Raw genomic sequence first — 114251 nt, forward strand, 5'->3', positions numbered from 1 at the left:
TGATTGGCAGTAGGTATTTATTATTATAAATATCAATCCTTTGTCATAATATCATAAGTTTTCTTTACTGAGTGTTTCCTGTATGCTCAGCATTACATTAGAAGTTGCAGATTAGCCAAAAAGGTGCTTGATCATTTACTTCACAGTGCTAGGTGATATATATTGAGCATTTCCCAGGTTGCTTTACATGTATTTATATATTGAATCTTCAACAACCCTAAAGGGGTAGGTACTCTTACCAGATGAAAAAACTGAGGCACTGAGAAATTAAGTCCTCTGTTCAAGGTCTCATAACAAAGGGCAGAAGTGGTATTCCATTCAGGTAGTATGGTTCCAAGAGCCCATTGCTCTTAACCATTGTTATCCACTGCCTCAGTAGATTCATTTACATGAGCAGCCTCTGAAATGTATTGAAAGTTTGGTATGATTTATACACAACAACTGGAGGGAATCTAACCCTTGTGTAGACTAGGACACTGAGAATGTATTTTAGGGAACTTCTTAAAAGGCAAAGTGGAGCTGAGAGCATTGGAGGGCAGGGATTGGAGATTTCTATCCCCAAGAGATTGCCCCTGTGTAACCCAGCTCAGTGGAAGAAAGTTGACCTTCCTCATAGCCAATCACTGGAGGTACATCAGGGGGTGGGAAGGTTGCAAAACAATGAAGTAAGAGTACACTTGGACATCTTCCAGGTAAGCCGTGCCGTTAGATGAGTTCTACACACAAAAACCTCAACACAACCAGGGAGTGGGGGAGAGTAAAGTGGAGACATTTGGGTGTAGTGTTGTACTTTGAAGCCATTGCTCCCTGCTTCCCACACTCCACCTGCTGCAGCCTTCGCCCTAAACCTCCATCCCCATGGCCTGACATGAGGAATTTTAGCCAGTATCTGCATCAGGTCACAACGCCTTTCTCTCTAGGGCACCTGATGGCAGCTGGCAACCGTGTGAGCAATGCTTACCATCTCTCACCCAGCAATGGCTGTGTTCATTTTTCTTCCCATAGGTGTCAGGTTTACACTGATTTATTTAGCCTTGACTGGAGAGAGCATAAAGTTGATCGGATAGTGCCCATCTCTCCAAGAGTGCCCCAGCAGCATATTTTAGGAGGGAGAGGGCCTGCTATAGGAACAGCAGCAAAATTCAAGGGAGGACAAGGGTTACAATGCCATTTTGTAAGGGAGTGTGGGGCAGCAAGGCAGTGAACCTTCCATCTCCAATGCAGGCTTTTGATTGCTAGATCAAAACAATGCATTTTTTCAGTAGGGACTGTGTGTGATCGTACTTTGGAAACTTGCATTTCTGATGTGGATCTCTGTTTCTGGGTTGATACTTGACCTTGTACCTGGGCCCGTTATTTTATTCCAAAGCTGTAAAAGCTGCTGAGACCTGCCTCCAACATCTTTGCCTCCCCACTCCACACGGGATATAAGCACATGATCTTTGGTCTTTTATTTGCATATTCTACTAGTCCTGTCTTCATTGGAGGAAAGTGACTGGCCAGACCGGGGCTGTCTTGCTGGCTGCTTTCCTTGCTGGAAGGAACTTATCTCCTATGTACACAGCTCTTGGAGTTCAGAGGCCTTTACTGACCTCTGCCCAACCTCTCACTCTCCGCAACCAAGCCCCCATTGGTACACACAGGAGCAGAGGCAGGCAAGGACTAGGGAAGAGAAGAGAAAGCTGAGGACAGGCTGCCAGAGGGCTCAGAAGCCCAGTGCACCTCCCTGTCACAGCTCTGTCCACCTACTGATGTGCCGCAGCAACAAAAGAGACAGCAAGACAGGAAGTGAGGTCCAGTACTTTGTAGACAGTGGCGTCATTAGCTGTGACACCTAAGATGTCTCGAGAGATGGGAGAGCTTACCCAAACCAGGTTGCAGAAGATCTGGATTCCACACAGCAGCGGCAGCAGCAGGATGCAACAGAGGAGGGGCTGTAAGTGGGGTTTGCTTCCATGGGCTTCGAGGTGGTGGTGGTAAAATGGGTATAGAAGAGCAAAGGACATGACCCCCCATCTATCCCCACCCCAACCTGAAAGTTGGAATAGATGAGCAGCTCTGTGAAGTAGCTATAGAATAACAGGAAGGCTAATGTCAGAAAAGATAAAGAAAAAGAAAAAAATGATGATTGGGTAAAGACCATTTAATCAGGAATTTTCGACTAGGAACTTTTCTTTATCCAGAGCTTATTTGGAATGCTTCTTGTTTGAAATTTGACATTTATAGTTTGGAAATGTTCAGTGCTTAGCCTAGAATGTTTCATTTTGGTGACCTCAATGAAGTTTCTGAAAATTTTTCCTGTCTTATAGTGCTTGAGTAAAATAAGGCGATGGTTCCTGGAATCATTTCTCAGGGAACAGGTGCTGGGTACACAGCAGTACCGTGTCATTGGTCAGTTTTCCTCCTCCCCTTTCTCAGGCCTCTTCTAATAAGTCTATACCTGACTGGGTTGGGAAAGGCTGGGTGTCCTATCTCCTGCATTGCCTTCTTGGCACATATGGACAATTTTGCTGCTTTCTCCAGAGAGAGGGAGAAGACACCTAATCTTCTCAGGAACAGCCTGTTGGTATAATGTTCATTTTGAAAATTTAAGAAAGAGAATGGTCAAAGGAGAAGCAAACAAAACCTCTGTGTGTGTGTGTGTGTGTGTGTGTGTGTGTGTGTGTGTGTGTGTGTATTTAACTGTAGTATGCCATTTCCCATAGATAACAGGACAGTTGTGGATCAAGGTGCTTCCAGCCCAACTGTTATGGCCTGAGGATCCATAAGGTGGGCGGAGATAAGACAGCTGTGGACAGTAGGACTCAGACATCTCAAGGACCAGTTGACCAAACTTCCACTATGCTAATGATAGAGGAGGTCCAGGGTCTGGGCTAGCAGGGAGAAAGGTAGTTGCTTAGAGGATCCAGGAAGATGTAGGATGTTAAATATAGTATGTAGGATGTAAAGTGTGGATGGAAGAAGAGGAAGAGCGGAAAAAAGCCCAGCCTCCTGGATCCTGTCCTCCTTCCTCCTCTTTTCCACCAGCAGTTTTTCTTACTCATCTGGAAAGGAACCTGGATGAGACAGAATTACATCCTACCCTCACCCACCCAGCCACTCTTGATCCTTTCCATGGGGCTGTTGGGTTTAGCTGGCAAACAGACAAGCCACTCTGCATACCTGGGAACTTCGTCTTTCAGGTTGGAGAAATAATATGTATTAATCACCTAATATAGTCTCTGTCACATAAAGGGTACAAAATAAGTATGTGCTCACTTTAGTTCTGAGCTGCTCTTTCCTCAGCTGTAAAACAGGATTAGTATCTACACCCTCCGCCCCCCTGCCGCCACATTGTTGGAGTGATTCAGTGGTTCTGGATTCAGACTGCCTAGGTTTGAGTCCCAGCTCCTGCCTCTATGACCTTAGACAAATCTCTTAATTTCTTTGTGTTTCCATTTCCTCAGCTGTAAAAATATGTTAGTAATAGTGTTGTTGTGATGATTAGAGAGCTAAAGCATATAAAATGCTTAAGAGTTTCTAGCTCATAGTAAAATACTCAATAAATATTAGTTATCATTATTTAAACAGCAAGGTGGATGTGTGGTCTTTTTGTCCATCACATCCCCAGCATCAAGCCCACAGCATGGCACGTGCCAGGTGCTCAGTAAATGGTCATTCTGTGCTGCTTCCACTCTACCACTTACCATAGCCAAGCATGGGGCTCTGTGTGCATAAGACTCATTAGGATTGATTGAATTATGTCAGATCACAGGTACAATAAACTTAGATAGCAGTTGCCTCTTCTTGCCTTGGGCAATGTCTGCCTCACCTTTTTTCCTGGAAATGCCAGGCTACTTACCCCAGAAATGTCTGAATTATTTTTTGTTTGGAGCATCCTCTCTAGAAGACCTACCTGGTCCCAAAGGGGTTGGTGGGGGAGGGAAGGCACACAGTCACTTAATGAGGTTGTTCTGAGGATTAAATGCACTAATGTGTGTAAAGTACTTGAACATTTGTGTATATTCATCTATGACTTGTTTTTCTCGCCTTTATGTTTTGATCACCATCTATATTATTGTTGCATGAAATTGTAGCTTGTTTATTCTCCTTGCTGTGTAATGTTACATTTTGTTAATATTCCACAGTTTGTTTTTCCATCTTACTGTTCATGAGCATTTAAGTAGTTTCTAGTTTTGGGTTATGAAATGCTATTAAATGAAATGAAGTTTTGTCCCCATAAATTTTGGAATAAGCTTATCAAGTTACACCAAGTTATACACACACACACACACACACACACACACACACACACACACACACACACAAACTTTTAGGATTTTGATTGGAATTATGTTTGATCTGTAGATCAATTTAAGGAAAGTTAACATCTTTGCAATATTGAGTTCTGTAAACATGGTATGCCTCTCCATCTATTACACATTTTTTATGTTATTTGAGGGAAGTTTTGTAATTTAAAAGGACTTGCACATCATTATAAGAAATGTTTTTGCTTATTTCTGTTGCTATTTTAAATGATACTCTTAGAAAATTACATTTTATAGCAGTTTATTGCTAATGCATACAAAAGTAATTGGGTTTCTGTGTACTGCATTTGTAACTAACAAAACTGATCAACTTATTAATTTTGATAATTTGTAAGTAACGGTTGTCTTTTTCCCCTTCCAATCTTCCTTTTTTAAGTCTCTTTTTCATATATCACTACACTGCTTTAATAAACACAAACACACACACACACACACACACACCATTTTCAGTGCAGCGTTGTATAGAAATGTTAATAGTGTGCATGCTTATGTTGATCCTAATTTTAAAGGGAATGCTTTTAAAGTTTTACCATTGAGTAAGTTTGCTGTAGTTTTTCTTTCTTTTTGTAGATACCATTTAACAGGTTAAGGAAATTCACTTTATTCTTAATTTGTCAATAGGATTATTTTTAAATGAGTAGATGCTCAATATTGTTTTATTTATTTTCCAGATTGAATTTGGCCTAAATTATTATCAGTATAAAAAGCAAACATCTAGCATGTGTATCATCCAAACCTGCACAATATGGACATTTGGAGATCCTGTTCCATTTTAGTTAACTTTAACAATCAATAGGTGTAATCTTAGATTATTTGTATTTTATAGTCTCCTTTTCTTAAAATAATATTTTTATTTTTCAATTATAGTTGGCATACAATACTAGTTTCAGGTGTACAACATAGTGGTTAGACATCTCTAAAACTCATGAATAAATCTAGTACCCATCTGACACTGTACATACTTATTACAATATTATTGACTATATTCCCTATGCTATATGTTCCATCCCCATTTTTTGACTATTTTGTAACTACCAATTTGTAATTCTTAATCTCTTCCCTCTTTTTCACCCACCCCCCCAACCGCCCTCCCACCTTGTAACCCTCAAAATGTTCTCTGTGTCTATAAGTTTGTTTCTGTTTTATTTATTTTGTTCTTTAGATTCCACATATAAGTAAAATCATATGGCATTCCTCTATCTGATTTACTCCATTCAGCACAATACCCTCATGTCCATCCATGTTACAGATATAAAGATTTTATTTATTTATTTATTTATTTATTTATTTATTTATTTATTTATTTATTTATTTATTTAATGGCCGAGTGATATTTCATTGTATATATGTACCACCTTTTCTTTAGCCATTCATCCACGATGGACACCCAGGTTGCCTCCATATCTTGGCTATTGTAAATAATGCTGCAATGAATATATGAATGCACATGTCCCTTCAAAGAACTGTTTTGGGTTTCTTTGGATAAATATCCAGAAGTGAAATTACTAGACTCTTCTTTCTTTGTCTTTTGTTATAGCCTTTTTATTAAAGTCTACTTTGTCTGGTATAAGTATTGCTATCAGCTTTTTATTTTTCATTTCCATTTTCATGAAATATCTTTTTCCATCCTTTTACTTTTGGTCTGTATGTGTCTTTTGCTCTGAAGTGAGTTAATTGTAGGCAGCATATGCAAGGGTCTTGTTTTCTTATCCATTCAGCCACCCTACCTTTCGATTGGAGCATTTAATTTTTTTTTTCATTTCAAATACTTGTTGCTAAGTATGTAGTTGTTGCCATTTTATTATTTATATTTTTGATACATATTTTTTTTTTCTTAAAGAAGTCCCTCCAACATTCCTGTAATACTGGCTTGGTGGTGATGAACTCTTTTAGCTTTTTTTTGTCTGGCAAGCTCTTTATCTGTTTTTTTATTCTAAGCAATAGCTTTGCTGGGTAGAGTAGTCTTGATAGAAGCCTTGCTTTTCATCACTTTGAATATTTTTTGCCAGTCCCTTTGGGCCTGCAAAATTTCTGTTGAGAAATCAGCTGATAGTTTCATGGGAGCTCCCTTGTAGGTAACTACTTGCTTTTCTCTTGCTGCTTTTAAGATGTTCTCTTTGTCCTTAACCTTTGGCATTTTAATTATGATGTGTCTTGGTGTGGGCCTCTTTGGGTTCATCTTGTTTGGGACTCTCTATGCTTCCTGGGCCTGTATGTATATTTCCTTTGCCAAGTTAGGGAAGTTTTTTGTTATTATTTCTTGAAATAGGATTTCAATTCCATGCTCTCTCTCTTCTCCTTCTGGTATCCCTGCAATGCGAATGTTGGTACAGTTGATGTTGTCCCAGATACCCCTTAAACTATCCTCATAATTTTTTATTCCTTTTTCTTGTTGCTGTTCTGATTAGGTGTTCTTTGTTACCCCATCCTCTAAATCAGGGGTCCCGAACCCCCTACCTGCAGACTAGTACCAATCCATGGCCTGTTAGGAACCAGGCTGCACAGCAGGAGGTGAGCGGCGGGCCAGTGAGCGAAACTTCTTTTGTATTTGCAGCTGCTCCCAGCACTAGCATCACCACCTCAGCTCCACCTCAGATCATCAGGCATTAGATTCTCATAGGAGCACCAGTCCCTGGTGCCAAAAAGGTTGGAGACCACTGCTTTAAATCGCTGATTCAATCCTCCACTTCATCCAATCTGTCGATTCCCTCTAATGTACTCTTCATCTCAGACATTGTATTCTTCATTTCTCACTGGTTCCCTTTTATGTTTTCCATCTCCATTTTTATGTTTTCTATCACTTTGTTAAAGTTCTCACTGAGTTCATCTACTCTTCTGCTGAGTTCATTGAGCATCTTTATAACCAGTGTTTCGAACTCTACATCTGGCATATTGCTTATCTTCATTTCGTTGAGTTGTTTTCCTGTAGGACATGTTTCTTTCTTTGTCTCCCCATTTTGGCTGTCTCCCTGTGTTTGTTTCTATGTATTAGGTAGGGCTCCTAAGTCTCCCAGTCTTAGAAGAGTGTCTTTATATAGTAGGTGTCCTGTGGGGCCCAATAGCACAGTCTTCCCTGGTCACTTGAGCAAGGTACTCAAGGTGTGTCCTTTGTATGGGTTGTATGTGCCCTCCTGTTGTAGTTTAGACTTGGTTGCTGTTTGCATGTTGATGGGAGAGATTGACCCTTGAGCTGATTGCTTATGTGGTTTGGCCAGTGAGCAGCTGACCCTACAGAGCAGGATTCACTTTAGCAGGGCTCTCATGCCTGCCCATTCTGCTCTTCAAATGTGTCCTCCTCAGAGGCAGTCCTGGGTACTGCTCCGGCTCTGTTGCTGGTCGAAACAAGCCACCAGGTGTTTTGGCCCAAGGCCTCCTGAGAGGGTCCCAGCTGCAGGCCAAGTTTAGCCACAGCCTGTTCACTTCCAGGGCCACCTGGTAAGAGTCTCCAACCAATTCTCAGATGGCTACCACTCGTGCTTGGCTTGTAGGTGCCTCGAGAGGCCAAGCCATGAATCAAGACTAGCTGTTGCTTGTACCAGACTTGGGGCTGCTCAGCAAGAGGTACAGGGCATGCCAAGACCAGATGCTGCTTCTTTGAGTTTTGTGAGCTTTTGGGAGATTTTAGGAAAGTCCACAAAATGAGCCAAGATAGGCCAAATATATGGAATAAACCACTGGAGGCAACTTAGGTGGACCTGCAAGTTGAGAGAGGTGGAGTCTCAAGGAATCACCTGGGCAGAGCAACCTGTGTTAAACAAGTTGATGGATATGACGCAGATATGGTGGCTGTCTGAGTCCACACGCTGGGAGAGGATTAGGGCTCAACAAAGGAACAATGGATACTGCCAGCGCTTCTGTCCAGGTGAAAACCACCCCTCCAGCCTTTGCCCTGAAGCCAGACAACTCAGTTCTTCCCCTTGTGTTCCTGTCACTCTTCAAGCAGCTGCCCACCACTGGAGATCAGAACAAATGAGTCCGCCACCAATTAAGTTCACACAGGCCCTTTAAGAGGAGCATCTGCTACTCCAGTGGTCCTCCGTCTCACTCAGCCACAATCTCTGCTGGCTGTTCTTCCCAGCACTAGAACCCTAGGCTGGGGGCCCGCTATGGAGCCGGAACCCCTCGCTCCTCTGTGGGTGGGAGAGCTCTGCAGCCAAGATAACCCTCCTGATTTTTGACCACAACACATGGTTGTGGGACCAGGCCATTTCACGTTTCCTCCCCTCCTACCAGCCTGGAGGTGACCTCTTATGTATGTTCCTAGCTGTAGGACTTCTGTTCAGCCAGACCTCAGTTGAATCCCAGTGATGATTTTTCTGTAGTTTCGTTATAATTTTGGTGTGGTCGGGAGAGGAGGTGAGCACAGAGTCTACTGTCTACGCCCTCTTGACCGGACCCCTGAGTTTTATTAAAGGTGCTTTCTGTATCCACTGAGATGACATGTTGATTGTATATTTTGATCTGTTAATGTATATTACATTAGAAATTTTTTTATTGCACTGAACTAATCTTGCAGTCCTAGGGTAAATAAAAACTACTTGGATTTAGTTTATTAATATTTTGTTTAGAAATTTGACATTTTATTAATGAAAGAGATTGGCCTGTAATTTTTCCATTCTTATGTTTTTCTGTTTTGGTGTCATAAAATGAAGTGGGAACTATTTCTTTTCGTTCTATTTTCTGACAGAGACTGTGCAAGGAACTATTTGTTCTTTAAATATTTAGCACAACTTTCAGGTAAAAATATCAGGGCCTGGCATCATCTTCATAAGAAATATTTTAACTGATACAATCTTTTAAATAATTATTGAATCACTCCAGTTTGCAATTTCTACTTGTCAGTTTTATTAAGTTATGTTATCTAGAAATTTTTCTATTTCACATCACTTTTCAAATGTATTTGCATAAATTTCTTATTTTTGTGTTTTTTAAATCTGTTGCATTTACAGTTATATTTTTTGTTCTGATACTATTTTTTTGTACCTTCTTTTATTTATTCTTGACCAATCTTGCCAGAGGTTGTTCACTTTGATAAATTTTTTAAAATAATTAACTTTTGGCTTTCTGATTCCTTCTGTTATGTCTTTGTTTTCTATTGAACCATTTTTCTTATCCTGTTTCACTATCTTTAGATTTATTCTGTTCTTCCTTTTTAATCGCTGGAGTTAGATGCTCAGCTTGTTAGTTATCAGACTTATTTTTAAATATAAGCATCTTATGCTATAATTGGCCTACTAAACAGGGCTGATATTATACTGATGCACAATTGCATGGACATATGAATTTGTAAAATATTTCCAGAAAATTTATTAAGTAGTCACAGCTCTGGGATTTCTTAGTTTCTCTACCACTTACACAGTTGCCCTGATCACCTCAGTCCCTTTTCCAAGACTGCTGGGACCTACTGATTATCATCTGGCAACTAAAGGGCTAATGTCTGGCACAGCAGGAGGCCTCCTATAATGGTGCCAGCCCTTGGGCCAGGACTAACTTCCATTTTAACAGATCATTTCCCTTGCCGTTTCCAGTTTGATTCAATTCTCTTCAGAGAACAAACTCTCTATGATTTCAGTTCATAAAATCTACTGAGATTTTACTTTATAGACCAACATATGAAAGTTTTTGGTGAATGTTCTATGAGCACTTGAAAAATATGTACCTATTACAGTTGGGTTCAGTTTAGTACATACTTAAGTCATGTCTATCTGGCTAAAATGCTCTTTATTCTTCTGGGGTTTTGTCTGCTTATTGATTTTCAAAATTTGTTAATGTTTCCTTATAACAACATCAATTTTGAAACTTTGTAAATGGTTACAAATTTAGAATTGCTATATCTTCTTGGTGACTTGAATATTTTACTGATGTGTAAAAGAATATTTCTGGTAATCTAATATGTTGGCATTTTGTCCTGCAACCAATTTTTTTCTGATCTTAATATACATACATTAGTTTTATTTAGCTTAATATTTGCCTGATATATCATTTCCTATACCTTAAAATTTTTGTTTTTAATAGAGATTTAATTAACATATCATAAAATCCACCATTTTAAAGTGTACAACTTAGTGGTATTTAGTACGTTCACATGGTTGTGTACCATCACCACTAATTCCAGAACATGTTCATCACCCCTAAAAGAAACTGCTACGTTTTTTTAACATATTAATAACATTAGTAACTTTTACAGCTCATCAAAGACAATTCTTTTTTTAATAATTTTTTTCAATTATGGTTGACATACAATATTACATTAGTTTCAAGTATACAAAATATTGATTAGATATTTATATGACTTACAAAGTGATCAGAAAACAAGACCCTTACATATGCTGCCTACAAGAGACGTCACATCAAAAGACACATACAGACTAGAGGTAAAGGGCTGGAAAAAGATATTTCATGAAAATGGGAATGAAAAAGAAACCACATACCCTTTACAATCATTCCAGATTCCCTTCACCCCTCACCTAGCAACCACTAATCTACTTACTGTCTCTATAGATTTGCTTGTTCTGGACATTTCATATAAATTGAATCAAACAATATGTTGCCTTTTGTTTCTGGCTCCTTCATTCTGCATAATATTTTCAAGGTTGATCCATGTTGTAGCATGTATAGATACTTTATTCTTGTTTATAGTTGAATAATACTCCATTGTATAGACATATCACATTTTATTTATCCATTCCTGAATTGGTGGACATTTGGGTTGTTTCCAGTTTGGGCTATTATGAGTAATGCTGTCATGAACATACTTGTACAAGTTTTTGTATGGTCATATGTTTTCATTTCTCTTGAATATATACCTAGGAGTGGAATCACTGAGTTATGTGATAACTCTACAGAACACTCCCCTCCTTATCCACATGGGATACAATCCAGTACCCCCAGTGCATGCCTGAAACTGCAGATAGTAAAAACTCCTATATATACTATGTTTTTTCCTATATATACATACCTATGATAAATGTTCACTTATAAATTAACCTCAGTAAGAGATTAATTACAACTAATAAAAATGAGATAATTATAAGAATGTACTGTAATAAAAGTTGCATGAATGTGGTCTCTCAAAATATCCTATTGTATTGTACTCACCTTTTTTTTTCTAAATTAAGCTTTCTTTCTTTCTTCCTTTATTTTTATTATGGTGACATTGGTTAATGAAATCCAGTAAGTTTTGGGTGTACAATTTAACAGTAAGGCATATATATATATATTGCATTGTGTGTTCCTCTCCCATAGTTAGATTTCTTTCTGTCACCACATATTTGACCCCTTTTTTCCCCATCTACCTCTCTCCTTCCCCCTCTATCCCACCCTCTGGTGACCACTAATCTAGTATCCATGTCCATGAGTCTCTGCTTGTTTGTCCTGGTCTTTTGTTACTTTTAGGTTTATATCCCTCATACAAGTGATAGTATATGATTTTCAACTTTTTCTGTCTGGCTTGTTTCGCTTAGCATGATTATCTTGAGGTCCATCCATGTGTCGCAAATGTACTCACCTTTTTACTTAAAGGAATCACTCTATGGCTTCTCTTTGGCATAGCCAATTGCCAGCAGCACTGTTCTTGTGCTTTGGGGCCATTATTATGTTAAATAAGGGTTACTTGAACACAGGCACTTCGGTATCATGATGTCTATCTGAAAACAGACAGCTACTAAGGGACTTACAGGAGGAGAGCATATACAGTGTGGATACAATGGACAAAGGGATGATTCATGTCTCGGGTAGGATGAAGCTGGATGGTGTGAGATTTCATTACACTACTCAGATTGATGTGTAATTTTTATTTATGAATTGTTCATTATTGAAATTTTCCATTTAATATTTTCAGATGATAGTCAAGCACAGATAACTCAAACCAGGGAAAGTGAAACCCAGGATTAGTGGGGACTACTGTATAATGCTTTGAGAAACTGCCAAACTTTTTCAAAGTGGCTTTACCATTTTACATTCCCAAAAGCAACATATGAGGATTCCAATTTTTCTATATCCTCACTAACATTTGTTGTCCAAATTTTATTATAGACATTCTAAGTGGACATGAAATTTCTCATTGTGATTCTCATTTGCATTTCCTAATGACTGATGATGTTGAACATTTTTTTATGTATTTATTGGCTATCTCTATATTTTCTCCAGAGAAATTTGTATTTAAATACTTTGCCCATTTTTTAATTGGGATATTTGTCTTTTTTATTTGTGTGGATTCATAAGAGTTCTTTATATATCCTGGAAACTAAACTCTTTCCAGATATATGATTTGCAAATATTTACTACCATTCTGTGGGTTGTCTTTCCATGTTCTTGATAGTATATTTTGAAGCACAGAAGTTTTAAATTTTGTTGAAGTACAATTTACCTTTTTTTTTTTCATTGGTTTGTGCTTTAGGTGTCATATCACAGAAACCATTGTCTAATCTAAGGTCACAGTGATTTATGCCTAGGTTTTCTTCTAAGAGTTTTATATTTTAAGCTCTTACATTTAGATGTTTGGTCCATTTTGAGTTAATTTTTACATATAGTGTGAGATAAGTATCCAACTTCATTCTCTGCATGTGTATATCCAGTTGTCCCAGCACCATTTGTTGAAAAGACTCTTCTTTCTCCAACTGAATTTTTTTGTCACCCTTGATGAAAATCAATTGACCATTAATTTGAGAGTTCATTTCTGGGCTCTCAGTCCTATTCCATTGGTTTATATATCTGTCTTTATGCTAATACCACACTGTCTATATTATTGTATCTTTTTTATTAAGTTTCTAATTTGAGAAGTGTGAGTCTTCCAACTTTGTTCTTTTTTATTCCCCAAGATAATCTTGGCTTTTCTAGTCCCCTTGAACTTCCATACGAATTTTTGGATCAGCTTGTCAGTTTCTGCAAAGAAGTTAGCTAGGATTTTGATAGGGATTTTGTTGAATCTATAGATCAATAAGAGAGTATTGCCATCTTAACAATTAAGTCTTAGGTCCATGAACATGAGATTTTGGTTTATTTAGATCCTCTTTATTTTTTTCAACAATGTTTTGTAGTTTTCAGAGTATAAGATTTGTATTTCTTTTACTTATTCCTAAATATTTTTTCTTTAAATATCAGTAAAAAGTTTGCTGTAAAACAGTATGCTGTATTACACTGGCAGCAGCCTCATACATCTTATGTTTACTGCATCTCTTGATTGCATCATTTTCTCTTGTGCTTGATTTAATCTCATGGTTTTTGTTCATCATGGCTTCTAAGCATACATAATTCACTGCTAATGTTTCCAGTAAGGGGCTACATCAAATGATTGACCTTGAAACAAAATTAAAAGTGATTAAGTACTATGAAAGTGGAAAATCAGTAATGGTTATTGCTCACCAGTCAGGCATGCCCCATATTACCAAAACTACAATCTTGAAGAACAAGGACAAAACGATGGAAGCTGTTAAAGCATCTGCTTCATTGAAAGCAGATGAGACTAACAAAAATGTTAGAAGGGCCTGTATAAGATGTGGAGAAACTCCCAGTGACCTGATTGAAGACCAGATACAGAAGTGTATCTCTCTCGGCACCATAACAATTATGACCAAAGCAAATATTTTATTTGCGATGTTGAAATAAAAGTCTGGACATGACTACAATGTTGAATATACTGCTAACTCCAGGTGGTTTAAATGACTCAAGAAACGTCATTTATTACATAATGTGAAAGTGAGTGGTGAGTCTGTTAGTGCTAATGTGAGAAAGATGAAGAATTTTTGGAAGTTCTAGATAAGCTGATTGTGGAGGAAAATTACTTGCCAGGGAAAAATATGTATGAAACCTCCCTATGCTGGAAACAGATGCTTGAAAGGACTTTCATCCATAGGAAGGCCATATTAATGCCAGGTATCAAGTATTTTAAGGACAGGATAACAATCTTGCTTGAGGGCAATGTTGCAGGCTACAAACTGAAACCCTTTGTAATCTGGCACAGCAAGAACCCCAGTGTCTTCAAGCATGTTAATCAGCATACTACGCACACTGCCAGTGTCCTACAGGAGCAATAAGAAGTCATGGATGGCCCAGTTCCTCTTCTAAAATGCCCTCCTGAATTACTATGCCAGCAAAATTGAGACATATTATTTGGAGAATTACATACTTTCAAGATTTTGCTTAATGTGGATATTGTTCTTCTACATTCTTTTATTGATGATCTTCGTCCCAATATCAAAGTGATGTTTCTCCCTCCACACACCACCTCTTTGATACAACCAATAGACAGCTTTTAAGGCCTTTTACCTGAGGAGAACATTTTCCTGGACTATTGCTGCAACTGAGGAAGACACTGATGCAATTCCAGAAGGCTTACAACATCTATGACTTCATCAAGAAACTTGCTTGGTCTTGGGGTGATATCATCAAGGAGTGTTCATCACTCAAGAGGTTTGTCCCTGACTTCAAAACAAGAATTTGCCATATATAGGCAGGGAAACATGGTGTAGTGAGAGACGTCCTCAGGTCTCTCCCCTTGAAACAACAATAAGCCGAACATCTAAAACTCAACAAAAAAACACCCAAACTGCAACCAGCAAGTCTCAGCGTGGGATCTGTGCATAAGAACTACCACAGGTCAGAACCCCGGGTGTCGGGCGGTGGACTGGGAGAAATAAATAAGCTGCCCCTCGCTGCCGCCGGAGCTCCTTGCAGGAGGAGGGGAAGGGGTGAAGGTGTGGCGACCTCCTTGATCATCCTGCCTTGAAGTGCCGGAACTTCTTTGCAGCCAGCAGCAGGGCCTAGTCATCAGGGCAGAAAGCAGAGAAGCAGGACGGGACAGCAGAGAAACAATAGTCGATTTTTACCATCTCTGGCTGCAAAACTGAGGCTGAGCTGCAGCACCCAACCCACAACCCAGAGAGCCCTTCCCCCCATACTCGCCGAGACCGAACACGGCAAAGCCCCAGGGGAATCTGAGCAAAAGCTGCCAAGACTGAAGCTACCTCTCACAGCCTCTGGAGCTCCTTGCAGGAGGCAGGGGAGGGGAAAAGGTGCGGCGACTTCCCTGAATAGCCCTGCCTGGAAGTGCCGGGACTCCTATGCAGCAGGCAGCAGGACATAGCCATCAGGGCAGAAAGAGAAGCGGGACGAGACAGCAGAGAAACAACAGTTAATTTTTACTGACCCTGGTTGCAAAATCGAGGCTGAGCCACAACTACCAACTCCCAACTCAGAGAGCCCCTCTCCCATACACTCCAAGACCGATCATCGTGGAGCCCCAAGGGAATCTGAGCAAACACTATCGAAACTATTGCTAACACTGACAGGGACTGAAACTGAGAGTAGCAAGTGTGATTAATATCTACAAGAAAATAAAAAAGACATTTAGGCTTTATATAAAGCAGGGATCTAAGAGGCTTAGACACCACTTACTGGAAACCAAAAGAAAAATGCCTTCTTACAACAGGCTAAAGAGAGAACTTTATATAATAAATCTTTCTAGAAAAACAGAAAAATACACTTCCATTAATGCCCAGGTGAAGAAATAGTTTATTAAACACCAGGAACAACCAAAGTGACAAGGCATCTCAGAAAGAAAGAGAAAAACCTCTAGAAAATAAGCTTATAGACATAGAAATATACAACTTAAATGACAGAGATTTCAGGATGGTACTCCCGAAAAAACTCAGTGAGATACAAAACGAGTCATATCAACAATTTCAGGAATTGAAAAACACCTGGATGAGCAGCGCAAGGAGATAGAAACCCTCAAAAAGAACAGAATAGATCTTCTGGAGATAAAAAACACAATACAAGAGTTGAAAAATGAAATAGAAAGCTTGGGAAATAGAGTTGACCAAAAAGAGGAAAGGATCAGTGATATCGAAGACAGAAATCTAGAAATAAATCAGAAGGAAAAAGAAACCAAAGAATGAAAAAGAATGAGAGAAATACAAGAACTAGCTGAAACCATCAGGAGATGAAACATAAGAATAATGGGCATTCTTGAAGGCAAGGAGAAGGAGCAGGGACTAAAAAGCATTTTCAGACAAATAGTTGATGAGAATTTCCCAAAACTAAGGAATGAGATGGAGCTTGAAATTCAAGAAGTCAACAGAACACTCAATTATCTCAACCCAAAAAGGTCTTCAGCAAGACACATTGCATTAAAATTATCAAAAATCAACAAGAAAGACAGAATTCTTAGGGAAGCCAGGGAGAAGAAATGGTAATTTATAAAGGAAAACCCATTAGTTTATCCTTGGACTTCTCAGTGCAAACCTTACAGGCCAGAAAGGAATGGAATCAAATATTCAAAATATTAAGTGAAAAGAACTACTAGCCTAGAATAATGTATCCAGCTAAGCTCCCCTTTAGATATGAAGGAGAAATTAAGACCTTTCCAGACATACAAAAATTGAGGGAATTCTCCACTACGAGGCCTGTACTACAAGAAATACTGAAAGGGGTCAGCTCACCCCTTTTAAAACAACAACAACAAAAATACATAATGAGTAAAGTGACTATCAGACATATAGAAGCAGAATATTGCAACTCTTACTAAGAACAGGGCATTATAATCTTAAATAATAAAAAGAGAATTGCTATAGCAAAATAGTAATGAACGTTCAGCATACATAGGAACATATTGAGATAACAATGACTGAAAAGGGTTGGATTCAAATATCCAACTTCACAAAAGGAGGAAAGAGATAAGGCCCACGGAGAAGAAAATGGACGACTGTATTTATATATATATAACTGTCCTCGTCATATTCGTAATGGTAACCACATGCCAAAGATTTAGAATTGAAGTATATAACATAAACAAGAAGAACGAGAGGCAAAACCCACAAAAGCCAACCAAAATAAAACAGAAACACAAGGGCAAGGAAGCAATGGAACACCGAGCTACCAGAAAGCAAAAGGTAAAATGGCTATAAGAAGACCTCATATTTCAATAATAATAAATGTAAATGGACTGAATTAACAAATAAAAAGGCACATAGTTGCAGAATAGATCAAAAAACAAAACCCAACCATATGTTGCCTCCAGGAGACACATCTCTGCTCCAAGACAAATATAGACTCAAAGCAAAAAGGTGGAAAATTATATTTCAAGCAAATAGCATTCACAGAAAAGCAGGAGTAGCGGAACTAATATCGGATGAAATAGACATCACAATAAAAAAGGTAAAGAAAGATACTGAGGGACACTTCATAATGATAAAAGGAATCATGCACCAAGAAGACATAACACTTATTAATATCTATGGTCTCAATCAAGGAGCCCCGAAATATGTAAAGAAATTACTAACAGAACTGAAGGGAGAAATAGACCAAAACACTATCATAGTAGGGGACCTAAATACCCTACTGTCGGATATGGACAGATCATCCAAACAGAAAATCAATACGGAAATAACATCCTTAAATGACACATTAGACCAACTGGAAATAATGAACATTTACAGAGCCTTCCATCCCAAAACAACTGTTTATACATTCTTCTCTAGTGCACATGTAACATTCTCAAGAATTGGCCACATACTGCGACACAGAGATAGCCTCCACAAATATAAGAGAGTGGAAATCATACCAACCATAATCTCTGATCATAATGCTTTGAAACTAGGGATCAACTGCAAAAAGAAAGCAGGAGGAACTACAAATACTTGGAGATTAAACAACATGCTACTGAAGAATAACTGGGTCAGGGAAGAAATAAAGAGAGATGAACAGATATATAGAAACGAATGATAATGATACTACAACATATCAAAACTTTTGGAACACCGCAAAAGCGGTCATAAGAGGAATGTTCATATCATTCCAGGCTTATCTCCAAAAACAAGAATAAACCCAAATAAATAACCTAACGCTTCATCTTAAAAAACTAGAAAAGGAAGAACAAATGAGGCCTAAATTCAGCAGAAGGAAAGAAATTGTCGAAATTAGAGCATAAATAAATGAAATTGAAAACAGTAACAAAAAAAAAATAGAAAAAATAAATACAACAAGGATCTGGTTCTTTGAGACGGTTAATAAAATTGACAAACCCCTGGCTAGATTCACTAAAAAAAAAGAGTAAGGACACAAATTAACAAAATCAGGGATGAAAGAGGGGAAATTATGACTGACATCACAGAAATACAAAGGATCATTCAAGAGTACTATGAAGAAGTATATAAAACCAAATTTAATAACCTAGAAGAAATAGACCAGTACTTAGAAAAATGCAACCTTCCTGGACTGAATCAAGAAGATCTGGAAAATTTAAATAGACCTATCAGCAGTATGGAAATTGAAACAATCATCAAAAGCCTACCAAAAAGTAAAAGTCCAGGACCAGACGCCTTCACCAGTGAATTCTACCAAATGTTCAAAGAAGATTTAATACCCATTCTCCTCAAACTCTTCCAAATATTTAAGAGGAGGCAATACTTCCCAACTCATTTTATGAGGCCAATATCACCCTGATACCAAAACCTGGTAAAGATAACACAAAGAAAACTACAGACCAATCTCTCTCATGAACACGGATGCAAAAATCATAAATAAAATACTAGTGAACTGAATACGGCAAAATATTAAAAAGATTATACACCACGATCAAGTGGGTTTCATCCTAGTGTCACTGGGATGGTTCAACATACACAAATCAATCAATGTGATACACCACATAAACAAATTAAAAAATAAGAATCATATGATCATATCAATAGATGCAGAAAAAGCCTTCGACAAGATACAACATCCATTTAGGATCAAAACATTTAACAAAATTGGTATAGAAGGAAAGTACCTTAACATAATAAAGGCCATCTATGACAAACCCTCAGCCAATATTATACTTAATGGTGAAAAACTAGAAACCTTCCCTCTAAGATCACGAACAAGTCCACTATCGCCACTGTTATTCAATATAATGTTGGAGGTCCTAGCGAGTGCAATTAGGCAAGAGAAAGATATAAAAGGTATCCAAATAGGAAACAAAAGTCAAATTGTCACTATTTGCGGATGACATGAATCTCTATATAGAAAACCCTAAAGACTCCACAAGAACACTACTAGAAACAATAAGTAAATACAGTAAAGTCTCTGGATACAAAATCAATGTTCAAAAATCCATAGTATTCCTATACTCTAATGAAGCATCAGAAAAAGAAGTGGAAAAAATAATTCCTTTTGCAATTGCAACAAAAAGAATAAAATACCTAGGAATAAATTTAACGAAACATGCGAAGGACCTATATAATGAAAACTACAAATCCCTATTAAAAGAAATCGAAGAAGATACAAAGAAATGGAAAGATATTCTGTGTTCTTGGGTTGGAAGAATCAACACATTTTAAATGACCATATTACCTATAGCATTATACAGACTTAATGCAATCCCCATCAAAATCACATCAGCATTTTTTAAAGGAATAGAACAAAAAATCATCAGATTTCTATGGAAGCACGTAAGTCCTCGAATTGCCAAAGCCATCCTGAGAAAACATAATGAGGCTGGAGGAATCACTCTGTCCAACTTCAAATTATACTAAAAGTGACAGTAATCAAAACGGCATGGTATTGGCAGCAAAACAGACACATGGACCAAAAATATACAGTGGAGAAAGGAAAACCTCTTCAATAAATGGTGCTGGGAAAATTGGAAGGCCACCTGCAAAAGAATGAAACTAGACTGTTGTCTATCATCACACACCAAAATTAACTCAAAATGGATTAGAGACCTGAATATAAGACTTGAAACAATAAAATGCATAGAAGAAAACATAGAACCTAAGCTCACGGACCTTGGACTAAAAGAGGATTTTATGAATCTGACCTCAAAGGCAAGGGAAGTAAAAGCAAAAGTAAATGAAAGGGGCTACATCAAACTAAAAAGCTTCTGCTCAGCAAAAAAAAAAAAAAAATTGTCAACAAGGTAAAGAGACAACCATCTGAATGGGAAAATATATTTGCAAGCAATGCCTCCGATAAGGGCCTAATATCCAAAATATACAAAAATATACAACTCAATAACAACAAAAATAACCACAAATGATCCAATCAAAAAATGGGCAGAGGACCTGAACAGACACTTCTCCCTAGAGGACATACAAATGGCCAACAAACATATGAAAAGATGCTCAACATTACTAGCTGTTAGGGAAATGCAAATCAAAACCACAATGGGATACCATCTCACACCTGTTAGAATAGCTATAATCAACAGGACAAGTAATAACAAATGTTGAAGAGGATGTGGAGAAAAAGGAACCCACATACACTGCTAGTAGGACTGAAAATTGGTATAGCCACTATGGAAAACATTATGGAGGTTCCTTAAAAATCTAAGAATTGATCTACCATATGATCCAGCAATCCCTCTACTAGGTATTTACCCCAAACACTTGAAAACCCATATCCGAAAAGATATTTACACATCGATATTCATAGCAGCACTATTCACAGTGGCCAGGACATGGAAGCAACCGATGTATTCTACGATAGATAATTGGCTAAAGAAACTGTGGTACATATATACAATGGAATATTACTCAGCCATAAGAAGAGATGAAATACTGCCATTTGCAACAACATGGATGGACCTTGAGATAAGCCAGAAATAAACCAGACTGAAAAAGTTGAAAATCACATGATATCACTTTTATGTGGGATATAAACCTAAAAGCAACAAATGAACAGGACAAACTGAGACTCGTGGGCATGGACTATAGACTATTCGTTACCAGAGGGTGGGGGGATGGGAGAGGAGGGAAGAGGTAGACAGGACAAAGGGGGTCAAATATAGGAGGGTTGGGGAAGGATGAAGTGGGTAAAGGAGATCAAATATATGGTAGCTAAAGGAAACTTTGGGTGGGAAACACAATAGAATATATAGATGTCAAATTATAATGTACACCTGAAAATTATATAATTATATTAACCAATGTTACCCCAATAAACTTAATTTAAATTAATGAAATTAATAAAAAAAAGAAAAAAAATTTACCAAGGATGATGAGGTTGCAAAAACCAACATGGCTGTGGTTGAGATGGCAAACAACTATAACCTGGATGTAGATAAAGATAACTTTGAGAACCTCCCAGAGGTGGTTCCTGAGGAAATGGAACTGGGACACAAACACATAGCTGAAGAATAAGCAAGGGGGAGGCGGGGAAACTGCAGGAGAAGAAATAGAAGAGCCCACTAGAAAATTCACAGTGAAGGGTTTAGCAGAAGCTTTGCAGACCTCAATAAGCTCTTTAAAAGGTTTCAAAACATGGACCCCAGCACCGAAAGGTTTTCATTAGCAGAGAGAAATGTTCATGGTGCTTACAAGCAAATCTATGATGAAAAAAGAAACAAACCAAGCAAACCACCATGAACATATTTCTGAAAAGGGTGATGCTCCTTCAAGAGCCTGAGGCAGGTCCTTCAGGAAGTATTTCAGAAGAAGGCATTGTTATCATAGGACATGACATCTCCATGTATGGTATTGCCCCCGAAGACCATCCCATGGGACAGGAGTGGAGATGGAAGACAGTGATATTGATGATTCTGACCCTGCGTAGCCTTGACTAATGTGCATGTTTGTGTCTTTAAAAAAAAAGTTTGAAACTAAGTTTAAAAGTAAGAAATAACAAAAGAAATATTTATCAAAAGAAGTTTAAAAGAAATAAAATAAAAAGTTAAAAGTAGGAGAAAGCTTGGAATAAAGATATTAAGAAATAAAATATTTTTGTACAGCTGTACAATATGTTTTATGAGTCAAAAGTTCAAAGCAATTTAAAAATTTATAAAGTAAAAGGTTCAAAACAATTTAAAAATTTATAAAGTAAAAAAAGTAAGCTAAAGTTAATTTATTATTGAAGAAAAATATTTTTATAAACTAATGTACAGTGTTTATGAAACCTACAATAGTGTACAGTAATGTCCCACGCCTTCACATTCACTCATTATATCACTGACTCACTGAGCAACTTCCATTTGTGCAAAAGCTCCATTCATGTTAAGTGCCCTAACAGGTGTACCATATTTTATCTTTTATACTGTATTTTCCTGTTTGTTTTCTATATGTAGATATGTTTAGATACACAAATACTTACCATTTTATTATAATTGCCTACAGTATTCAGTACAGAAACATGCTGTGCACGTTTGTAGCCTAGAGGCAATAGGCTAAGTGCGTAGTAGGCTCTACTTTCTATGTTTGTGTAAATGCTCTTTATGATGTTCACACAATGACAAAATTGACTAATGATACATTTCTCAGAACATGTCCCCATTGTTAAACAATGCATAACTGTATAACTCTTTGCTCTGTCACTTGGTTAAGCTATTATAGTAAAGTCTGTCCCTTCAGTGTTACTCTTGGAGCCTTTGGGCTCACGTTAACTCTTTTCTTGATTTCTCTATTAAGCTCTCAGTCTCAACTGTTATTATGCACTAGGCTCCACTAATTACTAGCTAATTGCTCTATTTTTTTTTAAGAAAAGTTTTTTTCTAGTATTTGCCAGTTTTGCTTGTTTCACTGGGAAATGGGTCCACGGAGCTCCTATGGATGGAAGTGAACGTCTCACAATTGATTTTTATGTGTTGATCTTGTATCTGCAACCTCACTGAACTCTCGGTAGTTCTAGGATTTCTTTTATAGTTTTGGGGAATATCTATGTATATAATCATGGCACCTGCATATAGGGAATATTTTATTCATTCTTTTCCAAACTGTATGCCTTTTATTTCCTCTTATTGCTTTATTGCCGTGTTTAGAACTTCCATTACTATGTCATAATTGTGGAGAGAGTGGACATCCTTACATGAGTTCAATCTTAGGGGAGAAGCATTCAGTCTTTCATTTTAAGGGTAGTGATGATGATAGGGTTTTGTTATAGAGGTTCCTTATCAAATTTAAGTAATTCACCTCTACTACTAACTTGCTGATAATTTTTATAATTAATAGATGTTTAATTTATGAGTTCTTTTTCTGTATGAATTGTTATATTTTTCTTCTTTAGCTTGTCAATATTGTTTATGTTGATTGATTTTTTAAACATTCATCTACCCTTGCATACCTGGACTGAATCCCACCGTGATTCTTTTTATGCAGTGTTGGATTCTATTCCTCAATACTTTCTTGAAGATTTTTTTGCATTTGAGTTCATGAGAGATACTGGACTCTAGGGCTTTTTTTTTTATACTCTGTCTTCTTGTTATCAGGGTAACTATGGCCTCATAAAAATAGTTGGGAATGCTTCCTCCTCTTCTTGTTTTCTTGAAGATATTGTATAAAATTTGTGTTAATTCTTTTAATGTGTGGTAGACTTCTCAAACAAATATTATCTGGGCCTAGAGATTTCCATTTCTGGAGATTTTATTTTTAATCCAATTACTTTAATGGTTATAGCACTATTCATATTGCCTATGTTATCTTGGTTGAGTTGTGGGAGTTTGTAGTTTTCAAGGAATTAGTCCATATGTTCTAAGTAGTCATTATAAGTATAAAATCATTTGTAGTATTCTCTTATTAGCTTTTTAATGACTACAGGATATGCAGTGATATCCCCTATTTCATTTCTCATTATGTCCTCTCTCTTTTTATATTTGTCAGTCTTGCTAGAGGTTTACACATTTCACTGATTTGGGGGGAGGGGGGAATCAGCTTTTTGTTCATTTTTTAAGAATCAGCTTTTTATTAATTTTCTCTATTTTCTTCTGTTTCTGATAGCACTGATTTCTGTTCTTATCTATTATTTCCTTCCTTCTGCTTGCTTTTGTTTATTTTGCTCTTATTTTTCCAGTTTTTTGAAACGGAAACTTAGATTATTGATTTGAGATTTTTTTTTCTTGTTTCCAAAATAAGTAGTGCTATAAATTCCCCTGTCAGTACTGCTTTGGCTGCATTTCTCATATTTTGAAAAGTTGTATTTTTACTTTCAGTCGGTTTTATGCATAGTTTAAAATTTTCTTTTGAGACTTTTTTTTTCAGTTATGGATTATTTAGAAGTATTTTCTTTAATTTCCAAGGATTTAGAGACTTTCCAGTCTTCTTTTATCAATTTTTAGTTTGATTCCAATATGATCAGAAAACACACTATGTATAATTTCAATCATTTTCAACTTACTGAGTATTGTTTAATGGCTCAGAACATGGTGAATGTACCATGGGCACTTGAGCAAAATATTTATTCTGGTATTTCTGGGTTGTGTTTTATACATGTCAATTAGATACTGCTAATTGTATTGTTTAGTTCTATATTCTTGCTGATTCTCTTTCTAATAATTCTCTCAGTCGCGGAGAGAATGTGTTGGAGTCCTCAAATATACTTGTATATTTGTCTATATCTCCTTTCAGCTCTATCAGTTTTTAAATTAAATGTGTTGGGGTAACATTAGTTAAAAACATTATATAAGATTTAGGTATACAAAATTAGTAGTTGATAGATGGTCACAGGGATGGGGAGCACAACATAGGGAATGCAGCTAGCTTTAATGTAATGGCTAAGTGTAGAACCAGAGGAAAGAAAGAGCAATCAGGGGGATCATTTATAAACTATATAAATGTCTAACCAATATAGTGTATACTTGAAACTAATAATAAAATAAAAGTTAAAATAAAAGCAATGTGCCATTTGTACATAAATAATCAGAAGGACGATGGCACCAAAAAATAAAATTGGACCCAAGTATATAATGGAGGTATAGTATATTATATGGTAAATTAAATTACAGCGAAACAATAGAGTTTTTGACTAATATTTTGAAGATAATTCAATAGTCATTTTTTAATCTAAAATTGAACCTGTATGTTGTAACTTTTACTAGGATAAACTCCAAATAGATCAGAGATATAAATATTTTTTAAAAATCATGCAAGTACCAAAAGGAAACATTTATTAATTATCATGTCAAAGTTGGAAAGTCTAAGTAATAATGTCTCAAAATTCAGAAGCAATAAATAAAAGATGAAACATACACACACACGCACACACAAAAAGATTTAGGTATACAGTTTTATAATACATCATCTTTATATTGCATTGTGTGCTTACTACCCAAAATCTAGTCTCCTTTTGTCACCATATATTTGACCCCTTTTATCCTCCTCATCCTCCTCCTACCACCTTCCCCTCTGGTAACCACTGTATTGTTGTCTGTGTCTATGAGTTTGTTTTTGTTTGGTTTGGTTTGGTGCTTTCTGATTTTGCTTTGTTTATTTTGAGGGCCTGTTGTCTGGTGTGCACACATTTTGGATTGTTGTATCTTCCTAGAATTCTTGATCCTTTTATCATATGTAATGTCCTCCTTCATATGTAGTAATTTTCTTTGACTTGAAGTCTAACCTACTGGATATTAATATAACCACTCTTCCTTTTTTGTAAATTAGTGATTGCATGGTATATCTTTTTGTTTGTTTGTTTAAAATATACATTTAACTCATTTAAATTGAAAATAATAAACCTATTACATGTTAGCATAAATAGCATATTCTTCACAAAAAATTAACTTTATTTTCTAAAAAAAAAATAAGTGGGAAGGAAAAGTTGTTTTATATATTGACAAATCTATTTTATGTCTGGCTTAATAGAAGATATATTCCCATATTTTCTGCATTTAATCTGTCACAATGTATTATCTTGGTTGAACTGTATGAAAAAAATTCATTCTCCCACACAATATCTGGGAAAAACAGTAATATGCTGACAACCTTCATTTCTATATCAATTTATTTTTCTTTAATATAGTAAAACTAGACGATTGATAGTTTCTTTTTTTAATGTAGCAAGAACACTTAGCAAGACCTGCCCTCTTAAAATTTTAAGTGCACAATACAGTATTGTTAATTATAAGCACAATGTACAGTAGATCTCAAGAACTTACTCATCTTGCATAACTCAAACTCTATAGCCATTAACAGCGACTCCCCATTTCCTAACAGTAACCAATCTACTCTCTGCTTTTGATTTGATGATTTTAGATACCTCATATAAGTGGAATCATGCAGTATTTGTACTTCTGTGATTGGCTTATTTCACTTAGTATTATGTCCTCCAGGTTCATCCATGTTGTCACATATGAGAAGATTCCCCACTTTTTAAAGGCATAATAATATTCCATTATAAGTATATATCACATTTTTTAATACATTCCAGTTCATAGGCTTTTAGGTTGTTTCTCTATCTTGTCTTTGGTGAATAATGCTGCAAGGAACATGGAAATGCAGATATTTCTTTAAGATCTTGATTTCAAGGATCGTCTTTTCATCAAATGGTATTGGTAATACTGGATATCCACATGCAAAAGAATGGAATTGGACTTTTATCTTACAACATACAGAAAAATCAAGTTAAAATTGATTAAAGATTTAAATATAAGACCTGAAACTATTAAACACCTAGAAGAAAACATACGGGGAAAGCTTCATGACATTGGTCTAGGTGGTGATTTCTTAGATATACACCAACAGCATAAGCAACAAAAGGAAAAATAAACAAGCGGGACTACATCAAGCTAAAAAGCATGGCAAAAAAAATCAACAGAGTGAAAAGTGCAATCAGTGGAATGGGAGAAACTATTTGTAGACCACATATCTGATATAGGTTAATATTCAAAATATATAAAGAACACTTACAACTCAATAACAAAAAAATTAGCTTGACTTAGAAATAATCAAAGGACTTGAATAGACATTTCTCCAAAGAAGACATACCAGTGGCCAATAGATATATGTAAAGTTGCTCAACGTCACTTCTCATCAAGGAAATGCTCATCAAACTCAGAATGAGATATCACCTCAGACCTGTTAGTATAGCTTTTTAAAAAAAAAAGATAACAAGTGTTGGGAAGATGTGGAGAAATTGGAACCCTTTTACACTGTTGGTGGGAAAGTAAAATGGTGCAACTACTATGGAAAACAGTATGGAGGTTCCTTAAAAATTAAAATAGGACTACCATATGATCTAGTAATCCCACTTCTACCTATGTTACTGAATTGGAAGTTAATTTCTTATAGACAGTATAATGATGGGTCACATTCTTTTGGAGGGGTCACATTTTTTTTTACTTTGCCAGTCTTTTAATTGGTATCATTAGACCATTTAAGGTTATTATTGATAAGTTAGTGCTTAAGTGTACAATTTAAAATTTTCCTTTATCTGTCTGACTTATTTCACTTAGCATAATACCGTCTAGGTCCATTCATGTTGTAAATGGCAAAATTTCTTTCTTTTTTATTGCTAAATAATAGTCCATTGTGCATGTATCACATACAGTATGATTTCACTTATATGTGTAATCAAAACAATCAAACAAGAGAAATAGACTCATAGATACAGAAAACAAATGATGGTTACCAGAGGGGAAGATGTCAGGGGATGGGTGAAAAAGGTGAAAGAGAATAGGAGATGTAAACTTTCAGTTATAAAATAAATAAGTCATAGGTACATGGCATACAGCAAAGGTAATATAGCCAATAATATTGTAAAAACTTTGTACAGTAACAGGTAGTTACTAGACTTATTGTGGTGGTCACACCATAAGGTTTATAAATGTAGAATCACTATATTGTACACCTGAAATTAATATAATATTGTATTCAACTATAATAAGAAAAAAAGTCTCCAGGAAGCATGTTCCAGGTAGAAGGGAAAGCAAGTGCAAAAGGCATTGAGGTGGGAATAAGTTCTGGCATTTTTCTGGGAACAAAAAGTCTGCTGTGGCCTTGAAGTACTACAGTGTTTCTTTCACATTTCCAGTTGATTTAAGTGAAAAGCACTGTATATAAAGTCATAAAACCTATGCTCTGTCTTCATCCCATTAGCTCTGTGACCTCTTTCAAGTCACAATCTATTTTAGTCTATTTCCTCATAACTATGGGAAAACGAATAAATAGTACCTATTTTCCATGGTTGATTTGTAGATTAAATATGATAAGATATGACAGAACATTTTGTAAATTGTAAAATACTATACACATATGTATAATTATTGCATAAATAAAGTGTTTTCATGTGGTCTGTGTCTGCAACAACAAAAAATCTTTTTCTCCCTCTGTTTCTCTTTTCTTATTCTCTGGGTTATATTGATTTCTACTACTTTGGCAAGTGTTTTCTCTTCATTGTATTTGTTCTCTCTCCATCTTTTCCTGCTGTCATTGGTTTTAATTGAGCATTTTATGTAATCCAATTCTATCTCCTCTCGAGTTATGGTGAGACTTCCTTTTTATATGTGGAATATAAACCTAAAAGCAACAAACGAACAGGACAAACAGAGATTTGTGGACATGGACAATAGACTAGTGGTTACCAGAGGGTTGGGGGGATGGAAGAGGGGAGGTAGACAGGGGAAAAGGGGTCAAATACGTGATGACAGAAAGAAATCAACTATAGGTGGTGAACACACAATGCAATATATATATGTATATATATGTACTGTTAAACTGTACACTTGAAACTTACTGGAATTCATTAACCAATATCACCATAATATAAATAAATAAACAAACAAACAAATAACCATTTTAATGGTTTCCCCAGGGTTTAAAATATACGCTTTTAATACATTTTTTTCTTTTTTAACAAATGCAAACATTACTAGATATAGCATTATTAATTTTTAGTAGATTGAAAAAAGTTGATTTCCAACCTCTGTAAACTATCAATGAGAGAAAAAACACTTTGAACCCCCCAAAAGGAAATAGTAAAGTGCTATGCAAATATTTACCACCACTACCTACTTACCTACTGGTTACTTTTTACAGGAGGATATTTTGATTCATTGGTTAATTTTCAGTAGAGAAATTGTGTTCTTATGTGTTTTGTGTAAATGTGAGGCATTTTGGAGATAGGAAAGGGTAAAGGGAATTAAGGAATAATTGCCATTTAAAATTTGGGCAAAAAATTAAATAGCTTGGTTATAGCTCAAATATATATATATATATATATATATATATATATATATATATATATATACAATTTTAAATAATTTAAGACCATATTCAAATATCACTACTGCTTCAGATGTAATGCAGGTAACTTATACCCATTCATTCCCAATCCCTCCATCATTTCCCTTGAGGCATTGCTGTTATTTGTTTCACTTATTTATATACCATAATCACTCAATACTTTGTTATTATTATTTCTTTATAAAGACAATTATCTTTTAGCTCAATTAAGAATATGGAAAGTAAGGTTTTTTATCTTTATTCCTTTTCCAACTTTATTTATGTAGATCCAAATTTCTGAGATTCTTAATTTTCCTTTTGCCTGATTAACTTTTAACAATTCTTGCAGGGCAGTTCCGCTAGAGTCTCAATCAATCTAGGCTGCTATAAAATAATGCCATAGTGGCTTATAAACAACAGAAATTTATTTCTTACAGTTCTGGATGCTGGGAAGTACAAAATGAAGGCGCTGGGAGAGTCAGTATCTGGTGAGGTCCCACTTCCTGATTCATAAACGACTATCTTTTTACTGTCCTCACATGGCAGATGGGGCAAAAGAGCTCTCTCTTAAAAGGGTACTAATCCTATATATGAGGGTTTCACCCTCATGATCTAATCACCTCCCAAAGTTCCCACCTCAGTTACCATCACAATGGGCATTAGGATTTAACATATAAGATTTGGGGGAAAACAAACATTCAATGTATAGCAACTAGCAACGAATTCATATTTTTCATTTATATAAGAAAGTCTTTATTCTCCACTTTTAAAGAAAGTTTTGCTGAATATTGATTTAGGATTTTTTTCTTTCAATACTTCAAAAATTTTACTCCACTGTCTTCTTGCTTACATGATTTCTGTGAGAAGTCTGCTGTAATTTCTATCATTGTTTCCCTGTAGGTAAGGTGCCTTCCCTATCCCCTTATGGCTTCCTTCAAGATTTTCTCTTTGTCTCAGATTTTCTGAAGTTGATTGTAGTTAAGTTACAAGAGGCTTTGAATTACTCTAATGACCATTTTTGTCTCTCCTCATGGGTTTTAAGCTTCCCTTTGGGTTGTGCTTCCAAGAGAGTCTTTCTTTTGCACTTTCTCAGTTATAATTGCTGTTATTATTACTGAAGGCATATTAGTGTAATGAAAAGGTGTGAGAGAATGAGGCTGTTCTTTAATCCTCTGATTAAGTTTTAGTCTTTGGATTGCACAGTGAGCCTGTGTCTTGAGGCTGTATCTATAAGAATTATTTTTGTCCTTTGGCTACAACATTCCTGGTCTATTTCCTTGAAGCTCTTTCTCCTGTTGATGATGGCTTTTATTTTTCTCCCTAGGTGATATATGAATACTGGACCAAGTTCCTATGGGTCATATTTTTCTTTCCATAGCTGTTGTAAAATTTTAGAATTCCTTTTGGAATCCAGGCCTTTGTTAAGGAAAAGAGCCTGAGAGAGGATCATAACACTACTCTTATCCTCATTCTACCAGTGTCACACAGGGAGATTTCTTATATTCCCCACAGCAAAAACCTTCTGGAATTGCTGAAAGAAAATCCTGCAAAAGTGTGGAGACCCCCTAAGATCACAGCACCCAGGAGCTTCTCACTCTCATGCTAGTTCACACAGTCTCCAGCAGTTTGTCAAATTACTATTTAAGTGTTCCTAATAGTTTCTGGCATCAAGTGCCTTCTGCTCCAGGTAAGTAAATCTCAGATGCTGTCTGTCTCTAGAAGTGCTTGACTTTATATTTTAGGGTGGCAGTTTTCTATATGACCTTAGTTCTCTGATAGGTCCAAGCAAAGTCATTGATTTTCAGTTCAAACAAATTTGTCTTTTAAAAATGAGAACAATAGCTTTCAAGCTGTTGGAACTAAAACTGGGAGTCTTTTGGTTATTTTATAAATCCACAAAGTGGACATTTTTATTATTGTTATTTCCCAAGTCAGTCTTGGCTTAGTTTTGCCTATGTTTACCATTTTACTTGCTCAACATTCCTCCTTGTCTCTTAGCCATTCCTTCTGGGACCATTTTTCTTCTTCCTAAAGTACATCCCATAGAACCCCTCATATTGAAGGTCTGTTGATAATAAATTCTCTCAGTTGTTTGTCTGAAAATGTATTTTTTAATCCTTATTCTTGAAGAGAATTTCGATGAATATGCAATTCTGTGTTAATAGTTATTTTCTCAGAGGACTTTGATAATATTATTCCACTATCTCTAGTTTTCATTATTGCCATTGAGAAGTCAACTGCAAATCTAATTGTTACTCTTGTTAGGTAATCTGTCTTTTTCTGATAGTTTTTCAGATCTGTTTGGCTTTAGCATTCAGAAATTTTATGATTTTTCTAAATGTTGCTTCTTTTCATTTTTATTTTTTAAGCTCAGCTTTCCTTGCCTAAAGACTAGTGTCTTTCATCCATTCTGAAAAATTCTCTCACATATAATTTATTCAAATAGTTTTTCTCATATTATCTCTATCCTCTTCTTCTAGAACCCTGGCAATTAGACCCATGGTAGACTTTCTCAGTCTAGCCCTGTATTTTAATTTCTATTTCATATTTTTATATCTTCTTTTCCTATAGTACATTCTTTCTAAGTTCTTCAGATTTATCTTTCAGTTCATTAGTACTTCTCACTTCTGTTTAATTTTCTGTTTAAACCATACATTGTATTTTTCATTTCAATGCTTTTATTTTTAATTTCTGTAAGTTTTATTTAATTCTTTTAAAAATTTGTGTGATCTTTTTTATAGTCTCATATTTCTTTGACATACTTTTGATACTTTTTTCCACTTCTTTAAATGCTTCACACATACTTATTTTATAGTATGCATCAGATAATTCCAATTGCAGTTTTTGCAATTCTGATTCTTCAGTTTGTTGTTCCTGTGGATTCTTGTTCATATAGGTTATTTCTTCCTGGTGTGTGTATTGTCTTGTTTTTGTTTTGTTTGTTTTTTGTTTTTGTTTTGTTTTTCCCACAGAAGCAATGTACATTCCAGTCCCAATCCCACATGAATTCAGACTTTGGTTAGGAAATCTCAGGAACACTTATTTATACTTCTGTTTCCCTTCATACATACAAGATGGAGATAGTCTTTATCAGTTGGGCACTTTTTCTTCACCCACTGACTATATGACCTTTTTGGGGTCCAGACTTTAGTCAGAATCTCTGATCCAGCTTCCCACTTTGAGCCCACTTTGTTTAATATCCCTTGTATATGCTGTCTCTTAAAGCCCAAGTTCTAAGCCAGGAATGTTTCAAACTTTTGACAGTGACCGCCTCCAGAAGAAATATTTACTTTGCTACTCAGTAAACACAGACACATATATGTGTATATATGTGTAGGTTAAATTAAAAAATGTTTTTTGTGACCCACTATATGATTTGTCTATTGCTATGTAACAAATTATCGCAAAACTTGGCTTAAAATAGCAAACATCTATTATTTCACAGTTTGTTTCCAAGATCGGTGCACAGCTTAGGTAGGTCCTCTTTCTCAGGATCTCTCATAAGGCTACAATCAAGAAGCTGACTGAGGCTACATTCATATCAAGGATCTACTGTTGGAGGATCCATTTCCAAGCTCACTCATATGGTTGTTGGAAAGATTCAGTTTCTCACCATCTATTCGAATGAAGACCTCAGTTTTTCACTGGCTGTTGGCCAGAGACTACCTTCAAATCCTTGCCACATTGACCTCTCCATATGGAAGCTCACACCATGAGAGCTGGCTTCCATTAGCGCAAACCAGTGAGAGAGCAAGATAGCACTAACAAGATAGAGGCCAGAGTCTTATTGTGATAAAACCTCAAGTGATATCGCACCACATTTCCCCTGTTATATTGATTAAAAGCAAGTCACTAGACAGCCTACACTCAAGGGGAAGTAACAATATAATATCATGAATAACAAGAGGTATAGATCATCAGGATATATAGTATATGCTGCCGATTATACCTGCTACTTTGATTTCATGGCCTACTGATGGGTTCATGATCCAGCGTTCATAAAACTGATCCAGGCTACCAGGGTAAATATAGCTTTTAGGTGCTAGTTTATCTCTAGAATCTGTATTTTTGTCTCATTTCTGGCTTCAGGGAATTTCCATTACTTTCACACCAGCTTAGCCATGCTTAATTGTTTTAAATTCAGTATTTGTAGATGTTTTGTACTGGGAAGGGTTCTTTACAAATCAAGCCCAAAATATTGCCAAATATGGAAATATCTCCTAAATGTTTTCTACCATATACAAACTTGAGTAAAATACTGTACTACTTTAAATTACCTGGAAGTTTGCAGAAGAACATGAGGAGAATGTGACTAGCTGTTATAATATTTTTTCCTTAGAAAAAGGAAAAGATTTGGTGGCAGGAAAAATAAGTTTTATTCACCTGAAGTCACTAGATAGGTAGAGAAAGAATTCAGAAAGTAGATGGCCACCTAGGCCAGTCCTAAGAGTAAGCTTTTTATTTTTTAACTTTTTATTTCGAAATAATTTTAGATGTATAGAGTTACTCTATATACAACATCTAGCTTCCACTAATGTTAGCACTTTACATAGAATAATACATGTTGTCAAAACTAAGAAATAAACATTGATAATTCCTACTAACTGAACTACAGAATTTATTCCATTTTCTTTAATTTTCCCACTAATATCTTTTTCTATGTTTTAAGATCCAATCTAGCATACTGCATTGAGTTTAACTGTCATATTTCCTTAGAATCCTCAAATCTGTGACAATTTTTCATGAACTTGACAATTTTGTAGAGGTATTTTGTAGAATAACCCTCAACTGGGATTGTCTGATATCTTGTCATGTTTAGACTGGGTTATGGGTTTCAGGAGGAATATAACAGAGATAAAGTACCCTTCGCATCACATTATATTGGAGGGGACATGATATAAATATGACTTATTACTGATGATATTATATACTTGGATTAGGTAGAGTCTGCCAGGTTATTATTTTTCTTTTACATACTCTTTGTTGGAAGCGAGTTGCTAAGTCTATCCCTCACTCAAGAGGAGAGGAATCAACCACTACCTCCTGGAGAAAAGAACATTAAATAATTTGTAGAAATATATTAAAACCACCATAGTAATTTGAGAATAATTCTTTGGGGCTATGCAGTTATCCAGATACTCCTTAAATTTTCACTAACCAATTTTAGCATTCATCAGTAGATTGTGCCTGCAGCAATTATTATTGTAGTGTTCTACTAGTGATTTTCTGTTTACCATCATTCTACATTTATTATTTGGAATCCCTCTGGACAAAAGATTTATTCCTTCTCCCTATTTGTTTATTTATTCAATTACTTATATATAACTATATGAACTCACAAATATTTAGTTTATTCTTTGGGTTATAACTCTATACTAAACTTATTTATTTTCCTACTCAACTTATTCCAGCTTTAGCCATTAGGAGCCATTTTAGGTTAACTCCTCTGTCCTTTTGACATGCTCTCATCTTCCTACCCCTTTTCTAAAGCACCTCCTTACTTCATTACACTACAATATACCCCAACCATTTCTCTAAAGATTCATGATTCTTTTCATTGAATTATAGTACTTAGAAACCAAGATCTGGATGGCGGATGTGCTTTCTACTATTAGAGTGTCACTGCTTTTAGTCCTCTCAGCAGACAGAACTAGGGAGTCTATGTATGCATACTAACACATGCATACACACATCTATATTTCTGTATCTATCTATTTGTGAATACATTAAAATAAACATCAAAATACTAATATTTCTGACCTTAATCCAATACTACTACAAGGTTTATTCTAGACCTTCTCCCTTTTCTTGTTTGTAAATTCTTAGACAGTGAGATATTTATCCCCCATTACTTACTATTTATTCATTCATTCAGTACTAGTATAGTGGTAGTTTCAGAATTGTTAACCCATACTCCTGCTAGAAACATATTTATCAGCTAGAGTACAGTATCTATGTACAGATGTTTTCTGTCATTAGCCTTACAGTATCCAGTCAAAACGTCATTTTCCATAGTTACTTATTTCAGGTATTCTGTGTCCACCCCATTCAGTGAGGTTATGCTATAGTTAGATTCATTTGTCACAAACTGCATTCAATACTAGGTTACCAAGATATCTTGTTCATTTTTTAAAATTTAATACAATGAAATTCAATTCTGTGGGTTTTGACAAGTACATAGAATCAGATGTCTACTTCCACAGTACCAAACAGAACAATTCCATCACGCTAAATTTATCTTGTACAGACCATTACAGCCAGCTCCTCTGACTTCCACTAACCCTTCACAGCTCCTAATCTGTTCCTATAATTTTTTTTTCTTTTCTAGGATATATAAATTGGATTATATCATGTGTTAGCTCTTGGATTTGGCTTCTTTTAGCATAATGCATTTGATATTATCCTAGTTGTTATGTGAATCAATGGTTCTCTTAATTGCTGAATTGTTTCTATTTTATGAATGTACCATTGTTTGCCCATTCACAAATTAAAGGACATCTCGGTTGTTTCTAGTATTTAGCAATTTTCAGTAAGACTCTATGAGTATTCTCATATATAGTTTTCTGTAAACCTAACTTTTCAATTCACTTCCCAAAATACATTTCACTCCTAATGTAAGCGCTGGGTCATAAGGAAAGCATATGTTGAATTTTATGAGTAACTGCCAGACTGTTTCCAAAATGCATGAACCATTTTATATTCCCACTAGCAATAAATGAAAATACCTTTTGCTCTACATCCTCACCAATATTTAGTATTATCATAGTTATGTGTCACTGTGTATCTCATTGCAGTTTAATTTTCATTTCCTTAATGATAGATTATATTAAACATCTTTTAATATGCTTATTTGCCATCTGTATATTTGGGTTGGTGGAATATTTGTTCAGAAATTTTGCCAATTTTTTAAATTAGATTTTCTCTTTTAATGTTAAATTTTAAGTGTTTTTTTATATATTCTGTATATACCAAATACATAATTTGCAAATATGTTCTCCCAATCTACAGCATTTGTTGTCATTCTTTTAACAGTCTTTTACAAATAAATGTTTTAAAATTATGTCATTCAATTTATTAATTTTTTTATGAATGATGCTTTCTGTGATGTAACTAACAACTCATTGCCAAAACCAATATCATGCAAATTTTCTCCTATGTTTCCTTTTAGAAGTTTTATAGCTTTATATTTTATATTTAGGCCAATGCTCCATTTTTTTTAAATTACATTTATTGGGATAATATCGGTTAATAAAATTATATAATTTTCAGATATACATTATAATTTGACATCTATATATTCTATTATGTGTTTACCATGCAGAGTCCAGTTTCCTTCAGCTACCATATATTTGATCCACTTTACCCACTTCGCCCTACCCCTACCCCACTATATTTGACCCATTTTACTGCGTCTACCTCAACCCTCCTACTCCACCCCCTACCCTTGAAAAACCGCTAGTCTATAGTCCATGTGTATGAATCTCTGATTGTTCGTTCTGTTCATTTGTTGCTTTTAGGTCTCTATCCCACATAAAAGTGATATCATGTGATTTTCAACTTTTTCAGTCTAGCTTATTCCGCTTAGCATGATTATCTCAAGGTCTATTCAGGTTGTCACAAATGGCAGTATTTCATCTCTCCTTGTGGCTGAGTAATATTCCATCGTAAATATGTACCACAGCTTCTTTAGCCAATCATCTATCATAGGACAGTTTGGTTGCTTCCATGTCATGGCCACCGTGAATAACACTGCTGTGAACATCGGTGTACAAATATCTATTTGGATATGAGCTTTCAAGTCTTTGGCTAAATACCCAGTAGAGCGATTGCTGGATCATATGGTAGATCAATTCTTAGATTTTTAAGGAACCTCCATACTGTTTTCCATAGTGGCTGTACCAATTTGCAGTCCCACCAACAGTGTGTCAGTGTTCCTTCTCCACATCCTCTCCAACATTTGTTATTACTTGTCCTGTTGATTACAGGTATTCTAACAGTTGAGATGGTATCTCATTGTGGTTTTGATTTGCATTTCCCTAATAGCTAGAGATGTTGAGCATCTTTTCATGTATTTGGCGGCCATTGGATGTATTCTAGGGAAAAGTGTCTGTTCGGATCCTCTGCCCACTCAAGGTCTTTTGTGTTTCCATAATAACCTCACGATTTTCCGTTCTATTTCTGTAAAAAATGCCAATGAGATTTTGATGGGGATTGCATTAAGTCTGTATAATGCTTTAGGTAATATGGTCATTTTAACTGTGTTGATTCTTCCAATCCAAGAACATGGACTATCTTTCCATTTCTTTGTATCTTCTTTGATTTCTTTTAATAGGGTCTTGCAGTTTTCATTATATAGGTCCTTCACATGTTTCATTAAATTTATTCCTAGGTATTTTATTCTACTTGTTGCAATTGCAAAAGGAATTATTTTTTCCACTTCTTTTTCTGACACTTCATTATTAGAGTATAGGAATACTATGGATTATTGAACATTGATTTTGTATCTAGAGACTTTACTGTATTTGCTTATTGTTTCTAATAGTATTGTTGTGGAGTCTTTAGGGTTTTCTATATAGAGAATCATGTCATCCACAAATAGTGATAGTTTGACTTCTTCATTTCCTATTAGTATGCCTTTTATGTCTTTTTCATGCTTAATTGTACTTGCTAGGACCTCCAATGTTATATTGAATAATGGCGATAATGGACAGCCTTGCCTTGTTCATGATCTTAGAGGGAAGGTTTTAATTTTTCATGATTAAGTATAATGTTGGCTGAGGGTCTGTCATATGTGGTCTTTATTATGTTAAGGTACTTTCCTTCTATAGCAATTTTGTTAAGTGTTTTGATCCTAAATAGATGCTATATCTTGTCGAAGGCTTTTTCTGCATCTATTGATATGATCATATGATTCTTATTTTTTAATTTGTTTATATGGTGCATAACATTGATTGATTTGCATATGTTGAAAAATCCCTATGCCCCTGGGATGAAGCCAACTTGATCATGGTGTATAATCTTTTTAATATGATGCTGTATTTGGTTTGCTAGTATCTTATTTAGGATTTTTGCATCTGTGTTCGTGAGAGATATCAGTCTGTAGTTTCTTTTTGTGTGTTATCTTTACCAGGTTTTGGTATCAGGGTGATATTGGCCTCATAAAATGAGTTGGGAAGTATTGCCTCATCTTCGATATTTGGAAGAGTTTGAGAAGAATAGGTATTAAATCTCATTTGGTAGAATTCACTGGTGAAGGCATCTGGTCCTGGACTTTTACTTTTTGGTAGGTTTTTGATGATTGTTTCAATTTCCATACTGCTGATCGGTCTATTAAAGTTTTCCAGATCTTCTTGATTCAGTCTAGGAAGGTTGTTTTTTCTAAGTACTGGTCCATTTTTTCTAGGATATTAAATTTGGCGTTATATACTTCTTCATAGTATTCTTGCATGATACTTTGTATTTCTGCAATGTCATTCATAATTTTCCCTCTTTCATCCCTAATTTTGTTTATTTGTGTCCTTTCTCTTATTTCTTTAGTGAGTCTAGCAAGGGGTTTGTCAATTTTTTTAACCTTCTCAAAGAACAAACTCCTTGTTGTATTTATTTTTTCTATTGTTTTTTTATTTGTTTTCAATTTCATTTATTTATGCTCTAATTTTGATTCTTTCCTTCTGCTGACTTGAGGCCTCAGTTGCTCTTCCTCTTTTAGTTTTTTACGCTGAAGCATTAGGTCGTTTATTTGAGCTCATTCTTGTTTTTGGAGATAGGCCTGTAATGATATGAACATTTCTCTTATGACCGCTCTTGCCGTGTTCCAAAAGTTTTGATATATTGTACTATCACTATCAATCGTTTCTATGTATCTCTTGACCTCTCTTTTTATTTCTTCTCTGATCCAGTTATTCTTCAGTAGCATGTTGTTTAATCTCCATGTATTTGTGGTTCTACTTGATTTCTTTTTGCAGTTGATCCCTAGTTTCAAAGCATTATAATCAGAGAATATGGGTAGTATGATTTCAATCCTCTTATATTTGTGGAGGCTATCTCTGTGTCCCAGTATATGGTCATTTCTTGAGAATGTTCCATGTGCACTAGAGAAGAATGTATAAGCACCTGTTTTGGCATGGAAGGATCTGTAAAAGTCCTTTATGTCCAGATGGTCTAATGCATCATTTAAGGATGTTACTTCCTTATTGATTTCGGTTTGGATGATCTGTCCATTTCCAACAGTGGAGTATTTAGGTCTCCTACTACAATAGTGTTTTGGTCAGTTTCTCTCCTTAGTTCTGTTAGTAATCACTTTACATATTTCAGGGCTCTCTGATTGAAAGTATAGATATTAATAATTCTTATATCTTCATGGTGCATGATTCCCTTTATCATTAGGAAGTGTGCCTCGTATCTTTCTTACCTTTTATATTTTGAATTCTATTTCATCTGATATTAGTACTGCTACTCCTCCTTTTCTCTGAATACCATTTGCTTGAAATGTCATTTTCCACCCTTTCACTTTTAGTCTATATTGTTTTTGGAGCTAAGGTATGTCCCCTGGAGGCAGCATATGGTTGGGTTTTGTTTCTTGATCCATTCTGCAACTCTGTGCCTTTTTATTGGTGAGTTCAGTCCATTTACATTTAGGGTGATTATTGAAATATGAGGTCTTCTTATAGCCATTTTATCTTTTGCTTTCTAGTAGCTAAGTGTTTCCATTGCTTCCTTGTCTTTGTGTTTCTGTTTTCTTTATTTTGGTTGCGTTTTGTTTGGTTATCCCTCTGGTTCTTCTTGTTTTATATTATATATTTCATTTCTTAACCTTTAGTGTGTGGTTACCATTATCAATATGTAAAGGATAGTTATATATATATATATATACAGTCGTTCATTTTATTCTGCACATGCCTTATTTCCATTCCACTTTGCGAATTTAGATCTTTGAATCTTCCCCTTTTCAGTCATTGTTTTCTCAATTTTTTCTTATGTATGATGATCATTCATTATTATCTTGCTGTAACAATTCTCTTATTATTATTTAAGCTTATAATGCCCTGTCCTTAGTAAGGGTTGCAATCCTCTGCTTCTATCTGCCTGCTAGTCACCTTAATCATAATAATTGTTTTGTTGTTGTTGTTGTTATTTTGTTTTAGATACCTTTCAGTATTTCCTGTAGTGCAGGCCCTGTAGTGGAGAAATCCCTGAATTTTTGTATATCTGGAAAGGTCTTAATTTCTCCTTCATATCTAGAAGAGAGCTTAGCTGGATACATTATTCTAGGATGATAGTTCCTTTCACTTAATAGTTTGAATATTTGATTCCATTCCTTTCTGGCTCGTAAGGTTTGCACTGAAAAATCTGAGGATAATCTAATGGGTTTTCCTTTATAAGTTACCATTTTCTTCTCCCTGGCTGCTCTAAGAATTCTGTCTTTGTTGTTGATTTTTGATAATTTTAATACAATGTGCTGTGGTGAAGGCTTTTTTGGGGTGAGATAACTGGGTGTTTTATTGACTTCTTGAATTCCAAGCCCCAACTTATTCCTTGGATTTGGGAAATTCTCATCAACTATTTGTCTGAAAATGCTTTCTAGTCCCTACTCCTTCTCCTCACCTTCAAGAATGCCCATTATTCTTATGTTTCGTCTCCTGATTGTATCAGCTAGTTCTTGTATTTCTCTTTCATTATTTTTCATTCTTCAATTTCTCTCTTCTTCCTTTTGATTTTTTTCTAGACTTCTGTCTTCGATATCAGTGATCCTTTCGTCCATTTGTTCAACTCTATTTCCCAAGCTTTCTATTCCATTTTTCAACTCTTGCATTGTGTTTTTATCTCCAGAAATCTATTCTGTTCTTTTTGAGGGTTTCAATCTCCTTGCTCTGCTCATCCAGGTGTTTTTCAATTCCTGAAATTGTTGATATGACTCGTTTTGGATCTCATTGAGTTTTTTCAGAAGTACTGTCCTGAATTCTCTGTCATTTAAGTCACATATTTCTATGTCTATAAGCTTATTTCCTGGAGATTTTTCTCTTCCTTTCTGAGATACCTTGTCAGCTTGGTTGTTCATGGTGTTTTATGGACTATTTCTTTGCCTGGGCATTAATGGAAGTGTATTCTGCTTTTTTCCCAGAAAGATTTGTTATAGGAAAGTCTCTTTATCTTGCTGCAAAGAAGGCACGTTTCTTTTGGTTTCCAGTAGGTGGCGTCTAAACCTCTTGGATCCCTGCTTTATATAAAGCCTTAATAATGCCCTTTTATTTTCTTGTATATATTTAATCACACCCACTACCCTCAGTTTCAGTCCCTGTCAGTGTTAGTATCAGTTTTGGTAGTGTTTGGTCAAATTCCCCTGGGGCTATGCGGTGATCGGTCTCAGAGGGTATTGGGGGGGGTGCCCTCCGAGTTGGGTGTTGGAGGCTGCAGCTCAGCCTCGGTTTTGCAGCCACAGCTGGTAAAAATCAACTCTTGTTTCTCTGCCGTCCGCTTCTCTTCTTTCTGACCTTATATCTGTGTCCTGCTCCTGGCTGCATGGAACTCATAAACTCTCCTAGGCTTGCTGCTCAAGGAACTCACTGCACCCTCTCTCCTCCCCCTCCTCCTACAGGTAGCTTCAGTGGTGGTGAAAGGCAGCTTCATTTCTCCCAGTCCATCGTCCGACACCCAGGGTTCTGACCTGTGGTAGCTTTTATGTGCAGATCCCACCATCAGACATATTGGTGTGCAGTTTGAGTGTTTTTTGTTGAGTTTTAGATGTTCAGCTTATTGTTGTTTCAAGGGGAGAGATCTGGGGATGTCTCTCACTCCACCATGTTTCCTTTCCTCCTTTTTGTAACTTTTTAAATTGTTTTTGTGCCAAGATAATGCTGGCCTCAAAAAATAAGTTGAGAAGTGTTTTTCTGTTTTCTAGTTTCTTGAAGAGATTGTATAAAACTTTCAACCTATATTTGGGCAATGGATTTTTAATCCAAACTGTATTTGGTTGTCTCTTAATTGATGTGTTTCTATTATTTACCTTTAATGTAATTATTGATATATTTAAATTTAGATGTACTATTTTCTTGTATGTTTTCTGTTATCCCTTTTTTTGTGTGTTCATTTTACCCTTTTCCTCCTGCCTTTGGTTAATTTGAACAGTTTTTATTATTTCATTTTACTTTATCTATTGTGAATTTTACTATTTGTCTTGGCATAATTTGTAGTAGTTTCTCTAGGGATTTCAAAATACACACAACTTTTCAGTCTGTATAGAATCAGTCTGCTACTACTTCAATAAACGTATAAACATTATCACCAAATACGTCATTTTATGCTTCTCCCTTCATGCTGTTTGTCTTATATATTATGTCTATATACATTGAGAATTTCCCTTGTACAATGTTATACAATGTTACATTTTTTGCTTTCTAGCATCCAACATGTTTTAAGGAACTCAAAAATGCAGAAAAACCTATTGCATTTATCCAGATATTTACCACTTCTGTGGCACGTCCTTCATTCTCCTACATTCTTAACTTCCTTCTGGTATCATTTCTTTTCTGTCTGAAGAAATTCTTTTAGCATTTCTTTTAGTGAAGTTCTGCCAGCTACAAATTCTTAGTTTCCCTTCCTGAGAAAGTTTTTGTTTCACCTTCTTGAATTATAAATATTTTAGCTGGATATAGAATTGTAGGTTGACAACTTTTCTTCCAGTACTTTAAAAATTTGTACCACTTTGCTCTGGTCTCTATGGTCTGTGCTAACAATCTGTGGTGATTTGAATCATTGTTGTTCCCTTATAGGTAATGTGTCATTTTTCTACAATTACCTTCTACATTATTTTTTTCCTTAGTTTTAAACAATTTTATTATTTTGTGTCTGCATGGGATTTTATGGTTTTATCCTATTTAGGATTTGCTCAGGCTCTTGTGTCTCTCTCTCTCTCTCTCTCTCTCTCTCTCTCTCTCTCTCTCTCTCTCTCTCTTTTTTCTTTTTTTAGTGTATGCACCGCCGAAGGGAGCACTTGAATCTCTAAGTTTGTGTTTTTCATCAGCTTGGGAAGCTTTCTAGTCATAATTTTGTCAAATACATTTTTAGGCTCTCCTCTTTCTACTCCATGTGGAACCCCAATAACATAAATATTAGTCTTTTTTTTTTTTTGATACACAGGTCCTTGAATCTGTTCTTTTAATTTTTTTCAATATTTTGTTTTTTGTTTTTGTTCATATTGGATAATATCTATTGATGGATCTTTGAGTTTTTTGACTCTATTCTCTATCATTTCTATTCCGCTGTTCAGTGAGTTTTTTGTTGCTGCTATTGTACTTTTCAGTTTCAAAATTTCTACTTGATGATTCAAATGATGATTCAGTGAATTTTTTGTTGTTGCTATTGTACTTTTCAGTTTCAAAATTTCTACTTGATGATTCAATGATTCAAATGAGTTGTTATATTTGAATGTTTTTTAAGATTTTTGTAATTGCTTATTCAGCATTTTTATAATAGATAATTTAAGAAAATTCTAATGTATGTGTCATTTCATTATTCAGGTCTGTCGATGGTCTTTTTCCACGTAAGTTGAGATTTCATGGTTATTTGTATGTTGATTGATTTTAGTTTGTATCTTGAACATTCTGACTATTGTCTGAGACCCCGATATCCTATGAGATTAATATCATAGTTTACCTTTCAATATTATGGTTCCAACATCAGTTCAGTTTTCAAAATGTTTATAGTACTGTTTAGATCAATCCTGCATGTGCACCACTTCATGGTCAGTATGGGATTTGGATGGAGGTTTACTTGCTAGTTCAATTTCCAAACCTTTGGTATACTAATTAGAATCAGATCAAAGCACTCACTGGTCAGAAGTCAACCCAGAGGTTCAAAACAACTTAATGTGGTTGCTTTTCTAAATTGTTCCCTCTCCCTTATTTTTTCATGTTCCCTGGGCTCCCATTTTCTGTCCTCTGTTTAGAAACCACCCACTGTCTTGGCTGTACCACTTTCATAAACAATTTTCAGGATAAGAGAGAGGAAAAACTAGTATGAAATTTAGTTTTGTCTCCTTGAAGCCATGGCTCCACCCAGAGAAAGGACCTCATTCCTTAGAGTTTTGATTTCTAAAGATTCACATTATGGACAACTCTTGCTTCTGGGCTACCTTTACTGTCACTACCCCCACTGTGAGACTAAAGAAGTAAACAAAAACCTTAGGAATTTTCCACATTGTTTCTGAACTTTAGGAGGTCTCTTTTCCACTCCTCAGGCCAGAACTTCAAGCCTTCTCCTGTATTTTACTCTGTCTGCTAAAAACAATGCTTAATTCTGGGTTCCATGTCATGTTCAATTCAGGCTCAGGATGCTGGAAAGAAAAAAAATGTTAATGTTGAACTCACAGCTTTTTAGGTGATATTTCAAACTCTGGTGTTCTCCCCTAATCCCCCTGCCCATATTTACATTTTAGTGTTCAAACATGTATCCATACATCTCATCAAGGTTTTATAGTTGAGTTAGTGAGAGATAAAAGAAGGTCCTAGAACTGGACCCAATTGTATGTGATTAGTAGACAGCATGTAGTTGGGTGCTTTTTAAATCCAATCTGACAATCTGTCTTTTAATTGATATGTTTATACAATTCACATTTAAAGTTTTATTGATATAGTTGAATTAAAATCTACCATCTTGCTGTTTTCTATTCATTGCATTTGTTCTTTTCTTTTTTCTTTCTTTTTTTACTTTTGCCTAAATAATGACCTACAATATTTCATATATAAGGTAGGTCTGCTGCTGGTGTATTTCCTATTTTCCTTCGTCAGGGGAAAAAAAGCCTTTATTTTGCCGTCATATTTGAAGGACACTTTTGCTGAATTTAGAATTCTGGATTGGCAGGGGTTTTTTGTTGTTTGTACTTTCAATACTTTATTTTTTTTTATTATTTGAATAGCTTTATTGGGGTATAATTGGTACACAAAACGCTGCACATATTTAATATTTTTTAAATTAGTTTCAGGTATACAGTACATTGGTCAGACTTTTATATAGTTTATGAAGTAATCCCTCCTGATTACTCTATCACACATCTGGCTCTACATATAACCATTACAATACTACTGACTATTTTCCATATGCTGTACTCTACATCCTCATGACTATTTCACAACTACTAATTTCTAATTTTTACTTCTTCATCACTTCACCTTTTTCTCCTAGCCCCTAACCCCACCCCCCCCCCCCCGCCCCACCTTTGGCAGTCACCAGATTGTCCTCTGTATTTGTGTCTGATTTTGTTTAGTTTGTTCCTTTTGTTCCTTACATTCTGCATATAAGTGAAATCATATGGTATTTAACTTTCTCTGATTCATTTCACTCAGCATAACCTCTAGGTCCATCCATGTCATTGCAAATGGTAGGATTTCATCTTTAGTGGCTGAGTAATATTCCATCTTATATATGAGCCACAACTTCATTATCCACTTGTCTGTTCATGGGCATTTAAGTTGCTTCCATATCTTGACTATTGTGAATAGCACTGCCATGAACATAGGAGTGCATATATCTTTATGAATTAGTGTTTTGTTTCTCTCTGGATAAATACTCAGAAGTGCAATTGATGGGTCAAAAGGTAGATCCATTTTCAATATTTTGAGGAACATTCAGACTGTTTTCCATAGTGGCTGCACCAATTTGCAATACCACCAATAGTGTATGAGGGTTCCCTTTTCTCCATATCCTCGCCAAAACTTGTTGTTTTTCAATTTAATGATGATAGCCATTCTGACAGGTGTCTTTAATTCACATTTTAATTCACATTTCCCTCATGATTAGTAACCTTGAGCATCTTTTCATATGTCTATTAGCCATATGACATTTCCTCATTGGAGAAATACCTATTCAGGTCTTCTGCCCATTTTTCAATTGAAGTGTTTGTGGGTTTTTTGTTTGTTTGTTTGTTTGTTTGTTGGTTGGTGTTGAATTGTATTATGTTCTTTATAAATATAGATATTAACCCCTTATCAGCCATATCATTGGCAAATATCTTCTCCCATTCAGTAGGTTGTCTTTTTGTTTGTTGATGGTTTCATTTGCTGTGTAAAAACTTTTTACTTAATGAAATCTCATTTGTATATTTTTTCTTTTGTTTCCCTTACCCGAGGAGATATATCAGAGAAGAAATTACTGTTAGCAATATCAGAGATTTTATTGCCTATGTTTTCTTCTATAAATGTTATGGTTTCATATATTAAATTTAAGTCTTTAATCTATTTTGAGTTTATTCCTGTAATATGGTGTAGAAAGGTAGTTCAGTTTTATTTTTTGCATGTATCTGTCCAGTTTTTTAAGAATCATTTATTGAATATACTGTCTTTACCCCATTGTATATTCTTGCCTCCTTTGTCATAGATTAAATGACCATATAGGCACAGACTTATTTCTGGGCTCTCTATTCTATTCCATTGATCTATGTATCTGTTTTTATGCCAGTACCATTCTGTTTTGATTACTATAGCCTTGGAGTATAGCTTGATATAATAGTGTGATACTTCCTACTTCAGTCTTCTTTCTCAAGATTGCCATGGCTATTTGGGATATTTTATGATTCCATAGAAATTTTTGGATTATTTGCTCTAATTCTGTGAAAAATGCCATTGTATTTTGCTAGGAATTTCATTGAATCTATAGATTGCTTTGGGTAGTATGGACATTTTAACAATGTTTATTCTTCCTATCCATGGGCACGGTATATGCTTCCATTTATTTGTATTTTCAATTTCTTTATTCAATGACATAATTTTTCAAGTATAGGTCTTTTACCTCCTTGGTTAATTCGATTCCTAGGGTCTTTTTTTTTCACCCAATTGTAAATGGGATTATTTTCTTAATATCTCATTCTGAAAGTTCATCATTGGTATATAAAATGCAACTGACTTCTGAATATTAATTTTGTGTCCTGCTAATTTACTGAATTCATTTATCAGTTCTAACTGTTTTTGGTAGAAGATTTATGGTTCTATATATATAGTATCATGTCACCTGGAAATAACAACAGTTTTACTTCTTTCTTTCTAATTTGGTTGCCTTTTATTTCTCTTTCTTGTCTGATTGCTGTGGCTAAGATTTCCAATACTATGTTGAATAAAAGTGGTAAAAGTGGAAATCCTTATCTTGTTCCTGATCTTAAGGAAAACATTTTTAGCTTTTCTTCATTGGGTATGATGTTAGCTATGATGTTTTCATATATGGCCTTTATTATGTTTATTATATGTTTCCTCTATTCCTACTTTGCTGAGGGTGTTTATCATAAATAGATGCTGGATTTTGTTCAATGCCTTTTCTGCATCTATTGCTATGATCATACGATTTTTATCTTTCAGTTTGTTAATATGGTGTATCACAATAATTGATTTGCAAATATTGAACCAAACTTTCATCACAGGAATAAATCCAACTTGATCATGGTGTATGATATTTTTAATGTATTGCTGAACTCGGTTTACTAATATTTTGTTAAGGATTTTTGCATCAGTGTTCATCACGGATATCAGCCTGTTTTCTATTTATGTAATGTCTTTGTCTTATTTTGGAATCAGGGTAATGGTGACCCCGTAAAAATAATTAGGGAGCCTTCCTTCCTCTTGAATTTTCTGGAATAGTTTGAGAAGCATAGGTGTCCATTCTTCTTTGAATGTTTGTTAAAATTTGCCTATGAAGCCATCTGATCCAGGACTTTTGTTATTTGGAAGATTTTAATTAATTATTCAATTTCATTGGTGGTAATCAGTTGGTTCAGAATTCCTGTTTCTTCTTGACTCAGTCTTGGTAGATTGTATGTTTCTGAGAATGTATGAATTTCTTCCAAATTGTCCAATTTATTGGCATATAATTGCTCATAGTACCTACTTATAATCCTTTGTATTTCCATGGGGTTCATAGTTACTTTTCCTCTTTCATTTCTGATTTTATTTATTTGAGTCCTCTCTTTTTCTTTTTCAGGGGGAGCTTTATTGAAATATAATAAACAATGGTTGCTCATATTTACATTGTACAATTCAATGAGTTTTTTTTCAGTTATAGCTGACATAGAATAATATACTAGTTTCAGATGTACAGCCTAGTGAATAGAAATCCACATAACTCACAAAGCAATCACCTCATTAAAGCTAGTACCCCTCTTCCCCCTTACATATTTATTACAACATCATTAACCATCTTCCCCATGCTACACTCTACATCTCTATGTCTATTCTGCAACTATCCATTTCTACCTCTTAATCCATTTGTTTTTTTTTTTTGCTGTCCCCCCAACCCCTCTCACATCTAGTAGCCCTCAAAATAGTCTCTGTATCTATGAGTTTATTTCCACTTTTGTTGTAGTTGTTGTTTATTTTGTTCTTTAGATTCCACATGTACGTGAAATCATGCAATATTTGTCTTTCTCTATCCAACTCATTTCATTCAGAACAATACCCTCTAGGTCCATCAAGGCAATATATTTTTTCCATCTCCTTCCATTTAGTCTGTGTGTGTCTTTTAATCTGAAGTGAGTAGGCAGCATATGTAGGGGTCTTGTTTTCTCATCCATTTAGCCACTCTCTCTTTTGGTTGGAGCATTTAATTCTTTTCCATTTGAGGCACTTCTTGATAGGAATGTAGTTATTACCATTCTTTATTCCTGTTTATGATATATGTTTTTTCTTCTTAAAAAGTCCCTCCAACATTTCCTGTAATACTGGCTTGGTGTTGATAAATTCCTTTAGCTTACTTTTGACTGGGAAGCTCTTTTTCTGTTCTTCGACTCTAAATGGTAGCTTTGCTGGATAAAGTATTCTTGGTTTTAGTTCCTTTATTTTCATCACATCGGCTATTTTGTGCCAAGCCCTTCTGTCCGACATAATTTCTATTGAAAATCAGCTGCCAGTTTTATGGGTGCTACCGTAAGGTAACTAGCTGCTTTTCTCTTGCTGCTTTTAAGATTCTCTCTTTGTATTTAAGCTTTGGCTTTTTAATTATGATCTGTCTTGCTGTGGGCCTCTTTGGGTTTCTCTTTCTTGGGATCATCTGAGCTTCCTATTTCCTTCACCAGGTTAGGGAAATTTTCCATCATTATTTCTTCAAATAGCTCTTCAATGTCTTGTTTTCCTTCAGGTACCCCTATGACATGGATATTTTTACATTTAATAGTGTCCCATAGGCTCTTTATTATAGTCTTGGTTTTTTTTCTTGCCATTCTGACTGAGTGTCCTTTGCTTCCCCATCCTCTGTATCAGTGATTTAATCCTCTTCTTCATCCACTGTTCATTTCATCTAATATACTCTTCATCTCAGATAATGTGTTCTTCATTTCTGACTGGTTCCCTTGTATAATTTCCATTTCCATTTTTATGTTTTTTTGTTATCTCTTTGTTAAAGTTCTCACTGAATTCATCTACATTTCACCTAAGTTCACTGAGCATCTTTATAACCAGCATTTTGAACCCTGCATCTGTTAGGTTGCTTGACTCCATTATTCCTGGATCTCTGCTCTGTTCTCTCATATGGTTTCTGCTTCTTTGTCTTCCCATTTTGGCTGTCTTTCTGTGTCTGTTTCTATGTGCTAAGCAAAGCTCCTAAGTCTCCCAGTCTTATTAGTGCAGCTTTGTGTAGTAGGTGTCCAGCTGCACAGTTCTGAGAGTGGGTCAGCTGCAGGCCAAGTTTAGCCCCAGCCTGTGCCCCTCTGGGCCATGTGTTAAGATTCAGCAAGCAATCTACAGATGCTGTGCTTATAATTACCTCAAGAGGCCATGCAAGAAACTAAGGCCAGCTGCTACCAGTGTGAGTCTTGGGGTTGGCTCAGCAAAGAGCACCTGACTCACAGAGGACACACCAGGATATGGCTTGGGTGGGACCATGAGTTGGAGGAGGTGGAGTTTCAAGGAATCCTCTGGGCAGAGAAACCCTGGTTATCCAGTTTGATGACGTCTCAGCTATGGCGGCACTGCATCCACACACTGGGAGCAGGGAGGGCTCAAAAGAGGAACAATGGATACCACCAGCTCTTCTGTCCAGGAGAGATCCTCATCTCCACCCTCACTCCAACAACTCAGTGTCTCTCTGTAAGTCCCTGGTGCCCCCTAAACAACTGATCCAGCGCTAGTGCTCAGAGCAAGCAGGTCCATCACCATTGAATGTCCACTCATGGACATGGCCCCTTTAAGAGGTGTCTGTAGCTGCCGGCTGCCACTGCTGTAGCGTCTGTCACACTCAGCAGCTTGGGACCAGGCAGCCTTGATTCCTCGCCCCTTCTTACCTCCTCACATTGAAAGGTGATTTCTTATTTCTCTCTTGCTAGTTGTAGAGCTTGTTCATCTAAATCCCAGGTGACTGCTTGCTATTTGCTCCATGTTACTGTCACAACTTTGATTTGGTCGCAAGAGGGATGAACAAAGCCTCTATCATCTATGCCATATTTTTGGCAACCTCACTCTTTTTTTCTTGATGATTCTGGTTAAGGGTTTATCAATTTTGTTTATCCTTTCAAAGATCCATCTCTTGGTTTCATTAATCTTTTATATTGTTTTTCTAGGCTCTAATTTGTTTATTTCCACTCTAATCTTGATTATTTTCTTCTTTTTACTCACTTTAAGCTTTGTTTGCTGTTCTTTTTCTTTATTTTTTTAAGGGTAAGTTTCAATTGTTTATTTAGGATTTTTCTTATTTCTTGAGGTAGGCCCGTATTGCTATAAATTAGCCTCTTAGGACTGCTTTCACTGTGTCCCATAGATTGAGTCACTGTGTTTTTATTTTCATTTGTCTCTAGGTATGTTTTGATTTCTTCCTTGATCTCATCATTAACCCTTTCATTGTTTAGTAGCATGTTGTTTAGCCTCCATGTGTTTGTGTGTTTTCCAGATTTTTTCTTGACTTCTAGTCTCATACCATTGTCATTGGAGAAGTCATTTGATAGGGCTTCAGTCTTCTTAAAGTTACTGATACTTGTTTTGTGGTCTAATGTGTGGTCTATCATGAAAATTTTTCATGTACACTCAAGAAGATTGTATATTCTACTTGTGTCGCTGCAGGTTCAAGGTACCAGGTTAAGGGATACAAGGCTCGGGCAGTTGAAAGACAATAGAGGGAGCTATAGGTAACTGCGACATAGCTCTTTATTCTAGCAAGGGTACAGCCAGCCTTGCAGGGTGGCGGTGTCTTTTTATACACAGGTTAAATAATAGTGGCACACTGCCAAGTTACAGAAGCCTGTGCATGCATACTGGGCACATGGTTACATAAGAGGGAGAAGTGATGAGTTACTTCCACCCAGAAGCGGCTAAGGGTGTCAGAAGGGAGCCTGACTACAGCCATCTTTCTCTCTCCTCACACTCCACCCCTTCAGGGTTCGTCCCTTATACCTATATAAGCTTGGTAGATGATCGCTGTAGGAGGGCAGAGCCCTGTATCCACATGCCACAATAACAATACAGAGAATAAAAACATGCCACTAGGAGGTAGGCTCCACCTCCTAGGAGAGCTAAGACCCAGCACCAAGTGGACATTAGGCTTGCCCACCTCTCCTGCAGAGGATTCCCAATGAGCCGCCAGGCTTCCCGTATTTCTTGGGAGAAACCTGCCAAAGCTTGTGAGATGTTGTGCCGGTGGTCTGGGATATAAATATAACATTGAGTGTAGAGAACGGCACAAGTGACCCCTTGGACAGCAGTTAAGATGTCCAAAGCCATATGATTTTGCAGTACTGCTTTTCTAATTTGATCAACTTTATCAGTCACCAGATTAAGGGCTCTATGAGTATAATTCAAGGCTCTAGCAGTATGTCCTGCCAAAGTTGACACTTGAGTTTCAACTATCATATCACCTGCCACAGGCAGAAAGATGCCTAAGGCGTAATACCACCATGGGGTCCACTTAGTGTGGGTATGTTGTGAATAACACGCATCCCAATTTCTGGGGCACCATGGGAGCGTCTGCCACACAGTTACTGGCAAATATGGGCATCCCCAAATTCAGTGGCCTGTCCAATTCAAGGAAATGTAGGGCCATCCATGGGCCCCACATACCCATAGGCTTCCTGGGGGCAAGATCATAGTTGGATTTTAAAGTCTATTTTGTCTGATATAAATTTTCCTGCCCCAGCTTTTATTTTTCCATTTCTATTTGTGTGAACCACCTTTTTCCATCCCTTTGCTTTCAGTCTGTGAGTGTCATTTGATCTGAAGTGGGTCACTTTTAGACAGTATATGCATGGGTCTTGTTTTCTTATCCATTCAGCTATCTTATGTCTTTTGATAGGAGCATTTACCCATTTACATTTAAAATGATTATTGATAGGTACATAGTTATCGCCATTTTATTATTCGTATTTATGGGGTTTTCTCCCCTTCTTTTTACAGAAGTCCTGTTAACATTTCTTATAATACTGGCTTGTTGGTGATGAATTCCTTTAGTCTTTTCCTGTCTTGGAAGGTCTTTATTTCACCTTCCATATTAATTGATAGCCTTGCTGGGTAGAGTAGTCTTGGATACAGGTGTGTATTTTTCATTACTTTGAATATTTCTTGCCAGTGCCTTCTGGCCTGCAAAGTTTTTGTTGAAAAATCAGCCTACATTCTTATGGGGGTACCCTTGTAAGTAACTAGCTGCCTTTCTCTTGCCGCTTTTAAGAGTCTCTCTTTGTCTTTGATGTTTGGCATTTTAATTGTAATGTGTCTTATTGTGGGCCTGTTTGAGATCCTCTTATTTGGAACTCTGCACTTCCTAGATTTGTATGTTTAATTCCTTCACCAGGATAGGGAAATTTTCCCTCATTATTTCCTCAAATAGATTCTCAATCCCTTGCTTTCTCCCTCTTCTCCTTCTGGTACCCCTACGATGCGGATGTTGGTCCACTTGATGTTGTCTCAGGGGCCTCTGAAACTATCCTCATTTATTTTATTTTTTTATTTTTGCTCTTCTGATTGGGTATTTTCTGCAACTCACTAATTTGATCTTCTGCTTCATCCAATCTACTATTGATTTCTTCTAGTGTATTCTTCCTTTCAATTTCTGACTGGTTCTTTTTTATGGTTTCTATGTCCTTTTTTTATGCTTACTATCTCTTTGTCATTCTCACTGAAATAATTTATTCTCCCCCTAAGTTCATTGAGCATCCTTATAACCATTGTTTTGAACTCTGTCACTGGTAGATTTCTTGTCTCCATTTTCTTTAGATTTTTTTCTGGAGTTTTCTTCTGTTGTTGCATTTGTGGCATGTTTCTTTGTTTTCTCATTTTAGTTGCTTCTCTGTGTTTTTTTCTATGTTAGGAAGATTTATTATGTCTCCCAGCCTTCGCCAGATGGCCTTATGTAGTAGATGTTCTGTTTGGCTCAGTGCCACAGTCTCCCTAATCACCTGCACCAGGTTCTCTGGGCATGTTCTTTGTGTGGGTTGTGTGTCTTCTCCTGTTGTAGCTAACCCTTTATTGCTGTTAGCACGTCAGTGGATGGGATTGATTCTTGGGCTGACTGACTGTGGGAATTGGCCATGCCCACAAGGTATGAGTTGCTGTGTGGGGGCTGACCCCTCAGAGTGGTATTTGCCCCAGTAGGCTTGTATACTTGTTGAGACTACTCTTTGAGTGTATGGATTATGGGGCTAGTCAGGTGTTGCTCTGTTGTGGTCTGGCACCAGCCTCCAGGTGGCTCCTTGGGAGCTGCCTCTGAGTAGGCCAAGGTCAGCTACTGCCTTTGATTGCTCAGTGCTACATAGTGGGAACTACAATGAGATATGCAGATAGTTGCTGCCTATACTAAATCTAAAGGCAAGTGGGAGACAATGCTGCAGGCTCCAGATCAGTTACCCCCAGTACCGAGCCTGGGGAAGCTTAGCAAAAACTCTAGTGCACCTCAAGGCCTAAGAATGCCTGCTATTTGCCGGTAAGACTCTGCAGCTGGAAGAGCCTTTGGGTGGTATGCAAGTTGAATGGTGTAGGAACCCAGGGAGTCATCCGAGTATAGTGAGCAGATTTTTCCTAGCCAATGTAGTGTCAGTTTTCATGCCAGTGCAGTCTCTGTGGCTTCCTGTAAAAGTCTCAGATCGCAGCAAGACCAGCCACCACCCATCTCAGGTCTGCAGACACCAGAGATCTTTTCAAGAAATAATATCATTTGGGGCAGGGTTTGTGGCCCACCACCAAAAGTTTCTCCCAGGATGCACAGATCTTGTGCAGGCTGCATGAGCTGAGTGCTGTTATTTGCTGTCATTCATATTTGCAGCCCAAGGAAAGCACAGGGTGGGGCTGGCTGTCTGGGAATGGACTTGCCATAGGTAATTTGTGGGTTGGGCAGAATGGGGTTTCAGGGAAACACAGGGTGGAGCGAACCAATACTGTCAGGCTAACATAGCATCAGATTTGCTGCTAGGTCTGAGTCTGCAGGCTCCTGCAAGTCACAGATTACAGCGAGGCCACCTGCCATCTGCATTGGGTCTGCAGAACTCCATGACCCCCCTAAGAGATACTGCAGCTCCTGCTGTCAGCAGTGGTTCACCACCAAATGTCTTCCTGGAAATGTGTGCACCACATGAGCCAAGGTTCTTTTCCAGTGCAGAATGCATGGCCCCAGGAAGGGGCAGCGTAGGAGTAAATGTGGGGAAATGGGCCTGCCACAGACAATTTGTGGGTTGGGTGAGGCAGGGTCTCAGGAAGACATGGGGTGGGGCCGATCTCATCAAGCTAATGCAGCTTCAGAATTGTCTGTGCAGCAGGGAGGGTTCAACACAGGCAAGATGGCACCCATATGTAGACTGCCCAGTAGGGAGGCCCAACTAAAAAGCAATGGCAGCTGTCCCTCCAGCCATTATCTTGGTGTTACACAACTCAGTCTTTCCTTGTATGTCTCTTCTACCTCCCAAGCTGCTGACCCTCCACCAGTGCTCAGAGTAAGTGTCTGTGAGCGAGTGAGTCTGTGTGTGAGCCCTTTAAGGGTGATGTCTGGGTTTTCAGGTTCCTTTTGTCTCACTTGGATGACCAGAATCTCCACTGACTTTTACAGTCAGATTTTGTGGGGATTTCTCTTCCTGGGAGTGGAACTCTGGGCTAGGGAGCCTCTGTGTGGTGCCAGGACCCCTCTCTCCTTTGGAGAGGGGTATTTGGGAGAGGGAGGATGGGGCTCTGCAGCCACACTCTCCTTCACAGTGATCAACTGCCACAATGGGTGCAGAATCAGCTTGTTTCACGTCTCACCCCTTGTACTGGTCGCTGTGGCTTTTTCTTTATATTCTCAGATGTATGTGTTATGATCAGATTGACTTCAGGTGGTTCTCCACGCTGATTGTTTTATAATTTGGTTGTCATTTTAATGCAGTCCTGAGAGGAGGTGAACCTTGTTTTTACATAGCCCACCATCTCGACCCCCTCCCACTTTCAATACTTTAAAGATTTCATTCCACTGACTTTTTGCATGTGTCTTCTGAAAAGAAGTCTAGTGTAATTTTTCTCTTTGTTCTATAAGTAAGATGTTCCTCCACCCATTTTTTTCCTAGATGCCCTCAATATCTTATTTTTGCCTGAGTTCCTACAGTTTGAATTTCGTATGCCTGGGTGTGATGTGATTCTTTTGAATATTTTATTTACTCTGCTTGGTGTTCTCTGAGATACTTGGATCTTTGGTTTGGTACCAGTCACTAATTTTGGAAGATTTTGGCAATTATTTCTTCTAATATTTCTTCTCCCCATTATCTTTCTGATATTCTAATTACAGATATGTTACACTGTTTGATAATGTCTCAAAGTTATTGGATGTTTTCTTCTGTTTTCTTTTTTCTCTCTGAATTTCAGTTTGTATAATTTCTAGTGATCTATCTCCAAGTTGACTGATTCTTCAGCTGTGTCAAGTCCTCTGATAAGCACATTTAAGGCATTTTTTCAGATATATTACTGTGTTTTTTCTCTTACATTTACATTTGATTCTCTTATACTTTCCATTCCCCTGCTGAAATTACCTATTTGATCTTGCATGTTGTCTGCCTTTTCCAATAAAGCCTTTAACATAGTAATCATAGCTATTTTATTTTTATTTATTTTTAATTAAACTTATTAGGGTGACATTGGTTAATAAAATTATATAGGTTTCAAATGTACAATTCAATAATACATCATATGTATATTGTATTGTATGTTCACCACCCAAAGTTAAATCTCCTTCTGTCACCATATATTTGAACCCTTTTACTCTTATCTACCTCCCTCCTCTCCCCGCTTTCCCTCTGGTAACCACTAAACTGTTGTTCATGTCCATGAGTCTCTGTTTCTCTTGTTTCTTTCAGTTTTATATACCACATAAAGTGAAATTATATGATTCTCAATTTTTCTGACATCTCACTTAGCATGATTACCTCAAGATCCACCCATGTTGTCACAAATGCCAGTATTTTATCTTTTCTTATGCCTGAGTAATATTCCATTGTATATATGTATCACATTTTATTTATCCAATCATCTATCAAATGACACTTTGTTTTTTTTTCATGTCTTGGCCACCATGGATAACGCAGTAATGAACATCAGGGTGCATATTCCTTATGAATAAATGTTTTCAAATTTGGGAGGTAGATACCCAGAAGAGGGATTGCTAAGTCATATGGTAATTCTATTCTTATTTTTTGAAGTACCTCCATACTGTTTTCCACAGTGGCTGTACCAATTTACATTTCCACCAACAGTGTATGAGGGTTTCTTTCCCCCACTCCTCACCTCTCTAACACTTGTTATTACTTGTCCCGTTGATGATAACCATTCTAACATATGTGAGATGGTATCTCACAGTGGTCTTGATTTGTATTTCCCTAATAGCTAGTGAAGTTGAGCATCTTTACATATGTCTTCTTGGGAGAACTGTCTGTTCAAGTCCTCTGCCCATTTTTAAATTAAATTGTAGGGGGGAGGTGGTTGAGTTATATGAGTTCTTTGTATATTTTGGGTATTAGGCCCTTATTGGAGGTGTTATGTGCAAATATCTTCTCCCATTTAGCTGGTTGCCTCTGCGTTTTGTTATTTCTTTTGTTGTGCAGAAGCTTTTTAGTTTGACATAGTTCCGTTCATTTCTTTTTGCCTTTATTTCCCTTGCCTTAGAGGTAAAATTCATAAATTCCTCTCTAAACTCAAGGTCTATGAGTTAAGTACCTATGTTTTCTTCTATGCAATTTATTGTTTCACATCTTATATTTAGTTCTTTTTTCCATTTAGAGCTAATTTTGGTGTATGGTGACAGCAGTCTAGTTTCCTTCTTTTGCATGTAGCTTTCCAATTTTCTTAGCACCATTTATTGAAGAGGCTTTTTGTTTTCTGCATTGTATATTTTTGGCTTCTTTGTCGAAAATTATTTGCCCATATATGTGCAGGTTTATTTCTGTGCTCTCAATTCTGTTCTATTGGTCTGTGTGTCTGTTTTTTGGTCAATACCATGCCGTTTTGATTATTGTCAGGCAGTGTGATACTTTTGGTCATGGTCTCCCCCATGCCCCGGGATTGCTTTGGCTATTCAGGATCTTTGGTGTTTTCATACAAATCTGATGATTTTTTTCTATTTCTTTAAAAAATGCCATTGGGATTTTGATGGGGATTGCATTCAATCTATATTTTGCTTTGAGTGATATGGCCATTTTAACTATGTTGATTCTTCTAATCCATGAACATGGAATATTTTAATCATAGCTATTTTAAATTTCCTGTCTGGTAGTTCCAAAATATGTGTCATAAGTGAGTCTGGCCCTGATGATTTCTTTGTCTCTTCAGATTATTTTCTTTTTACCTTGATTTTTCCCTTTGTGCTTCTCTCTGGAGACAATTTATTTCTTGCATCCTTTAAAGATGTAGTCCATTATTATTTCACTACATTTGTTTAGCCTAGTAGCGGGAATAGGGGACTAAAAATATCCTATGCTATTCTGATTATGTCTTTGTCATAGGCGGGCTTATCCTGAGTCTTGGAGGTGTGACCTTCCCAAGTGTTCCTGACCCTCCTCTAAATATAATGGTGGGCCTAGTACATATTCTTGCCTCTCCTGTATTAGCACATTTTTTACATTTTTCTTCTCCAGCATATTGAATTTCCATCAGTGCCCTCAGTTCCTCTTGTACTTCCTTCTGCAGATTAGGCTTATTAGGGGAGATAGAGAACTTTGGTCTGGGGACAGTTTCAGTGGTGTTGGCCACTCCTCTCTGCCAGCTGCAGTGAATTTCCACCAGTGCTCTTAAGCTACAGTTTTATTGCTTTCCCCCATGATGATTAAGGCTTTTATTTCATAGTGTACATAGGGATAATTATCTGGGAACAATTTCAGCAATGGCTACCATTATATTTCCCTCCCCAAGCCTGAACCACAAGCTATCTTTCTCAGGATTCTTCTCAGTCTACCCTGTCAGCTTTTGGTTGATTGCCTAGAGGAAAAGTCTACAAGAGGATACAAAACCACCTACGTCTGCAGCCCCAGGGTCTTCATGTTCTTATACTAGCCCATAACCAACCTTTAATAATTCATTAACTATTTTTAGCTGAATCTTCTTATGTGTTTATATGTTTATATATCCACAAAAGACCAACAAATATCTGGGCCCCGTTGCTCTCTGCAGATGCCTGTCTCTACTGGTTTTGGGTTAGCCGATTGCACTGCAATCTCAGTTTTCTGATGAATTCAAGAGAAGTCAATTTGCAATTTTCCAGGGTTTTTTTCCCTATTATAATGGTGATAGAGATGGTCCTTCCAATTCTATATCCTTCAGCTGATAACAGAAAATCACGTGAACCTAGAGGCTCTGTTTGTCTTCCAGCATCCATACCCCAGTTTACCAATTCCCCGACAATGGTGATTATGGTGGGTTTGCCAGCTCGAGGAAAGACTTACATCTCCACGAAGCTCACCCGTTATCTGAACTGGATAGGAACACCAACTAAAGGTATGTCTCTAAAACCTTTTGTTTTACAGCCCGCTACAGGCCTCTGGCTGAAAACAGACTAAGTTAACAGGCCCCAGAAGGGACAAAGCTCTCAGTACCAGGAATGTCTTCATTATTACCAGTATTAGGAATAATACTAGTACTATTACTGCAACTGCTACTACTACTGCTATTACTACTACCACCACCACTACCACCACCACCACCACCACACTCTTATAAATATTAAAATTTCTTGAGCACATATTCTGTGCCCAAACCTGTGCTAGGGAGGAAAACTAAGATTAAATCTCTTTCCTCAAGGTGTTCCATTTCTGCAAGACCTCACAACAACTCTCTGAATAACATACTATTTTTATTACTATTTCCATTACTACCACAACAATCTTACTATTATTATTTCTTCTTACATTACCACTTCTTCACAACCCTAAGGTTTTCTTCAAAGCATAGGGGTATGTGGAGTCAAGCACATCGAAGCCGCAGCCCAGAGAGCCCCACAGGGTCTTTACTAAAGCTGGACACTGTAACTCACCTTGTCTTTTTGAGTCCAGAGAGCGTCTGCTCTCTCCAAGCCTCTCCTTAGGTCTGAGCCGGAAGTGGTCCTGCCTCTTTCCACCTCCAGAGGGGTCTCCTTACCTGCCTGTCAACCTCCTGCCTGCTCCCTACTTCCATCTTTCCATTCTCCTTAATGTGGTCTCTTTTCTGCTTATCAACCCTTGATCAACAATCACTCTCGCCTATTCTCCAGTTGATTTCTCTATCCCTCACTATATATCCCCATTCCTATTTGATTCCTCTGTTCTCCCTCAGAGGACCGTGCTGCTCTGAGCTCCCACACCAACCCTTGCTACAGCCCCTTCTATGCCAACACAAATTACATAGTGTGTTGCTGTAGTGCATGTCTGGTCTCTCTCCCCAAGAGCTAGCTGCTCAGGGGGTGAGGAGGGAACTAGGTCATATTCATTTCTGTCTCTCAAGTATGACAAGATTAAAACTAAATACTAAAACATAGGATGCCCCCACATCATATGCAATTCAGAATAAAAACAGTAAATGTAAGAAAGTCTGCTAAAGGTTTGTATTTATTCCCTGGTGACTATATTGATTCTTTTAAAGAATATCAACATAACTGAAAAATTTTATTGGGGCCGTGTTCCTCTTTACTTGTGTACTACACAATTAGTTAGACTCTCTCTCCTTCCCTCTTTCTTTCCCTCCTTCCCTCCCTCCCTCCATCTCTCTCTCTCTCTCTCTCTCTCTCTCTCTCTCTGTCTCTCTCTGTCTCTCTCTCTCTTTCTCATGAAATGGAGCACTGCTCCCCAGTGCAGAAAACAGATCTCCTCAGCATTCAGATATTCACTCAATCATTAAATATTTGTGAGCACGCAGCTGTGTCAAAGCCCTTGTTGGATGTAGATAGGATGTCTACCCTCAAAGAACTCACATCTATTCTTAAGTTCTGAAACACCCATGATGGAGGAAGTAGTATTATCATCTCACAGTTGATGAAATTAATGCCTGAGAGGTGAAGCGCCTTGTCTAAAGGCACATGACCAGTAAGTGATGTAACAAGGACATGACCCCACATCTGATTGCGTCCAAAACCTGACACTCACTGTGCCAGGACTGATATTTGGCTCCACTGGTGGGAAGAGAAAAGAATTCCATATTGGCCCTTTACTTTTTTTCTCCGTTCTCTTCCTCTCTTTTCTCTTGCCCATCCCAACACCTTTATCTATCTTCTCTCTTTTCTGCCTCTCCAAGTCTTCTCTCTTTCTCTCTTTTCTTCTTTCCCTTCATGTACCTTTTCCTTCTCTAATTCACCAGTGAAGAGTTTCCCAATGCTCTTCCATGTATCAAAACCCATGCTAGGTCTCGGAGATGCAAACATGGATGAGAGTCACACCCTGTCCTTGAAGCGTTCTCCATCTGGATGCGATGCTTAAGAGTACTTTGTGTCACCTAGGAATCCCAGAACAGGGTACTGAGGGGGCTCACAGAGCAAATCACCAAGAGGAAAGCAATAAAAGCTTCCAGATAAGGTACATGTGATCTGGGTCCTGTGGGAGGAGTAAGACATTTGCCGAAAAGAAGGGGAGAAGGAACAGTTCTCCTGGAGAACGGCGGGCTCTGAGGAGCCCCTCCTGAGTGTAGGGCCACATGGCCCAGTGGCGGATGGGTCTCTGCCCTAGTGTGCCTGCTTCCTGTCTGCTCCACTCCACTCCATTCTCACAGAGGCCCTCACAGTCATGTTTCAAAGCACAAAGCTGACCATACCTATAGGCTTCCAAGGGTGCCCTTGGCCTGAAAGTTTAAACCTAAGCTCCTTAGCCTGTCATTCAAGACTGTCCACCATTGGCCCATGTCAGGCTCTCAGGCCTCAGTCACAGTAGATGACTCACCATCCCCCAAACATGTTCTTCCTTCTTCCAATGCCATACCTTTATTCAAGCTGTTCCTCTATCTGAAATATCTATGTTCTCCACTCCATTCCCCTCCTATGCCTGCTTGTAAAAGACCTGCCCTCCTAAAAGCACTTGTTCTAATGCTGCTTTCTCCAAGAAACTTTCTCAAATCACTCCATGTTAATTAATCTTTTCTTCCCCCTTATTCTTTTGCATGATTCTGTGAGAGTACTAAAACTGGATAAGAGCTCTCTGTTTACTCATTTGCTCTCTATCCTATCTGCTGGATTCTGAGCTGTTTGAGGGCCCAAACATGCAGATCTGGTTTATCTCTGAAACTCCAGAATTAATGTCCTGCTTCACAGGGTAGGCATCAGAACATATTTATTGAATGAAAGAATGAAATATTATATTACTTTTTTGCCTATTATTTCCTTCCTTTCTTCCTCTCTGGTTTTTCACCACTACAAATGAGAAAGTGTGTCCTATAGGGGGCATATATTTAGATTTTCTGTCATGCTATAGAAAAATCTAATAACATTGGACCAGGATTCAGAAAGCCCAGTCCAGTTCTGACTCACTGTTTGAACTTTGATGATTGATTTTACTCCTTTTTCCTCAGTTTGTATATATTTCCAATGGAATAGAGCTTGAAAAGGGTTGGAGTTTATTATAAAATATAGTAATGGAAAGACCACCAGCTCTGGAGCCAAACAGACCCGAGTTTGAATCCCAGTTCCCCAGTAATTAACTATGGAAGTTAATTTATTATCTCTGAACTTAGGTTTTCTATTTGTAAAATGGGAATGGTGATTCCTAGATTTTAGGATCGCTGTGAATAATAAATGAGCTGGTAGCCATAATTTGAAGTTTATAAGCATATTATATAGCTACTAATTATACTTTCTTCTACCTCTAAAATCCCTGCCAGCAGGGCCATGTTCTTTGCCAGTGTAATCTTCCTAACCTCTTTACCAGTGTTCCCTGCTTTCAGTGTTTAATTTAGGCCAGTATCGACGAGAGGCAGTTAGCTACAAGAACTACGAATTCTTTCTCCCAGACAACATGGAGGCCCTAGTTATCAGAAAGTAAGTACGTAACATTTTAGGGATCTGTGCTGTCCCTTAGCTAATGGAGGGCTTTGTTCAGATAATGGGGGAGTGAAGCAGAGCCACTTGGTTTAGCAAGAAGGCCCTCTAGACTCTCAGAGGGTTTGGACAGCCCTTCTACTATTTTACTCAAAGCTCGTTCCTGGTCATAGCCATCCCCTGCTCAAGAACTTTAAACAGTCTCCTCCTTCTGACAGTTAAAAATAGAAACTTCTCAGCCTAGCATTTGAGACAAGAATCTCAATAGCTTGGCCCACTCCAGTCTCTTCAGTCTCATCCATTCAGCTTTCAAGGTCTCTCTCTATAAGACTGAACACTTCCAGAACAGAGCTTGTTTCCCATTAATTGATCCTTGCCCTCATAATAAAGCCCTGCATAGAGTAATCACTAAGTAGATATTTGCCAAAACCATAAATAACATTTCCAGTATCATACCTATCCTTGTACTGTTACCCATGCCAAGAATGCCTTCTACTTCGCAGACCATATACTTAGGCTCGAACTGGGTTCAAGAACCAGTTCAGCTTGGGTTCTATTAGCTAAAGAGTTGGAGCCTTTAATTTTATGACTTCTGTCATTATTAAATTTTTCTCGGGTATGCCACTTTATACCTCTCCCTATGAAGTACACACAGTCACTTTCAATTGTGAGACCTCTCTGTGCTTGACATCTGAGAGATGGTGCAAAAGATAATGTAGAAAAATAGAAAGGAACCTATCTTGGGGATATGTCTTGTTTGTTTCTTTCTCCATTGTTTTCAGGCAGTGTGCCCTGGCAGCCCTGAAGGATGTTCATGCCTATCTCAGCCACGAGGAAGGTCATGTTGCGGTAAAGAGAAAAGCTAATATGTATTGAGTATATACTATGTTTCACATATTATTCTAAGTACTTTGCATACATCGATTTAATTTCACCTTCCTCTATGAGACAGGTATTATTATTATACCCCTTTTTATATCCCAGAAGAATGTCACACAGAGAGTAAAAATCGTCCCAAACTGGCACAGTATGTTTGTGGCAGACCAGAACTGAAATCCAGATTGTATAGCTCCAGAACCTACACTTTTGGCCACTATATCTACCACTCAACCTCCAAGAATTCAGCAGGACTACATTAGAATTTAAAACTGCAGTACAAATATTTTTGAGTTCTGGGATTTACCTAAACATCTTAGTCAATCGAAATCTCATAGACCATTGTGGTAGGATTTGCAAATTCTAAAAGGGGAGGTGGAATCTCAAATATGCAAATTGTCCCATCAGAAGTGTTGAGGATATGCAGTTGTTTTGTGTCCTTAAAGAACTTTAAAGTCATAGGGAAGGAAGAAGCCTCACCTAGGAGTTGGGAAATCAGTTCTAGCTCTACTCTGTAAGCAACTCTCAGTGGCTTTGGTTAAGGCAAATCCTTCCCTTAAGGCTAAGCTACTTCACTTGTAAAATGACCCTAATACCACAATTCTCCTCTTGCCTTATACCTACAGAGTCTGATACATTTCTGGGTAGACAGCAGGGTTTAGTGAGTGCTTGAGAAATTGACACAAGACAATTCCAAATTTTTCCTATCCTTCACCACCCTGTTCAAGTTTTATCCTCTCCTAGTAGCACTCCACTTAGCTGACCACAGAAATGGTCAAAGAGTAGGTGTTCTATCAGCACCAGACTCACAGTAAACCAATCTCTTCATCTGCCTCTAGGTTTTTGATGCCACTAACACTACTAGAGAACGACGGTCACTGATTTTGCAGTTTGCTAAAGAACATGGTTACAAGGTACAGTAACACTCCTATCCTTATCTAAAGCCTGCATACCCAGGACAAATCCCAAGAAAAGGCTAACCAGAGGACTCATAGATGGCAAATCAGCTACCATAGACTCAACATTTTGATTTGGTTGAGATGGCCTTCCAGATCACAGTTAGAAGCAGCAAAACAACAGAACAGAAAAGGAGAGGTGCCGCATTAGGCAATGAAAGATGGTTGCTAACAGGCTGACACTGTGAGGATGGGGTGCAGATGAGGAAAGAGGAGAGAGAACCACTTCAAAAAGCATAAATAAGAACTAAAAACCAGTAAATACAGCAAAGGAAGCCATTAACATAATGAAAAGACAACTACTGAATAGGAGAAGATATTTGTGATATATCCAATAAGGAGTTAATATCTAAAAATATAAGGAATTCATACAGCCCAACATCCAGAAAACAAACAATCCAATTAAAGAATGGATATTTCTTCATAGTAGATATACAGATGGCCAACAGACATATGAAAAGATACTTACCATCACTAACCAACAGGGGAATGCAAATCAAAACCACATTGAGAAACCAGCTAACACCAGCCAGAATAGCTATCATCAAAAAAATTTTAAAAAAATAACAAGTGCTGGTGAGGATGTAGAGAAAAGGAAACCCTTATGCACTGTTGGTGGGATTGTAAATTGGTGCCACCACTATGGCAAACAGTATAGAGATTCCACAAAAAATTAAAAACGAAATTGCCATATGACCCAGCAATACCACTTCTGTGTATTTATCCAAAGATATCCAAAACACTAATTTGAAAAGTTATATGCACCCCTATATTCATTGCATCATTACTTACAATAGTCAAGATGTGGAAGCAACCTAGGTGTCCATCAATAAATAAATAGATAAAGAAGATATGGTATATATATCTTCAGATCTCTATAAGAAGATATGCTATTCACACACAATAGAATATTACTCAGCAATGAAAAGAATGAAGTCTTGCCATTTACATCAACATGGAGGACCTAGAGGGTATTATGCTAAGTAAAATAAGTCACACAGAAAAAGACAAATACCAAATGATTTCACTTATTTGTGGAATCGAACAAAACAAATAAATGAACAAAAGAAAATAGAAACAGACCCATAGATATAGAGGACAAACTGATGATTGCCAGAGGAGAAGGAGAGATTGAGGGGATGGGTATAAAAGGTGAAGGAGAATTTTTTTTTTAAGTTTTATTTGCAAAAAAAATGAGAAAGAACCACTGTTCTAGAAAATGGTAATTTTAGCTGAATTAATTAGGTAAATTGGCATCAGGAGAATTGACTTCAGGTGAGCTGAATCCCCATCACAACCTTAGCATGCTACTTGCAAAATGTCCCTCTCTCAGTGCATTATGCCCTTCTAAGAACCTAATTCATTTTGTAAACATTACTTCCAGGGTCCTACTTAAAAATTAAAAAAAAGAAAAAAAGAAAAAACACAAAACATTCTGGAGCTATTCAATTTAGAGCCAATCTGCCTCATAAAACTCAGAATCCTAAAAGCACCACTGTATGAAATTATGTGGTCAGAGATGCCTCTAGGGTTGACTCATTGAGAAGGGGTAAAGCTATGTTTGACTTCTATCAAATATAATTCCCTGCCAGAAATCTCTCTTCTGTTTCTTTTATAGGTGTTTTTCATTGAGTCCATCTGTAATGACCCTGGCATCATTGCAGAAAACATCAGGGTAAGGAGCATCAGTTACCTTTTCTCCTTACTTTGCCTCAGGCTTGAATCATGCCTAAAAATACATCTGTTAGATTAAAGGAGGTGTTCTTCCCCATTTTCCTTCCCCTTCCCATAGGTAGCATTCCTTGACCACTGTGGCCTACAATGATCTTATGAAATTAAATGAAGGCAACATATATAGAGTCTTTAACATGCACCAGGCACGAAGTTTAACTCATTGATTTTTCCCAACAAACTTGCATGTTAGGAATCATGTTGGAGAGAGGAAACTAAGGTTCCAAGAGAAGTGAGTTGTTAAGGGTTCGTATAGTCAAGAAAAGGTAGAACTGGGAGTAGACCTCAGGCTTGGCTATCTACCTCAAAAGTTCTTTATCCTGCTCCACAATTCATGTCAGAGCTATCCCTGCTCTTAGACTCTAGGCATGTGGTCTAGAACTAGATCACTTAGCACATTTTGTTGTTTCTTATTTCTTCAAATTACTGGAGCTCAGGGACAGAAGAGATCTTAAAAGTCACCTCCTCCAACCTTCCATCAGGTACTTGAAATCTCAACTAAATCTTTCTCTGGATTTTTTCTTCATACCTCCAATGACAAGAGGCTCATTGCCTTCATCAAATGCAGCCCAATCAAGCTGAAATATGTCTCCTTGTAATTTCCACTCATTGGTCCTCTTTTTACCTCTTGGGGAACAGAGCACGTCCAATCCCTCTCTTTCTTCTTCATCCATCCATCTTCCCATTTATTTATTGATTCAACAGGAAATGAATCCATACACCTGCACCAGGACACTCTGGGTCTTAAAGACATAGAAATGGATGGGGGAGAGTCTTGCCCTGAGCTCACAGTCTAGTGAGAGAGGCTGACAAGTTTATAGACATATCTCTGTGAGATCAGTACTAAGATGTGGGAACAGAGGAGGATGTGGGAGTACAGTGTTAAGGACCTAACCTTGCATGGAAGGGATAGAGTGTATCAAGGAAGGCTTTTCATTGAAAATAATAGCTGACTTGCATCTTGAAGAATGCATAGGAATTTGGCAGGTGAAGAATGGGAAATAAGGGAATAGCATATACTAAGTATGGCATCTCCAGGAATCTATAAATAGCTTAGGTTGGCTAAAGCAGAGTGTGTGAAGGAATAGGAGAGCAATGGGAGATGAGAATGAAGAAATCATTCAGAGCCCAATCATGACAAGCCATGAGTCATCCGCTAAAATATTTCATACTTTGTCCTAAAGGATGTGAGGAAATGGTGAAAAGCTTTAAGCAAAGGAATTCCACATTCAGAAGTGCATGTTAGAAATATCCTTCTGGCTACTAGTATGTGTAATACACCAGAAGTAACAAGATCATAAACAGAGTAATCAGTCACAAAGCAATAGTGAGCATCCAGGCAAGAGAAAATGAAGGCCAATTGGAGAGATATTTAGAAGATTCAGTGGAGAGAATTTTAGTGCATGCTGAGAAGTGGGGAATGATAGAAAGAGATACATCCAGGATGACTCTCAGATTCCTTTTAGGCTCAGGTAACAGTGGATGATAGTGCCATTCACTGAGATGGGGAATGTGGGTGGAGAAAGTGAGTATTGGGGAAACTGGAGATGCCAGAACTTCAGAAATCTAAAGCCAACATATGCCATGTTCTCCCAGTAAACAATACATTTAAGCCATTATGGCCCCTAGACAAGATCTCCTGTTCTCTTCAACCATTTATCACATCACAATTTCTAGTCCTATTATAAATGTTATTCTTAAACAGTACATGCTCTAGAACTGAATATAATGTAACATACTTTGTTTGACTACACAGAAGTAAGTAATAAGGAACCACACAGTCCAGACCCTTTCTTGGGCAAGACCCTTTCTCCAAGTCTCAACTTCACCATCTTAATTATGTGGGATGCTGTACTCAATGATCTCTAAAGGCCCTTACCAAGGGCACTGTCAGAGTATCTATCTTCTATGGTCCCTGTGTCCTTCTCCCTTATTCTAGCAAGTGAAACTCGGCAGCCCTGATTACATAGATTGTGACCGGGAAAAGGTCCTGGAAGACTTTCTAAAAAGAATTGAATGCTATGAAGTCAACTATCAACCCTTGGATGACGAACTGGACAGGTAAGAGCCCAGAACCCTACAGTCCAGATCTTGATCCTTACTCCTGTTTTGATATCCTGTAGGACCTTGGGAAATTTCTTCCCTCTCTGGATCTCACTTTCTCTATCTATAATATCAGGGGGCCAGATTTGATAATCTGTCTTCAAGGGCCTTCCTAGCTCTAATTATCAATGAGGTGGTGATTCCTTGACGTGTAAGGTGTTCACAAGAGATGTTCTCATGAAGTAGTGTTTTCCTGGGCAATATGAACAGATGGGGGACCTGATCTCTGGGGGGAAAAATGCATCCCTCCTGTGGTTGTTGCTATTATATTTTTCAAAAGTATTCTTCATATATGGATGGCACATTAGTTTCCAAACATGCTCACCTTCTTTGTTTCATGGAATCCCCTCAGAACCCATGTAAAGGAGGCTAAAATATGTCTTATGATCATAAATTTTCAAGAAGGGGAAATTGGGTCTTAGAGAGCTAAAGCCACTTGCCCAACCTCCCAGTGATAAAGCTAAGATTCTGACCACATATTTTGTCTCCTAGTCATGTTTCTTCTCACAATGCTCATATACCTCTTCAATCAATAGGCATTTGGCTCCTTTGGGCTGTGGTATACATAGGTGATGTGAATAAGGGCAAAAGAGGTGAGTTCTATCCTCAGGTAGCTCCCATAGTGTCTTGAAATATGAGAAGATGTGAAAAAAAATTGAAACTTTCATTATTAATACCAGCTAAAGACAGGACAGGTGTTAGCTGGCAGTACAGGGAAGACATAAGTTTTAGACATAGAGTGTTCCCAGGGCCCTACTCTCTTTCAAAATGGATTGTGCTGAAAAGAGACTCTCAGAATCACTCAGACTCTTAGGAATCCAGGTAAAAAGATTAGGTTTCAAATAGTCATTACCACCCTAAGAACATCATTCCAACTTTGTCCAACTGAAGTCCTAAGAGGTGAATATTGTTACTGCCTTACTCCTTAGATAAGGAAACTAGAGAAACAGAGATCGTGAGCAATGCAAGGGCTTACCTGAAGCCACACAATGAATCAGTAGCAGAATATATACTCAAACCCTTATCTTCAAACTTCCAGCCTGGTTCTTCCCCTCCCACATTCCTATATCATAGAAAGCATCACATGAGGCTTAGACACTCAGTGCAAGGGGCAGGACTTTACATACAATTGTAAAGACTGTTCACTGTGCAAGGACATTCAGGTCAAGGGTACACTTGCTTTTCTCACCAAGGCATGTATACTGGAGCAAGGCTGTTTCTGCCTTGCAGAAAGTATAACTTTTTCAAATTTCCACAAAGACACCATAGGGGCTAGCAGCATACCATGAAAGAAGTTTGAAGGAGGGGAGCTGAGGTGAAAGAATGACATTTAGAAAACTAGCCTTTGATCTCACTTCCTGCAGGCGTTCAGTTAGTGTTCGATGTATCAGTTTGGGCCTGAAGATAACTGATTATGAAGGTTAGCTTTATTTAATTATTTTTCTATCAATAGACATTTACAGTCCATGTATCAGGACCCAGCCCTAAACTGTGCCCTAAGAACCCAAAGAGAGAAGGGCTGCCCCTGCTTTGATAGAATGACCACTTGATTGTGAAAGACAATGAGTTGATCAGAATTGTGGAGATGATAAAACAAGTGGACTAGAGGAAGGGGACCCAGCCCAGCTTGCAGGAAGAGGTCTAGAAGAGCAGGTTTACTGAGTAGGTAGACTAGACATGTGTTTAGGGTACCAGCAAGGCAGAGGCTACCAAAAATAAGAAGAAAATAATCTTTAAAGCTTTTAATATTTTATATTTCCAGCATCAAGGTAGTCATAATGGAAAAAATAAAACCAGAACTTGATAGAACCTCCTCATATTATTATATAGTTTATAATTTTTATTTTAAATTATACATTGTATGGTAGGCTACTACAATACTTTTGATGTTAAGTACCTCTAAATGACTTCACATGATCCTGGACTCAAAGAAGTCTTCCTAGAGAGAATGAACATACTGACTCTTGAAAGATGGATGCATAAGAGATCAACTTTGGAAATCAGGCAAAGAACACTTTTTCAGGCAAAGAGAACAGCACTTTGTAATGATCTAGTTAAATCTGAATAAGACTAGAAGAGTACAGAGAATGTTCCAGCAAAGACATGAAAGCTAGAGTGAAACAGAGAAGTTATGAGCCTAGGCATGGGACAGTGAGGTGAAGCCAAGTAGGGCCAGTGTGTGAAGGCACCTGGAATGTCAGACTAACCTGAGGTTCTCTTAGAGCCACCAAGAACCAGTAACCAGTGAACAAAGCTAGATCAGATATTTTCTATCCCTAAGCTCTGAGAATGCTGGGAGAGTTTGACCTCAGGCAAATCACTGCCTCTCTCTGTTTCAGTTTCCTCACCTATAAAACAGAGATAATAATCTTTGCTTCCTAGGATGGTTATGAGGATTCATGCACTTTGAAGTCTCCACTCCTTGCCAGAAGCCACCCAAATATTAATATATAAGTGCAAATATAAGTGCCCTTATAAGTGAGGACAGTTGGACATGAATGACAGGGATGAGCATGATAAGCTCAGTACATATAGAAAAGCCTTCTTTAGGAAGATCAGAGAGGCTTTCTGAAATCAAATCCATCAGCCACTGCCTTACCTGCCTTGGGTTAGTACAGCTATTTCCATTCCCTTGGTTTTGTTACTGTGCACATAGGGTTGCTGGTGTGTCACCCCATTGCCCAAGCCTCCCCCGCCTTTTTCCAGGATCACCCTGAACTCCTTACAATCAAACAACTAAAGAATTAATGCCTGACACAGCAGGTACCTCAGCAGTGTCAGGCAGGTGCTCCAGGATTCTAGTCTTCTGATTAATCAGTGTCCCCCATATCAAGCTCTTTTGCAGACAGGTTGTTGAATAATTTGATTATCACTCTGTAAATAGTTATTAGTTCATGACAGAGCACAGAATTGAGGGGATGAAAAAGGGACTTGAAGTAGGGACCACAACTTCCCAACTGATATTATGAACCACCTCTGTATCCTCACACCCCAGTACTTGGCACACCTTATAGTGAGTGATCATGGAATGGGCGCTGAGCATTGATCTTACATTTCTAAGCATATATTCCTGACTGGCATAAGAGCTCCCAAAGGGCAAATACTGAGTCTCCACTCCAAGCACAATGCTTAGAACAGACAAAGGTGTGTTCGTTGACTGCATGACAGATAGGAAAAGAGACATACACATACCGAGACACAAGCACACAGAGACATCATCTGGCAGCTGCCTGTAGGGTGTCAAGTACAATATATCATAGCAGAGCTTCAAAGAATAGACAGGCAGAGCTCAGCTCGTGATTTGAAAGAATAAGGAAGTGAACAAGTTAGGAGCGACCAGTGACATGTTGGAGGTACCCAGGGACAGAGGATTACTGCTTCTCTCTGAGTATGTCAGGAGTGTGCACCACAGAGGAGAGAACCCGAGATGCCTGGAATGTGATAAATAAAGGTGAAAAGACAACCTGGCTCAAGCTGAGACTGAGGAAAGGAGACAGACAGAAATGGTAACAGGCAGTGAGCTCCTAAAGGTGACCAGGAGCCAAGTTTCTAGAACAGGTACCCAGAACAGGGCAAGGCATAGTATCTTGTTAGAGAGCTGGGTTGTGGAGGAGGCTTGAAGACAGGGAGTGTGGTTGGTGCTTTCTCTTGGGATTAGCCTCTCTACCATCAGCCCCTAAGCTGCCCTTGCTCTTGTTCGGGCTGGCCCAGCCACCTGTCCTACATCAAGATCTTCGACGTGGGAACACGCTACATGGTGAACCGAGTGCAGGACCATATCCAGAGCCGCACAGTCTATTATCTCATGAACATCCACGTCACACCCCGCTCCATTTACCTATGCCGGCATGGTGAGAGTGAACTCAACCTAAGAGGCCGCATTGGAGGTGACTCTGGCCTCTCAGCTCGGGGCAAGCAGGTAGGAAGGGCCCTATGCACCTATAGGCATTGGCTGAGCTGGACCAGTTGACCATGGATGAGTGGGGTGGCCACTGCCTGGGTCCTGAGAATGGGGAGACTCTGTGATGGGGTAGAAGCAGGTTCTGGTTACTCTCACTCTTTTGCCCTGTCAGCCACTCAGTCTTGACCTATCCTTGAATGGCTCCAATGTGCCCACAGCATCTGCAACTCTGAGCTTTATCCTGGTACTCCAAGCCTGCCCAGATCTGGCTGCTCCTCCAGCCCCATTACAATGAGCACCCTTCACCACTGCCTGGCTGGTCCCCTCGTCTTACTCACAACTCTGTGTCTTTGCTTGTGCAGTTCCCCCACCTAGGCTGCCCTCCTCTGTCAGCTGGTGACCACCACTTGCACAGACAGCTGCCTTAAAGTGTCCCACCCTTGAATCTATCTTCTCCTCCCTTACCTGACGCTGATGCTACACCCCACACACACCATACTGCAGGTCATCACACTGTCAGCACTTGTCTCACACAGTTACTGCTTCTTTCCTACCTTCCCTCCCCCACTCTCATCCAGGGTCCAGCTCCTATGCCATACTCTGGTCTAAGAAGCCCTCCCTTATCCCCTCCTTCCCTCAGGCAGGTCACATGCTCATGCCCTGAGCTTCATCTCTCCCAGTACTGGCCCATTTCTGACTCTAACGCATGAGTCCTTTCTCTCCAGCTAAGCACAGTGACCTGCATATTATGGGTGCTGGCTCAATGAAAGGACACATTTTCTCCAATGTTTGGCCTTGTGCCTGGGCTTGTTAGTACAGGTTCTTGCTGGGGCGATCACTTGGGGGTGGGACAAGTGGGAAGTAGAATGCAGGATGGAGGAAGTATCCTCATTCGTTGGACACTAGTGTACATGCATGGCACCATCTGCTTCCACATGTATGGCCTCATTTAATCTTCGCAGCAGCTTTGTGGGGTGGGCATTACTGTCACCAATTTATGGATGAGGAAGCTGAGGCCAAGACAGGAGCAGAGAGTGGCCTTAGGTCGCACAGAGCCAAGACTCAAAATCTGGCCTTCCTACCTGCCCCTCGGCATCCAGTCCCCACCTACAGATGTGGCAATGTCCCAAACAAGGCACCTCACCAGATATCCTGTCCTCGTCCTTGTGGCTCCCTATCTGTTGCCTTCAGAAAGGCAGCCTAATTTCAAGATTTCCACCAGAGGACTCTGACCTGACTCCCAACTCTCTTGCTCCTCAGAGCAGAGGTCAGAGGCCACCAGAGGCATCACCCCTACACCCCATAGTACCACCTGCAGCCAGAGGCTATTGGTTGGGGCCAGCCACAGCCCTGCCTGTACAGCTTAGTTCCCAGTTTGAACATGGGCAACCTCCACATGGTGTGCCTCCCTCCACACAAACATGTGCATGTACACACCTGCCTGGCACCAACCTTCACACTCATGGGCACAGCACACTGTGCAGGGTTTACTAAGCACTTTCTCATTGACTGTCACCCACATCAATTACAGTAGCTCTCCTACTATGTGCCAGGGAGTACTCTGGGTGCTCCCCATCCACTATCTAACCTGTCACTCACAAAGACCAGGCTGAGTGAGCTAATGCTGTTTGCATCTTACAGACAGGCGATACAAGGCCAGAGAGGGGCAGGGATGCATCCCAGGGCACATAGGGACTATGTAAGGGAGCTGAAGCACCTACCTTCCAGTCAAGAACTCTTTCACCTACCTCCCAGTCAAGAACTCCTTCCACCAGAGCATACTGACTGCTAACTCATAATCCATAATTAGAATGTGTGTACTCAATGCCCGTATTTGTGCATATAAATATGCCTGTATGGATGGATTTTTGTGGATGTTCCCCACACGCCATCTGGGACTAATAACATGCCTAAATGCAGAAGAGTGAATCACTTGCTCTTCTGGGATCCCACAGCCCTTCGTGGTCCCTCTCAGTGCTGTCATTGTTTCCCTTACTTGACTGGCCTTGTCTTGAGAGCAGGACACCACATTACCCAGCACAGGGCCACACACACCCAGTACATGTTTAAATGCCCTTAGAACCTGGATACCAGGACCCCTGCTCAAGCAATGACAAGTCAAAGAGTCAAAGAGGAATGTCCCAAAAATCCTACCCCACCATATTCTGAGTATCCGGAACCCTAGAAACCCCTGCCCTTATGGTCCAGAGTCTGTTTCCAGTGCCTACATGGCCCAATCCCAGTGTCTGTCCACCTGAATGCTGGCCGCAGCACACAGGAGTATTCACTCCTAGGTGAAGAGGTAGCCAAAGGATCATTGTTTGTGGTCTATGGGGATCGGTGAAGCTGTGGTGTGGACAGAACTTAGTCATGTAATTGGAGTATCCACAAACACATACTCAAGGCGTCTGTGAGTTCAGGATGAAGGCAGGAAGAGAAGGGAGCTGGACTGGGGATGGAGTGCCTCCATATGTACTCTTATCTCAGTCTCCACAAATGTTAGAGGTGGGCTGTTTGATGAATGAATAACCAAGTAGGGGCTTCAGTGAGCAGCCATCAATGAACGAACACACACATATACACATAAATACACAAATTCTTTTCTATTCTATTGGTCCTTAGTCACATGGGCAAGAGTATGACTTTTTATAAATTGGAAATATTTAAACTCTGTACTCTTGTATGTTCATCAGCATTCCACCATTTTTGACAGATCTGAGCTTGTTCTTATGGGTACCATTGTCTTCTTTCATTTCTCTCTTTCTTCCCTCCTCTTCTCCTATGCACCCTGCCCCGGTTTCCAGTATGCTTATGCCCTGGCCAACTTCATTCAGTCCCAAAGCATCAGCTCTCTGAAGGTGTGGACCAGCCACATGAAAAGGACTATCCAGACGGCTGAGGCCCTGGGCGTCCCCTATGAGCAGTGGAAGGCCCTGAATGAGATTGATGCGGTGAGATGTAGAGGGATGAATTTCCTGGTGGGTGGTGGGGCTTAACTTTGGGCTTATCTCCTGGATTGCCGCTGCTCTGGATCCTATGGGTAACCTAATTAATTCAACAAACATTTCTCAACAACCTGCCATGTACCAGAAACTATTCTGTGTGTTGGGAATCCAGTGAAGGCCAGAACAGACAAGTTCTCTGCCCTCGTGGAGCCCAAAGGTAGACAGTAAGTAAGACATCACATCTCATGTGACAAAGATTGTGAGATGGGAAGTACAAGGGATTATGAAAACTCAGAAGGTAAGGATGCACTGACAAGACTTGGTGGGAGATTTACAAGGAAAGCTTCCTAGATGAAGCTAGAGGTTAGACAAAAAGCAGGCAAAATGGACTGGGAGTGAGAGAATAAACTTAATTTCAGGGATAGGGAACAGTTCATGTGAAGGCCTGGAGGTGAGAAGAGAACATGGTATGTTCAGAGAACTGAGGAAAGAAAAGCAGAGGCTGAGACAGTGATAATGAGGTCTGGAGATAAAGGAGATAGGGTTGGAAAGGAAGGCAGCTCATATGGCTTTATATCATGTTGAGGGATTTGGATGCTACTGTAAAAATGGGAAACCGTTGATGTGGTCTAAGTCAACCACAACATTATAAATGCAACATTGCTTCCCTTCCCCACCAGCAAGGAGGAGTGGCTTGAATATGATTCACATTTGAAAAAAAAAAAAAAAGGCCACTCTGGCCATGTGTGGAGACTACGGAGGAAGAGGGCCAAAATGAGCATGTAGACCAGTATGAAGATGGCCACATTAGTCCAGGCAAAAATGAGGATGTGAGGGACCAGAGTAGTGGCATGGGAGATGGAACAAAGAAGAAGGACCTGGGGAATTTTTCATCTGACCCTTGTGACATGGCAGTATCTCTTCAGGGTCAGGTTTTTCCATAAGCTCTTTGCGAAGGCATTGTTTCCTCTCCATTTTCTCACCTGCGCTATAGATACACTGATATCTGGTAGCAACATACAGGTTATAATTGTTGGACCTCAAAGTAAAAGCTTCACTACAGATATAGATAACTTGCATTTAGGTAAGGTTAACTCACTTTTCTACTAGATGTACTTCTATAAATACAGACAAGTATGTGCATATATACATACATATATCTGTACTTAACTATAGATATACAGAGATACGCATACAGAAAAGAGGTATACAGCATTGTTCTACATATCACATATATTTGCTACAAAATAAAGGCAAGCAAATATGTAAACTGCTTATAAGAGCTCAGTTATGGTTCGTTTGTGGCATACACATGAAGTAAACATTTATTGGATATCTATTTTGTTTCATTACTGGGGTTATGTTGGAGGTGGAGATTGGTTCCTGTCTTCACTGAGTTTTCAGGCTAAACAGGGTACATGAGGAATAAACAGGAATAAAAAACAGCATGTGTGATACAAGTTCTGATAGCTGGACTGTGGGCATGCAGATGTCAGAGCAGGGCATCTGATCCAGCCAGGATCTGCCTGGAGGAAGTGTTGCCAGTGTTAACCTGGAGGGTTAATAATGAGCCCAGTAGAGAGGATCAGGAATGGTATGTCAGGCAGAGAGAGCAGCATAAGCAAAGATGGTATTGTGTGTGTGTGGAACTGCTAAGATTGTAGCAGTGGGGACTAAGAGGGAGGAGAAAGGAATAGAATTGATAGAGATTTAGAAGGTAGAATCTTAGCAATGAGTTATGAGGGAATGGGTGAGGAAGAAACAAGAATTAGAATGATGCTTAAGTTTCTAGTTTGTTTTCCATGATCAATAATATATTAATAATTAATTCTATTGGTTGAGTCTTTAAAATGTACCTTGTACATCTTGTACTAGTCTCTTTTACATATATTATCTCTAATATTCAAAACACTTGTGTGCAGTAATTGTAATTCTCCTAATTTTGCAGAAGAAGAAAATAAAATTCAGAGAAGTTAGGCAATTTGCCTTAAATCAATGAGTCAGAGACCATTTCCACAACAGGCAACAGGTTCCCAACTTGCCTCAGAATAGAAAGTCGAAGCCAATTTGGAAGGACCTTGTGTATCCAGTAGAGTTCACTCACTCCCATGGACAGTATCAGCTAGAGAAGTTTCACAATGCAGAGCTGTTTGTGAGCTGAGGCAGAGATGAACCTCACCCCTAAGGCAAGCCTAGTAGATGGCTCAAAAGACAACCAGAGCCCACCGTTTCCCCTACAGGAGGGTTTAACTGGAATCCACACAACCAGAAGGAAACCCTATAAATGCAACATTGCTTCCCTTCCCTACCAGCAGCCACCTCACTTCTGGGAATTTCTCAGTGGACTTGGCGCTCTTATATGCTCTTGAGGAACAGTCTCTGAGCCTTTGATTCTTTCTTTGGGTGAGGCCCACTCTGAAACCATTAGGAATTTAATAATTATTGCCTTCTGAAATGTCTGTGGATACCTGTTGATTTACCTGCCAGAGGTCCTGGAGCAGAGATAGTGGCAGGAGGGATGAGAAATATTATAAAATGTGAGAGCCCTGCTGTGGATGTACACAAACACATGCACTTGCATACACAGTCACAGACACCACAAGTAAACTTACAGTCACAGACATGTACTTCACAGATACGTGGACCCACTAGTCAGACACAGGCTCCCTTTCAGACACATCTACCAGTCACACCCGCACCATACACACACACACACACACACACACACATGCACACATGTACAGATACACCTAGAGATACATATGGACACAATCACAATCACCATAGACACACATATAGTTTTCACATATATCTATATCACATGGACACAGAGGCATACCATGGACACATACACATACACAGACACATACCTTCAAGCATATTACCACAAATTCATGAAGACCTCAGACACAGGCACATAGATGTTCACACTTATACACCAGAGATATGGTCAGGGACATATATACTCACAGATACACAAGCCACAGACACACTGAGATACACATGGAAAGACAGATCACATAAACACCCACACAGGTACATTCTCAGATGCTCAGATACCCTGTACACACACAGTCACACAAGCACACTACATATGATGAGACAAATACACGAACACAAAGCATAGGTCCCTAAACATACCGTAGGTATACATGATAAGCATTCTGCACACACACATGCAAACAACCACAAATCTTTAAACCCATACATTTATAGAAATACATATGTATATATACAATGTACACCTACAAACCTATTGAGGCAATCATAGAAACACCACAGATACCCACCATCCTGAGCACATCTATACCCATGCACTCACCCTAACATCTGCACAGCCACATAACTTGTGTACACACACACATACACACTCAGGCAACAGGCACAAACCTAGAGCTGTGTTCACAGAAACCCAGGTGCATACTGTTCTACAATCCTCGGCCTCACAACTATGGTAAAGGCTGTATGGATTTCTCCTTATGAATAGTTTTGTCACCAAACATTTGTTCTCAGGGTGTCTGTGAGGAAATGACCTATGAAGAAATCCAGGAACACTACCCTGAAGAATTTGCACTACGGGATCAAGATAAATATCGCTACCGCTATCCCAAGGGAGAGGTAAGGTTTGAAGGGTGGACTGATTCCTAGAACTCCTCCCCAGTATCTCCACTCAAACTGTCAGGATGCCATAGTTTCCTAAGTAACTTTAGAAGCAGGATAAAGCATATTTTGCAGCAACTGCCATCCCACGAGGCACATAATTATCTGGACTTTGGCTGTCTCAGATTTTTGGCTATAGGCAACAGATTTCTCTTTTTAAAAATCTACATACTTGCCTGCTTATTTTCTCCCTGCTTTCAGGAATCACTTAATCCTAGACTTTGTGTCTGATGTCCTTTCACTAAAGGCACTTGAAATAATTCAACATACTCTAATTCCCTGATGTTTTATTGTCAAGTTGCCTAAAGTTCCATCCTCTCTGGGCAGTGGGTTGGAGACAATGGCTAATAGTTTAACCAACTTCTTTGCCACCACACGAACCAGATCATCAGTTACTTATCCCCATATGAGGTGAATCCTCATTGCTTTCAATTTAGCCAGTTCTACATTTTAGAGTATATATTAGTCATACTCCGTTGCTGATACAAATTACTGGTAACAATTATCAGAAAGCCTGGATATCAGGGAAGATAAAATCATAGATATCCTGTGTTACAAAGCATTTTTATTTCTATCTTCATCCTCAGAAATGACATTACAAAGTCAGTCTGAGTTTGCCCTCATTTTCCTTTAAACATTTTCAGGCTATGTTACTAGAGGCATATAAATTTAAAGCCATTATATCTTCATAATGAGTTGTATATTTTATTATTACATAGTAAGCAAACCTCTCTTCCTCTAATAATGCTTTTTGCCTAAAAGTATATTTTATTTCATATTAATATAGCTATATAAGATTTATTTCTGGTCAGTGTTTGCCTACTTCATCTTTATCTACTCATTTACTTTCAATTTATCTTTGTATTTTTATTTTGTGTCTTTTGTAAACAGTGTATAGTTGGCTTTTGTCATTTACAAACTGAAAATATATGTCTTTTGAATGATAGCTTTGGTACATTAACTTTTATTGTAATTACTGATTTATTTCAGCTTATTTCTATTCTCTTGTTTTGAGTTCTCTATGCTTACTTTATGTTTTTCTCTTTTTCCTCCCTTCAGAATTGGTGGCGTTTTTACATCTGTGTTTGAGTTATATGATCTGTTTCTATCCTTCTAGAGGTTACTTTTAACATTTTAATATGCATGGTTAACAAAATCTAAAATCAATGTTTCCATCTTCCCCATAAATCAAAATAAGAACTTTAAAATTCTGGCCACTCCCTCTCCTAATTTACATCTTTATTATTATTTTGTATTTTGCAAATCTTGTGTCTTACTCCCCAAAGAAATTCTTATTGCTATTATTAAACTTATTATTCTATACAGTCAGTGTTTTTTTAGATTTAACCAGATCTTTACCAATTCCTTTAATCACCTTTTCTCCTTGCATCTCAAGTTTTCTTTCTGGGTTCAATTTCCATCTTCCTTTAGAAGTTTCTTTAGGGAAGACCTATTAGTAGTAAACTCACCTTTTGTTCTTGTTGTTATTTTCAAATGTCTTTGGAGTAGTGCCAGATGGGTGCTAGAGTAATCAGGGGGATTACTTCATAAGTTTAATGATTGTACTGTATATCTGAAACTAATATAAAATAATAAATAAATGTATTTGGAGGTTCAGTCCTAGATGATACTTTGGGTATAAAACTCGAGGTTGATGTTTTTTCCCTCAGCACTTTGAATATATTGACCCCACTCTCTTCTGACTTCTAATGAGGCTAAAAACTCTTCCATCAGTCTAATCGATGTGTCTTTTCTCTCTGGCTGTTTTTAAGGTCCTTGTATCTTTATTGCTTTTAAGTTTCACTCTGATATGATTAAATATTAATTTCTTTGCATTTATCTTGCTTGGGATTAGTTGGACTTCTGAATCTAATGATTAGGATTCTTCATCAATCTTAAAAACTCTTAGACATTATATCTTAAATTATTCCTCTCTCATATTCTATTATCTCCTTCTGGAAATATAGATTTCTGTTAGTCTTGTCACTATCCTTTATGTCTCTTAACTTTTTCTTCTTATTTTCAATCTCTTTGCTGCATTTTGAGTAATTTCTTCAACTCTGTCTTCCAAATCCCTATTTCTTAAGTTGTATCTAAACTGCTGTTTACTCTATTTATCGAATTTTCAATTTTAATAAATATGTTTGTTTCCATAAACTCTAGTTCGTTTGGTTGGTTGTTGTTGTTGTTGTTGTTTTCCAAATCTACCTCATATATTTGGTAGTATCTTGTTTCTTCTTTACATTTTTTATGCCATCTTTTTCTTTAAAAATTTCTAACATATTTGTTTTATATTTTGGATCGTATATCTTAAGTTTTAAAGTTTCTCCTCTTGTTTTTTCTGCTTATTTTCACTCATGATAGCTTATTTTCCTTGTGTGTTATGTGAGCTTTAGTTTGACAAAGATTTATCTGTGAGAATCCTGTGCAGTAGGAGTTCGGAGAATCCAAAGAAATGTTCCATTGGCTTCTTCCAGACACTTCTGGGAGCTAACAATTTGAAATCACTTTTTATTAAACTCTCGGCTTAACATTTTCTATAACACATGGATAGTGTAATTCTGAACCACAAACCCACCTGAAGGTAGACTTGTGGTTATAAATTCTTATAGGAGGCATTTTTAAATTTTTTCTAAGAGTCAAGCCAGAACAGTTACATATTCTTATTGTTTCCCTTTGCCTATATATATATATATTTTTCTAGTTCACATTTTTACTGAGGATGTAGCCCTTTGAGGGTCTCAGGTTTATTTGAGAATTTCAGTCCCAACTCCCTACCTTGTGCACACCGAAGACCTTGTCTCCTGTATCTATAAGGTTTTAAAAATTCAAGCCTCTTGGATAATGTGACTGACAGATGCCACCAGGGCAGCCGTGGCTTCTACATCTGCTTATCACTATTTTTTCCAAGTTTTTCTTCATTTTGGATCTCAATATTTATGTTTTCTTTAGTTTCTTGAATAAAGGCACTTATTTTATCTAGCTCTTCTAGGAATTTTTGTAGTGGGAAGTTTTATTATTGATATCTAGTCAAATATATTGATTGCCTCCTCCAATTTAATAGATGAGAAATTAAAACTCTAAGAAGGAAATGAGTTGCCTAAGGTCACATTGCTGAGTCAACAACTGAACTGGCACAACAACCAAGTTTTCCTGATTCCTAGACTAGAGTTCCTCTGCTCTGGGTAAGTTTACCTTATCTCCCTTTCTTATCCTAGTATTTCTCTTATTTTCAGTCCTATGAGGACTTGGTTCAACGTCTGGAGCCAGTTATAATGGAGCTAGAACGGCAGGAAAATGTACTGGTAATCTGCCACCAGGCTGTCATGCGATGTCTCCTGGCCTACTTCCTGGATAAGAGCTCAGGTACCACTCTCCTCTCTGTTCCTGGCCTGGGGAGCTCAAAGTTATTTGAAAACCTGACACCAACGATTTGTGGTTTATATCTTTGTAGTTAAGAGGACAATATCTAGAACCAAGATGCCTGAATTCAAGTTCTTGCTCTCTCATATACTAGCTTTGGCAAATTACTTTAATCTCTCTGGCCTGTTTCCTCATCTGTAAAGTAAATCAACATATGACACATAGTATTGGGCTATATAAGTGTTAGCTGCTGTTATTAATATTAATATCATTCTGAGCAAACATTTTTCTACTTTAACAGTATGCCTCAACCTGAAAAAGCTAAGCCAGTATTCCTCTGAAGCATTCTGTCATCAGGTGGTAATGGACCTTTCATGGCCCCGTGATCCTGAATATAGGTTTCTTTCTTTGCTGTGGAGATGATTTCCTCAAATGAAAACATCATTTTAAAATTTTAAAATATTTTTAAATATCCAGACGTTGTAATTTACAGAGTGTTTACACACTGACTGCATATACTGAATCGTAAATTAGGGCAAGTGACCTCTCAAGGGACTGTTGTGTCACCTTCAGGTTTTAGAGTCCATTTCTGATGTGCATGCTGAAGTGCTGGCATCTCCAGGATACTGTGAGGGTGTGTTAAGACAGTGCAAAGTCATATTTGAAGTGTGCAATGTCCTGCAGATATGTATCATTTCTATGTTGTTACATTCAAAATCAAGGGCACTTGTAATATGGAGTCATCCAGAATTAGAACCCAAGGAACTTGAGAACCTGGCATTGGAAAAGTTATTTTCTCTGCTGAGTTCTCAATCTCTTCACTAGAAAAAGGTGATGGGATTGGGATGGGGGTCATTGTGGTGCTAGATTTCTGACACCATTCACATATCTACTGCTCAGTGTTGTCTTTTGAGACTGTGAGGTGGGCAATGTAACCTGACTGTGCAGATGAGGAAATGGAGGCTCTGAGAGGTGAAGTGACTGGCCCAAGGTCACGAAGCTCAGGGGGGCAGGGAGAGACATCAATCCCAGATGCATTCCGGATGCCCCCCCCAGATATGTATGGAGTATGTGGGCAATACATGCATGTCCTGTTTGCACATTGCTTTACACACTTCCTACCTGCTTTCATGTACAGTCTACACCAGCTATTGACAGGGCTGAGCACATGCTCTCACCCCTATGACTCAGGTGAGTAAACTAAGGCCCAGAGAGATGATGTAACTAAGAAAGCATACCTCAGAGCTTGGGCACCCTCAGAGTACATCTAGTCCAATCCTGTGCCTTGAGAGATAGAAACTCTAAGGAGTCAGAGAGAGAAAAGGTGGGGCCAAGGTCACTTGTGGAGATAGAGGCAGAGCTGGCTCAGAGACCCCAGGCAAGTCACTTCCCTTCTCCGAGTCTGTTCTGCCATGTGTGCCATGAGGAACAGTAACCCCTGCAGAGTATCAGCGAGATCGGAAGGAGATAGTGCACCAAAGTACTGGGCCCAGGGCCTGGTGCTGATGGTGATGAAGATGACGAGGAGGAGCAGGATGGATGCCCAAGCAATCGTCAAACCAGACATCTCAGAGGGCTGGGAAGGTACTGGCAGGATGAACTTCGGTGGTAGAAAGCCATGAGGGGTGGGGTTCTGGCTCAATGAAGGGAAAGGTAGGGGCAGTCTGGGTGGGTGGGAGGGTGGGTGTCATCAGAGAGTGCTGAGAGGTGGTGCTATTTCCCCCAACAACACTGTGAGCCCCTCGAAGGCATTGGGAGTAAACTGCAGTGGGCAGAGCACACAGTTGAATCAGAGGGTTCTGGATTTGAAGCCCAGTGCTGCTACTTCCTGGCTGTATGCCTTAGGGCAAGTGTCTTCCCTCTCAGAGCCTCACTTTTCTCATCCATGGAATGGGCCTGATCATCTCCACTCAGGGCTGTCTAGTAAGTAAAACCTAGGCCCAAACAAGAAACGGTAAGTGAATGTTCAGAAAACTTTATGCACAATAGTCAATAACTGGAAGCAAGTGAATTGAGAAATGCTTGTCCATCAACAAGAGTGAGAGGAGTCAGAGGGTGCAGGCCTGGGTGGGGAGAAAGCTGTGGGAGCTACCTAGGTGCACGCGCACCTCATCCAAGGGCCCTGGCGATGAGTAGGGTGTCAGAAAACCCTTGCTGAGATGCATCTGGGGGGAGCCTGTGGAAGGCCCCAGGCTGGGGCAGGAGGGAGGCCTGCCTTGGTGTCATGGTTGCCCTGTGACTGAGGAGGTAGGCCACCTCCAAGGCGACCAGCCTAACCCTCCTAGGGGACCCACAGTCTGGCTGCATTCCCCATGGCCCTCCTGACTGCTCTCTGCTCTCTTGCTCCCTGACCAGGCTGCTGTCAGCACTTCCCCCTGCAGGGTGGGAGGGAGTGGGCCCCTGGGAGGTTGACACTGGGGAAGGTGGAGTGGTCAGGGAAAAGTATTGTAATCTGCAGGCCCAGGGACTTGGTGCCCTCCCCTAGCACCCTGTCTCTGACACTGCTTTCTCCTCCTTTCCAGATGAGCTGCCATATCTCAAGTGTCCTTTGCACACAGTGCTCAAACTCACACCTGTGGCTTATGGTGAGCGCCCCATCTTCATCTGGGGAAAGGCACACAGAGGCCATGAGCATGCCTGCAGTGCTTACCATTTGTCCACCAGAGTCCTGGGGGAGGTTCACTGGGTGGGTAGTTAGATGTCCTGGTGGAGGCAGGACTGGTGGTAGCAAGATGAGAATGGAGGACTGGGATGATCTCTAAAATAGGGCCTGCCCCCAGCTTTCTCTATCTTTACCAGAACACTGATCATAGAGCACCAAGTTATACAGGTGGTGGTGGGTCCTCAAAGAGGACCAGAAGAATAAGTGTAGGTTGGGGCCAGATTGAAGAAAAGGCACAAAGACCAGCCTGGACAATTTAGATTCTCTTGGGATATTAGTTAGGTGCAAAATGTTTATGAGCAGGTAAGAGAGAGCTCAAATCTCTTCTGGGGTGTGAACAGGGGAGACTGTTCTGAAGCCCAGAGTAGAGTGCAATCCACAGGCATGGAGTTCAGGGGGCTTCCACAGGCATCAGGCCTCCTCTGCCATCCCAGGCCCCAATGATATCACCCCCAGAACTCCCTTGTGACCTTGCATATGGGTAACTATTCTCCTTTAAATAAACTTTATCTGGGACTGGTGGCCCCAAGACAGTGGCCCCAGGACTCTTCCACCACTTCAGCACCTGACACAGCTCAGAGCTGGTCTAAATTCCCCTCCCTACGGGGAAGTCACAACTGCACACAGTAAGGAACTGGGGGTGTGATTGGTGATGGGTTGGGAAAGGAATGGCACTTTAGGGAAGACCTGTGCTGCTCTTGGGGGTTTATGGATGGACGGGTTGTTCTTTTTGAGGCTGCAAAGTGGAGTCCATCTACCTGAATGTGGAGGCTGTAAACACACACCGGGAGAAGCCTGAGGTAGGTGAGGGACTCCGACACCTAAGCTGGCACATGACGAAAGTACCCTTCCCCACAGAAAGGCCACCCCAGTCCCACAGACCTTGGGTATTTCACACCATCAAGTAGAATAACCAGCACCCAGAAATGCTGGAACCACAGCCCAGACTTGGAGGTACCATAGAGATGCAGGGCCAATAAGGCCTCAGGCTGAGATTCCCCCAGGCCTGCCTGAGAAAAAGATCAGGATCCAGGCCTATCTGAGGGAGGGGAGCCTGACAGTGAGGACAACAAACAAGGGAGGGTCTGGGACTCCACACTGTTGTCTCCTTCCTATTAATCCCGGGTTCTCTCCACTCAGAATGTGGATATCACCCGAGAACCTGAGGAAGCCCTGGACACCGTCCCTGCCCACTACTGAGCCCTTTCCAAGAGGTCAAACTTCCTCTTTCCTCACTGTCTTCCACATTTAAGAACTGCTATCCTTGCTTTTTTCTTACTCTGAGAATACTTTGTACTTCGCCTCACTGAGAGCCCTGCTTCCAGTGAAGAAGCCTTCAGCAGCTCCAAAACAAGTCTTGATTTTTATTCCCTGATCAATAAAAACTTCTCTTACTGCCTACAAAAGGAGAGAGTAAGTCATCGTGAACCTTCTGCTACAGGATCAAGATTCTGACCCTGTGAAGTAGCTCTGGTGCTGTGGGGGTGTGGAATGGGTGAGAGCTTCCTGGAGCAAAGGGTTCTGGGGTAAGTCTGTGTGACTGCCTATGGGCCTTGTTCTTTGGTGGGCAATGTACCTGGGAATATGACACCATCATCCCTATACTCAGAGAAGCTATACTTGGACCAAAGTGCTCTTATCTCCAATTCTTGCTGCCATCCTGAATGATATCACTGTCCAAATAAATTGTGCAAACAATACCCTGATCTCCCAGTCCCCTGACCCTGTCAACTTCACTGACTACTCACTCCATGGATGTTGGCATCATCTAGACATCTCCCCAGTCTGATTTCTTAAAGACAGGCATCCTACTATCTGACCACCTACCCCTAGTCCTTACAACTTTCTGTGTCATCCACAGGATCCCTAGAACCCTACCTCCCACACAGTAGGCATTTCTGGGCAGGTACCAGCAACCCAGTGATGAAAAGACAGACTTATACACTCACTGTCTTTGTTCCTTTGTCTTTCTATCACCATCACCAGCAAGACCCAAACCTTGTATAATCCACATTGCCTTTTTTTGTTGTTGTTGGAATCTACTACAGGGTAGCTGTTGAAGCAAATCTACATTTATCTGCTTCCACAGCCACCCTTAAATCCTGTTCAAAGTCAGGGTCACCCTCTATTTTCTGGCACTCTATCCTACTCCACCTTCTCAGGGATGGGCTACTTCAGTCAATTTTTAAATATTCCTTATCTATCTCCTGTTCTTTCTGTTGACTTTTGCCTCCACAGTCTATACAACGTATTCAGGTCTCTCTCTTGTCCCAATAAAACCCTCCCTTTTTCCCTTGTCCACCTCTACCTACCTCCCTCTCTATCCCTTTATTCTTTCACAAATACCTCAAAAAGAATCCATAAGACTGTCCAGAAACCTCTCCCTCTGCCTTCTGTTCCAGGTTTTCCCCCTCTATATCTTTGTTCAAGCTATTATCCCCTTGCCTACCATGCTTTCCCCAGGTCTCTCTCCTACTGAAGTCATACTTGCCTTTTAGCCTAAAGCTGGAGCCCACCTTCCCCAAATGGCTACGCTGATCTCTAGCTCTTCTGTGAACCCAAAATGTCTCACAACAGCCTACATGCAATAAAATAAAGAAAAAACTCCAATTAATTTTGCAAATTTAATGTAACTCTGATACCAAAATATGGCAGTGCACAAAAAGCAAACAATAAAGTAGAATCAGCAACAAGATTTTTCATAGTGTGCCACTTTCAGCTGATTGGTAGTATCTGCTGAGACTGCTGTGTGGACAAAGATTCCAAGGATGTACCTTGACTCCATGGGATGGACTGCTGCAACTCATTAGTGGTATCTGTAAACATGGGAAATAAACCTGAAAACAAACTACCAAACAGGAACATATTTTAGCACTAACTATACTGTTGTTTCATACTTCATTGTCCTTATCTCCCCACCCTGCCCTCCCACCTCAGGGTTTCTTATAACATCTCCCAGCTCTTTATCCATACCCATGGGCCTTGGCTGTAGAAATGCTATAATTACCTGAAACCTCACTAGCCATAGAAGCTACAGGCACCAAGGCTAGTGGCTCCACCACCAACGCCAGCACCATTGCTCGGTCCACCGCCAAAGCCAGCACCACTGCTCGGTCCACCGCCAAAGCCAGTACCACTGCTCAGTCCACCGCTGAAGCCAGCACTGGTGCACAGTCCACCGCTGAAGCCAATGATAGAACTGGGTCCCCAATTGAAGTCAGTGCTGGTGCTGGGTTCACCAGTAAAGCCAATGCTGGTGTTGAAACCACTGCCAAAGCCTATGATGGCACTCAGTCCTCCGTCAAAGTTGGTATTAGGCCCACCGCCAAAGCCATCACTGATGCTGAGTCTACCACTAAAGCCAGCACTAGTGCCAAGTGTGCTGCTAATACCATCATTGGTGCCCAGCCCACCACCAAAGCCATTGCTGGAGATCAGTCCACCACCGAAGTCAGCACTGGTGCCTAGTCCACCACCGAAGCCAGCACTGGTGCTCAGTCCACCACTAAATCCAGTGCTGGTACTTAAACCATTGCCAAAGCTAAAACCCACACTGATGTTGGGTCCATTGCCAAAACTGGCACTGGTAGTTCCACTAAAGCAGTTGCTGGTGCTCGGAGGGCCACCAAAACATAGATTGGTATTAGACACATTGCCAAAGCAGAGGCTGGTGCTGGGAGCTCCACCAAACCCAATGCTGGTGCTGGGAGCACTGCCAAAGTCCATAGCGGTGCTAAGTGCCCCACTGAAGTCAGCGCTGGTGCTGAACACACTGCCAAAACCAGAGTTGATGGGGGGTACACCAATGAAACCGGCACTAGTGCTGACAGCACTGATAAAACCAGCACTGGTGTTGAGTGCCCCACTAAAGCCAACACTGGTGCTGAGTGCACCAAAGCTGGCATTAGTGCCAAGAGAGCCACCGAAGTAGACGCTGGTGCTTAGTGTACCACTAAAATCAGCAGTGGTGCTGGAATTACCACCAAAGGAGACACTGGTGCTGAGTATGCTATCAAAACCAGTGCTGGTGCTAGGAGAGCCACTGAAGCAGATATTAGTATTGAGTGTGCCACCAAAGCTGGCACTAGAGCTGGGAGAGCCACCAAAGCAGACACTAGTGCTAAGTGTGCCACCAAAGCCAGTGCTGGTGCTAAGTGCACCACTAAAGACTGCACTGGTGCCGTGTGCACTGCCAAAGCTGGTGCTGGCAATGAGCATACCACTAAAGTCAGCAGTGGTACTGAGTGTGCCTCCAAAGCCAGAGCTGGCTCCACTGCTGAAACTGGTACTGGTGATGAGTGGACCACTGAAACAAGAGCTGACCCCACCACCGAAGCTGGCACTGGTACAAAGGGCACCGCCAAAGCTAATGCTGGCTTCACTGCTGAAACTAGAGCTGGTGCTGGATGTGCCACCAAAGCTAAGGCTGGCTCCACCACTGAAACTGGAGCAAGTACTGGGTGTGCCACTAAAGCTAATACTGGCTGTGCTGCTGAAGCTGGCATTGGTGCTGAGTGTGCCACCAAAGCTAATGCCAGCTCTGCCACTAAAGCCACCACTGGGGCTGGGTACATCACTGAAGCTAATACTAGCACAATCATGGAAGCTAGCTCCCACACTAGCTCCTCTGCTGAAGTCGATGTTGGTGCTGGCATCTGCCTTTTCTTGAGCTCTGGCCTCAATTTCAAATGAAATTCTGCTCCAGACCTGAGCATCATCACCTAACTCTTCCCTTGTTAGGCAGTCAATATCCATGTCATCCCAATTCCAGGGCCCAGCCACAGCTTCCTCTCCAATTCCCATTTGGGCTCTTGCCTCCACCCTGGCCTCAGCCTCAGCAGCAGCCACAGCTGCAGCCTGGACTTCCATCTCCACTGCCTCCCGGTACTGAGCAGCCCAGTCTTTGGGGTCTTTCTTCTGTACCTGAAATGGGAATGATAATCATTATAAGGAAAACAACATTTATAATCATATATTAAGTACCTACAATGGGCACTGTATAAAACTAACAGCAGTACTTTTTTTTAAGTTCTTAGTTATTGGGGCTCTATCATGGGTCAGTCTTGATCCAATTTCAGCTCTGATAACTTAGGTGCTGTGTGACCTTGGATACATGATTTAACCATATTCAGCATAGTGTCTTCATCTGTAATATGGGAAATATTATGAATTGAATGTCTGTGTCCCCCCAAAATTCGTATGTTGAAGCACCAGGCACCAATGGGACTGTATTTAGAGATAGGGTCTTTATGAAGGAAAATTAAATGAGGTCATAAGGATGAGGCCCTGATCCAAGAGAATTAGTATCCTTATAAGAAGAGGCTCTCTCTCCACCACATGAGGACATATAAGAAAGTATCCGTCTACAAGCCAGGAAGAGAGGCTTCAATAGAAACTGACTCTGCTGAACCTTAATATGGGACTTCCAGCCTCCAGGACTGAGAAAATAAATTTCTGTCATTTAAGCCACCTAGTCTTTTTTTTTTTTTTTTATGGCAGTCTGAGCAGACTAATACAAAGTATGAAGAATGAATGAAACAATGTAAACTTTATGTTGAGCAGCATTCTGGTACATACATGAAGTTCCATATGTTTATATATGAACCGCAGGTATATGCACTATACCTGCCCATCTCTTCACATAGCCTGCTCCAATCAGGGGCAACCCATACCCTTCATAAGCCAAGTCAGGGCAGGTTTCCTTTTACCTTGCATGCAAACTTGAGGACTTTCATCTTGCTAGTCTCATGGTAGGAGTGCAAGCCCCAGAAGAACTCATATTCAGGTGGTCTGCTGTTAGAGACTCTCTTGTACTCCAGGTACCTTGGAGAAAGGAAATGAAACTGGCTTCTAACCAAGCAAATCTGTTGTCAAACTACCGGGCACCAGCTGGCAACCTCCTTCAAATAAATATTAAACTTAGCTCCTGGAGAAGGATTTCCAAGACCTTCCTTCCCCAGACTCACTCCCAAAAACTGTTCGTGGTCTTGGCCTCCAATATTGAGCCATTTACCACTGGCTCTGTGCAAAGGAGTCACTTTGTGCTGTATAGAGAGAGCATGATGTCACAGGAAAGCCGAAGTATCCTGCCATTTGTGAGGCCTAAACCCAAGTTCCTGTTTAGTGTGTTGTAAACAAAGGAGCCATTATTCAGCACCCTGCTCTGAGCACACCCCATAACAAGGGTGGCCTTGTGTTTGATCTGGCCCAGCCTTGGAATGGTCCACCCATGGGAATTATGGACAGGAATGGTTTAGGGCACAAGATGCCCATACCTCTAAAGCTAATGTAAAAAAAAGGGCTGCCCAAGCACTTTCTGAACCATACTAGCACTTCCATACTAGCACCCAGAACACTTCAGGGCCTGACAAACACCACTTACTTCTGCTTCACAAACTCATCTGTGATGAGTTTCCTCACTTCCCCAAAGAGCGAATGCTTCACCCTAACAATGGAAAAAATAACCCATGAACAGAGGTCAAAACTTTCCAGATGAGGGCAGAGGCATTTCCCAAAAGAGAAGAGACCTCTCCAGCATATAAGGCCATCTCAATGAAGCCAGGAAAGTAGTGAACACATACATGGTCACTAGAAGCAGGCAGTTGAGGCTAAATGAATGGTTCTTTGTCAGGGGTGCCCTGAAGGTGTCTCTTAAATCTCATCTTAGAACAAACAGGGGACATAGGGGAGAGAGGGAGCAGAGAATACAGGACCATTTCCCCATCTACCCAGATCAGAGCCCTGGGCCCTCTACCCAGTCCGGCACCCCCGCCCACTCCACCAGACCACCAAGCTGATGCACTCCTGGGACCATCATCTCTTGCCAAAGGACAATATGGACAGCAAGTGCTGAGAGCGCTCAATCATACCCAGGGCAGAGCCCCAACTTGTGCAGCACCTCCCAGATGACAGCTGCAAGGGGATGCAAGGGGAGACAGGGACAGAAAATGAACACGTGGAATTCCAACCATAGTCACCCATTCAGCTGCACGCCCAGCCACTCACCCTCATTGGCCTTGTTGCCATTCATTAAAATGACACTCAGAATCACCATGAGAAGACCTAGTTTGGGTGTATCCTTGGTCCTATGGGAACAATAGGATAGAGAGAATATTTATGTCCAGCAGCCAGCCATCTGCAAAAAACACCAGCCAGTGCACTAGGCTAGCCTCTCCCAGATTCCTCGGATATGGGAGAGTTCTGCCCAGTCTATGCTTCAAGCTCTATGTGACCCTGGGCAAGGCACTTAGACTCTTGAGCCTCAGTCTCCTATTCAGTAAAATGGGAAAATTACATCCTCCCCTCCCCAGGTTGCTGAGAGGATGGAAGAGATCCTGTCAACCAAGTATGATCCAGGTACTCAGTCAATATGAGTCCCTTCTTTTTCTCCCAGAACTCTCAACCTCAAGAGAATTCTAGGCACAGCTCCACTGAAGCTCCAGCCCTTCAAGCATCATCATCTACCCACACCAGGATGCCTGCCCTTGAGAACCACTCTACCAAGGCCGGTAGGAAGAGAAGCAATGACAGGTCTGCTTTTCTGGGAAGCTTCTGCAGAAACAGAAAACTTGACAGTAGGAATGCCCTGTCCCAGGCTTCCACACCCTTTAGTCAATCATAACCAGGCACAACTATTGTGTGCAGGGCTCCAACTACATGCAGGAGATGGAACAGGGGCTTTTTAGGCTCTATCTTTCCTGGCCCCCCTCCCACCCTAGCCCTTTCCCAGCTTACGTTCCCAGTATGCCTGTAGAGGATTCCTGAGTGCTGATGAGAATATACAAGCTACTCTGTTTATCAATTTCCTTCAGATTGACTCGAAACATCTGCCCAGTAAAAGAATAACCTGTAAGATCACAAAATTCAGCTTACGCATCAATGAGCTTCCTGAGCATCCCACAGCTCCCTGTTTACCTAGGGGTGTGTCTGTATGTGTGTCTGTGTGTCTGTGAAATCCGTAAGATAATGTACATAAAGCACTTAGCTAAGTGGCCAGCACACAGCAAACAGGCAACAGATGTGCTATTATTATTAACATCATCCTTGTGATTAATGGGAATCTAGGGAGACAGAGATTGAGGAATGGAAGGGAGAGGTGAGCATGTGAAATACATTATAAGACTTGTTCAGCAGCAGACAGAAGCCAAGACTAAGTTAGCTGGCTTGAGTCCTACCTGTACTTTTATCACTGACTCGCTGTGTGATGCTGGACTAGTCTATAACCCTCCCTAGGCTACCATCTGCCTATTTGCACAGTGATGGAGCTGGATTAGAAAGTCTCTGTGGTCCCGCAAGAAGAGACACGTATGCCTTTGTTTGATTCAAGGCTTTGCCATTGCATTCATTCTCCCAGGGCTGCCCCTTCACCTTCTCCAGAGTGTAGCTTGTTCATTCAATGATCTCTGGGAAATATTCATCATATCCTTGGATGACAACCTTCAGCATGTCTGCAGGAAGGGAGAAGTGGGAGCAACTGGACTGAGCAAGGGCCACAGAGCTGCAGCCCTTTAGCCAGCCCTGTGAGGTCAGTGCAGTCTGAATTCTAAACTGTGTTAATGGGAGATGTCAGCCATGGCAGAGTATGAGGAGGATAGGGAGAAGACGAGAGAGAATTAGGAGAGCATAAATATAAATAGTTACCCCCAGGCATGAGGGAAAGAGGAACAGAGAAAGGTCAGAGAGGAGGGTTCGTATGACTGTCTCTACCTGAGCGCTTGATGGGGATCTGTGTCTGGTCTTTAACCAACAGGTATTTCACCAACTTATTTGCCTGGGAGAGGAGGAATACATGGAGAAATCTCAATATATTTTCAGAAAACTTGGAAGGATGACAGAGAAAAAGGCAGACGAAGACAAGAAGAGACTGGGCAACATAGGATTCTTACCCTTTCTTGCAAAATGGCCACATCTCAGAGTAGCGGAGGCCTCCAGCCCCATGGGATCCACCTATAATTACTGCCACCTCTCTCTTCCCCATTCAGATGCTTGGACTGCATCATCTAGAGCAGACACAAAAAAATACAAAGAAATGTCACCAAAAATACAAATGATTAATTAAAATGGAATACTAAAAATATTCATATAATCTAAAAGAAAGAAGGGGAAATAAAAGAAGCAACCAAAAGAAGACAAACAGAAAATAAATAATAAAATGATAGACCATTCAGCCTTAAGCTGTTTAATGGTAATTCTCCACAAAATGATCTATAGATTCAACATAAACCAAATCAACATTCCAGGAGACATTTTTTAAAACTTGACAAGTGGACTCTAACCATTACATGGAAATGTGAAGGACTTAGAATACCTACAGCTATTTTTTAAAAGGTGAACAAAGTTGAAGGATTTACCTGATTTTAAGATTTTTCTCTTTGTCTTTGATCTTCTGCTGTTTGAAAATGGTGTGCACAGGTGTAGATTATTTAGATATTTATATAGTTCGGTGTTCCTGTACCAGTTGTTTAATGTCTGTCATTAATTTTGAAAAATTGTCACTATTACTTCAAATATTTCTTCTGTTCCTTCCTCTCTTCTCCTTCTTGTATTCCCATTAACATATGTTATACCATTTGTAATAGTCCCACAGTTCTTTGATATTATTTTTTAAATTATTTTTTCATTTGCATTTCAGTTTTAGAAATTTATATTGATATTTCTTTAAGCTCACTGATTCATTATGTCAGTCTACTGATGAGTCTATCAAAGGCTTTCTTTATTTCTATTAGTGTTTTTTCTCTAGCATTCTTTTTTTTTTTTTGGATGTGACTACATTTATTTTAGTGAATATAGTACCTTTCAGCAACAATAACTGTTCTTTATTTCAGACACCCTGTTGAAAAACTTTTATATTCTTATCATGGTCAAGTGTAACTGGCTCTTCAAGTCAAAGTAAGTCTTAATTTACATTTTGGCATGATGGCTTAAAGATTCTTGTCTCTGTTCTTTTTTGAATTCTAGTGTTGTCATCAGATTAAGTATTGTAGAAGGACTATTTAAACAGTATTCTTTTTTTCCAGCTTTATTGAAATATAATAGACACTTAGTTGCTTGTATTTACATTGTACGATTCAATGAGGTTTTTTTCAATTATAGTTGGCATACAATAATATATCAGTTTCAATTGTATCACATAGTGATCAGAGATCCAGATAACTTGCAAAGCTATCACCCCACTAAATCTAGTATCCTTCTTCCCCCTTACATATTTATTACAACATTATTAACCATCTTCTCCATGCTACATTCTACATCTCCATGTCTATTCTTTTTTTAGTTGAGGTACTTTTTAATGGTAATGTAGTTATTACCATTCTTTACATTCCTGTTTTTGATATATGTTTTTCTTCCTAAAGAAGTCCCTCCAACATTTCCTGTAATACTGGCTTGGTGTTGATAAATTCCCTTACTTTACTTTTGTCTGGGGAGCTCTTTCTCTGTCCTTCAACTCTAAAAGATAGCTTTGCTGGATAAAGTATTCTTGGTTGTAGATCCTAGGCGGGTGTGTGTGTGTGTGTGTGTGTGTGTGTGTGTGTGTGTGCGCGCGCGCGCACGCGCACCAAGCCCTTCTGTACTGCATAGTTTCTTTTGAGAAATCATCTGCCAGTCTTATGGATGCTCCCTTATAGGTAACTAACTGCTTTTCTCTTGCTGCTTTTAAGATTCTCTCTTTATATTTAAGCTTTGGCATTTTAATTATGATGAGTCTTGGTGTGGACATCTTTGGGTTCATTTTTGGGGGGACTCTCTGAGCTTCCTGGGGTTGTATGTCTATTTCCTTCACCAGGTTAAGAAAGTTTTTCATCATTATTTCTTCAAATATCTCTTCAACTCTTTTTTTTTTTCCGGTACCCCTGTGACATGGATATTTTTAACTTTAATAGTGTCCCATAGACTCCTTAAATTATTATAATCTTGTCTTCTTTTTTCTTGCCATTCTGATAGAGTGTCCTTGTCTTCCCCACCCTCTATACAGATCATTTGATCCTCTTTTTATTTACTCTGTTTATTCCATTTAATATACTTCTCATCTCAGATAATGTGTTCTTCATTTATGACTGGTTCCCTTTTATAATTTCCATTTCCATTTTTTTGTTTTTTATCTCTGTTAAAGTTCTCATTGAATTAATCTACCCTTCCACTAAGTTCATTGAGCATCTTTTTAACCAGTGTTTTGAACTCTGCATCTGTTAGATTACTTGATTCCATTATATCTGGATCTCTGTTCTTTTCTTTCATATGGTTACTGCTTCTTTGTCTTCCCATTTTGGCTGCCTTTCTGTGTCTGTTTCTATGTACTAAACAAAGCTCTTAAGTCTCCCAGTCTTATTAGTGTAGCTTTGTGAGGTAGATGTCCAGTAGCACAGACCTGAGAGGGGTTCAGCTGCAGGCCAAATTTAGCCTCAGCCTGGGCCTCTCCTGGGCAACTTGTTAAGATTGAGCAAGCAATCCACAGATGCTGTGCTTTTAGTTGCCTCAAGAGGCCACTCCAGAAACTGAGGTCGGCTGCCACTAGTGTGAGTCTAGGCACTGCTCAGCAAAGGGTACCCAACTCGCCAAGGACACACCTGTGTGTGGCTTGAGTGGGGCTGTGAGTTGGGGAGGCAGAGTTTTAGAGAACTCTCTGGGCGGAGTAACCTCTGTTATCCAGTTTGATGACGTCTCAGCTATAGCAGCACTGAGTCCACACACTGGGAGAGGGGAGGGCTCAACAGAGGGACAATGGAGACCTCCAGCACTTCTGTACAGAGTGAGTCTCATCTCTAGCCCTCACTCCGACAACTCAGTGTCCTCCTGTAAGTCCCTAGTGACCCCTGCGCAGCCCAACCGGCACTAGTGCTCAGAGCAAGCAGGTCTGTCACTGCTAAAGTCCACTTGCTGACACAGGCCCTTTAAGAAGCGTCTACACCTGCCGGCGGCTTCTTCTATGGCCTCTGTCCCACTCAGCCACTCGGAACTGGGCAGCCTACCTTCTCTTGTTGCAAGGTGCTTTTTTATTTCTCTCCCTAGTTGTAGGACGTGGTCATCTAGTTCCCAGGCAATTTTCTTTGCTGTTTGCTCCATGTTTCTGTCACAACTTTGATTTGGTCACCAGAGGGATGAACAGAGCCTCTATCACCTACATCATTTTTTCTCTCCTCTAGAATTTCTTTTTGATTCTTTCTCAGAGCTTCCATTTCTCTGCTTACATTATCCATCTGTTCTTGCATTTTATCCACTTTTTCCATTAGAGTTCTTAGCATATTGTTCATAGTTATTTTAAATTACTAGTCTGATAATTCTAACATCTTTGCTATATCTGTGTTTGGTTCGATGATTTCTTTGTCCCTTCAAACTGTGTTTTTCATCTTTTAGTATGACTTGTAATTTTTTGTTGAAAGATGGACATGATATACTGGCTAAAAGAAATTTAGGTAAATGGACTTTAGCATGAGGTTTTATTTTTATTCTGTGGCTGTAAGTGTCAGAGGCTAAAATTTCCTCTGCTGTTCTTTTGTTGTCTCACTTGTTGTCTTTGGGTTTGCCTACAGATTTCTTTTTAAATAAGGTCTGAAACATTCAGTTCTTTCAGTAACATTCCACTGTGATTATACAGGAGCCCTATTGGTATGGTGATAAGGTATGGGGGAGAGAGAGCATCTTATACTCCTATTATTAGTTCTAAATCTTTTAGTGCATCTGCTCCCTGGTCTGTGATCTTTGCAAGAGCTTCTCGGGTTATTTTTTCCTTTTAGGTAGAAAAAGAAGGCTAGCGGTGGCTGGAGTTAATATTTTTTTCTTTTCCTGGGGTTGTTAGCTTCTGGTACAACCCTAGTCTGTCAGGCTCTAATCAAATAGTTTCCCATGATGGCAGGCATTGTTAAGAAAAAAACATTCCAAATATATTTCAAATTAGCTACTTTTTTCCTTCCTCCACTGGAAACACAAGATTTTTCTCCAATCTTTACTGTGAGAACCTGGTAGGTTTTTGAAGGCAAAACTCATTAAAGTGTGGTACCTTTCCTACAAATGACCCACTGACATTTCTAACTCTCATTCTTGTCTATGCTGAGCTTCCGGCAATTTGTTAAATACAATTTAAGTTTTTCTCCTCCAGTACTGGCCCCAACGGATTTCAGTTCTTGGCCTTTTGTTCTGGTATGCTGTGATTCTTTGCAATTGTCTGTCTGTCCCTCTAATTATAGGTGCAGTGGTTTGCCTGTGTCTGCAATTCTCTGATGAATCTAAAAAGAGTTGTTAATTTTCAGTTTGATCATCTTTGTTGTTGTTGTTGTTGTTGTTGTTGTTGTTGTCGTCGTTGTCGTCGTCGTCAGTATAGTAGTAATGACTTCCAAGATACTTGCATATTTGACCAGAGGTCTACTTCAATGTAACACTAAGAAGCTACAATAATAATCACGGTTTTAAATTTGGGGGAATACAAAAGAAATATAAATTAATAAAGCAAAATAGAGTTCATAAATTAAGCCACACATTTATTGTCAATTTATTTTTGACAAAGGTGCAAAGACAATTTAATAAAGGAAGCCTATTCAACAAATGGTGCTAGGACAATGGTACTAAGCGGAGTTCAAAACAAGTAATAATATCAAGGATAAAGAAGAATGTTATAATGCAGAAAAAGCATTTGACAAAAATCCAACATCCATTTATGATAAAAACTCTCAGCAAAGTGGGAATAGAGGGAACACACTTCAACATAATAAAGGCCATATATGAGAAACCCACAGCTAATATCATATTCAATGAGGAAAAGCTAAAAACGTTTTCCTTTGGATCAGGAACAAGACAAGGACATCCACTTTCACTGCTTTTACTCAACATAGTGTTAGAAGTCCTAACCACAGCAATCAAACAAGAAAAAGAAATAAAAGGTATCCAAATTGAAAAGAAGGAAGTAAAACTGTCATTTGCAGCTGAAATGTTACTACATAGAGAGAACCTTAAAGATTCCACCCCCCCCAAAAAAAACTGTTAGAACTGATAAATCAGTAAAGTAGCAGGATACAGAATTAATATTCAAATTTTGGTTGCATTTTTACATACCAATAATGAACTCTCAGAAAGAGAAATTAAGAAAACAATTCCAGTTATAAATGCATAAAGAAAAACACCTAGCAATAAATTTAACCAAGGAGGTAAAAGACCTGTACATGGAAAATTATAAGACATTGAAAAAAGAAATTAAAGAAGATACAAATAAATGGAAGAATTAACATTGTTAAAATGTTCATACTACGCAAAGCAATCTATAGATTCAGTGCAATCCTTATCAAAATACCAATGCCAATTTTCAAAGAACTAGAACGAATAATCCAAAAAGTTATATGAAAACATAAAAGACCTTGAATAGCCATGGCAATCTTGAGAAAGAAGAATAAAGTTGGCGGTATTGCACAACCTGATATCAAACTATATGACAAGTAATCAAACTATAGTAATCAAAACAGCATGATACTCACATAAAAATGAATATATAGATCAATGGAACAGAATAGAGAGCCCAGAAATAAATCCCTGCCTATATGGTCATTTAATCTATGACAAAGGAGGCAAGAATATACCTTGGGGGTAAAGACAGTCTCTTCGATAAGTGGTTTTGGGAAAACTGGACAGATACATGCAAAAACATAAAACTGGACCACATTTTTATACCACATACACGAATAAATTCAAAATGGATGAAGATTTAAATATAAGACCCAGAACAATATAATTTCAAGGAAAAAACATAAGCAGTAAACACTGATATTGCTCTTAGTTATATTTTTTTCTGATATATCTCCTTAGGTGAGGGAAACAAAAGAAAAAATAAACAAAATATATTACATCAAACTATAAAGCCACATGATATCACTTACAAATGGGATATAAACCTAAAAGCAACAAATAAATATGACAAACAAAAAGAGACTCATAGACATGAACAATAGCCTAGTGGTAACCAGAGGGTAGGGGAGTAAGGAGAGGTAGATGGGGTAAAAGAGGTCAAATATGTGGTGACAGAAAGAAATCTAACTATGGGCAGTGAACATACAATGCAAAATATATGTGACTTACTGTTGAATTGTACACTTTAAACTTACTGGACTTTGTTAACCAATGTCACCATAAAAAAAAAAAAAAACTATAAAGCACAGCAAGAGTCGATCCAAAAAACGAAAGGATAATTTACCAATTAGAAAAAGATATTCACCAGCGATATATCTGCTAGGGAGTTAATATCCAAAATTTATAAAGAACTCATATATAACTCAACACGCACAAAAAAAAAAGAAAGAAAAAAAAACAACAATCCAATTTAAAAATGCACAGAGGACCTGAATAGACATTTCTCTAAAGAGGACATGCAGATTGCCAATAGACATATAAAAAGAAGCTCAATGTCACTAATCATCAAAGAAATGAAAGTTAAAACCTCAATAAGATACCACTGCATATCTTTCAGAATGGCTATCATCAATAAATCAAAAAACAAGTGTTGGCAAGAATGTGTCGAAATGGGATTCCTTGTGCATTGCTGGTGGGCTTGCAAATTCGTGCAGACACTATGGAAAACAGTATGAAGTTTCCTCAAAAAGTTAAAAATAGAACTACTTTATTACCTAGAAATTCCACTTCTGGGTATTTATCCAAAGAAATTCAAAACATTAATTCAAAAAGATATGTGTACTTCTATGTTCACTGCAGTGCTATGTACGATAGCCAAGACATGGAAGCAACTTAAGTGTCTATCAACAGATGATTAGATAAATAAGTGTAACATATATAAAATGGAATATTACTTGACCATAAAAAATGAAATCTTACCATTTGTGAGATAATGGATGGACCTGGTAGTTATTATGCTAAGTGAAATAAATCAAACAAAGAATGACAAATATCATATGATCTCACTTATCTGTGGAATCTAAAGAACAAAATAAATGAATAAATAAAACAGAAACATGATCAAGCAGACTTCATTCCAGGGGCACAGGGGTGGTTTAACACATGCAAGTCAATTAATGTATTATACCACATAAACAAAATAAAGGATAAAAATCATACGATCATACTAAGATCCAGATAAGCATCTGACAAGATAAAGCACCCATATATTGTTAAAACACTTAATATAATGGATATAGAAGAAAGGTATCTCAAGGTACCATAATAAAAGCTACATATGACAAACCCTCGACTAACATCATACTTACTTAATGTTGAAAAGCTAAAAACCTTCCCTCTAAAATCAGAAACAAGACAAGGCTGTCCACTATCACCAATATTATTCAATATCGTGTTGGAAGTCCTAGCTAGAGCAATCAAGCAAGAGAAAGAAATAAAAGGCATCTGAATTGGGAATGAAATAGTCAAATTGTCAGTTTTTGTAGATGATATGATCCTCTACAGAAAACCCTAAAATCTCCACTAAAAAAATCTATTAGAAACAATAAACAAATACAGTAAAGTTTCAGAATACAAAATCAATATACAAAAATCCATAGCTTTCCTATATACTAACAATGACTTTTCAAAAAAATAAATTAAAAAAAAACAATTCTTTTTACCTAGGAATAAACCTAATAAAGCATGTAAAGTATCTGTACAGTGAAAACTGTAAGACATTATTTTAAAAAATTGAAGAAGACACAAAGAAATGGAAAGATATTCCACATTCTTGGATTGGGATAATCAACATTATTAAAATGACCTTATTGCCCAAAGCAATACACAGATTTAATGAAATCTCCATCAAAATCTTAGTGGCATTTTTAAAAGAAATAGAACAAAAAAATCATCAGATTTGTATGAAAGCACAAAAAAATTCTGAATAGCCAAAGCAATCCTGAGGAAAAAAGAACAAGGTCAGAGGGATCGCTCAGCCTGACTTCAAATTATACTACAAAGTGATAATAATCAAAACAGCATGGTATTGGCAGAAAAACAGACACACAGACAAAGTGAACAGAATTGAGTGCCTCAAAATAAACTTACGCATATATAAGCAAATAATTTCAACAAAGGAAAGAAATGGTTCTGGGAAAACCTTCAATAAATGGTTCTGGGAAAATTGGAAAGCCACATACAAAAATAAAAATGAAACTAGAATGCTATCTATCACCATACACCAAAATGGACCAAAGACCTAACTATAAGACCTGAAATAATAAATTGCACAGAAGAAAACATAGGTATGAGACTCGTGGACATTGGATTTAGAGAGGATTTTATGAATTTAACATCAAAGATAAGGAAAGTAAAAGCAAAAAGAAATCAATGGGACTATATCAAACTAAAAAGCTTCTGCTCAGCGAAAGAAACCATCAACAAAACAAAGAGGCAACCATCCAAATGGGAGAAGATATTTGCAAACAATGCCTTCGGTAAGGGCCTAATATTCAAAATATACAAAGAACTCATACAATTCAACAATAAAAAAACAATCCAATTAAAAATGAGCAGAGGACCTGAACAGACATTTCTCCCAAGAAGACATTCAAATGACCAAAAGACATGAAAAGATGGTCAACTTCACTAGCTATTAGGGAAATGCAAACCAAAACCACTATGAGAGACCACCTCACACCTGTGAAAATGATTATCATCAACAGGACAATTAAGAACAAGTGTTGGAAAGATTATGGGAAAAAAGGAACCCTCGCGCACTGCTGGTGGGAATGTAAATTGTTACAGCCACTGTGGAAAACGGTATGGAGTTTCCTCAAAAAATTAAGAATAGAATTTCCAGAGGATTCAAGATGGCATAGAAAATAGCGGCTGTGTACTACACCAAGCAACCACACAAAGATTATAACAAAACTGCAGAACAACTAATAAGTGGAGTCTCCAGAGGTCTGGTTGAACAGAAGCCTACAATTAGATCACCTCAAATAACAGGTCACCTCAAAAGGGTAGGAGGAGCAGAGACACGAAAAGGCCAGTTCCACATCTGCATATGACGATGGACAATCGGGAGGACTATATTGGCTGCAGAGCCCCCTTCACCACCTGAGGAGTGAGGAGTCCCTGCCACACACTGGGTTCCCCAGCTCAGGATTCCAGTGCCAGAAAGAGAAGCCCCCACAACCTCTGGCTGTGAAAAGCAGTGAAGGTTGCAGCTGAGTGAAACAGAGGGCAGCAGAAAGCCAAGACTTTCCTCTTAAAGTGCCCACACCCGGCCTTACGCACTCCCTCTGACCTCCACCTCTGGGGCAGCTGCTTGAGGGGCACTAGGGACATACGGGGATGCAATGAGCTATCGAGCTTCAGAGTGAGGGCTGGAGGGACAGCTTGCACCTATACAGAGGTGCGTGCAGAAGCCATTGTTCCTTTGTTGAGCCCACCCCCTTTCAGCCTGCAGATGCAGTCACCATCAATCTGGATAATACAGGTTGCTATGCCCAGGGGATTTCCTGAGATGCTGCCTGTCTCAACTTGTGGGCCTATGAAAGCTGCTTTCAGTTATTTATTTCATACAAACGGGCCGTCTTGGCTCCTGCTGCAGTTCATAAAATCAAAGGCTCACAAACCCTAAAGAAGCAGCATCTGGCCTCAGCATGCCTTGCTGAGCAGCCCAAACCCTTCAGCAGTGGCAGCCAGCCTTGGTTTTTGACTTGGCCCCTCAAGGCACCTATAAGCTCAGCATGGGTGGTAGCCATATGTGGATTGCTTGGTGACTCTTACCAGGTGGCCCCAGTGGTGCACAGGCTATGGCTGAACTTGGCCTCCAGCTAGAACCCTCCTAGGTCTGTGCAAAGTAACCCCACAGCACACCTCCTACATAAAGCCACTCTACCATGACTGGGAGACTTAGGAACCCTACCTAATACATAGAAACATACACAAGAAGGAAGAAAAAATGGGGAGACAAAGAAGCATGATCCTGAGGTAGCAATACTTTAAAATAAAGGCTATAATAAGAGACAAAGAAAGGCATTACATAATGATAAAGGGATCAATAAATCAAGAGGACATAACCCTAGTAAACATACACACCCAATATAGGAGCACCTATATACATAAAGCAAATACTGACTGACATAAAAGGAGAGATCAACAGGAATACACTCATAGTAGGAGACTTTAACACCCCATTGACACCAATGGACAGACCTTCCGGGCAAAAATATTCAACAAGTAAACAATGGGCCTAAAAGACACACTAGATCAGATGGATTTAACAGATATTTTCTGAACATTTTACCCTAGAGCAGCAAAATAAACATTCTTCTCAAGGGCACATGGGTCATTTTCTAGGACAGACAACATCTTAGGACACAAAACAAGTATCAATAAATTTAAGAAGACTGTCTCCAATCACAATGGTATGAAACTAGAAATCGACTACAAGAAAAAAACTGGAAAATACACAAACATATGAAGGATAAATAACATATAATTAAACAATGAATGGGTTATCAATGAGATCAAGGAAAAAATAAAAAGATATATAGAGAGAAATGAAAATGCAAACACAATGATCAAAATCTATGGGACACAGAGAAAGCAGTCCTAAGAGGGAAATTCATAACAATACAGGCCTAACCTAAGAAACAAGAAAAAAGCTCAAATAAACAATTTAACCTTGAGCTTAAAAGAACTAGAAAAAAGAACAGTAAACAAAGCAAAAGTGAATAGAAGGAAGGAACTAATAAAGATCTGAGTGGAAATAAACAAAATAGAGTCTAGAAAAACAATACAAAAGATTAATGAAACCAAGAACTGGTTCTTTGAAAGGATAAACAAAATTGACAGATCCTTAACCAGACTAATCAAGGAAAAAAGAGAAGACTCAAATAAATAAAATCAGAAATGAAAGAGGAGAAATAACCACGGACTCCACAGAAATAGAAAGGATCATAAGAAAATACTGCAAGCCAACAAATTGGACAATGTGGAAGAAATGCATACATTCCTAGAAACATACAATCTTCCACGACTGAGTCAAGAAGAAACAGAAAATCTGAACTGACCAATTACCACCAATGAAATAGAATCAGAAATCAAAAATCTCCAAGAAAACAAAAGTCCTGGACCAGATGGCTTCATAGGCAAATTTTACCAAACATTTAAAGAATTAACACCTATTCTCAAAATGTTTCAAAAAATTCAAGAAGAGGGAAGGCTCCCTAACTCCTTTTATGGAGCCACCATTACCTTGATTCCAAATCCAGACAATTACAAAAAAAAGAAAACTATAGGCCAATATCTCTTATGAACATTGATGCAAAAATCCTCAACAAAATATTAGCAAATCGAATTCAGCAATACATTAAAAAGATCATACACCATGATCAACTTGGATTTATTCCTGGGATGCAAGGTTGGTGCAATATCTACAAATCAATTAATGTGATACATCACCTTAGCAAATCAAAAGATAAAAACCATACGATCATATTGATAGATGCAGAAAAAGCATTCGACAAATTCCAGCATCCATTTATAATTAAAATTCTCAGGAAAGTGAGAATAGAGGGAGCATATCTCAACATAATAAAGGCTATATATAACAAATCTACAGCTAATATCATTCTCAATAGGGAAAGGCTAGAAGAATTTTCCTTGAGATCAGAAACAAGACAAAGATGCTCACTTTTATCAATCCTCTTCGATATTGTATTGGAAGTCCTAGCCACAGCAATAAGACAAGAAATAGAAATAAAAGGTATCCGAATTGAAAAGAAAGAAGTAAAACTCTCATTATTTGATGAGGACATGATACTATAGAGAGAGAACCCTAAAAATTTCACCTAAAAAACTATTCGAACTGATCTATGAATTCAGTAAAGTAGCAGGATAAAAAATTAATATCTAGAAGTCAGTGGCATTTTTATATACCACTTTTGAACTTTCAGAAAGAGAAATGAAGAAAACAATCCCATTTACAATTGCATTGAAAACAATAAAATATCTGAGAATAAAATTAACAAAAGAGGTAAAAGATATGTTCTCAGAAAATTATGTCACTGAAAAAAAATTGAAGGTGATACAAATAAATGGAAGCATATACCATGCCCATGAGTAGGAAGAATCGACATCATTAAAATGGCCATACTACCTAAAGCAACCTATAGATTCAGTGCGAATCCTATCAAAATACCAATGGCATTTTTCAGAGAGCTAGAACAAATAATCCTAAAATTTATATGGAACCATAAAAGATCTCGAATAGCCATGGCAATCTTCAGAAAGAACAAAGTTGAAGGTATCACACTACTTGATATCAAACTATACTGCAAGGCTACCATAATCAAAACAGCATGGTACTCACATAAAAACAGATATATTGATCAATGAAACAGAATAGAGAGCTCATAAATAAATCCGTGCCTATATGTTCATTTAATATATGACAAAGGAGGCAAGAATATACAATGTGGTAAAGACAGTCTCTTCAATAAACGATGTTGGGAAAATTGAAACTGGACCACCTTCTTATACCATATACAAGAATAGACTCAAAATGTATTAAAGACTTAAATATAAGACCTGAAACCATAAAATTTCTAGAAAAAAACATAGGCAGTAAACTCGCTGATATTGCTAACAGTAATTTCTTTTCATATATATATCCTTGGACAAGGGAAACAAAATTAAAAATAAACAAATGGGACTACATCGAACTAAAAAGGTTTTATACAGCAAAGGAAACCATCAACAAAATTAAAAAAAAAAAACAACTGACTGAATAGGGAAGATATTCACTTGTGATTCATCAATAAGAGGTTAATATCCTAAAATACATAAAGAGCTCGCACAACTCAACAAGAAAAACAAACAAACAATCCAATTTAAAAATAGGCAGAAGACACAAAAAGATATTTCTCCAAAGAGGAAATACGGATGGCCAATAGACAGATGAAAAGATACTCGACGCTAATCATCAGAGAAATGCAAATTAAAACCACCATGAGATATCACCTCACACCTGTCAGAATGACTATCATCAATAAATCAAAGACGAATAAGTGTTGGCGAGGATGTGGAGAAAAGGGAACCCTCATACACTGTTGGTGGGATTGCAAATTGGTGCAGCCTCTATAAAAAACAGTCTGGAGGTTTCTCAAAAACTTAAAAATGGATATACCTTCTGACTCAGCATTTTCACTTCTGGGTATTTATTCAAAGAAAGCCAAAACAATAATTCGTGAAGATCCAAGCTCCCCTATGTTCATGACAGCACAATTTAAAATAGCCAAGATGTGGAAGCAACCTTAATGCTCATCAACAGATGATTGGATAAAAAAAGTTATGGTTCATATATACAATGGAATATTACTCAGCCATTAAAAAAAATGAAATTCCTAACATTTGCAACAACATGGATGGACCTAGAGGTTATTATGCTAAGTGAAATAAGTCAGACAGAGAAAGATAAACACTATGATTTTGTTCATATGCAGAGTCTTAGGAACAACAAGAACAAACTAATCAAAAACAGACTCACAAATATAGAGAACAATCTGGTGATGGTCAGAGGGGAGAGGGGTCGGGGGGTGGGACAAAGGGGTGAAGAGTTAAAGAAGTACAAATTAGTAGTTGATTGATGGTCACGGGGATGGGGAGTTTGGCATAGGGAATGTAGTTACCATTAATGTAATGGCTAGGTGGAGAGCCAGAAGAGAGAAAGAGAAATTAGGATGATCATTTTAAATGTCTAACCAATGTACTGTATACTTGAAACTAATAATAAAATAAAATAAAAGAAGCATGTCTCACATGAAAAAACAAAACAAAGCTCCAGAAGAACTTACCAAAATGGAGACAAGCAATATACCAGATGCAGAGTTCAAAGCACTGTTTATAAGGATGGTCATGGAACTCAGGGGAAGAGTAGATGAAGTCATTGAGAACTTTAACGAAGAAATTTAAAAAAAAAAACATAAAAATGGATATGGAAAACATAATAGGAAGCCAGTCAGAAATGAAGAATACAATATCTGAGTTGAGGAGTACATTAAATGGAATCAACAGAGTGGATGAAACAAAGGATCAAATCAGCAACATAGAGAATGGGGTAGCAGAGGACACCCAATCAGAACAGCAACAAGAAAAAAGAATCCAAAAAAAAAAATGAGGATAGTTTAAGGAACCTCTGTCAATGTCAAGTGTAACAACATTCGCATCATAGGGGTACCAGAAGAAGAGAGAGAGCAAGGAATTGAAAATCTATTTGAAGAAATAATGATGGAAAAGTTCCCTAACTTGGTGACGAAAATAGACACACAACCCCAGGAAGTTCAGCAAGTCCCAAACAAGATGTACCCAAAGAGGGCCACACCAAGACACATCAAAATTAAAATGCAAAAGATTCAATTCAAAGAGAGAATCTTAAAAGCAACAAAGAAAAGCAATTAGTTACATACAAGGGAATGCCCATAAGACTGTCAGCCAATTTATCAACAGAAACTTTGCAGGCCAGAAGGGAAAGGTATGAAATATTCAAAGTGATGAAAAGCAGGACCTACAACCAAGATTACTTTGTCCAGCAAAGTTATCATTTAGAATCAAAAGATAGATAAAGAGCTTCCCAGACAAGAAAAAGCTAAAGGAGTTCATCACCACCAAGTCTATATTACAGGAAATGTTGGAGGGACTTTTTTAAGAAGAAAAATATATGCATCAAAAGTCTAAATAAAGAATGGCAATAGCTACATATCTATCAACAAGTACTTCAACTGAAAAAATTAATTACTCCAACCACAAGATAGGGTGGCTGAATGGATAAGAAAACAAGACCCTTACATATGCTGCATACAAGAGACTCACTTCAGATTAAAAGACACACAGAGACTAAAATTAAGGAGATGAAAAAAGATATATCACCCTCACGATAACTAGATGGTATTGTGCTGAGTGGAGTAAGTCAGATAGAGGAAGACAAATGCCATATGATTGCATGTATATGTGGAGTCCAAAGAACAAAATAAAGAGACAAAAAAGCAAAAACAAACTCAAAGACACAGAGAACATTTTGAGGGTTACCAGATGGAAGGGGATTTGGAGGGTTGGTGTAAAAGGGAGAAGGGATCTAGAAGTACAAATTGGTAATTTAGAAATAATATTGGAGATAGAAAGTATAGCATAAGGAATATAGCCAATAATATTGTAATAACTATGTATGGTGTCAGAGGGGCATTAGATTTATTGGAGTGAGCATTTTGTAAGTTATATAGATGTCTAATCACTTTGTTGTATACCTGAAACTAATATAGTATTGTATGCCAACTATAACTAAGAAATAAAAAATACGTATTATTAATGTAAAAGAAAGAATAGAATTACCATATGACCCAGCAATCCCTCTTCTGAGTATTTACCCAAAAAACTTGAAAACATTTATCCGCAAAGATATATGCACCCTGATGTTTATAGCAGCATTATTCATGGTGGCCACAACATGGAAACAACTAAAGTGTCCTTTGATAGGTAATTGGATAAAGAAGGTGTAGTCCATATATACAATGGAATATTACTCAGCCATAAGAAAAGATGAAATACTGCCATTCGCGACAACATGTGTGGATCTTGAGATTATTATGCTAAGTGAAATATGTCAGACAGGAAAAGTTAAGAACCATATGTTTTCACTTATATGTGGGATATAAAACTGAAAGTAATAAACATGACAGAGACTCATGGAGACGGACAGTGGATTAGTGGTTATCAGAGGGAAAAGGGGGTATAAATAAGGGTAAAGGGAGTCAAATTTATGGTGACAGAAGGAAATTTCACTTTGAGTGGTGAACACAATGCGATATATGTATAACAAACTGTTGAGTTGAACACATGAAACTTATTTAATTTTATAAATCAATATTACCTCAATAATTTTAATAAATAAATAAATGCAAGTATAAATAAAAGTAAGGTTGTATAAGTTTGTGTATGTTGTACACTTAGTATACATTTATACTTATATTTTGTGTTGCTTCTTTCCTTGAAGTAGAAGAAAAATAAAGTTTACATTTATTGTGCATTAAAAAAAAAAACAGAAACATATTCCTAGATACAGAGAACAACTGATTGTTGCCAGATGAGAAGGAGTTTGGGGGGGGGTGGGGTTGGGCAAAAAGGTGAAGGGATTAAGAAGTATAAATTGGTAATTATGAAATAGTCAAGGAGATATAAAGTACAGCCTAGGAAATATAGTCAATAATGTTGTAATAACTATGTATGGTGCCAGGTGCGTAGTAGACTTAACTGGGGGAATCACTTCATAAATTATATAAATGTTTAACCAGTATGTTGTACACCTTAAGCTTATATAAAATAATATTAAATGTTAACTGTAATTGAGAAATTTTTAAAAAATAAGTTAAGTTGTAAGTGATGACTTGCGGTATGGGGTAAATTTACCAGATGTCCAGTGGGCAAGAACTGAGAGAGAGAAGAGGGAGAGAGAGTGATTAATGGATTAATGGTCTCTCTACCCACCCCTTTACAATCCAGGGTCAAATGTGTTTTCTAACATCCTGGGTTTTTTTCTCTTTCCACAGCCACATGAGCAGAATGACCAGTTCCTACAGCAATAACTTTACCATTTTTCCAATCCTCCCAGTGTTTTATATACATGTCCCTGATCTCATGCTTATGTGACTCAGCAGTTTTCTTTATGTTCTTTGTATATTCCTAGAACGTCTACTCCCTGATATGTGGGCCATGACAGGAGGACAAACTTAGGAGTTGTCACTTCATATTTATGATCATTATCATCAATATTCATAATTGCCCAAATCGAACAAACACAGCTAGACAGCCAAAGAAGCTACTACTTATAATCCCTCAGCTCTCCCTCTCAATTCTTTGCTGCTCAAAATTTCCAATAGCTGTGTTACCCAGGGGTAGGCAAAAGGAAAAAAAGGTAGAATAAGATGTACTGAACTCCCCAAGAACCCCAAAATGCTGGCACAGCATCTGACCCCACATCCGAGGCAGTTTCATCTGGAGAGTGATCAGTCACTTTTTCATGCAACTGTGAGGTTCCATAATGACTAGCTTAGTTTTTCCCTGCATATATCACATCCACTTAATAATGGATGCTTGTTGGGCAAAATCCACTTTATTGGTGTTCTCATTTCTGAGCCATCCCCTGGTAGGGATATCAGAGTGTAACAACACTGCTGTTGCTTTGTTAGTCTATCAGAGTCCACCGGTGCCCAATAACAAGTCAGTAATAGTCTCTTAAGTGGGGTATACTAGGTGGTCATATCAGACAATATGGTCAAAACCTAAGGGAATGCTATTGCCTAATGGCCACATCTTTCTGTCACAGGTTCCAGTATACATAACTGTTAATCACTGATACTTGTAGCTCAAAAAATTCCTTAAGGCTGAATGGTCCAAGTGGAAAGGTAGTCTGAACAGCCTGTGGGATAGTTTCTTTAAGCGCTCCTGTTTCTACTAGCTCTTTAATCAAGACAGATCTTCCTTTCTACCCTCTTCCCTTTCCATGATATCCTATACTGTTTTACTGATACCACATGGCTGGGCTCACATTTGTGTACTTGTCCCACTACCATTGTTCTAATTTTGAGGTTTATCCCCATTGGGAAAATCATTTATAAGCAAGAGAATTATTACACATACTTAATGCATCTACTCCCACAAAGCATAAAGCAGTATCAGTTAAAACCACGTGAATATACATAGGCCCAAAAGGCACTCAAAAATTACATCAGTACATTATACAATACAAGACTTATTTCTAAATTCATTTAAAGCAATTTTCCAACCATGTCCATGGGTGCTGCCCAGTGCCACAGTGGCTTGTGTCCCAGTGTCCAAAAGAGCTGAAACTTTTAACAAATTTGGTTGCTGAAAAGTCCTCAAAACACCTTGACCAGTACACAAGGCCTTCAGTTCCTCTTAGGAAAAGAGGGACCTTAGCCTTTGTCATAGTCCTGTTTGTTCTTGAAGAGAGCAAGTTCTGGGTAAAGAGATGGTGTTTAAGTGTTAGATCAACACTAGTTTGAACAGCACAAACTTTGACAAGGTCCTCTTGGTCATCCTCCTGTTTGTCCAGAGTAAATGCCAAAGCCGTCCAGGGGTCCTTCCCTCCTACAGCCAGAATCCTATTAAAACAGGATCCTTACTACAGTCAGTCTGATTATGGTTTGATAGTGAGAGAGATTTTCTCTTATGAACAAATTGTGGGACTCCCCATCATAATAGTGAGGTCCACATGATCATACAGTCTAGAATTTCAATTGATTTCTTTTCTACACATTAGCCTGAAGAGCATTTTCCTAGTCCTGTGTCCAGGCTACCATTCTGGTAGTTTGTTGCTCAGAAGCTAAGTAGTTTTCCAAAGGCTATATCTAGGGAATGAAAGATTTTTTTTTGTCCTTGGAAGCCTAGTGATGCCAATTGAACAAGTCAGTAAATCTGAGCCTGGATGACTATCTCATCATCTGAGCACTGATGTTCTTCATTGTAAATCCAGTCTCGAGTTGTGTTGGTCAAATGAAACCATGTGTCCAGATCATTGTAGTAAAGGGAGGGGTTGTGATTCTTTAAGGAGGTGGGACAAGGGCTAGACCTAGGAATTCATTATCCCCTCTCCAACCAGAGACCCCTGTCTCTCCAGCTAAGTTGAGAACTAGATCTTTGAATATAGGTTCTTGTTGCCTTCACTCTCCCAGACACTTTTTATCCTGCAGGAGAGGAGAAACATTTTTTCTTCTTCCCTTCTAGGTTCTTTGGCTGGCCTAGTTAAATTGATGTAAGACAGAATAACAGGGAAAAAAAACAAATTTAACTTTATATGTATGGCAGCCCCACAAAAATATGAGACTCAAAAAAGTGATTAAAGCAGGAAGCTTTTATACCTTCTAGATAAAGAAACAGTAAATTTGTGAAGAATCAACAAGACAAGGGGATTTGGCTTGGAGTAGTAAATTAGTGAAGAGGTTGTATAACAAGGTTTGTTTATACAACCTTCTCTGCCTTAAATTCCCTATTTCTGGTGATAAGGATGCCTTCCACCTTTCGGTCACAGAGAGAGTACCTTTTACATGGGAGATTTATATCCTGCTTTCAGGGAAACAAAGGAGGGTCAGAGTATCCTTCTTGCAACTGCTGTTTCTCAAATAATTTTAATTCAAAATAATTAATATGCCAAAGTGGCATATTTGGGGGCAACATATTCTATTTCCCTTCAATTCCATCCTATAAGATATCAGGGTCAAAAATACATTGGGATGGCCTCGTGTATGTTTAACCACAGTGTTACTGAGCTCCAAGAGCTACCAGTGTTTTTCTTCCCTCTATAGAGTGTAGCTTAGGCCTAGTTCCATTTCCTGCCAGGGACTGGGAGTTTGCAGGGCCTCCCTCTCCTCCTGAAACCTCTCTTCTGCTGTTGCTGGGAAGAGCAGGGAGGGGAGGAGTGAGCAGAGGCCGAGTGAGCTGTTGTTCAGAGGGGATTGGTTAGACCAGGTACAGATGCCTAAGGCTGTGGGAAATGCGATTGGCTGCCTCTGCAGAGCCTGGGGGCTGGGACAGCTGAAGGAAGGAGAGGGAGAGATTGGAGGGCCCCCAGGACCAGTGTCTGCTCAACCGAGGGAAGTATAGGCTTGCTGAGGGACTGTGCTCTCCTGAATCCTAAAACAGGTTCTTCCGTAGGGTAACCAGCATATTCCCTTCTCTACTATTCAAGCACTCCGGGAACACAAGGCTGAACAACGATCTCCTCCTCTCAAGTAGAAAGAGGAGAAGGGAGGACAGTACCAAAAAGTCTCTTTCATGACACCCAGGCAACCTTCCATGTATCCACATTGGCAATGCTTCAACCACAGTTACGTTGAACATTGGCTGAATTCCTTTGATCCTCCCAGGACATGAGATGATGGTCCTGTGAGGAGCCTCCATAAGGCCATCTCCCATTTGCTTCACTATCTCCCATGAGAGGCTGTTATAAGACAATTTCTAATTGCCTCCTGGGTTCTGATGAGGTATGAGGCTTCCTGTATCATCTCCTTTGGAATAAAGCAGAAGAATATAAAACCACTTAGCTGAAGTCTACAGTTGGCTCCTCAACACTAGGGTATCCGAAACAGACATTACAGGTATTTGCCTTTATTTTTTCTTAATTTCTTTTTTATTATGGTGACATCAGTTAACAAAATCCAGTAAGTTCCAAGTGTACAATTCAACATTAAGGCATATATATACTGCATTATGTGTTCACCACCCATTGTTAGATTTCTTTCTGTCACCATATATTTGATCCCGTTTACCCCATCTACCTCCCCTCTCTTTCCCCATCACCTGATAATCACTAGTCTATTGTCCACAGCCATGAGTTTCTCTTTGTCCAGTTTGTTTCTTGCTTTTAGGTTTATACCCCACATATAAGTGATATGATGTGGTTTTCAACTTTTTATGTCTGGATTATTTCGCTTAGCATAATTACCTTGAGGTCCATCCACGTTGTCACAAATGTCAGTATTTCATGTCTTCTTATGGCTGAGTAATA

At 38.6% G+C, this 114251-nt stretch overlaps 2 protein-coding genes and 1 non-coding gene across 4 annotated transcripts; 1 reads left to right on the forward strand and 2 right to left on the reverse strand.

The window, feature by feature from the left end:
• The first annotated feature begins 1559 nt into the window (after positions 1–1559).
• PFKFB1 (6-phosphofructo-2-kinase/fructose-2,6-biphosphatase 1) lies at positions 1560–86148 on the forward strand. 2 transcript variants are annotated; one of them, XM_011383391.1, is made up of 14 exons: positions 1560–1936; positions 58972–59097; positions 62500–62593; positions 63376–63442; positions 64309–64383; positions 66044–66100; positions 68096–68217; positions 71971–72178; positions 74965–75111; positions 78619–78723; positions 82002–82131; positions 84651–84713; positions 85526–85590; positions 85931–86148. In XM_011383391.1, exons 1-14 carry the CDS (start codon positions 1840–1842, stop codon positions 85988–85990), a joined length of 1416 nt encoding a protein of 471 aa, XP_011381693.1. In that variant the 5' UTR covers positions 1560–1839; the 3' UTR covers positions 85991–86148. The 2 variants fall into 2 exon arrangements, with proteins under 2 accessions (XP_011381693.1, XP_011381694.1); XM_011383392.1 differs by having other exon boundaries at positions 1833–1936; positions 62566–62593; positions 85931–86006.
• A 1660-nt stretch (positions 86149–87808) lies between these two features.
• TRO (trophinin) lies at positions 87809–93777 on the reverse strand. Its single transcript, XM_011383393.1, is given in 10 exon segments — positions 87809–87899; positions 87963–89713; positions 90499–90613; positions 91173–91235; positions 91660–91702; positions 91796–91875; positions 92525–92616; positions 93158–93237; positions 93497–93560; positions 93676–93777. Coding segments are annotated over 8 exon segments (2313 nt in total). The 5' UTR covers positions 93236–93237; positions 93497–93560; positions 93676–93777.
• On the reverse strand, positions 90882–90966 carry LOC111733078. The gene has a single exon (XR_002777824.1). It is a non-coding gene; the product is annotated as a small nucleolar RNA SNORA11 (small nucleolar RNA).
• Positions 93778–114251: the final 20474 nt, after the last annotated feature.

The sequence above is a fragment of the Pteropus vampyrus genome, unplaced genomic scaffold (assembly GCF_000151845.1).
Source record: "Pteropus vampyrus isolate Shadow unplaced genomic scaffold, Pvam_2.0 Scaffold518, whole genome shotgun sequence".
Taxonomy (NCBI): domain Eukaryota; kingdom Metazoa; phylum Chordata; class Mammalia; order Chiroptera; family Pteropodidae; genus Pteropus; species Pteropus vampyrus.

What these genes read in the sequence shown, in the direction of transcription:
- PFKFB1 (XM_011383391.1), top strand. Translation starts at nt 1,840, where the DNA reads ATGTCTCGAGAGATGGGAGAGCTTACCCAAACCAGGTTGCAGAAGATC. An exon ending in GATAGGAACACCAACTAAAG is followed by an intron (nt 59,098 to 62,499) that starts GTATGTCTCTAA and finishes CCCTGCTTTCAG; the next exon opens with TGTTTAATTTAGGCCAGTAT. An exon ending in ACGAGGAAGGTCATGTTGCG is followed by an intron (nt 63,443 to 64,308) that starts GTAAAGAGAAAA and finishes ATCTGCCTCTAG; the next exon opens with GTTTTTGATGCCACTAACAC.